The sequence below is a fragment of the Festucalex cinctus genome, chromosome 6 (genome assembly GCF_051991245.1).
Source record: "Festucalex cinctus isolate MCC-2025b chromosome 6, RoL_Fcin_1.0, whole genome shotgun sequence".
Taxonomy (NCBI): domain Eukaryota; kingdom Metazoa; phylum Chordata; class Actinopteri; order Syngnathiformes; family Syngnathidae; genus Festucalex; species Festucalex cinctus.
In genome coordinates this window covers 4,797,312-4,919,207 of record NC_135416.1, presented here as the reverse complement: position 1 = coordinate 4,919,207, position 121,896 = coordinate 4,797,312, and the positions used below count along the sequence as shown (strand labels likewise).

Below are 121,896 nucleotides of genomic sequence, written 5' to 3'. Positions count from 1 at the left end.
CCTATGTCCCAGTACAATTTTTTTTCCTACGGTTGTTAAGATCACGAAAATAAGACTAAGTACACCTCATATATATTTTAAGCTATCTGGGATGCTTTTTGCATTGTTTTATTCCCATGAGAGCTGCAAAAATGAGAGAAAGCAAGAAGACAAACACACCACGCAGTAGAAGGCGCATCCCACATTGAAATTTATGTTTTTAAAACGGTGACAAACCACGAAACAGGGAGGGGTAAAAAAAAAAAAAAAAAAAAAAAAAAAAGACTCCAAAACAGGGCCAACCACTTAAAACTTGGCCAGGAGAGCGAGCCACAGTTGCATAACGTTCACGATGTGAAAGAGACGAAGAAGAACCTTTCGGGGATGCGGATGGAAAAAAAGTAGGTCTTGTTATTGTCGAAGGCGGCCCGGCGGCGTGATACTGGCGCCGGGGCGGAGGGTGATGAGGCTCCGCGACTCGCTGACGCCAGGCCGCATCACGCCGCCGCGAGGAGCTCCAGAGTGGAGGGGAGAACAAGCCCGCCGCTTCCACACTGGCACAAGGTAACGTCAACTTTCTTGAAAATTATAATGATGTTAACTTAAAACGCTCGAAAGACAATTTGTATCCTTATATTTTCTCTCTTCCTCGTCGTTTGTGCTGCGTTTGTAACCGAGTTGAGCGTATATGATTCCCAGCGGCGGCGGCACCACTTGAAACTTTTCCCTCTTTTCCTCCCTCCCAAAGTTCCACATTTATCCCCGTTTAAAATGGAATTAAAGTGACATCTTGATGCAATAACATCAATAACTGGGACTTACTCGTGTGTTCTTACCGTGTCTGTAAAGTCACTTGAATACCTGCCAGGTACACTTCAAAACACCTTAACGACACATAAGTATCCCACACTGCATTTACCTTTAGTTTTAAACTGAGAATCTTGACACATTGATTTATTTATTTCATTATAACGTACGTGGCTTGTTTATTGTGCCACATGGTTGGAAGATCCATATTTATAGAATAGGAGCAAACCCTTTTAGCAGAGACAAAATGGATGCTCACGTGAGGCAAAAGTAATCAATCATTATTATTCATATACAAAATGGATGCCAACATGGAAAGTTGTCAAAATTTATATTTTACCAGTTCTATCTATCTATCTATCTATCTATCTATCTATCTATCTATCTATCTATCTGCATATGTGAGTGTGTGTCAGTGAATTGATGTGTAGAGCGCTGACATCATTGAAGGTGACATATCAGATTACCCAAAGGACCTGCATTTTGACCTTCGTTTACAGAATTATCCATCCTTTGTGGTCGAAATCCCGTTCAGTTGTCTTGGAATAACTCAAATAAACCATTTAAAAATGCATTCCAGTGCAAATATAGGTTAATGGCATTCCAGCATGAAACGAGGCAGTCACATCATTTGCCAGACGACAGCATGCGCCGCCATGTGTTGCATTGAGGACGCTGACTCTCATGTTGCGTGCCAAGTGTGGTTGGGATAGCTTTCTTGATACCGTTGTAGTGTTTTGTGGGTTTACCCAAATCAAAGTCAATGCAAATACTGTAATCTTTTGGTTATCCTTTACACAGATGAAGCAAAATGGAAGGATGAGAGCTGTAAAACAAAATGCAGCATTTGATTTTTGATTTTTTTTCCCCTGATACCGAAACGGTTGTCTTCAACAGAAATAATAGAAATGCAGAAAAATCTTTCCAAGATATACAGTCCTCTTGTTTTAAAACCATCGGCAGTTCTGATGCTAGAAGTCAATGAGAAATTATTGAATGGATAATAGAAAATTAGCATTGAGTTTTGGGAGGGATACTCTTATCAAATAAAGAATATAGGAAGCTATAGGAATACTTACAGACAGCAAGTATAAAAGTATTAAAATATTTCTAATTTGTGAAAAATTAGTTGTATTAATGAAGTTCAATTGTGACATGCATCTTTGACTCTTTTAGTTAATGTGCACTGCATGACACTGATCCTAAGAAACCAAAGGGCATCAGGAACAGCAGGTATTTATTTTTATTTATTGTTCTTTATTGATGTTATTTTACGTGTTACTAATTTATTTTCTGGTTCTTCTTTTAAGTTATATTTAAAGTTGAGTTAAATCATTGAGTATACGCGTTGATTAATTGGGATTTTAATATCAATCAAATAATTGTGATTAGGGTGGCACGGTGGTTGACTGGTTAGCACGTGCGCCTCCCAGTACTGAGGACTCGGGTTCGAGTCCAGGCTTCGGCCTTCCTGGGTGGAGTTTGCATGTTCTCCCCATTCCTGTGTGGGTCTTCTCTGGGTACTCCGGTCTCTTCCCACATTCCAAAGACATGCATGGCAGGTTAATTAGGCGCTCCAAATTGTCCCTTGGTGTGCTTGTGAGTGTGGATGGTTGTTCGTCTCTGTGTGCCCTGCGATTGGCTGGCAACCAGTTCAGGGTGTACCCCCGCCTACTGCCCAAAGCCAGCTGAGATAGGCTCCAGCACTCCCCACGACCCTTGTGAGGAATAAGCGGTCAAGAAAATGGATGGATGGATAATTGTGATTATTATAATTTCCATAATCGCCCTAGCTTGAAGAATCTTTATTGTTAAGACCAGATTGTGTAGTGGTCCAGCTGAGTGTCTAAGATGTGTGTCATTACTGTCACTTTCACTTCACTCCCCTTTCCCTTCGCATTAAAGCCTTGCTGCCGCTATCACTCTCTCTTCCTGCACTCCTCTCTTTATAACCAGTGACCCCATTGAGCGGGGGGCTAATGGATGCCCAGTACAAGACCCTGCTGATAAATAATGTAGCTTCTTTATAATGTGCCGTCCCCTCCGATCCCTTCCCGAGGGGGGGGCGGGGGCTGGCTGCAGAGCATCATTAGTGCCTCGTCGTCCTGCGCAGGGCTGGGCCTAAATTGATTAGGCAGACACCGGAGCGGCGCAAAAGCGATCCACGGGGCTCGCTCGGCGCTCGAAACATGCCGCCTGGCCGTGTTGCTCTGCGCGCCCATTAGCCCCAGTCGCTGACCATTAGGCCATAAGGACGCTACCGCCAAAGAAATGTAGTCAGAGAGAGGGAAAGAGCTGTAGCAAATGTCAAGTGTTTTTTATGAGGCTTTTGAGTAAATGCGGCGGTGTGTTTCCTGCTTTTATAAGGAAGGCCGCAGCCGCCGTCCGCATCTGTGTAACATTTACTCACTTGCGGCAAGCAGGCAAACCTGAGTTATTTAATTGACAATATGCTAATTGTTGTGGTTGTGGTTTCAAGCGCACTGCACTGGTTCAGTTTGGGAACTGCTTTTTAGTCTTGACTACCTATATGCATTCAGCATAAGCTGCGTAAAACCTAAGCATTTGTGTTAAGCTAAATTAAAAAAATAATAATAATAATTAAAAAGCAAGTAAATAGATCCATAAAGATTTCTACTGTAAATAAAGTTTTTTAAAATTTCAACATAATTTCTTTATTTATTTTATTTTTATTTATTTTTTTTTATAAAAAGTGTAGGGAGTTCTTTGCAGTTAAAAATTGTGTGAATATGTTCCAAATGTGTTTACGACAAATAAAAACTGGCTGTGAACATCTTACAACTCCTGATGAAAACCCCAAATTCGCTACGTTCACAAGTATCCACTGCTCAGTGAGATACCAGTTTTATCGGCCTTAAAATAAAATGTAAAAAAAATGGCCAATGCCGATATTTGTCAAAATGCCAAATGTCGGCATCGATAATCAGCCCGGCCGATAATCGGTCTATCCCTACTAGATGCTGTACATAATAGTAATGTCAGGGCTACAGCATTTGCGTGTATATCAACATGCCACACAAAAACACGTATTGATACTCCCGACGATGGCCGATACCAGTATCAACCGCCTTCTTGTTGCCGCTTTACGATCAGGAACTAGAAATTAGAATAGAAAATGCCCTTAATTTTATGCAATTTTAAGGACAAATGCAATTTTGGGTCTTTTGTTTGTAAAAAATGTATCAAAAGTACTAGCACTATCAGTACTTGATATCTGTATCGGTGACGACTCAGTGAATACTCGTAGAGGTATCGGTATGAAAAAAAAAAAGTGGTATCGAATGTCAGTCATTAAATCAAGAAATTCTTCCATGATTCCATCTCTCTTTAGATTGTGCAGGTGTACGCAACTGTGCGAAACAAACGCTCTGCACCAAACTACCAAACCCACTTGTCTAAATATAGAACAGGAGGAAAATGCCGTATTTACATTTTCAATGCCTCTCAGATATCATAACACCCGTGAAGTCATATCACGGCCTTCAAGTCAGCCTGCTGTTACATGTTATGAAGTGCCTGAGGGCGGGTGGAGATGTCCCTGGAGTATGGCTACCAGCTGCAGCTGCAAGACAATAGAGGACACGGAAGTGTGATCCAGATGTTACAGTACAGCCCTTTGTTGGAACCTCCCATCTGAAATGCATCAAATGTTTTCATGAAGTGCTCAAAACTAACTACACTTTTGTACACACCATGGGTTTAAAAGTCAGTTAACGTCGGCAGTCCGGCACTATAGTCCACATTGTTTTTACGATTTGACAGTGTTGAACTTTTGCTGTAGTTTTGATTTAACACAGGTGTTTAATATGCTATCCTTTGGTACATTTCTGACTTGCAACGTCTGATCTGTTCTGTCTACTTATGAATCATATCTTGTTTTTAACGTGATCAAGAACTGTTTCGGATCTGACTCAGTGTGGCCTTTCCGACTTGAGTTGTCGTGACGCATGTCCGAAATGCATCACATGGGAGAAAAAAAAATGTAACTCGAATCATTGAAACATTACACATGTGGCATTTAAATTATTATTTAGAAGTATGCTGAGAATTAAACGCTGGTAATTAGAGCATAGTCCAGTTAATTGGGAATGATGCACACATTTTCGTTGTCAAACAGAATAATCATAACCCCTAAAATTTTGAATTATTATATTGTTAAATTTGGTATTATTCTTCATATTGCTTTTACTGTACTGTTTAGTAAGAAGATGAACATTTGGACAAAAATAATGTTTCATCAATAATTTCATTAGCAAAATGCTGATTTAATGACACTGTTTTGATGAGAGCAGAAAAGTACGGGCACGGACGTCGTTGCTCTCAGCAGTGTTCATCAAAGTCTGAACCTTTTGACAGGAGAAAATAGGCTAAAACTATAACAACAGTGGTTACATACAGATATTTTCAACACTTTTGATTGGTTACTAATTTGTACAAATAACAGACCCACTTGTGGACTAATCGGTAATATCAGCTTCTGCGAAAACATAAATGGGTTTGGACATGGCTTTCCGGCCGACAGCGCTAAAATATGCAGAAAGAGAAGCTTTGAGAAGTATTTTATGAATAAAAACTGCATATGGTACGTTTGCTGTTGCTGGTGTAGGGAGACAATGGTCCCTTTTTTTTTTTCTTTTCTTTTTTTGTTCCCCCTCCCACACGTCATCCTGCACCTGCGGAAAAACCTGCACCGTTCAGCAGAAGGAAACGATGCTGCTGTTGTTGTGATGGTGATGACAGACGCCAAGACACAACCACACCGTCTGTTTCCTGTTGCTCCGCCGCGGCAGATTAGAACACGTCAGATATTCGCAGTGGAGGTTATGCTGTAGTCACACACAACCTGTAAGCATTTTTTCACCTTTTTTTTCCCCCAACATGTTCAGCATCTCTTCAGAATGGGGTCAGGGGACAAAAACAACCCAACCAAGGCTACTGACACACATCCTCCTTACGAGTTTGTACAGCGCTCATCATTCCGATAGATAAGACACTGTACAGTAATATTGGAGGCCGGGCTAAGTATAGCGCTAATGTTCCTGTCAGGATGGTTGTTTTTTAAGCAAGTGACCGACCAACACACCCCGTAAAAAGCACCTGCTCCCACCATATTTAACCCCCTGTTTGTCATTACCATGTTGTCTACACGTGTGCTGTCCGACAAAGATAGCAATTGTAATTTAATCCCATAATCTGACGGGACCAAGAATAACTAACGGGCATTCTTAATGATCTATTTGTTCCTGCCGGTGGGAAATACAATATACTGCAGGCTTTACTGTCAGTGATGCACTTTGAGTCGTGAGTCACTGCGCATTTATCAACACGGTTGCAGTCGCAGAAAACGTAAAAAGATGATGAAGAGCTTCACTCCATCTTCGCTTTTAAAAGCTTTGCTTTGGCCACCCCCACGCTGGCGAATGGCTCCCCCGGGAACCAAACGAATGGATAGATTTAACCGTGCACTTCCTTCTTATTGTCCTACTCGGGCTGAGTGTTTGCTGGTCGGCTGGACATCAACTTCCTCTGATAACTCAAAGACATTCTTTTGAACTCTCAATGAGATGCAGTAGAAGAGCTTCAGTAAAAAGTACATACAATTTTAAAAATGGTCTTCACAAGAATAAGTAGAGTGGCTCTAGTTCAGACAATGTAGCGTATTTGCAGCTACTGCTCACATTTCTATGTCGTATCATCATCCATCCATTTTCTAGACTTTGTTACTTTGGGTGAGAGGAGGGGTGCATCCGCCAGCCTCACACTCACATTGACCGTTGGGATGCAGGAGAAAACAAATGCAAGCATGAATATCACATGCAAATACCACAAAGGCAGTGGTGTCACACCCATGGGTAATTTGAATTTTTCAGCACGTACAATTTTCCCCAAGGTTTTCAGGCGTATGAAGAAAGTAAATTAACAAATACAGTTAAACTCAACTCAACTTTATTTATAAAGTGCTTTAAGAACAGGCATTGCTGTATACAAAGTGCTGTACATGAAACATAAATCGGTTATGCAGTAAAGAATAAAGTAACAGAACAAGAACAAAGCAAACATGTTGAAGTGCGTACATTTTACATCAGTAATTTAATAATAAGTAGGCGAGTGAATAAATAAATAAATAAATGCATAGATAAATAAGTAGAACAAACATCAAGCATCAAATTCATACACACCACAAAACACCCAAAAAAAAGTCTCATGGTGCACCAAAAGCCAAAGAATACAGATGTTTTAAAAGACGTGTTTTTAAAAGAGGATAAAGAGGGGGATTGCCTAATATTTAGTGGAAGGTCGTTCCAAAGGGAGGGACCGGCAACAGCAAAGGCTCGATCTCCTCTAAGCCTCCGCTTTGCCCTCGGTACCTCCAATTGAGTCTGGTCTGCTGACCTGAGGCACCGGGCAGGTGCGTAGGGGTGCAAGATCTCAGCGAGATAAGGTGGGGCAAGACCATTTAGAGATTTGAAAACAAATAGAAGAATCTTAAGTGGACTCTAAATTTCACGGGCAGCCAATGAAGAGAGGCCAGGATAGGGGTTATGTGTTCCCTCTTACGGGCACCAGTAAGGAGACGAGCAGTAGCATTTTGGACAAGCTGGAGACGTTTGAGGGAGGACTGGCTGATTCCAATGTAAAGTGCATTACAGTAATCCAAGCACACACTTTAACTGCTGTTTATTAATTAGCTGATTAATTGGTTATCTGAATTTTACCCGGCCAAATATCAGAATTGGCATCGGCCAATTGTTGGTTTTCCCTTTTACAGTGATCTCACTATTGCCAAAAAGATGTTGCTAATCAATCTCCCCATTATTTTTTTCTTTCAGGAAATCAGAGATCCATCCCTCAAAACCCAGCAGTGACTCTCTCCTGAAGCTGGACCTCCCCCTGCCACCCCAACCTTCTTTCAGCCCAGCGGAGAAGGCGTGCGTGAGGGCCGCCCCGTCCATCATGAACGTCACTTCGCTCTTCTCCTTCACCAGCCCGGCCGTCAAGCGCCTGCTGGGCTGGAAGCAGGGGGACGAGGAGGAGAAGTGGGCCGAGAAGGCGGTGGACGCCCTGGTGAAGAAGCTGAAGAAGAAGAAGGGCGCCATGGAGGAGCTGGAGCGAGCACTCAGCTGCCCCGGCCAGCCCAGCAGCTGCGTCACCATCCCCCGCTCCCTGGACGGTCGGCTGCAGGTGTCCCACAGGAAAGGGCTGCCACACGTCATCTATTGTCGCGTGTGGCGCTGGCCCGACCTGCAGTCCCACCACGAGCTCAAAGCGCTGGAGTGCTGCGAGTATCCCTTCGGCTCCAAGCAGAAGGATGTGTGCATCAACCCTTACCACTACAAACGCGTGGACAGCCCAGGTCAGTATGCTCTTTACTGGGTTTCTAAAATAGACGCCACACTTTGGCAATAAAACGACAGTACAGTACAAGTACGGCGGTACTTCAAAAGTGGACCACAGTCCATCCCAGGATGCTGATTAACCTCTGATTTGATCAACAGTCAAAACAAAATTTCCCATTGAAAAGCTAGTGCTAGCGGCTAACAGCCGTCTAAATTTTCACTCATGGTTCTTTCTTGGTCATCCTTCAAAAGCAAAAGTTCCCAATACATACGTAAAACTACCAGGCTCGCTGGTGGCTAGCATGAGATAGATATAGTTGCAGTCTACATCTTGTGCGCCCACTCAGCATATGGCAAAACAGATAGACTGAAATGAATCAAACATGTCACAGAAGATCTAAATGAGGGATGCACCAGTACAATTTTTAGGTACTTATTTTTGAGTACTGATAATATTATGTTTTGCCATTACAGTATAATGATCATTTTCGTCACTGACATTTTTACGTTCAGCATTGTTTTTCCAAGCAGCCTTGTTACACTGGTATATGTAGACTCCTGTAAAACAAGGTATTTCAGTTATGTGGCGTCGGAGTCTGAACACTAGGGGGCATTATGTAGAAGGCCTACATACAGTAGATAAGAAACAAAGAAGAAATACGAAAAGAAGAGGAACATTGCGTTTGATGGAACTTTAACAAAATGGATAGTCCTCGTAATATTCTACCAGTAAATCCACCATTTCATTCACTGTAATAGCTGTTTTTATTACTTTGGTGAGTAAAACCACACATTACTAACACAAACATTTTTTGTTTGGATATTTGACCTTATCTGCGCGACAAATCAAAACCTGTTTGATCCTTAAACACAAACATAAGGGTGCGTACTTTTTTTTTCTTCTTCTTTTGGTGTTTGCCTGGAACAGGAAGTCCGCCACCATCCCCATACAATAGGAGGAAAGAGTTGCTGCCCGCCTTGCACACTTTTTGTTTTAGCAGCAAAGGGTTGGACGCGCTTCAACCCCAGAGCACCTGTCTGTCCACGCTGACACCCCCTTACACCCCAACACACGTACATGCGCGCATAGCATGCCTACACACACACTTCCAGTCAATCAACTTGTAATATTCTGTCTCAGCTGTCATTCTGCCTTGTCTGAAGCCTTTGACTAAAATGTACACTCTGCAGAATCAACAGGGTTTTTGTTCAGCTATCCACAATCTGAATGAACAAGCAAGGCGGTTGGGTTGGGGGGGGGGGGGGTCTGTTGCCATGGTTTGTGTGTATGGCATTTGAATTGGTCGCACGGTTGGGATATTTCACCTCTATGGTGATGAATTCCTCAGGAATGGCTTGCCTCAGTATGTCCTCTCTCTAGTCCAAATAAAGTTAGAGGCTGACTCTTCATAAATTGGATTGATTCTTACTATGCAGATTAGATTTTACACTGCATTGCACATTTTTTTTCCCACAGTCTTGAGGTTTGAATCTCTGTTCCAGCCTTCCTTTGTGGGGTCTTGTTTTTCCCCACATTTAATAATAACTTTATATTAATTGAAAACTCTAAATTGTACATAAATGTCAGTGCTTAAAACATTCAAGTACTCTGCGATCGACTGGCAACCAAGTTTGGGTGTACACAACTCTTGCCCAAAGTCACTTGGGTTAGACTTCAGCTCACATATTGCTCTATTTAGCTATATTGCTTCAATGATGGACAAAATGCTCCCCGATCTATCAAGATGGGGTTTTTTTGTTTTTGTTTTTTAAAGACTAAAAAAACTAAATATATGACCTTGGCCTTTTTACAAATGGCTCGTGGTTTGATAGGTCAGCAGCATTGGAAAAAAAAAAAAAAAAAAAAAAAAAAAAGATGTACTGTATTGTAAAATCTAAATCTCAAAACAATAAAAGAGAAAAAATAGAAATAAACTGGCTTCAAGAAGTGTAATTAACACAAGAGTTACGACACACGCACACAAACATTATCGTACAATTGTGTGTTGCTCCTTTAAATATGAGTGAGTTGAAATATAAATTGTTGGACTTGTAAGTTGAGGCACCACTGTATAATTTTTTGTTAGCCACTTCCTGTTTCAACCGTTGACTCCTTTGTCTGCAGTGCTGCCCCCGGTGTTGGTACCGCGCAACAGCGAGTTTAACGCCAAGCACACTATGCTGCCTCGCTTCCGCAACCCGCTGCAGCAGAACGAGCCGCACATGCCCCAGAACGCCACCTTCCCCGAGTCCTTCGCTCAGGCCAACTCGGTGCCCTTCCCCCATTCGCCTGGAAACAGCTTCCCGAGCTCGCCGGGGGGCGGCAGCAACGCCACCTTCCCACATTCGCCATCCAGCTCCGACCCTGGCAGCCCTTTCCAGATGCCGGGTGAGTCCTTTGCGGTTGCTTCCCTTTCTCTTTCTCCACTTGACAGCTAACTGTTTTGCTTTTTTTTGTTGTTTTGTAACGCAGAGACGCCCCCTCCTGCCTACATGCCCCCGGAGGAGCAGATGACTCAAGACTGCCCCCTGCCGATGGACACCAACATAATGGCTCCACCTTTGCCTATTGAGAGTAATAACAGGGCAGGTGAGTGCAGCCACAACTAGGAGTGTGACGATATATCGATATCCTGATAAATTGTGATACTTTGTCTCTCGATAGGTTATCGATACGTCTAGGCAAGTATCGCGATATTTGTAGTTAATATTCAGCCACTATAACGGCTCAATTGTTCATTACTTATTGAGCAATTACTTGGCGGGCCACTAGGGGGAGCCCCTCTTAAGTGTGGCGGGAAATGTACGGAAGTCTTCAGGCAAAGAAGCCTCATGAACTTACTTTTACTTGCGTAAGACATTTACTGTATCTGTCCAGCATCTGACTCAGTTTTGCATACGTTTCTATGAAAAATGTGTATTATATCTTCAATTTTAACGTTTTAAAACACATTTTATGTTTTGACTTTTTGAAGCACACAATTTATGAGGAATATTAATAGTGATTTAATTGTCTTTAATATTTAAGTAATTTTATTTATTTACTTTTGTAATGTTACACAAAAAAATGGTCACAGTTTATAAAATGAAACAATATGTAACTGACTGACATGTTGCATGACAATAGTGTTTAAGAAAGACACAAATTTGTTCACAGGAAGTTTTCTCTGTGAAGAAGACATTTGTATTTGTTAAAAAAAAATACACTAAAGTACTCACTGTGAAGAAGACACCAGTTTTTATATTGTGTTTCAGTGATTGTACAAAAAGAAACAAATTTATCATTGACAAACATCAGTTTATGTCTTGAGTAGTTTTATCGTAGATTATCATTGATTTATTACCCGGCCAATATATCGATGATCACGGTATCGTCATATCGTGAGATGATCGTTATCGTGGGCCTTGTATCGCATATCCTATCGTGTCGTGCGGTACCCAAAGGTTCCCACCCCGAGCCACAAAACTCTTGAGGACAAAAACAATACTAACTGGACCCTTAGCTTTTCTCAAAGCGTGCTTAAAAGCTCCTCAAGTCAAGTGTCAAGCAATATCCTTCAGATAAACCCTCCAAAGATAGAATCATATCTTTTTTTTTTTTTGTGGCGAGAGCTCACGACCTCCGAATGTGTCCCCCACAGCGGATGTGCAGCCCGTGGCCTACGAGGAGCCCAAGCACTGGTGCTCCATTGTTTACTACGAGCTCAACAACCGCGTCGGCGAGGCCTTCCAGGCCTCGTCCACCAGCGTGCTCGTTGACGGCTTCACGGATCCCTCCAACAACCGCAACCGCTTTTGCCTGGGCCTGCTGTCCAACGTCAACCGCAACTCCACCATCGAGAACACACGGCGGCACATCGGCAAAGGTGCGAGTCAAAATCAATTCTCGATAGCTTAAGCGCGGCGATATGAACAAATACGTTCCCGCGCACCACCCCTCAGGCGTCCACTTGTATTACGTGGGCGGCGAGGTGTACGCCGAGTGCCTGAGCGACAGCAGCATCTTCGTCCAGAGTCGCAACTGCAACTACCACCACGGCTTCCATCCCACCACCGTGTGCAAGATCCCCAGCGGCTGCAGCCTGAAGATCTTCAACAACCAGGAGTTTGCCGAGCTGCTCGCCCAGTCCGTCAACCACGGCTTCGAGGCCGTCTACGAGCTCACCAAGATGTGCACCATCCGCATGAGCTTTGTCAAGGTCGGTACAATACAAGAGCTGAAGAATGTTGAAATATTATATTAATGGAACATTAAGCCTGAACTATTAACTATTTTATTTTAATTTTGTTTAAACATGAAACAGATTTCAACCTGTTTGTTAAATACAGTGTTGAAGTTTAAGTTAAATACATTATCTTACAAATCTTACAGTGTACATGTACAAGTTTACTGATGAGTGTTTTCTAAATTTGAGTTTAAAAAAATCGCAATAATTATCACGATGAGTGGCACAGAAAAGTGTTTTGAACAAGTCTTACCTTTAAAAAAAAAAAAAAGAAGTCATGAATCTTGTCATTGAAGTAAGTCAATAAAAAGGATTCAATATGTTTCAGGGCTGGGGAGCCGAGTACCACCGCCAGGATGTGACCAGCACCCCCTGCTGGATCGAGATCCACCTCCATGGCCCCCTTCAGTGGTTGGACAAGGTTCTAACGCAGATGGGATCCCCCCACAACCCCATATCGTCCGTGTCCTAGACCTTCCTTGCCGTCAGCCCAGCGTTTTTTTGCCCAAGTAGCAAGACGGAGCAGATCCCAGACCAGTCAGTTAGATAAAACTGTCTGATTGAAACACAGGCGGCTGATCTGAGATCTGGGTTTTCTACTTGTAGGACTCGTAAGCGGGCACATACACAGACTGGTTTGAAAGGCGAGCAAAGAGATCATGATGCAACTGGAAAAAACTTGATCTTTGTGACCAACACTAATAATCCATCCGTCACTGTCTTGGTGAGCGCAGGCGTCCTCCACACACTCGTCTCCTTTTTTCCACCCCGTCGTCGTCATTGCTTGCATGCCTGCGTCCTCGTATTCCCTGACACATCAACATTTTAAAACTGGTTACCACCAAGCGGCCGTGTTCAGCTTGGTATTAGCGACTATATAGCAAAACACCTTAGACTTCTTGCCATGAGGACGAAATGCTGGATTCCCTCCGCAGCTGTCATTTGTTTGGCGAGGCTGATGACGTATAGTACTATATCATTTGTTGTATTCAACTATAAGATAGCTACGGTCAAGGACAAAGTGGGTTGCAATATAGAAAGGATGTCAGGCGAGAATTACGTTGAGTGGATGTTTTGAAAGGCTGCCATTCATTGTCTGTAGCAGCCGCGCTACTTGTGTCACTCGCATGCGTTTTGGCAGAGTCTGCAAGCTTCGCCGTTTTATGCACAGGTACATATGAAATGATAAATATAGTTAAAAATTGTTGTAAAACACTATATATGTATAGAATTGTCAGTAGTGTGCATTTCAAAGCTGTGGGCGACTTTCAAAATGTTAAGATGTTTGCTCAGAATTCTGACGCTTAACGCTAAATACAAAGCAGCATGCTTTTCCTTATCGTTGCATTACACCAAGTTTGTGTGCAAACCCGGCATTCACCCTCCTTTGCCTTTCACACAGAACCCAGCCAAGCAGGATATGGCTGCCACGCACCAATTGGACAATGACAACAGTCTTAATGTGATGTACACAATATGAACAGCGACAATTGCTTTCGACAAAAAAAAAAAATGCCGACTCAGGGTTTACCGTTCCAAACCGTCTGAACTGAACCGTCCCGCTTGGTGGAACTGTGTTTCCATACACGCATTGTTTTACCATACTACTTTTTCTTTTTTTTTTTTTTGCAACATTCCAGGTCCCTGGAATTGCAGTCGGACGTTACACTGCAAAGACAATGGCATAGAATTTACTCCTGGCATGTGAGAAAGACTTCAAGGATGACCAGTGTGAAATTTCAATCATCTCCTTAAACTCATTCACTGCCTTTGACAAGTATACTTGTCAATTGTATTTTTTAGAGCGGTGCTAAATGGGGGCGAATCTGAGCATGCTCCACTGTAAATATCAAACTTGGAAACAACTTTACTGATGCCCAACCACCGGTAGATGACATCATTGCCCCATTTTATAGGAAATAAACACAGTTTCAGAGTCCATGGGAGAAATGGCTGTATTTTGGCAAACCTACATTTTTCTGCTGTCAATTATAAAAGAACGGGACGGGACAAAAAGTAGGGAGTCTATTCTGTTATTTGGTAGATTCGGTTTATATATAATTATTGAATGTAATATCACGTGAGTATTGGAAATGTAAAAATTTTCTATAATGACTGGCAGTGAATGAGTTAAGAGGATATTAGGGAAATTAAGGGGCGGGTTGCGCGTTAAGGGGGTGGGGTGGTTAATGCACGAAAAAGGCATTTCCGATAATAAATAAGTGTTGCTCATCATGTTTTATTCTCGTGTTTTCCCCGTGAACTTAGGTTCAACTAGTGTTTTTATATATATTCACCTTTAGACTACGGTGCTGTGTTGTCTGGTTTGGCCATGCGTAGTTTGGTTAGTTTAGTGCTCGACGTCGCATTGACATGGCCCAGCATGTATTCAGCAAACATAAAGACGCATCATGGACTGATGTTTGAAATGACTGTTACATAAAAATATTCAATATTAATTCATTTCACAAAAATGCCCAGCCATATCATTTTTTTTTAAATAAATAAAATACTCTGTTCTTACTTTTTTTTTATAGTGTTCTACTCCTTACATTCTTTTTGTATTTTTGTCCGCACTTTCACACGTCGCCTCTTCTTTTCTTTTATGTTTTGTTTTTCCTCGTTATTTTTTGGCTCGGTCAGACTCCCAGAAAAGCAGTTTTATTCCATGAATATCAAGACTCTACTGGAGAATTAAAAATAAATTTGTTTCAGTAGTTTGTATTGTCTTTATATGTGTATGTATACATGTGTTACAGTTTCCCTTACCATGATACACCACTAATGACATACAACTCGTGCCCTAGTTTCAATCACAACCTAGAACCCACATTATAAATGCTTGAGACAACATTTTCTGAATGTATAGTTGACGACAACTCACAAAAACTTTTAGGGTGATAAGGACATTTACAAATAAATAATTTTCACTGGTTTTTAAAGAGCCCCACCTTAATACAGTATGTGTCTCAAGAAAATTATCCTTAATATTATTGAAATTGCCTTTAAATGATCTGTCTGATAATGCTGGACTCGTGTAAATCAAATAATCTTAGAAATTTGACACGCCTACAGTAGGCTACATTAAATTTTCAATGGACTACTATACAGTAGTGCATTCAAATCGAAAGGTGGGCCTCTGCTGCCATCTGTTGGTGCTTAACGACATAAATTCCCTTGAGGCTGCGTGCCTATGGCGACACAAAAATAGAAAATAGATCTATCCGCGCGGCGGGCTCCGGCACGACGCAGCTGAGACGCAGTCGACACACAACGCACACGCCTACGGTGTAATTTGAACAATCTGAATGAATGGATGGGACATTTTGGCTTTGAGTTGAGCGTTGCCCCTATTAATGTGGCCCCTAGTGGGCACGTTACTTAGCAGTGCTGCTACAGCGCGCGTGCGCATTGGCTTTCCATGCTCGCGTTAAAGTCAGCCTTACATTTGATCTTCAATAGAATGTATGTAGTTATGAAATGTGTAATCCGTATCACGTTTATTTTAATATAAATTAATTTTATTCTGAAAGCTGTCAAATGAACCAAAAAATTATGTCGAAGGAGGTACGATACGTCACCGGAAATAGAAGGCGTCACCGCCGGAATCAGGAAGTACACGAGCCCAACGCTTCCATGGACTCGTCTTGAGGTCAGCGTTAAATTTAGTTTTACACTTACTTTACATGCTCATTTTAGCTGTTTATCAATTTTACATCTTACTGTTTAATAAACTAACCGGTACGAGCTCAAGTTGTAGTGTTTTTACCTTACGTGCGTCGTTTTTAAAGCCGAAAACATGCCACAGTTTGTCACCGTTTTCTCCAATTAATATGGTGACGCCATAAAGTGCATTAAATGGCTGTATGTTGCGTTATATGGTATGTTTCATGTTCTTAAATGTACTCACTTTCCTCTCCTAGATAAAATGAGACGTATGCACTCTCTGCTTCTTCGCCACATCACTGCCACAAATTCGCTCCATCACATGCCGTTCAGTGGCTGCAGTCTCCAGCACCCCAAGACTCTGCCCCACCTCATATGTAAACAATGGCGCGCTGTGAACACAGCCTTGAACCAGAACATGCAAGACCTGAGCGGACCCGAGCAGAGGCTGTTGAGTAAACTCTATACGGGCTTAATCGGAGGTCAACGGGCTTCTTTGGCCGAGTCCATCACACTGGTGGAGACGCAGCATCTGCGGAAGAAGGAGCTGGCCCAGGTGCTGCTACAGAGGGTGCTGGCCTACAGGAGGGAGCAGGAGAAGTGCAATGGTGGGAAGCCCGTGGCCTTCAGAGTTGGTGTGTGGCTGGTTCTACTTTTGACTGAATTAGCTACATCATGAGAGATATAGTGGAACATTAAAGCGACATTTTTATTCCCCCCCCCCCCCCCCCACAAATTCTCAAAGGTCTCTCGGGTCCTCCTGGAGCCGGGAAGTCGTCATTCATCGAAGTGGTGGGCAAGATGCTGACGGGACGTGGACATAAAGTATCAGTGTTGGCAGTCGACCCTTCCTCCTGCACAACAGGAGGTAACGTCTGTACACTAGTGCTTTTGAAACATGAATATTTTTTTCAAGGTTGTTTTTCTCTGTTTTTTTTAAACACAAGCAATAAATTAATTGGTACAACAATTTTTTAAATGGCTAAATAAGTAAAGTGTCTCTTTATGTTTTTTTGTAACTCTAATCAAAACAAAATATACGATTAATGGTCGGTCAAGGACATTATTATGGGACACCCTGTTTACTGTCTGTTCACTTGCTGCTTGCAGGTTCCCTGATGGGCGACAAGACCCGCATGACAGAGCTCTCCCGGGACATGAACGCCTTCATCCGGCCGTCGCCCACGTCGGGGACGCTCGGCGGCGTCACCAGGACGACCAACGAAGCCATTGTCCTGTGCGAGGGGGCCGGTTACGACGTCGTCCTCGTGGAGACTGTGGGTACGTACGACATGCGGTGTGCAACTGTGTGTGTGCAACCGGTCGCTTTCTCTATTTGGCAACAGTGCCACCTTCAGGTGGCTTTCAAGTGTTCCAATCGAACCTTTGCTGATTTTGATTAGATTAGGCCTGCCAATCTGCATATTTGCACCTAGCTGTACATTTACACTCCAAATGTACATCACGAAATGTGCTTTTGTTGTCGTCAGGTGTCGGCCAGTCAGAGTTTGCAGTGGCGGACATGGTTGACATGTTTGTGTTGCTGATTCCGCCAGCAGGGGGTGACGAACTGCAGGTATTATCCGAATGTTGCCTCCAGCTTACTTATTACCTGATAGCTTTTAACGACTAAATGACATTCCAATATGAAGGGCATCAAGAGGGGCATCATCGAGAGGGCCGACCTGGTGGTGGTGACCAAGTCGGACGGAGACCTGGTGGTGCCAGCCAGGAGGATCCAGGCCGAGTACACCAGCGCTATGAAGCTGCTCCGGAGGCAGTCCAAGTCCTGGAACCCCAAGGTGAGTCAGACAAATATTTTTTGGGGATTTGGAGTTCCCACCCCAAACATATTAGGAAAGATGCAGGATGTGTAAGTGGCTTGCACCCGTCTACTCTGTCAAGAAATATGAAATGAAATATGAAATACAAAATAAACACCAATCACTGGTTAATAAACAGAGAAATCAGGGGGGAAATGCTTTTGTAATACACTTTAATGCAAACTTAAAACGAGTCCGATTAGTCGAATAATCAGATTCTAAAAATATTCAATAGTGAACAAGAATATTTTGTTCCCTTTGTACCGAAGTGAACTGTAACGTGACCTTAAAACCAAGGTATACTGTAATTTCTTTTTTTGATATTAAAACAAAAACAAAACAAACAAAAAAACAGACCTAATTGCTACCAAGTGAAAAGATTTAGTAACAAAGTAGAATTAAAACGAATGTGGTGACAGGGCTAAAAATTGGACTCCAAGGTACGTGTTTTTTAGTTCGCCAGGACCCAAAAAGTGAGTTCAGTATGTTTGAAAAGTAAAGCGGAAGCTCTCGTCTTTGGAAGGAACGGAAGCAGGCGGAACACTCCAAACATCTGCCATGATTTTGGAATCTGCTTTGGTTTCACGCGGGCACCCCCGTACGCCGACCCCTCTTATCTTCAGGTGGTCCGCGCGTCCTCGCACAGCGCCGAGGGCATCTCGGAGGTCTGGGCCGAGATGCAGTCGTACCGGCAGGCCATGTTGGCCAGCGGCGAGCTGCAGGGCCGCCGCCGGGCCCAGCAGAAGGTGTGGATGTGGACCTTGATCCAAGAGAACGTCCTCGCCCACTTCCGCCACCACCCGGCCGTCCGAGAGGCCCTTCCCCGCCTGGAGGAGAGGGTCAGCCGGGTGGACATCTCCCCCGGCCTGGCATCCGACCTGCTCCTCAAAGCCTTTCTGTCGTAGTAGTCAGTGGTGTGATGGCGGGCTTCGTCCAGCAGGGGGAGCTTGTCCAATGGAACATTTCAATACTGTACTTGACAGCCAATCCAAATGGAAGATTTTCAGATTTGGAGACTGAAACTGGGACAGTCATCAACAATTTCATCTCAGTGATACTTCAAAAACACTACTCGCAGAAAATATTGTGGACTTTTGGTGAAATTTCAGGATCGTCTAGGCCAGGGCTTACCTGAAAGTTGACCTTCTGTAACCTTGGAATGCACATCTACAACAGTTGAGTACAAAAAAGGAGCTGAATGGCAAAATTCACAACAGTGAATCATGAGAAAACTAAAAATAATTAAAGTTGTGGTTTCAGTGGGACATTTTACCACATAAGATATCTGAGTTAATGATTCAGTGCAATATTTCTAATCACCTTTAAATGGGAGTGTGTTTTGTTTTGACCAAATCTTGGTCTCTTAGCCGATCAAATGAATCAAAGTATGCACGAGAGGGTGACTTGGGCTAGCATGTCCTGCAATTTTATTCGAGAGTTTATGGTTGATGATTTGATTCGCAGGAGTTATGAAATAAATGATGCGATTGACGACGGCGTGGGAGCAATTCGAAATCAGTGAATCCAGTAGACAGTGGCGGCATATTGTTAAGAAATATTCTTGTAGACGAGGATGTTGATCATTTTGACGACTTTGTAACCGAATGGATGATGAATGATTACCACTCAATCCCCTGAGCTTATTGCAAAACTGCGCTCCAGTGTTGAAGGTAAATATATCCGCAGAAACGACAATTTTTTATTTTTATTTTTGAATTGAAGTTTTATAATAATAAACTTAGGTTTGTGCCACAGGGGTAAGCGCTAAAATGTTTTTGGAATTATGTTTCTGTCTGTTTCAGGAGCTGAGCTATTTTTAATATTGTTGAATTTCCAGGAAAATTTGAAGTCTTCGGGCCATGTTTTGCCAGGCGCTTTAGACCTTCACGTGTTAAACAAAAGTGCCTCAGATGAAGGTTACTTTCACACCCACACGCATGACTCAAGTGGATTATTGTCCACAGAAACCTGCAAAAAAAAAACAAAAAACGCTGTAACGATCTCTTAATGGCCAAATATCCATCCAAACATATCTTCTTGCCACTAGAGGTCACCCTAGTTCCACTCTTGCCTATATCTAGCTGCCCCAATGTCCCAAATAGAGCCTCCATGACGCCCCGCTTCCATCAAATCCCATTTGGCTCAATCAGAGGTGAAAAGATGGAATCAATCACTTCGTTCCTTTTTTACAAGCGCAAACCTCGTATGGAAATTCACCACCGTCCTTCCCAACGTCTTGATGGGACTCCCGTGTGGGTGGGTGGACGACGTAGTGCGTGTTGACCAAGCTGCCCGGTGAATGCGGATGGATTCATTAGATCTGGCAACCCGTCTCTCACATTGCCGTGGCACAAAGGCACACGTTTGCCACTGCTGCAGCTGTGGACTCGCACGTATGCATGCACTCAGTGGAAATGGGCACTCCATGTCGATTTGGAAAGGATCATCTCAGGACGCCAGGGGTGTCACTAGGTTGTTGTTGTTGTTGTTGTTTTTTATTCAAGTTGTTGTTGTTGTTTATTGGTGGCGCAATTTGATGACGCCGCCAGCCTATAGCTGCTTGTGAAATGCGAAGGTTGTCGACCATGTTGGTTTGAAGGTGACATTTTTCTGGGATTTGGGCACATTTCAAGGGTTCAGGTGGAATGCACCCAATTTTGTGTGGGTGTTGTAGGCCAGGCAAGACGGCAGTATTTACTTGATGTAGTGATTTTCATACTTAAAAACATTTTAAAACCTTTTAAAAACAAAGTACAGAAATACAATTTATTTGACTAAAATTGGTAAAAATGCGTGTAGTGCAAGAAAAAGGATTCCAAAAAATAGATTTTGAGGGGGGCGAAAAGCATCATTTTTAATCTATACTTGGAAAAAACAATCCTGTTTATTACTGACTTGACTTCTGTATGTAGAATAACAGCTAAATGCTGCTTCACCATGTTTGCTTTGAACTCTGCAAATCCACTAAGTGATGTGAGTCTGCAGACTTCAGAACCCTACTGGGTTAATAATATATATTCAGGATCTAATGCAGTTTAATGATTTTCAGACCAGCCGCAGAACTTTAAAGTCTATTCTATAGCTAACTGGGAGCAATTGTAAAGTCCTTTACAATGGAAATATTTATGTTTTGATGTCTTCGTCCTGGCAATAACTAAATAGAAAAACAAAAACCTCATAAAAAAAAACCCCTAAAATTTGTGTTATTATAAGGTGGCAAATTTGCAAGAAAAAAAACTCAGAAACTTGCGAGAAGTTTTTTTTCTTGCAAATCTTCATTTATAAGAAATAAACTTGCAAATTTTTGACATTTTAAAGTGGCAAATTTGTGAGGAAAAAAAAAAATAAATTTCAAAGAAATAAATGTAGATTTGTGACATAAAGTGGCAAATTTGCAAGAAAAAAAACTCAAAAATGTACAAGAAAAGCTTGCAGTTTTGTGAGAAAAAAAACTAAAAAACTTGCAAATAAACTTGCAAATCTGACATTACGTGGCAAAAATATACAAATTTGTGAGAAAAGAAAAACTCACAAAATTGCAATAAATAAACTCACATTTTGTGACATAAAGTGGCAAATTTGCAAGGAAAAAAAAACAAATTTACAAGAAATAAACTTGCAGATTTGCTAGAAAAAAAACTCAGAAACTTGTGAGAAATGCAAGTTTTTTTCCTTTATTATTATTTCTTGTAAATTTGAGGGGTTTTTTTTCAGGCAAATTTGCCACTTTATAATGTCATAAATCTGCAAGTTTATTTCTCATAAAATTGAGGGGTTTTTTTCTCACAAATTTGCTAATTTGTTACAAACTTATGAACTTATTTCTCGTAAATTTGAGTTTTTCTGTGACTATTACACCCCCTCTATAAAAAAAAATATTGATACGTGGCCCTAATGTGCCGTCATAATCAAAGGATGTGGGTAAAGCGACACTTTTTTTTTTTTTTCCTGTTATTTGACATTCTGGCCATCAGTCATCCATGCATCTTTTGAAATTCACCGTCTGATGTCAATGTGGGGCCGCGTGCACTCATTTTGTTGAGATGATGACGCTGCAGGCAGGCAGGCGTGCAGGTAGGAAGCACGGCGCACCTCCGCTCTATTACCCGCGCCGTGCCACTGCTGTTTGCAGTGTGTAATTTAGCGAGGCTGGCCCTTGGGCAAGAAGGCACGTACCGAGCCTCGGTGCTGGTAATTGGACTGGAGAACTGATTGGGGAGCTTGATTGACCCCCGCTAATGGATTTGAGTGTATAATTATTTGTAGTTATGGTTACGAGATGATATCGAGGTGGATGGCGGTGACTCACCCCTGCCGCCGACGCTGCCAGCGCTCAATTAATGAAATCCAGCTGCTCGGGCACCACGCGGCATACAGAAGTCCGCTCGGGATGAGGGCTAAGGGTTATCGCCATCCCCTTTTTTTGCGCCACAGGCGGGCCACGCTCTGTCACAATAGTTATTATAACATCTTGCCGGTCCTGCTACAAGACGTTCCGGCTTGATGATGTTCCCATTACTTTGGAACACCCCGTGGCATCGCTTGTGGCATCCTGGCGGCAGTCATGTTAATGACAGAGCTCATCATGGGGAAGGCGTCGCCTCCTCAGGACACGAAAGGCAATCACGTCTTAATCCGCGTCTTTAATTGGCGGCCAAAACCCCCTCGTTCCTCCAATAACCCGTCCGGCAAAACAAACCGAGCCGGTTGGTGAACCTTTAATCTACCGATTTTGTCAGCATTGTGAAAATTGGTAACATGTTTATCGTGACTGCAATGTTGGTTTGAAGTAGAGAATAGACAGATGTTTTTTGTTTTTGTTTTTTAGAGCCAATGATGATTATTAGTGTAGTCAGTCATGGAGGCCAACGACCGATATTTGGAGCCGATATTCATTTTTATTAAAAAAAATAAACAAAATAAATTAATAAATTAAAAAAATGATTTTTTTTAAAAACAAACATTTTTTAAAAACACAAATGTCAATATTGACTTTGTTTTTCTGTCAAAATCTACACGTTTTTGTTATTTATCTTAGACAATAGACATCCTTTTAAATTTCTAACAAAATGTTCAGAGCTCCCAAGGTTATCAGTACGTCTTAAAAAGTTAAATAAAAACTTAACCAAGTAAATACCATCGCTCTCTATATTTTTCTACCGTAAATATTTTTTCCCCAAATTTAAGAATATTTGAAATCTTAAATTTTCACGTTTCTTTGTTTTAATGTCTAACAAAAACATTTTTTTCAGAATGATCCCAAGGTCCACAGCATCTTGTATAAAGTTAATTGAACGTAAAATGGTTTTAGATTTACTTTTTATCGGCCATTAGATTAAAAAAAAAAAAAGGCAGATACCGATATTTGTCAAAATGCCCAATATCGGCGCCGATTATCGGTCTATCCCTAGTTTGAAGCAAGCATTTTGAAGTGAAAGATTTTCATCTGATACCATGTATCCTGGACAAATTTAAAAGATGTCATTGCAAAATGATGACTGGCCATAAAAGGCGAAATTGTAATAAGTCAGCTCCACAAGGTCAGTTTGACCAAACGTCTGGCAGCTTTGATTTTGCTGTTCTGTTGCTAACCTTCCTGCACGCACATCTTTATCCTCCTGTCATGTGTCCCTTGGACACCCCCCCCCCCCCCCTTTCCTCCTCCGCCACCCCCCAACTCCTCCGCCGCTGTGCGTGACCTCTCGTTGCCCTCTTGCCAGTCTCCATTATTTCTGGCTGCCCAGTGGCCCGGTCGCGCTGGTGCCTGTTATGACAGGTAACACTGGGCCATACACTCTCCGGCTAATGTGTGGGTCTGCCTGTCACTCCCCCACCCCTATCCTCCAACAACCTAAGATGGAGCCTGAAGCCATGTTTCAATCATGCATCATTGTTCATCACAGAAATTGTGCGACATCATAGCAAGGCGATACAGTTGGTGTTCCTGTGTTGATAAAGTATATAAATATTGATTGATTGATTGCTGCGATTGGCTGACAACCAGTCCAGCGTGTATCCCGCCTACTGCCCAAAGCCAGCTGAGATCGGCAGTTGTGTATTTTGTGTCCACACAACGGCATGCAGGAAAGGAAAGGGAGGTCCTGTTGGCACGGTGAAGGTGGTGGTGATCGATTCCCGGTCGACTTGTTAATAACCTTGCACAGCTTGCTGACACTGACAGCAAATATATCATGCAGGAAATATGTGTTTGTCCTACCAGTCAATTTGATGTGACCTTTTTTTAAACACGACGAGATGCAAAGTTGAATTGATTTCAATCATCACAACAACCTCCGCCGTAGTTGTAGAAACTGTTTAATGTTTTCCTTTGGTTAAATTGACCCACAATGTTAAGAGGAACTGTTGAGGTTGTAACATGAGTAAAATGTCCCAATGCGGTGGTTTGGTTTGGTTGGGTTTGGCCAACATCCGTTTTATTGCTGCATTCGAGGATGGTTGGAAGTCGGACTTTTTCCGAGTTCAAACTAGGAAGTGTATACGGGAACAGCGAATTCACCAACAGACTGCAAGTGACGTCACTCTACAATGGCGGAAGATACAAACAATAAATGAAGAAAATTACAGGAAGGTAAGTTTGCTGGGGACAAAATGAGTTTTAAGAACCAAAATCAAAAACAATTTACCACTAGCCATCATTTTGGTTGTTTACTTTCACCTCAAACGCTTTCAGGTTGGAATTGGGGAAAAACAACTGATATTGTAACAATCGCCAGTGTGGCACCGCACCACAAGGTGGCGCTTCTTTATGTGGACGTAGTTTCCTTTTTGACGATGAATGTTTTTTTTTTTTTTGTACTGCCCTGAACGGTCACGCTCTCTCTTTTTGTTGTTTGTTTAGAATAAATGTTGTGAACTTAAGTTGCTCCCTTTTTGTTTTGTTTTGCTGTCCCGCTGCGCAGTCCATCCTTGGTTAATCAGCCTCCACGCATGACAATATATCTGACTTCCGACCATCCTGGAATGCAGCAAAAAGTTCATATCTTACGGTCGGTGGGGACCGCTGAGCTATGGTATGGCAGCTGTCTAGTTAATTACCAGTTGTGTCATCCAGTCATCCTCTTAGCCCGGGACAAGGTGGCCGGCGTCACCTCGGCAGTCCATCACAGGTTGTTGCTAATCGTGGCATGTGCCCGGCTCTCCGTTTGATCCCGGGCAGCCGCCAGCAGCGCCGCGAGAAAAGGCGGTACATGGGGCCAGCGCGTTTTTTTTTTTTTTTGTCGTCACACCGCGTCGACATTTCGGAGGTGCTCTGCCAGGGCGGCGCGACACGTTTCTGTCCTCGCCGGACAAGCCGGGGCAGTGGCGAAACGCGCGGACGGACGTGTCGGGCAGATGGGCCGCTCGTGTGCGCCAGACGCTGCGGATGAAGCCAGGCGCACCGCTGGCCCCGCCAACTGTCGGCCAGACGTTGGCCTTCGCTGGCACGGCTGCGGGGAAGCGCAGGTGTCGCCTGCTGGCCGTATGAACTCCTCTCCGCGGGAGGCAGGATGATATCTTAACTATATGACGCTGTCATTTGGACGACGAGGGATGGGAATCGCTGAGGTACAATTTGTGATGAGTTCTTATTATATTAGAGCCATGACGTCATCGGTACAACTCTTGGAGAAGGGAGAATTGTCCAAAAAACAACAACTTTCAATACAATATCACAAGATCATAACTACAACAGTATCAATATAACTAGAGATGGTAATCGCAGAGTAGTAACTCAAAATATCATGCGGTTTCTTCATTTAAACCAAAAAATTGGATCAAATGAAAAACCCACAAAATAACCCATTTTTTAGGGACCGTAGGACCAACTCAGTTTTGGGTTATTTAAACCAAAAAGTTGGGTCAAATGAACGACCCACAAAAATAACCCATTTTTAGGGACCCACCCAATGTTTTGGGTTCTTTAAACCAAAAAGTTAGTTTAAATGAATAACCCACAAAACAACCCGTTTTTAGGGACGGACCCAATGTTTTGGGTTATTTTAACTAAAAAGTTGGGTCAAATGAAGAACCCACAAAACAACCCATTTTAATGGACCGTCTCACTGTTTTGGTTTCTTTAAACCACAAAGTTGGGTCAAATGAAGAACCCACAAAACCACCGTTTTTAGGGACAGACACAATGTTTTGGTTTACGTAAACCAAAAAGTTAGCTTATATGCCTAAGCCACAAAACAACCTGTTTTAGGGATGGACCAAATGTTTTGGGTTATTTAAACCAAAACGTTCTAAAATATAACCCACAAAACAACACAAATTTATTTATTTATTTTTTTGTTTCCTTATTTTTACAAAATACATTTTTGGGGTCCGACCCCCCCCCCCCCCCCCAAAAAAAAAAAAAAAAAAAAAAAACAACCAATTTTTGGGCTTCTTTTGTGTGTTACTGATTTCTCTAGACTTTTTAGTTGAGTAAATGATTTAGTAAATGATTAAACCAAGCAATTAGCCTCGTCCCCTTTTGGCCCAATTTGGGTTATTTTTGACTCAGTTGTTTTTAAAAGTGCATCGTCCCAATTGCAACTATTACGATATTGTATTCCCTCGCGGTGGTTATTTTGTACTAATTTTGCAACATAAGATTGCATTAAAACAAGCTTAAATATAACAACCACGCAAAAACAATATCACGATATTACAACTACGACTGTATCAGTATATGTTTCTCTTGCGTTCAAGCCTCAAACAAATGTGCATGTCTGTTGCCAATTTATTCGGCGCCCTAAGCTGAAATTAATTGAATGTGAACAGATCGTTTCTCCCCTTTCCCGAAGACTGTAACCGAAACGTGCGGGAACGTCACGGATGGATGGCGTTTGGTTTACGTGAGCGGGCCTCTTCTTCAAATGAGGACGGATGAAGGGATCCCTGATTGGAAGATGGACGAGCGTGCAGCTTTTTCCTTTAATTGATGGAAGACGGCTGATTCACTTAGCGTTAATGGAATCATTCGGAGGCTCGTCGGTCGCGCCGGCCGTTCGCTTGCCGTGTATCCGCCGTTGAAACCCGTCGATTTTGGGGGGGTTTCTTCAAAGATTTATGAAAAATTCTTTTTGCTTTGCGATCGGCTGCCGTTTTTTTTGGGGGGGTGTGGTGGTGGAAGTGCGCGCGGGCAGGTCAGCCGAGGGAGTCGGCATTCTACTTCATTAGTCAGCGCGGGAAAATGAGAAGCTTGATTAGTTTGGTCTTGACCTCGTAGTCTTCCGTTAATCTCTCTTGGAAGTTGCTCGGGTGGGCTGCAGAGCTCCCCGGGGGGGTCCGGGGGAATCTTCATGTGTGTCATCGACTTGAAGAAATGCAATCCTCCCTCAAATAGATGCATACGTGTTCCCATCAAGAAATAAATAGCATGCTTTAAGTACTAAGGTGGTATAGTAACAGTAGTTATTGTCTGTTATTATGTCCCACAGCTGTGCCGAGTGAAGTTTGATGGGGGGGATGGGGGAAAACCCCCTCCATATTATTAGAGTTCTACGGAGAGGATAACGTGTATATGATGAATACCGTTATATTTCTACATTTGAGATGCTAATTGTTGTTAGCATTAAGCTAGCTTTCTTGAGGTGGTTTGGCTGTTAAATACTCAAAGTGTATTTCTTTTGTTTTTAATGGTGACAGTAGACTTGAAGTGACTTGAAGCCTCTTTGTGTTGTTAAATTGAGTTCACACAGCACTCACAAAGCAAAAAAACAAACAAACAAATCGGTCAAATGATGGCTCAGGTTTTAAAAAATTCCTTACCTCTTTTCCACAAAAAACAAAAACAAAAAACAAAAAAACAGTATCTGTAAGTATGTCAGTTCAAACACGCCATGTCGGGAGGGGGGTAGTCAGGTCATCGCCATGGTAACAGCCATGTTGTCGGCTGACCCGGGTCGTCCTTCCCCCCACCCACATGCTTTGGACCCTTTTCCAGCGTCAGCCCCCTGCTGCCATTTGTGAATCAGATTGCTGCTGAGCCCCTGCTGAGCGCCGTGCACGTCCACCAGGCGGACGCAGCAGTGGCATGAGAACAGTGACGGAGGCGCCGTGGAAGGGAATTTGGTGACGCGGGGGAACCGGAGTGGGATGTTGACTCGCTTTTTCTGTTACGCTTTTGTAAGAACAGATGTGACCGAGCAGGAATTCTCAGTGTTGAAAGCAACGTGTATTTTATATGTCACACAAAATGCTGCCTGTAAAATGTTTACATGAGGTCGTTCTATATAAAGTAAACCGCTAACTGTCACAGGTTTTGGGTGTTATTCCATTGTTGACCACTAGATGGTGGCACACTATTTAGTTGGCAACTAAATTTGTCTGAAGAAGATTGAAAACAGGAAGTACCGTGTTTCAGGTCATTCACTACTAATTAATTCTTTTTTCAAGTTAATATCAATTCCCATTTTTTCAGTGCACGTCTTTGGGCATGATTATACTGTTGTCATGACTTGGGTCATGTAAGGGTTATGCTTACTGTCATGACTAGGGTCATGCAAGGGTTATGCTTGGGCAATGCAAGGGTTATGTTTTGGTCATGACTGTGTGGTCAAGTGTCTGTTTTGAACTGATGTAACCAGCATCTAGTTTCAAATCGTAAGATACTATGTGATGTCAGGAGCTATGTGATGTCATGAATCTTTAATCTCTTTTTCTGGTCAACAGCCAATTAGATAATTCCATGTCAGTCCTGTCCACATGTCTAGCCACAGCCAATCAGACAAATTCGCTGTCTATATAAGCCTGACTGAGAAGTGTGTGTTTTTGTCGGATTATAACCGCTGTTCCTCTGTGCAATTCCAAAGCCCAAGTTAGCTTAGCGCCTCGTGATTCTTGATACATTCTCGTTGGTCTGGTCTAGTCTAGTTAGTGCCACGCAAATAAAGTGTTAAAGTCTTTTTTTTTGTGTGCGTTTTTGGGATCCAACCCCAGAACATAACTGTAGATGTATAGTGTGAGATTTGGAAAAAAAAAAAAAAACTAGTGAAAAAAAGGAAGTTCTAAGTAAAATTTTACAAGGAGAGTTTTGAGTATATTTATATATATATAAAAAAAATAAAAAAAAGACAAAGTTACTCAAGTTTTGACCCTCAACTTGGGAGAACCACTCTATCACCTGAGCCATGCCCCTCTTGCTGTGTGTCACTACACTGCATTGCTGGTGTGTCCAAAACGAGACAAAAAAAAATTGGTCTCTTGGAGGTACAAGGATTCCCGCCTAACACCGTCAGTATACTAACACACAGCAGGAGCGGCATGGCTCAGGTGGTAGAGTGGCTGTCCCTCAACCTCAAGGTTGTGAGTTTGTTCCTCAACCTTTGAGTAGTTTTAAAAAAATTTTTTTTAATAAACTGGTAAAATGTACTTAGAATTCCTAAGGGAAACAATTTATTTTTTTTTTTTCAAGTAACATTTTTGTGTTCTCCATTCCATTCATCTCTCGATGTGTGTAACATTTTTTTTTAAGTGCCTGTAAATGATATAAAAACGGGACATAGTAGCCGAAGGTAGTAGAAGCAACGTAAGACCTGACACGTTCTGTTGAACACAATTGCCAAATTTTGGTTCGTTTTCTGCCAGATGCGGGCGATGACGTCCAATTATCTATCAGGTATCGTCATGTCGCACCCTTCACAGGCTCCACAAACTTGATCTGGATCTTCTGACGGGCCAATTTTTGCAGGATGTCTGCGTGAAAGCCGTGGGAAGGGGAGAAAAACAGTCGAGATAAAAGCAAGGAGGTGAGCACGCACGCAGCGAAAAAAAGAAGAAAAAAAAAAGAAAAAGGCAGGAGAGGGTTTGCCGGGAGCTCCCGCCGACGCGAACTCGTGTCTAAGCAGCTTTCCTCAGCGGTCCGGGTCACGACGGGTCACGGCAGGATTACACTTTTGGCAAACAAGCGGGAGCTCATCTCGCTCCCAACTCGACGCGCAACCGTAATAAAGCCGCCGACACGCAAACAAAAAAAAAGCTAACGCGCTATCGATCCCTGATGGTGCGGAAAGGGCTCCAACGTGCGGGAAAACGACGACCTGATCCTGGAAATTTCCACCTCTGGTGGACAGGATGCTGCAAAAGGTTATGACAGGTAAAGGGATACTTGACTCACTGAGCCATTTTCAGCAGTAAAAAGTTCACATTTTGTCGATAATTAATGTGGTAATTTTTCATGTACAATGAATACCTTTAAAAAGCAATTTTTCTACTTGCTGTCGACTGATAATGACATCACCTGTGCTGAGGAAGTAGGTAACGAGTCGACCAATCATGGCTCAGTTTACTGACCTGACCCAGAAAACAGGTGAGCCATGATTGGCCGTTACCTACTTCCTCAGCACAGGTGATGTCATCATCAGTCGACAGCAAGTAGAAAAATTACTTTTTAAAAGGTATTCATTGTACATGAAAAATATTCTGAAGTTACTAAATTCATTCTGGATAAAATATTACCTTTTCACTGCTGAAAATTGTTCAATGAGTCAAGTATCCCATTAACAAAATCTAATGAAATAAAAACAAAAAAATATATATATATGAAAATGAGTAGTTAAAAAAATACATTTTACATTCATAAAACTTACTATAAATCTAGCGAAAATGTCCTCCATTTTCATCTTTGTCTGTGAATTGTATTTAATGTCATTAATTGGATAAAGGCATACACACATTCAACATCACAAATACTACGGTTTAGAACTTGGACAGCCACAAATGGAAGACAGTATTAAGTGTATTAATGATACCTGTATCTCCCATGCATATATTGTGGTATTATATGCATAAAGCTTTAAAATTATATTAAAAAAAATTTGCTCACTTCTTTGTGGGGGGCATCTGGAACATAAATCTTACAATAAAAAAGGGACTTTTGTATACCAATATATATATATATATATATATATATATATATATATATATACATATATATATACAGTCAAAATTAAATAAAAAGGAAATATATTTAACAAAAAATATTACTTTATTACAGAATAAGTTGAGGCGATTTTAGATGAGTTTTCCAGTAAATAAAACAGGATAGCGACCGCAAAAATAATAAATAAATAAATCAGTGACTTGGTGAATTTCAGTGAATACGCGGGGGTTTACTTTACTTTGACAAAATCCTGCAATTGAACGCATATCTCACAACTCGACGTGCTGCCCCACCCAAAAAAAATCCAATCCAAATGAGTGTTTCTTTTCCGCCGCTGTTTGGTTGTCTAAACTGCGGGCGCCTTCATCAACACTCACTTTGGGGTGGAGGTCAGCAAGCGAGCCTTTCCGCGCCTGCTCTCAACTTCATGAAGCCGCTTTTCGCACGCGCTCCAGGAAGACTCGTTAACACGCCGGATGAGGAGATCGCACTTCCGATGGCGGCTGAACTTCGCCAGGCTTTGAGGTCACACCGGCGACAAAACCCCAAATCCCTTTGAAGGGAAATATTATGGAAACGAGACTTTTGTTGCGTCTCCGGAGGAGCGTAGTTGTCGATTATATATGGCGAAAATGGTATACAAAAAAACAAAGGCGAGTGCGTCGAGCCCAGAGGATGCGAACGTCAAAGAAGCCGCTGCAAAGGAAGCGCTCGCCTCGCGCCCATCCAAGGTGTTCCGTAGCCGCGGGTGCTAACGCTGATGAATGACTCCCTTAATGCCGCCAAACACTTTATCTCTGCTTCATCTGTTTTCATTAGGCGGCGGCGACCTTTGGCTGGCGGCGAACGTGCTGCAACTTTCGTTATTAGCGCAAACTCCTTCCCGTCGGCCTCATAAAAAACAAAACAAAACAGCATGGCCGATCGGATTCCTTCCGACAACGAGGATAAATTAGAAAAAATGACGTGAAAAAAATGAAGGTGAAGATGATCCTAACTCACATTTGTAAAGAGATACTTTAAAATATTATTTTGCCTATAATAAATTTTACATTTACATTATTTTTCATGTTCAATTAGTATCTTTTAAAAACACATTTTGCAACATGGTGTCGACTGAAAATGACAACACAAAGGCTCAGGTAACCAATCAGAGCTCAGCTTGTGAATGTCACATGACCAAACCTAGAAAACAGGTGAGCTGTGATTGGTTACCTCAGCCCTTGTGATGTCATTTTCAGTCAGTATAAAAAAAAAAAAAAGCCAATTAAAAAAAAGTCTATTTAGTACCTTGGAGCCCATTTAAAGTGTATCAACAATACTAAAAGTACTTGACTGTTGGAATGTGCGAGGAAACAAGACAAGACTTGCTAATATTTGATGTAAGCTTTACTTTCAAATCCTGTTACATTTAAATTCGGCATGTCGAACATGAAAAAGAATACCCAAAAAACAAAACAAAACAAAAAAAAAAAAAGTACAAATGATCTATTTACCAGTTATTGTCACAACCCTGTACAGCCTTAACCATGGAGTAATAATAATAATAATCATATAAAAAAAAGCTTTGTACAGCATATACCAATTGTTACCAGAGCAGATGCAGTGGGTTGAACCTTTTTTTTTCTTCTTCTTTTTCCTCTCCATCATAAAAACGGCGCTAACCAAGAAAAATAAGTGCTAAGATGCTAATTGAGGGACCAAAGTGTTGAGAAGTCATGCTAACAGCAGGGGGAGTGCAAAGTTTTCAGACCAAAATTGATGACAACATAGCAAGGCTCGAATAATTGCTTATTATTATGATGTGTGTGTTTTGGTGGGGCTTGATTGAATTGCAACAAGACACTGATATCAAGTTGGCAAAGAAGAGGGAGACAACAAAACAAAACGGGACGTGACGGATTGCATCCTAACATCACGTTCCCGCGACTACGTTCGCTTTGGTCGAAAACAATTCTCTCGTCCAATCTGGCATCATGTAACGTAGAAAAGAATACAAAACAATGATCGAAAAAAAAATGCATTTATGTCATGGACACCAACAACAAAAAAGGGTACAGACAGGGTCCCTTTACAAATAAGGGATTCAGGCTTTGAAGGCCACATGATGATTCTGTCCAGTAAAAAAAAAAAAAAAAAAAAAACCAAAAAAAACCATGTAGATCCACATTTCCACTTTTTTTTTTTTAAGAAAAAGCTTTTCTTTTGAAGTTAAAACGGTTTTCCTATTTTTACATGTATAAAAAAATCTGTTTTTGTTTTAAAAAATTAAAAAAATTTCAATTTTTGAAAAACAAAAAAACATTTGACCTATTTTTTTTATACCAATGATCAAATATTTGATGTTTACATAATTACAAAAAAAATAAAAAAATGTGGAGATACATGCTTTCACTCAACAAGCAACTTAATAACAAGTAAAGCTTTTGAAAAATCAAATTGAATTTGAACCAAAAAGCTGTGCTGCACTATTATTGTATTTCAAACACGTCCGTCGAGTCTCATCGTGGCATAAAAGTGCAGCACTGTGCAGAAAAACAAAAAACAAAACGCTGATCACAAATTTAGCCTGGGGGCCCTTTGAGCTCCCAGGATGAGCTTCACCTCCGACTCTGTAATTCACACAATTTGCCTCCATTTAACGATAGTGGGCGGAGCCTAATGGTGTCTTGATTGAGTTGTTTTCCCCAGCCAGCACTTTTTCAAAGTGTTTTAAGTGCTTTTGCCTCATGAAATTAAGTGCAAAGTTGATCTTTTGAGGGATGGGCACGATAGTTGATCACAGACACTGATGGTGTTCCACAGGGCTCTGTACTCAGTCCCCTTAAAAAAAAAAAAATCTCAAAAGTACTTGGTAGTAAGAAAACTATGTAATAGCAGATTTATGACTACTGATGTGCCTGAGAACACAAAATATGGTGCAGAAGGCTCAGAATCAATTGATTTTATTTAAATATTTACTGTGATTGTAATTGTGAGTTTACTCCCGGCGTAAGTTTCTGACTCGTGTACAAATTCGGGTTAAATGACAACTCGGTTGTAAAGCAAAGAGCTCCCGTACTTGATTGTTGTTAAGGCAAAAATACTTGACTGTGATATCAGCTCAGGCCTACATCCACGATTATTAATTTCTGCCATGGCAACAGCTGAGGAGCTTTTCATCGAATGCCCATCGTATGGTTAGTCTGCTGAAAGTTAAGGGATGTTCGATGTTAGTAAAAACATATTTCATGACAAAGGCTCAGTAAAAAGAAACAAAAACATAAAAAAAAGGCAATTTTCCGTCTTTTTTTCTTTTTTTTACCAGCACACAAGATGTCCCTGTTCACACTTTTTTTTTTTTCTTTACATCAACAAAAATACATTCATTCAAGTCATTTTGGAACAGTTTTTTTTTTCTAGTTATTTAGCTTCTTTTTTTTTGTACACAAAAATTACAAAAAGCTTCAAAAAGCACCATTTGAATCGGCTCTGCGGCGACCAACGAGTTCCAGCCGGCCGCCTCCGCTAACCCGTTAGCACGGCTTCGAATCGTTTTGTCGTCGGGGATCGGGCGAGTGCAAAAAATGATCTTCAATCGGGATGCTTGTCAAATTTTTTTAGGTTTGATTTTCATTGCTTAGCAGAAAAAAAGAAAAGAAGAGGTGACGTCAGGCAGCAGCTCAGCATAACATGGTTTGACCATCATAGCAAAATGAAAAGAAATGACCAAAATGAAAAACGCTGGGCAAAAAAGGGGCTACAAAACTATGTACAAGATTTGATAAATAAGTGCGTGATTTGAGGCGTCTGCTTTGGAAACGAGCCTTTGTCCGTTTTCATTGGTTCCGTCGTCTGCGTCGCGCCGCCGGCGGAAAAAAACCCGACCAAAAAAACTTAACGTTAGCTTCCTAAGCTAGCTTGAAACACAGAAAGAGGCATGCTATCTCGATGCAGCTAGAAATCGGTTAGCTTGAAAACGGTTAGCTTACTGTGGCTAAGCGCTCGTCCAACGTAGCCGTCGTCAAATTCAGTCAACTTAGGAGGGGGAAAAAAAAAAAAAAGCAGCTTTTGGATATAAATGTTTTTTTTTTTTTTTCTTGTTAGCATGTACAGCTCTTAGAAATGTTTCTGGTGGTCTGATTGCAAAAACGAGTCAAAGCGTCTCGGCCCTCTCGGCGAGTCCCAGGTAGGCCAGGAAGGAGTGTTTGTGTGAGGCGGGAGAGGGGGCGGCGGCAGGGAGGCGGGGCGAGGGCTGGAATGTGAAATTGTGGCTGAACAAGGTGGTGAGGGGGATCAGGCGCGCCCGCTGGCAGTTCCTGTACGGGTCCTCGTCGCCGCGGGGGCGGGCCAGACGGGGGCCGCCGCCCAGCGTGCGGGTCATGGCGACGGAGCGCAGCGCCCGGGACGCGGCCAGCCGGCCCGGCGTCTCCCGCCCCTCCCCGCCGCCGCCGCCCTCCTCCGCCGCCGCCGCCACCTGGGCCCGGGGCGCGGGCGCGTGTTTGAGCCTCTTGTGCAGGTTGAGGTTGTCCTTGCGCTTGCAGCGGTACGGGCAGCGGTCGCAGTGGAAGGGCCGCTCGCCCGTGTGCACGCGCACGTGCTCGATGAGCTTGTTGGCCGTCTTGGACAGGTAGCCGCAGCGCTCGCAGCGGTAGTGGTTGCCCAGGCGGTGGGCCCGCGCGTGGGCCTCCAGGGAGGGGCGGTCGGGCCACAGCCCCTGGCAGATGCGGCAGCGGTGCTCCGTCTGGAGGTGCGTCTTCAGGTGGCACTCCATGGCCGCCGGACGACTGCTGGAGTAGATGCAGAAGGGGCACCTGCAAAGGGGGGCGGGGTCAGAGGACAGGAGAAGGAGTTGAAGGCGGCGTGGGGCGGGGGCCGGCGTGGGCGGGGCCGGATGTTTATTGATCGTGATGGACGGGAGAGAGGGCGCGGGGTGAAGGAATGGAATGGCACTTACATTTTTAAATAGCACCTTTCATCTGCTCTGGGCCCCAAAGCGCCTCACAAACCCTGCAGAACAGAATCACAGGGTTTTTCCTGCATATCAAATTTGGAGGCGGCCGCCTGCGTCGAATTTCAGGCTCCAAAAACCTCTGACATCAAGACAACTGATATTTGGCCTGCCTCATGATAGATTGGCTGTCGTATTATTATTTTTTATTTTGGTGGTACGACACCACAGCGACGCTGGATCAGAAACAGGTGGGAGTTGCTCCTCAAACTAAAAACAATGAAGAGGAAGATGACAAGAAAATGATGGGATGGGTTGCGAATGACTTTTCTTTCTTTTCTTTTCTTTCCTAATGCAAATACGTCGGGCAATTTTCTCAAAATACATTTCAATAGCAAGATGATTAAGACATGTATTTTGAGTTGCGAGCATGGTCGCGTAACAAATTACTCATATCTCAAGGTGCCACTTCAATAATACACAGACAAATTTGGAATTGGAGTCACGAAAAGAAGGAAAGAAAGAAAATACTGTGATGAGTGTAATGATCTTGGTGTAAAGAATGATCACACCACTGTTAATAGCAATATTAGCATCAATGCTAACGTCTACGTGAGATGAAAGGGTTAATTTCAGATGACTCCCTTGTAAACAATCCCTCAATGACACTATGTTCAGTATGTGTGTGTGTGTGTGTGTGTGTGTGTGTGTGGTGGTGTGACAGGTGAAGGAGGGAGGGAGGGGGGAGGATGGGCGGAGTTTAGGAAAGGTGTGACTTGTACTTGCTTTCCTTACTTGAGTCCTCCGGTTGGGACGCTGTGACATTTCTTGTGCTCCAGCAGCTGCTCGGGCGTCTTGAGGAACTTGTGGCAGACGTCGCACTCGAACATGCGCGTGATCAGGTGGATCTGCAGGTGGCGCTCGTACATGCTGCGCGTCTTGCACACAAACGTGCAGAACACGCACTCGAAGCCTGGCCGGGGGGGAGGTAAAAGTTGGCGGTCGTTGGCGGACAATCAACAATAATTAAAAAATAAAATAAAATCATTAATTAAAAAAGCATTACATTAAAAAAAAATCTGTATATAAAATTGTTTTTAAAGTATAAAAATAAATTAAATTCAATTAAAAATCATTAATTAAAACTACATTACACTTAAAAAATAAATATAAAATTATTTATTTTTAAAATCATAAAAATAAATTAAAATCAATTTAAAAAATAAATTAAAATGGCATTACATGAACAAATACATAAAATTATTTGTTTTTAAATTCTAAAAAATAAATGAAAATAAATAAAAAAAAAACAATTAAAATGACTTTATATTAAAAAATAAATATAAAATAATTTGTTTTTAAATTCAATTAAAAAAAGTAATTAAATTAAATTTTAAAAAATCAATTAAAATTACATTACATTTAAAAAAAATAAATATAAAATGATTTGTTTTTAAAATATTAAATACATAAATAAAATTATAATACATTAAAAAAATCATTAAGTAAAATTACATTACATAAATATAAAATTATTTGTTTTTAAATTATAAAAAAAATTATTAAATTAAAATAAAATAATAATAAAAAAAATTAATCCGGTCCTTTTTTCGGGAAGAATTTGAAGCTGCTACGATTTGAAAATTACATTCTACAACATTGAGAAAGTACAAAAATGTTCCGCAATATTCCGAAGTAAGTCGCACGACTGTACTTCCATTTCAATCCTTTTTACCTTTATCGGATCTGTCCTCCGTTCCCGAGCCCGAGTGGCTCCCGGAGCTGGATTGGCTGCCGGCCGAGGAGGGCGGGGCCAGCAGGCTCTTGAGCTCTTCGCCGGCGCCGTGCGTGAAGTCGCCGCCTTCCGAGCTGTTGAGTGAGTCGCTGAGCGCCGAGAGGGACGACGACGTGCTCTTGGTCTCGCTCAGAGGACTCCTCGAGTTCACGCCTGGAATGTTACGAGATGAGAAGGGGGACGAAGAAGTCAGATAAAGGACAAAGGTCAACAGATATATGTAGATACAAGTTAGCAACAAAGCTATCAGTAGTCTCCTTCATGGTCAGTCAAAACTGGAATAAAACCAATTTCTCTTTTGCTTTAATAACCTACATTTGACGCATAACTTTGTTTTTAAAGGGATAATTTTCAGCAGTAAAAAGTTAATATTTTACTTCATTATTTTTCAGGTACAATCAATACCTCTAAAAAGTAATTTTTCTACTTGCTAACGATTGAAGATGACATCACCTGTGCCGATGAAGAACGGCCAATCATGGCTCACCTCTTTCTCTGGGTTTGGTCAGTAAAGTGAGCCACGATTGGTCATTACATACTTCCTCAGCACAGGTGATGTCATCATCAGTTGACAGCAAGTAGAAAATTTACTTTTTAAAAGGTATTAATTGTAAATATATTCTTAAAATCACATTTGAAATCAGAGTCAGTCTTTTTCAAGACGTCCCAGCTGCCACTTTTGTGACCCGCGTACGATTTGAAAAAGGTGCGTACCTGCGTGTCCGGCGCTTATGTGGCTCTTCATGTCGCCCTCCTCCATGCACACAAAGTCGCAGACGCTGCAGCAGAGCGAGAACATCCACTGCTCCTTGTCCACATGGAGCGACATGTGGCCCACGAACTGCGCGTTGAGCTCCGTCTGGAAGCCGCAAACGTGGCAGCTGCAAAAGCGAGCGCGCGACAGAGAGGAAGAAAAAAAAAAAAAAAAAAAAAAAAAGCGAGTGAGACGCGATGTGTCAAGCACCGCCAGCACGCATTTGCTAAGTGGCGCAGCTTGGCTTCCCTTTTGAGAGCTTTGATGCAGATTAGTCCAATGATGGATTCATTAGACCCACCAAAAGCAACAGGAAGTCGTTTCACTTGAAAAACAGGAAGTCACGACGACGCCCGTCTTTATATTAAGCTAAGCTAATAATGTCGCTTGGCCACGCAATACATGAGCATAATGTGTGCCGATGATTAAACTGCTTTCGTACTGACAAGTCAAAAACATTATTAATTGGTTTACAGCCAGAACACAAGGATCTCTTCTATTAATATTTTATTTTTAGGCCGAATCCTGCACATTGTCCCCAAAAGTTTAGAGGCGGGCAGCACTAAATGGAGGAATTTCATTAATATTGTATTTATTAATCATCCGTCCATCAATTTTCATCAATTAATTATTATGTATTCATTGTTTGAATTATGGGGAGGAACTTTTTTGTAAACATTTTTTTTATTTTTGCATTTTGCAAATGATGTCCTAAAATGTTTAATGTCAAAACAGATTTTTTTTTTTTATTAAAAAGCTTTAATATTGTATTTATTATCATTTACTTCTTATATATTCATTACCTGAATTATGGGGAAGAACTATTTTTTTTCTGCATCTTGCTAATGGTGTCCTCAAATGTTTAGTCTCAGAACTAGTTGTCAGACATGCAGCGGCCGTTGACGATCACCTGTAGTAGTAGGCGCAGTTCTTGCGCTCGGCGCCGTCTGCGGCGGCGGCGGCGACGATCTGCTCGGCGTCCGTGTTGACCAGCTTGACGGAGTGGATGGTCAGGTGCTGATTGAGGTTGGCCCTGCACTTGGCGGCGTACGGGCACAGGTGACACTTGTACTTCCTCTCTTCTGCCACAAAAAAAAACACACACACACGCAAACATCAACTCACATTAGGAGCCAGTTTATATGGAATTACTTCGCCCTGCCTCACCTTCACTAAACCTGCTGTGAATTTCATCCGACGAGGACGGGAAAAAAATGCTCATGAGACATAATCGAACCTTGTTTTGGCATAGACTGTATGCTCATGTCATTTCGTTGTCATATATCAACATAACAGCACGTTCATTGCTATGTTGAAACACGCGCACACTTCATTTGCCCAAAGGACACAAAGCCGGGCAACCTTTATGTCGCCGGGGAGACCAAAAAGGACCACCATGGTGACATATGCCCCAGCTTCTGCTCTCTGTGGCGTGGCCAAGCTGTTCGCAGCCAACGCGCTCAGATGGCATGTGTGTGTGTGCGTGTGCGCGAGCATGTCCAATTGTGCCGGGTTAGCTTCTTCTACACGAGTCTCAATTTGTGCGCTCTTCCATTAGGAGCGCTTTGCCATCCCCAGCACCGGCGGATGCGTTCGTTCAGGATCAGCTTTTTCAGCAAAGTCCCAAAAATGAGATGAGAGGATCGATGAAGGATGTGGGGGGGGCATCATTCAAATCAATCAATCAATCAACTTTATTTGTATAGCACATTTAAAAATCCACAATGGAACCAAAGTGCTGCACATAAAATAAGATAATAAAACCAGATAAAATATAAAAACATACTTAGAAATCACAAAACACATAAAATATTATAAACAAATTCATGCCAGTCTACTGCTTGTAAATATCAGTAATACTATGTGCTGAAGGCCAGGGAAAAATAATATGCTTTTAAACGTGATTTAAAAACCAGGAGTGAAGTGGCCGGTCTAACATACAGTGGTAATTGATTCCACAACCTGGGAGCAGCAGTCGCGAACGCTCTGTCACCACATAAGCTTCCGCCTTGTTTTCGGAACTACCAGAAGCAACTGGTCAGCTGATCTTAGTAATCGGGGTGGGCTACAAGGGTGAAGCAACTCAGATAAATAGGGAGGTGCAAGATTATTCAAACATTTAAAAACAAACAACAGAAGCTTAAAATTAATTCGATAGTGCACAGGGAGCCAATGCAGTGATGCTAAGATAGGAGTAATATGCTCACGTCTACGTGTCTGAGTAAGCAGACGAGCAGCAGAGTTTTGTATAAGTTGCAGACGGGCAAGAGCAGTCTTGCTAATGCCTACATACAAAGAATTACAATAATCAAGACGAGTTGTAACAAAAGCATGAATCAATCTTTCCAAGTCCAGTCTTGATAAAATTGGTTTCACCTTAGCTATCTGGCGAAGCTGATAAAAACTTTTCTGTACAACAGAACTAATCTGCTTCTCAAATTTAAAATCAGGGTCAAACTTAACACCCAAATTCATGACACAGTCCCTGAGATAAGGTGCTAGTGGACCAAGGTCCACACTAGCAGAGGAAATGGGGCACTTTTCCCGCTGAGACTAATCATGGTTGCAATCTCTTTAAAAGGAAGGTTAATCTAGTCTTGTCAACCTCATTTCACCAAAATTCACAACTCTGAAGTCACATCCTAAGTTAGCGCAACATTGGCAAAAGTGTTTTGGTTGCACATGATTTATGTGGTAAACAATTTCCCCATGTTTTCATCAAATGATATTTGTTCAACCCATTTTAATAATATACAACAAGCAATGCAATGCAAATCAAATGAAGTAAATGCAAATGAGTATTTTGTTTATTGTAAGAAATTCATCATTATCATTATGGCTTTTTGGATGGGGGGCATTGTAGGGTGACCATAAGCCATGGGCATATGGTGGTCTTGTCAAAACATGTACTGGCCTCGTATACTCGTGATATAATTCAAAATGTTTCAATAATTGTTTCATATTTAAGTCCTTATAACTATTAATTTATGACTCTCATACATATTAACTTTTCAAAAAGCCCCTCTCTGAATAGTTTCAAGAGACAATTAAAAAAAAAAAAAGTAATAAAATGTAATATAAAATAATATATAATAATAAAAAATAATTTAAAAAATATAAATGTAAAATAAACAAATAATGAAAATAAATTAATATTTGAATTAATTTAAAAACAATAATTTAATAAACATAATAAAATAAATACAAATATCTAAAAAAATAAATAAATAAAATGTGATAATATAATAACCGTGACTATTTTGGTCATGATTACGGCGAGGCGAAATTACCTGTGTGTAGGGCCAGGTGGCGCGATAGCGTCTGTTGCCGTCCAAACACTTTCCCACAGACGGGACACGGGTAGAGCTGCTCGTTGAGCCGCCACTGGGCGATGCCGTTGCCCGGTTCACCTTCTTCCTTTTCAGAGTCTACACAACACACACACAAAAAGCTCAGCCGTGTTGACCCGTGAACGTTTTTGGCGTAGCCTTGACGTTAGCAGGGTCTGGACAGGGATTCCCAAACTGCAGGGGGTAAAATGGCAGTCTGGTATTTATTTCCCAGACCTTCTAATGAGTCTAAGCCAATCAAGGCCTCACAGGTGAGAAGAGAGGCACGGTCCGGTCACGTCAGGCTTTAACAAGCTGGCCAAACTTGGGCGGCGGCCACCTGACAAACAGCAAGCCGATTAAGCCAATTAGGCGACTCTGCAGGGTCTCAGGCGGCTGATTGTCTAATTAGTTCCATTTAACAGAGATGGACACAGGCAAGAGATATCGGATTGTGGTTAACCACCCCCATGACTTAACGAGACAACATTAAAGCCACACGCAGGTTGGTCTGATTTGTGTTTCCATTGCAGAATGTGTCGATACATACTGTAAATAATAAATCAAATTGATGTAGCGCTTAGCATTGTCAGATAAAATGTTTCTATTCTTTTCCTAGTATTTGTGTATTTTTCATCTGCTATTCCTCTCATTTTTCCCGAAATATTTTCATGGAATATTTTTGTCCTAATGTGTGTTTTTATCTGATCTATTATTTTATAGTTATTTTTATTCTTTTGTTTAAGAATGTATTTTCATCTGCTTTTGTATTTTGATTTTTTTATTATGTTTTTAATTTTGTACTTTTCTAGTTTAATATTTTTGTATTTTTTTAATAATATTTTTTCTGATGTTTATTCATCTAACTTTTTGCCATGTTTGATAATATTTTGGCATTTTTTTTAATTTATATTTTTGTAATTTGCATCTAATAGTTTTGAATTCATCAGTACTGTTTCAACAGATATTTTTGCATTATATTTTGCACCATTTTAACAAGATTTTTATATTTTTGTATGTTTAATAATTTGTTTTTCTAATATTAAATGTATTTACCGGTATTTTCAAATTTTTCAGCATTTTTTTTTCAATTCTAACAATATCCATTTTGGTGTATTTTTCTATTTCTATCTAATATTTTATATTTTAGTGTTTTGTATTATTTTGAAATATTTTTAGTTTTCCTCACATTTTAAAATTTGTTAAAATATTTTGCACATTTTAATACCTTGGCATATTTCCCAATATCTATATACGTATATATTTTTACAAATATTTTCCCTCATATTTGTGCATTTTTCAGCAATTTTGTTTGCAACTTTTGTAAAATATTTGTGTTTTGTTTCTCCACTGATGCCAACTCTCCAGCTCCGTAGCAGCAGGAAAATATTCAGGATACAATGCAGCATTTACAATAAAAATTGTCTAAAAATTACGAGTCGAGACAAGTGAAACGAGGAAGCGCGGGTGCGGATGTGTTCACACGGAGAGCAGATAACGACTTAAAAGAGGAGTGGAGTTAAAGGGAGCAGCGGCGGTTCAAACGCACAGGGGAAAAAATGTGTGTGCGTGCGTGTGGCGGGGGTGCTGAATTAACTTTCAGGCCACTCTTTGACACCCAGGAGCCAATCAGATTTCCATTAACTGGCAGAGGGACAGGTAAAGCTGGCACAGGCTAATTAACCTCTGGACTGCCGGCTGCCACAGGAAAGGAGACTGGTGGGTGGGGGGGGGTCGCCCCAGGCAAGGGGGGCACGGAGCCCAAAGGCTCGTTTGAGATCTAAGCAGGGAGCTGGAGGTTGACACAATGTAGTTAATTGAGATGTGGGTGGAAATGCCTTTGTCTTTCCCTGTGTGTTTTCCACTACTAAAAAGAGCATGCGTGTGTGCGTGTTACCGTGGAAAGGCGGCCGGGTGGAGGAGCTGGCCTCTGCGGGGGAGGAGCTTTTGGAGCGCGAGTTGAAGGGTGATTGTCGAAAGCACTCGTCCAAGAACGGACTGGAAAAGACGTAGAGGAGACCGAAAAGCCACGTTTACAACAAGCACATTTTATTTATTTATTTATTTTTTGTTCTATGGTCTTTGTTGTCATCGACTCACCTGTTAATTCCCACCATGTTGCCATCCTTGTGGTTGTTGGCTTTGCTCACTTTTTCTGGAAAACAAAAACACAACATTTGTGGCCACCTCGGGGCAGTTTAAGACATACGTACGAATGTTGACCTCCCAGCTCCTCGCAGAGGATCAAGAATATATGCTTACTGTTGAAGACGTAAATACATTGCTTGGTGTTAGATGAGACTCCCTTATGTATTTATGCACCTATTAGGCATGTGTTCAAATCTACATTCATAAAATCATACATAAAATCACGTATTGATGCTAACTGTTAGCAGGTCAATGGTGTTTTCTATTGTTTGTTATATTTTCAACCTGTAAAGCACAACTCAAGGCCAAACTCTGATATGCAGACCAACCTCCAACTCGACTCCAGGTGCCTCTATTATAGGTCATGCCCCTTCAAGGCAATACATGAATACTACAGTATGTACAGAAATGACACTTCATAAAAACATTTTAATATTATTTTTTTAATTCTTTTCAACTTCTGCAAATACCTTGTTTACAACCCCGCTCTTTGTGCCACGATGCAATCAAACAACATCTGTGGCCTTACCTGATCATTAGATTCACCAGAGGTTCTGACATGCTAATTCAAACAGGACAGAAAACAAACTGGCGACAGGCAAGAACGAGAAGAAGGAGCCACGCGGGCGACTTTCAAGGAGACGAAGAGCATCTCCAAAGCGGCCGAGCGTCCCCGGCGACCTTGCCACCGACGCATCTCCGAGGTCTTACCGCTGGCGGGTAATTCATATTGATTGCTCATTGTGTGACAGCCTTGCGCCAAGACCCCCGCACCCACCCACCACCCACCCTGCGCCATTTCCCTTTGCATCCATCCCTTTGTGGCAGTTGTCGCAGTTTGCCAGGGCCCGGAGATGCCCCGGCCTCCCTAGGTGGCAATCTCCCCCCCCAACAAAAAACTCTCCTTACTACCAACCGCCCCCTCCCATTATGTGACACCACTCGCCAAGGACAGAGGTCTCTTTCTACGTTGCCATGGCGATGCGGCACGGGAGAAATGTAAAGGCGGTAAGGGGAGGGAGGGCGGTGGATGGGGAAGTGTGTTCAGCCAAGTGTGCTCGAGCCGGCATGTCTGAAAACGAGTGAAGGGAGACAGAACGAGAGAAAGAGAAGGAGGGGATTGGAGCGGACATTTGTACAGTCCCGGGGGCGGGGGCGTGAGTGTGTAAAGGTGGGAATGTGCGCAATGCTACGTGCGAAAGGCGGACCTAAGTGTGACTTGTGTGGAAGGGGGTCCACACTCATGAAGAAATACAAACAAGTGGCCCAACAGCCTCATGGCCACTTGTGATGTTTTGCAGTCGAAGGTGTGTTGACCACTTGAGGATGGAAATTGAAGCCACAGGGCGGCCATCTTACTCCTCCCATCTCGCGAGCAGACTGCTAAACTAAACATATACATACAGATGATACATATACAGCTCGTAGGCTCTTAGTAAGGGGCGGTCACTATTTTTCCATTAGTCCCCAATATTAGATTTGGCAGAGGCATCTTTTGTTGAATTACAGGTATAATTCTTTAATAAAAATACAGGTTTCCTCCTGGAAACATCATTTAACATTTAATATATGTACATGTATTTAAGGCAAGTTGTAAAATGTCTTAAGTCCCCTTAAATATAAAACATCATAAATCATGCTGTTTCTACTAAGTACTGTCTCAAAATGTTCTCCATTTTCGATACTGTAAATATATAGGATCGTATGCCGAGAAACGTTAGTAATATGGTAGTAATATGGCGGCCTCAGTGGTCGTCGTCGTTCAAGATTCACGCGTATTTAATCTTCAATGTCTGCCACGTGGTCACTCGTGATATGTCGCGTCCTTGACTTTACAACGGCGCCACCAGAGAACGGAAATGGAAGCTTTTACAGCCCGCACACACGTCTAACGTCCTTGCTCTTGCTTGAGGGGTCAGACAAACGCGTTGAAAACACACCTGACAATTTGAAGAGGAGCTCGGAGGCCATTTTGACCGAGATGTCCTGGGAGAAGAGGTCCTTCTGGGGGCGCGCCAGAGGCTCCGGGGCCGGCTCGGTCTTCTCGCGCGCCCCTAAAGTGGCGAACGCCAGCAGGTGAGGAGGAGGAGCGGGTGGAGGGACGGGTGGCGAGACTTGGGCGGGGGCCGGGTCCACCTCCATGGGCTCTGCTTTGACCTTCACCTTCTGGAAGTGGCCATCTTTGTTGTTCTCTGTGCGGGAAGGAGACATTTCTTAGTCAGGCTTTCAAAGAACACAAGACTTACGCACAGCGTCCGTTCCGCAGCCAGTGTGAATTGGGCTTGAGAGGAGTGCAAAAACTAGTGACCGATGCGCAAGGAAACATCTTCTGAATGGCTACTGTACTGCATTCAAATAATTTAAATATCAACCGTAGCAAATGATGCTCGGTTTCATCAAGACACAGAAGGAAATCGCTTTTCAGTAGATGTCTACTGCAGTGAATGATGTGTAGCGAAGAAAACGGCTTTTGAATAGCTGTCCACTGATTACATAGGACCTATAACATCTGCATGAAGAATAAAACACCACCTGCATGCCAGTTTGTCTTTAAATAGTCTCTACCGACTCGCCTATAACCTCGGCGAGCGAGGAGTCAGTCGGTGGGGACATTCCTAACAGATGCCACATCTCGCTTCACTATTTTTAGCGCGCCTGCTTCATGTCACCTTTTCAACCGGACTTGCCCAGTGAGTCAACAGCGTTTGTGCTCACTCAGTGGCTATCCTGAACATTTTTCCCGTCGAGTGTTTTGCTATCTTGCTTCGGTGGACCTCGGACCCCACCCCTTCAGTTGGGATCAGACGGCGGCATGACCTCGCGGTGCCCTCTTGCCCCGATAAACGCACAGCGCCACGCTAAACGGCTAAGCCCGGCTGTTTGGACTGCTCCTTGGATTTCCTTCTTTTTAAGCTCTAATTCTGCACATTCAAGCCTGTGGAGGTTTGATGCGTTTCCGTTGATATGATTGACAGAGAGAAAAGCTCAACGTACACGTATTTATTCAAAAGGAATATCTTAACGATGAATCACACTCCTGTTATGCAGGAGTAATAATGTGTGAATATGGCGATGATCGTTTGGTTCAAGGCCAAAAAAGCTTCTGCACATTTCACAGCAATTAATTTTGATGGGCTAAATTGGATTTGGTGGCAAACAGATTACAACAGTTAAAATTGTTAATGAATACATGCCGCGCTTTTTAATGACGTCCCCTTTTGCTGGTTTTGAGGTACTCATAGCAGGTCTTCACATTTTATTTTTTATTTTTTTACTTTTAGCAGGATTGCGTACAAAACTGTATGTCCTTGGTCAACAGATTTATAGTACTTTAAGTGGAATTTTGTACAAAAACAAGTGTCCTTTGTCAACAGATGTGCATTTTTTTGCAAAAGTGGAACCTAACCGTTAATGAGAGTTAACTACTTTTTGGACCAACTCCTACGAAAAGTGCAAAATGTCAATTGACTTGAAGACATTACTTTTTGTACTACTGAAAGTACAAAATATAAAGTTAATCAATCTGTCCTTAGGCCATAACAAAGCTATAAATCATCCACCTATTGTCTGAACTGCTTTTCCTCACGAGGGTCTCGGGCGTGCTGGAGCCTATTCCATCTGTCTTTGGACAGTAGGCAGGGTACACCCTGAACATCTTGCCAGCCAATCGCAAGGCAGCTATAAATCAAACCAGTAAAGAAAACTGCATTTTTATGCTGGTATCAGACAAACAAAGGCACAAATAACCCTCAGGAGAGTTAATAATAAAAGTCCAGGTGTCAGTTTGATTGGAGGGCAGGACAAAGCGAGGGGACACAGACAACCATCAAACCCCTTTAATCCCTTAATCAGTTGCTCGTGTTGGTCTAGGAGATGTAGTGCTTGTGGAGGGGGTGGGGGACGGTGCTTGTTTGGCAGGCTTTAAGAGGGTGTAAGGGGGTCAACCAGGGGACATCATCCGTCACTGGATCGCCACCCTTCTCCACAACTAGGGGGAAAAAAAACACGCGCTAAATGTCACGGCTGTGAACTTGAACTCCCACGCCTCGCCGACACAAACTGTTTACCGGCGTTACCCGGAGATGGCACGGCGCGGGTGGGAGGTATCTGATGGAGAACACCCGTATCCCCGATCCAAAGTCCACTTGTCACCACATAAAACGGGAAAATATGGCCTCACTCCCACGCCGATGATACTTTTTCTTGACCTAATGTTCCGTTGCCATAAAAAGAAGTCCACTTACGCCTTCACGCTGCTTCAGTATACAGCGGAAAACCCCCCCCCCCCCCCAACCCCAAACGTGACAACATTTGGAAAGATATTCCTCAAAAGTCAAATAAAGCGTCAACTCAGTAAGAACCAAAAAGGATTGACTGAGCTTTTACATGTTGTTGTTTTTTTTTGTTTTTGTTTTTTTTTAAACTGAGGACTGTGGGAACTATTCACGGGGTAATGTTTCAGTTCAGGGCCAAAAGAAGACATTGCTGGAAGGCATGATACTTTTGAGAGGTCCGGGAACATTTGGGCAACATTTTTGTTGCATGAACTAGAATTATCAATTACAAAAACTAAAAGTTCCTGGAACTGTCCATCCAACCAGCCACTTTCTTGACCGCTTATTCCTCACAAGGATCGCGGGGGGTGCTGGAGCCTATCTCAGCTGGCTTTGGGCAGTAGGCGGGGTACACCCTGGACTGGTTGCCAGCCAATCGCAGTCCTGGAACTGTATGCATTAATTTTTTGGGGGGCCGTTTGTTTTGTTTTTGTGTGTTTTTTTCCCCCCCAGGTCCATGGAAACTAAAGTAAATTTAATGCCAAAAGAAGCACTTTTGTACAACGGTGTATTAGAGAAGTTTAGAAAGTGGCAAATGAAAAAAAAAGTGGCGAGAGAAAAAAAAAATTAATGTAAATTTGTGAGTTTTGAAATTGGGAAATTTGAGACTTTATAAAGTGGTAAATTTGAGAGAAAAAAAAAAAATTGTGGCCCTAATACAACGTCGTACTTTTGAGATATCCAGGAACATTTGGGGGAACATTTTAGCTCTGGACCTACAAGTATCAAGAATGAAAAGTTGCTGGATCTGCAAATGAAAGTGTTATTTATTTGTGTACTTTTTGCATGTTTTTTTCCCCAGATATACAGGAGCTGTTTACGTTCTGGGGCCCAAAAAAAAAAGAAAAAAAAAAGACAGTTTTATTACTTTTGGGAGGTCCACAACATTTTCATTGCAGGAAGTACACCTATGAAGTACTGTAAGTTCCTGGAACTGTTCATAAAAGTGTTTTTTTTTTTTTTTTGTTGCTTTGGTTAGTTAATTCAAGTGAGAGACTTGACGTTACTTTTATAACACGCACATAAAACATCACTTTTTCATCCCTTTTGTTCAAGTAAAATGTTTGAAAAATTTTTTTAGGGAGTGCGCTGTAAAATATTGCAGGTCTTCCGAGTATTTCGAAACCAACCGCAACTGCGCGTTATGAAAGCTTTTAAAAAGCAGGAAAAGTGCTCCCGTCGGGTCCCACTAAACATCCGCCGCATAAAAATGAGTTTAATTAATGCGACACAATTTGTGGCATTTGCGGCGTCCTTGATGTTGAAGCCACTTGATGCTTTTCTCAGTGCTTTAACCTGTAAATGAGTCAAAGCTTTTTCTAGTGTGATGGTGGCTTGCCGTTGATTAAATACTAAGAAAAAAAGACAAAATATAGTAATTCTGCCAGGGAACTGTTGAGTGGTGCTTGAGCTAGATACTGTAAATACAGTAGAGGTCCAATATGTGGGGAATGTTTGAATGTCATATTTGTTTTATGTTGTAATGTATTAATTGGGGGAAAAAAGTTTGAAATTGGCAAATAATAATAATAATAATAATGATAATCAACTGATTTTTGCTGATTTTAAAAGAGCGAACATCAGTTGGCCTTAATTTCCGCCCGTCGGTTTGGTTGAGGGCAGGATCTGCTGCGCTTTCAGGAAGTATCAACAACAAAAAGTTTGTGAAACTGTAGTAGGTGGCAACGCAACTTAAAAAGTGAGCCTGACTGGCTCCATGCAATATATTACACATATATTAGGAATAAATTACAACAAGCAACCATTATTTCCGGTAAAACTAAGTCAGAAAGCGCCCGAGGTTGTTGTGTTTTTAAGCGATAAACTCTTGACTTTGCATGTCAACAACAATTCAGTCAAGTGCAGCGGCACACGCACACTGACGGGTAAATAAAGTCACGGCATTAATAACCCAAAACACATTGCCCCCCCCCGCTTTTGACGCATCGGTATGAAAACCTGGCCGCGGCGTCGGCGTAGGAGTAGACGCGAGGCTAAAGAGAGGGGAAACATTGTCAAACGGTGCCAGAAAAAGAACACCTGGGGGTAGTGCAGGGGAGAGGGGAGACGGCTCGATTCAAAGTGACAACCCCCCCCCCCAGCCCCCCCCCCTCCCCTACTTGGTACATCCGAGTCTTCTGCCCCTGTCCTTGCTCTGTTATTCCGCATCCCTCCCTCACAAGCACATCTCCTTCCTCCACTCTCTCCAACCTGCTCCTCAGACAGGGGGGTGAAGAGTTCACGCTGCTTCAAAGGGCTGCAGTGTGGAGACGGCGTGTCATGTGGGAGCCTGCAGACTTCACACACATCTGCTGCAGCTACCATTGATCCCCAGCTAACTGGCTCGCTCCGGTGCCGACAAACGACCATAAACATAAGTCGCCAAATAAGGTCGAAGCAACAAAAAAAAATAAAAAAATAAAAAATAAAAAAAAATAAAAAAATAAAAAATAAATAAATATATATATATATATATATATATATATATATATATATATATATATATATATATATATATATATATATATATAAATATATATATATAAAAGGGAGACAGCAGCCATGATAAACAAGGAGGGAGAAAGTACACTAAGGTTGGGAAGCGGAGTGGTGGTGGTGGTGGTGGGGTGAGTAAGGCCACACACCGAAGAGGGCACGGTGAGGACAGCCGCCCAAAGCCAAGCATAGCTTTTACATGTCACCAGATTACGCCATTGTTGTCAATTGACATGGCCAGATGATTACATTGCGTTGCGTGGAGTGCGTGTGAGTGAGTGCGTGCGTGTGGTAGGTTTGTGCTAAGTGCGTGCGCTACTTGTTTGAATTGGAAAATTGGTTGTGAAAGAAAATAAAAAGATATGATTGCATTGAATTGAACTGTTCGAGATCTGGCCCCAATTTCCTTAATCATGGGAGATCAGCAATCGGCCGATCACTTTAAATCGATTTTTGGCAGAAAAAAAATACAGATTACCGATTAATATATATTTAATACAAAAGAATTATTATTATTATTATAAAAAAGGATTATTGTTGCAGTTTACTCCAAATTAGGTGTCATTAAACGGCTTAAAGGACGCTTAGCGACAACAGATTAACATACGCTCCACACTTGCTAGTTGCTAATGCTACGCTAGCAAAATGGTGCATTTAGGGTACTTTCGCAGCGTCGGAAACTTTGGTTTTCTTCGATGATAACGTTATAAGTCAAGTCAAGTCAAGTCATCTTTATTCATAACAGCTTTAGCTGTCACAAAGCGCTTGACACAAATACAACAAAAATCCAATAAATAGCCAATATTAGTTACTAAAACACCTTTTTTTTTCTCCTTACTTTTTATTTAAATGTGCCTGAATGTACTGGCAGGTCATTTGCACTCTAACTGCAAAACTCCCCAATGGTGGGGCTGTCTTTTAATTTGCCCACTAGCGAGCGCCAGTTGAAATCTCCTCAAAAGACGGCGTGGCCTGATCCTAAGCGGCAACGTGTGATTTCACACCTATGGCAGTGACAGCGAGCTGGCGTGTGGGCGTCACGGCTGTTGCCCGCATTGATGCCACTCCGCCGGGGCGCCCCCGTACATCGGTCCCCCGCCTCCCGTCTTGCCCCGCAAACATCGGCGCCCATCTGCTGGCATGCTTCTAGCCGCCGGCGCCGGGGACTATTTAGCCCGGCATAATTAGCCCCCAGACAACCGGCAGCCTGTTTTTTTTTTTTTTTTCTCCCTCAAACAGATGTGGGAGGTTGCATGACCATCCGATGTTTGATAAGAAAGCGAGGCACGATGGAGTGGAGTGGAGAGAGATGTGAGTGAGGGAGAAGTGACCCAGTTAAAAAGAAAAAAGAAAAAAAAACAGGATGATGCAATTCATGTTACTGCACAACGTGCAGCAATGATGACAACATGGGCTGCGTTAATTTACTGTCAAGTGAACCCCCGCCATATCACAATTCACCTTTTGTGCCAACAATTTTTTAAGCAATCGCCAGCACTGTACTTAAGAACAGGAAGAAGGAGCTGAGAAGGTCCCCTACTAAGCTGTAGTAATAGTCGCCGATGCAGAGGGAACGTATTGCTGTGAGTAATGCAGAATGCTTTGCTGTTTTGTGTGTTTACGTAGCAAATGGTAAAGCGATAATTAAAATAATGATTAATTTGATGAATGATTAGTTGTCGATTGTGGCACCTCTAGTTAGCATGAAGCTGGAAGACTTTTGTTACTTAATGGTTTGGTTGAACATGTTGGTGTTCAAATATACTTTACAACCAATTATTATTTTTTATTTCATGTGTCACTTTTACAGTAAATATAAAATGGGAGTAACAAAATAAAGGCAAGCATGCTACACCTTAGTATTGGAGAACTTCACGAGCAAGAGTCTTCTTCTTGGGATGTTATAGAGATAAGGGATACTCTTAAAAGTTTATTTGAGGAATAAATGTGTTAAAGTCTGTGGGAGGGGCAAAACTATCCCGGGTGAGTCCGGAACGTAACCCAGTAGGAAAGGGGGATTCACTGTAACGATGACACCATGGGATGAATAGATTTCCCGCATACAACTAAGACACATTGGGATGTTCTGGCTCAGGCTAACCCCGCTCTGACTCCCCTCCCCCTCCTTCAAAGTGATTTGCGTATTATGCATCCTTATTGCGTTATGGCTGCTCTGCCGCTGACCTTTCCGCAGTGGACATAGAGAGGAGGTGATTGTGCCGACGCCCTTGAACCTCATGACTGTAATCGCATGTGACTGTGAACGCGCTGACCTTTCCCTGCCCCCCCCCGTTCTCCTCATCCTCACCCCTCCCCGGGGTCACTCCGGGGTCCAGACTCTTGTCAAGGCTGTCACTCTCCACAATCCTCTCCATCTACCCTCCCGCAACCGCCCGTTGCCATGGCAACCGCAGGCACTGCGCTCTGAGGACAGAGAGCGAGCGAGCGTCGGATGAACGTTTCGCCATCTTTTGCTTCACCTGGGTCAACCGAGCAAGGGGCGCCGAAAAAAAACAGCGTGAAAAAGATAAAAATGACCAGAAAGATACATCTACACATACAATAGGTGGAAGGTGGACAACTTAGAGGGTAGGGTCGGTTACGCACAAAAAAATAAAATAAAAAAAATAAAAAATAGAGCCAAGATACTTGAACCGCAAAATTGCAATACTGCGGTATCGTGGCAGTCGTTCATTTGCTTCTTCTTGTTGGACGACTTCTTCTCCGGCTCGGCATTCAACCAGACTCTCAAGAACGCAAGAACGGTTCGTGCGCGCTCAAAACACGCTTTTGTGCTCAAAATGTCCTCTTTTGTACTTATAATTGTAAATGGAACGCTACACTTGCACCCTCTATAAAATCTGATTAATCAATAAACCATAATAAATAATTAACAGATTGATCGAGCAATCATTAGTGAGCAGCTCTAAAATGTAACAGCTCTTGTAGGTCTGGGTTTAAAAAAAATCAAAATAAAAAAAAAATTGAATATTGAGCGTGATATCCATTCATAAAAACATGAATCAATTATTTTAATATGCCTTTTTCCCTATAAATGAACAAAAAATAGAATTTTTAAAGGGCAATTTTTTTTTGCATCATACTGTTTTAAATTTAATGTTCACATAAATTTAAAAGTATTTTCTTATTTTTATGACAGAACTGGCTTATTGCACATTATGACAATTCAGAATCTTTTTCATTTATGTTTCCAATTATTGAATTAGAATCATGAAAACATTTTCATCTCACCCATGCTGATATCAATGTTTGTGGAACATTTTAAGTGATTAGAACACGTGTTATTTTCATTAATTAATAAATCATTTAATCAGTTACTGCCTCTGCAAAATTTAATTTGGAATTTAATGTTTGTGGATTTTTTTTTTTTAATCATGTCCTTGATATTTAAGAAGAATTGATGTTCCATAATTAATCAATATCGGTTTGAACTTTTGTGAATCGAATAAAAATTGAAATCGAATGGAACTGAACTCTTGTGAATCAAAATCAAATTGCTTGAGAAAATTTCAATTGACACCCAGCAGCATTTCAAGGGGGAAAAAAAGAAAACTTGTTAGATGTTTTGAATGGTATAAACTAGTTTTGTACCTGCAAAACTACCTGTGGCAAGCTACAATCATCCGTCAAAGGAAACACCAAATCCACAGCCATGGAATAGGAAGAAGATCGTCTGCTTGCAACAGCTTATTGCCGAGTTCATTATAAACACGCCACCCAGAACGTTTGTATTTTATTCCAACGTTTTCCGAATATCAACTCAACGCTGAACTTCGCCTCGTTGGCACGCAGTTGACATTTTTAAATTGCCTGAGAGTCACTCCGCAACAGTGGACAAACACACTCCAACTAACACCTGGCATTCACATCTTAGTTTGGACTAAAACAAAAAGCGGCGGAATGATTTAGCAATGACGCGCCAGTGTCCATAGGCGAAATGACTTTGCACCATTACCACATAACCCGGGGGTTGGGGGTAAGCCTTGGTTGCGTTAAGCGAGCGTCTCATTTTCTAATTGGTGGCAGCAAACAGCCTAATGAATGAAACACCACAGATCGGATATATCTCATTAATGTGAGCGTCACGTCATCAAAATACATTGATTAGTGATGTATGTACTCAACACACCCACACACTATAATCGTATTGTGTTGTTGGGTGCCTATAAGGGGCGTGGCCTAGCGAGTGACATCAGGATCTGGAGTCGGTCAGGTTGGCTGTTTATTTCAGTGTGAGCGTCTGCTCCTTGAGAGGGTTCTCATTTTTTTTGTCTCGTTCAATAAACGATGACTGTGACTTTCCTTGGCTATGTGCGAAGGCAATAAGGTACCTTTGTTGTTAGTTTTTCTAAAACTTGACTTTACTCGAGCAGCGGTGGACTTTAATAAATATAATAAGTGCATGTGTATGCGGGCTGCTTTCATGCAAAAAGTTAAACTAGGGCCCAACTGATTAATCGTCCAATAATAGCTCTCTTTAAGTGGATAATACAAAAAAAAAAAAGTCTTTAACTGCTCTTTTGGTGCTTAACATATGTACAAGAAGTATATTAGAAAGTTTAATGAGTTGAAGTTCACTTCAAAATAAATGTCTGAAATTTAAATCATTCTAAAGTTATTGTGTCAAATGGATACAGTGGCCATTAAAGGGTCAAAATTGGCAAAAAAAAATTGCCCTTTTTTAGATAATGACATTCATACCCTCTCTGTTGTAAAGTTAAACAATTAGTACGGACAAAATAGTGTATAACAGTCAAATGTTCTCCCTGTAATTCATATATGTATTGTTGTTAAGAGTTATGGGCCCAAAGAGGTTATTTTAGTCATTCTATACAATATTTTCTTCAATTAGGGAGGTGATTAATCTGGTGTCAGAATTTTATTTTACCAATTCTCGAAATCTGCACTGCCTCAAAAAAAAAAAAAAAAATCCATTGTCAATCGAGCCATAATAAAAACAGCCATCATAAAAGTATGTGTACATGAAATGGGATAAAGGCATGAAATCAGAATTGAGCACTTGGACCTGCAGCCAACATCCAGATAACTGATACGTTACGCAAACACACTACAAGCCGCCTTGGTGAAGTGTACCACAGAAGAAAAAAAAAAAAAAACACACACATCCTGTACGCCTTTCAAAGTGTTGCAGCCCGGCAGAATACAGCTAAAGAATTGAACTCGCTGTTTGGCCGAAACCGCAGAACACCACGGCAAAAAATATCAATAAGAGTGCGTGACCTGGAAGCGTCTCTAAGAATTCTCCCAGTAAATGCATGCAACCGTTTAAGATATACCTCCACCAGGGGGTCATGTTGTTGTTGTGAGCCGATTTACACAGAATATACTGGCTGTAGGTTGGCGTGTAGGTCAAGGAGGATTTTCATCGTTTAACATGGCTAAGCACAGGATTTTCTTTTTTTATTATTATGCTTGAAGGTATGTGAGCTACAGACTGCACGATGCTCGTCTGCAGTAATTACAAATAAAGGGTGTTCCTCGGTTTATGATGGAGTGGCATTCCTACGATGGCAAAGCAACCAGAATTTGTGTGCAAGTGGAACGTGCTTGTAGTTTATCACTAACTTTGACTGCAGCATTTCTAGGGGGAAAAAAAAACTTGTTAGATGTTTTGAATCGTATTGTAAAATATACATACAAAATTTAAAAGCATATAGATTGAGCCAGTCACGTTGGCTGTTTAACACATAGTCCAGTGTGAGCATCTGGTCCTTACTGCTTGTGAGAGTTTTCATTTTGTATTTGACTGGTTAACCCGTTCAATAAAGGTATGAAAAACATTTTTTCCTGCCTTGACTCGAGTGACAGCGCAGCTGAAGCTTGTTTGGAACTAAAATTTTGGCTCACGCTACGTGACAAGACTTCCCAACAAGAACGGTCCCAAAATGTTGAATCTGTTTGGAAGAGCCACTCCAACTTGAGTGCAACGCAGCAAGATATTAGAAAATCGGATGGGTGACAGGTCCAGAGAAATTGAGTTTTTGGGGTTTTTTTTGTATGTGTTTTGTTTTGTTTTGTTTTTCTAAGTGGGGAACTTTTTTATGTTACATCACCCATAGAAAATCTTGTCAAATATTGTGAGTAAAACAGTAACTTCATTATACTGCAACATATATTTTTCCCCCCTGAAATAATTGGTTATAGATGATTTTCAAGGGGTTTGAAGAGCTCATATTAAGTTCCACAAAGATGGCGGCCACTTGTCATATTGCTACTTCTTGTGCTGAGTGACTGCATATTCTTACGCCGTGAAGGAAACTAGTTCCTTACGTGTTCTGTAACATGGTAAACCAAGGACCCTCTAGTCTCGACTGTATTTTGTCTACTTCTTTGCGAGAGATAAACATAATTCTGCCCTAATTAGTTTGCTACCTAAATGCAGATTTCGCAAAAATTGGCTGGTGTAAAACGCTCTCTTTCTCTTCCGTTTGGATTTCCCCAATAGTCCATAGCAGTAACATTTACTATTCTGCTAATAATTTTAAGATGCCACAGCGGTACCCTGACCCGACATGTACAGATTCCTAAGTGTGTATTGATCCTACCTGAAAGTTTGATCAGCAACTCGGAGGCCACTTTCATGTTGATGTCTTGGCTCAGCAAACTGTTCCCAGCCGGAGGGCTCCCTTCCCTCGGTTTGAGGGACCCAGGGCGTTCGGAAGCTGCTGCCGCCGCAGACCCCGTTACGCCGTCCTGGCAGAATGCCCCGGGGAAGCTTGGTGGGATTTGACACTGGGAGGCCGGTCTAGGACTCGAGGCCTCCTCGGTTTTGGGTTCTTCCTTCACGTGGAAGGGCGACTTCAACGCCTCCCTCTGGTTGGCCGCTGTGGAGAGGAGCAAAAGTTGCCAACAAATGCCGTTTAAATATCTTGTCTGAAGTAAATTATAATCTAAAATCATAACATATCAGAAAATCCATGTTGTACAGCTACAAAATGAAGCTCTTAATTGGTCTATAAATTAATTTCACACAGAACGACATTGTTGAAGTAAAATAAGAGGAAATTTCACATTCAGGTACAAATAAAAACATAAGCCCCATTAGGTAGTGCAGAATACTTCTACTACTATAATTCCCGCTTTATATCATGGTGTCATGTGTATTTAGTGTATTATTTTTTTTTTGATCATGTGATCAAATTGGGACCAGTAGGAATACAATAGGAATTGCACTAAATGCAGGTAACCAAGTTGACACAACCATTTCTATCTTCAGACACAGACAGCGCCTTTGTGTAAGGAAATGCCGCAATGTTCTGTGGAAATGGCAAAGGTGGATCAATGACTTTGGTGCATTTTTTCCCCCCCAATCAGTTTTTTTTTTTTAAATTAATTTTCAAAAACAAAAGAAAACAACCGCAAATGCACATTTTTCTAAGAATATTCAACAGCCTGCAGTGACAAACAAAAACAACATCCAGTTTAAATTAAATGCACGCATCAATTATCATACATACAAGAGTATAAATAACTCACTGACGACCTGGGGTTTTCTTGGTGAAAACCAGCAGTTGGTGAACCACACTTTGAGAAACATCAACTAATCACCAACTCACATCATTTATTTCGCTGACTTTATTCTCAACTTCTGGCCCCCTGCAAGTCTGCGATCCCCCCCTCGATAGCGCGACCCAAAAGCAAGTTGCATACAGCGCGACATATAAAATCACGGCTTTGTCATCCTTATCTGGCAATCTCTGTAGGACGCAGCCTTCTGGTGCTTCTGGAGAGAGCTGTCACACCAACGCCGCCACCGCCGCCGCTTCACAAACGTCTTCAAGAGAAACTGGGCCACATCTAATCCGCCTTAGATGAATAATTAATAATTAGCCACGGCACAACCTCTAATAGAAGTCCTCTTTGTATCTCTTGTCGCATCTCATTACACAGTGCGCTAAAACACAAGATTCTGGAACGACAACTAGCTTGGAATACAAGTCAAAAGTACACCGAGTGATGTTTGACTGCTGCCAGATATGGCATCTCAGGCATTCTCACAGAAACGCTGCTCGAGGACCATCGCTCGTGATCAGACGCCTGTCCACTCGCCACTGGGGGTTCTGAGTACTTCACGATACGCGATACAAGGCTGGCGATAATTGTGTCACGATATGACGATACAATAAAGTAAATAAAATAAAATTCAACAAACAATTTCGTTAATGAAATAAAATAAAAACGAAAATGCTTTTTAAAAAAACGAAAACTAACTGAAACTACATGTTGTGTTTACAAAACTAACTAAAACTAACTATAATTATAGCAAAAATGTCCTTCATTTTCGGGTTTAGGACAAAATCACCACCAGAAATGAAGACAAGCCCTGATCTGTAAATTGAGAAGTAGTTTGTTTGTTTAAATCCTGTATTTAAAAAGTGCCTTTTCCAGAGTGAAACCGGCAGATTGGGCCTTTAAAATTGAAGATATCATACACATTTTTCATAGAAACGTATGCAAAACTGAGTCACTTGCTGGACAGATAAACGTCTTTGAGTAGTAAAAGGAAGCTCATGAGTCTTCTTCGCTTGAAAACTTCCGTACATTTTCCCACCACTCTTATGAGGCACTCCCCCTAGTGGCCCGCCAAGTAATTGCTCAATAAGTACTGAACAATGGAGCCGTTACAGCGGCTGTATATTAACTACAAATATCGATACTTGGCGTAGGCATAACGATACTCGATCAGGAAACAAAGTATCACGATTTATCTCAATAGAGATATCGTCACACTCCTACTCGCCACTGGCCAGAGAAGAAATCTACACCCCCCAGTCCCCACCCTCACACACACACTGGACCATCTCACCTAACATCTCTCCCAGCCAGAGGCCCGCCAACCCCATCATCCCGCCTCATCCATCTGTGCCGACTCGGGCCCCCTCTGATTAATGACCGTCATGCCATCGGGGGTCGAGAGGTCTCAGCAAAAAAGGGGGACAGGTGCCGGTGTTGCGGACCACCTGTGTGTTGAGCAATGCCACAGTGCCACACCATGGCACTGCGCATGTAATTCAAGAGGGAGAAAAGCAAGGTATGGGGGTGGAGGGCGGTTGGCGGCACGGCGACCTTCAAGTTCACGGGCAGTGGTGTTGGGGTCATAGCCTGTACCAGCTGGAAATGTCACGTCGTCGGATGTCGGCGGGCAGGCTAAGTATAACCTGGTCGGCACCTGGAAGGACGTCCTCTAATTAGAAGCGTGTCAGGGCATGTTGGATCAGACGGGGGGACAGAACATTTGCACCCCGCTTTACAAAACACACGTAAAAAAATTTACATGAGCAGATACACACACAGTGGGAAAAAAACTGAAGACACATTCAAGCTGTATGCAGAAACGAACGGGCCCATTTTTCATGGTATTGTACAGTATTAACAGTTCAGCTCTTCGCAGAGGATAAAGAATGCATGACTGTCAGTACTGGTTATATTTAATGTCTGAAAGTGTTGCTGTACTGTTTATGTTCAAATGTCTATTCTTTTACTGGTTTTATGGTGGCTCGCATTGTGGCTATTTTAGATTTGGGTCTCAAACTAACAGCAAACCCTTCCTCCTCCAGTTGTCATGGTAACGAGAGCCATTTTTTTTTACCCGAAAAAAGACAAAACAGATTTCAGAAAGGTGCTGCTTCCAGTAGTAGCCCATTGCCTCTTCGCAAACCCCCTTTAGACTCACCTCCAGTTGTCATAGTAACAAAAGCTGTACTCATTTCGCTCCGCAACGTAGGGGGCATGTAACAGGACCACCCCCTCAAAACAGACTGACTTCAACCAGCATGACAAGTAGACATGAACTGCGCTGTAATTATTTTTCTTTGTGTAATTTGATGAAAAAATTCTGCAGACATTTTAAGATACGTGGGAGCTGTTTAAAAGTTTGAAATGGAAAGATATGTCTCGAAGATACACAAGCACCCTAAGTGGAACAACTTTTGCTGACTCAGTAACTGACTTCAAATTTGCGTTATCGTCCATTTCTTTATAGCATACTAATGCTTCTTTCGAACTTTTAACACCCTCCTTAACAAAAAAACAAAAAAAAAAAGAACAAGGGCTCTCGCACAAGTCACAATTTGGTCCCGACAAAGCTGAGCTCACACTGCAGCCTTTTGTCTGTCAGAATCTCACAAACACAACACAAGAGACGAGTGTCCAGTTTTTCTCGCGTGTCATCTTGTGAAGTGAGCCGAGAAGCAGACGGAGGGCGTGTTTCTGGGTGACTGGCCATCTCAAGTACCCGGAGTAAGCTCCCTTTTATGCCACCACAACAACGCTATTAGTTTGTCATCATGCTATCATGCATCCTGACGGTGGCTCCTTGCCCGTCAATATAGTATCTTAATTGATCAATGTTTTGTAAGTCGGGCACTTGTAAGTAAAGGTACCACTGAGTCTAAACACAGATTTTCACCTGTCCTTATGTGTCCGCAACATAACTTGGGCAGTGAGTGGTCCGTGCTTTATGACTGTCCGGACGTGCGACGTTTCAAGGTTAGAAAGGGCGCACAACAAACTCAATAAGGCATACGCAACAGCATTTGGATCAAAACATCACATTTTATGGTAGTGCTCAAAAGCAGATAAGTGAAGTCAATCACGAGAATTAAACCCTTATAGAGACAATTCCGGTCCTCGAGGTCCGGAGTCCCGCAGGTTTTTGGTGTTTCCGCCCATTAGCACAGCTGATTTATATAATCAGCTCATCAGCATGCCTGATAACGATCCTGATCTTTAGTTTCAGGCGTGTTGGTAGGCGGGAAGACCTAAAACCTGCAGGACCCCGGACCTCGAGGACCGGAATTGGTGAACTCTGATTTAGAGCATGTTGTCAAGAGGAGACTAAAAGGAAGAACTAACCAAAACAAGTGATAAGCGGCTGCAGTGAAATCCTACAATAGTGTTGCAAAAAGCATGCAGAGAGGACTTGTAAAATGTATTTTATTTCAAAAATATATATCCATCCATCCATTTTCTTAAAACCGCTTACTCCTCACAAGGTTCGCGGGGGTGCTGGAGCCTATCCCAGCTGGCTTCGGGCAGTAAGCGGGGTACACCCTGAACTGGTTGCCAGCCAATTGCAGGGCACACAGAGACCAACAACCACTCACACTCACAAGCACACCTAGGGACAATTCGGAGCGCCCACTTAACCTGCCATGCATGTCTTTGGAATGTGGGAGGAGACCAGAGTACCCGGAGAAGACCCACAAAGGCACGGGGAGAACATGCAAACTCCACCCAGGAAGGCTGAAGCCTGGACACAATCTTGCGTCCTCAGTACTGGGAGGCGGACGTGCTAAACAGTAAGCCCCCAGATATATATGATTAAAATAAATATTACAGCATTGTTTGTCAAGTTATGTAAACTTCACAAGAAGCAGCAATTCCTCAAAAAAGGGGCAAATGTTTGCTTCAAGCTGACACACAATCACGATTCAATGCCGATTAATTGCCCAGCCGTATATTATACTGCCCCTGGTGGCCAAGGTGCACATATCAGAAGTAGCAACACAATGTTCATTGCTCATTGCTCAAAAACAGTTTCATTCTTTACATTCTATTCAATTATGGCACAATACTATAAAGCGCTCTTATGTCACGGCACCGCTGTTAACTGTATGATGAGTGAAAGTGAGAGTTTGCGCCAAAATAAAAGGACTCGGAATCACATAAACACATCATGGAGAAGAGCGTCCAGTTTTTCTGGCATGTCATCTTGTGAAGCGAGCCGAGAAGCAGACGGGGGGTGTCTTTCTGGGTGACTGGCCATCTCCAGCTCCAGCTCCCGAGTCAGCTCCCTTTCTGCCGCCGCGGCGACGCTATCAGTTTGTCTGCGTGTTATCACAGCCTTCTGACACCTGCCACCGACGCTACATACATTGGTGTTCTTTTTTGCCTGCGCCTCCGCCGCCTCCTGCTTTTCTCGCCTCGCGCCTCATCCGTCTGGCTGCCAGGCGCTTGTCCGCCGCGCCTCACCTCTCGCTCCGCGGCCAGGCCCGCCGTCAAATAACTTCATTAGCTTTCCACCTCTGTCACGCCGGCCTGCTCTCCCTCTGACAATTGGCTGCTGTTTTATACCAGAGGAAGAAAGAAGAAGGGGGGAAAAAAAGCGCAGGGCTGCGCCGGGCAGGTTTGAGAACCCAACAGGAGCTGACAGCGTGCGAGACGCCGGACAGCGATACTGATGGCTGCAGAGGAGATGTATGGACAAGAGAGGTCACGCTCAAAGGGGCCTTCCCGCGTGTGTGCTCTCATGCGGAGCAGGAAATGGGGAAGGCTATTCAGATCCACGACGTAGTATATAGACAGCGACAAAGGAGACAAGGACTCCAAATATATCAAGTACAATGTCACCAAGGACAGACTGTTTTCATTATATCAGTAGTACGCCCACTTCATCGCCACTCGCCCACTCTATTACGAATATTTGTCCATGCGTTTTGACCTTTTTGTCTACTCGCTTGCGACGCTTTTAGGTCACCAAACAGCAATCCACTGATAAATCGTGGTTCACGTATATTACCGATTAAACATACAGCGGCACTCAGGATGTAACGATATCCAAACATCATGATACAATATTACGAGATGAAGGTCACAATACGATAATTATCACGATATTGTGGGGAAGTTGGTGATGAAAGGTCACAATATTGTAAAATAATGAGCTCATACTAAAAACAACCCACAATACAGGTATTGTGCTTTTGTACAGCAATGCATATAAACAACCTACAATCTCTAATAACACTTATGCACGCGTACATTGAGTTCATCCACATATTGACTCGGTTCACAAGCATATTATGTTCTCCTTCATCTGACCATTAACGTGGATTTTAAACATAGAAGGGCCAAAACATGCCTTGTGAACATTAAAGTGCACTAAAAAAAAAACTAGTCACCAGAGGGTGCTAGAACGGCACAAATGGAAATCAACTTGACTTTTTTTTTTTTTTTTGAAAAGATGTTCTGCTTTTAATATTGTGACATGACGATGATATAATGGGGCAGAGTTTTAATATCGCAATATCACGATATTGCCGTCGTTACGTCCCTAAGTGGTACCTTGACTTACAAGTTTAAATTAATTTGTTATGAAGAAAATAGTACTGTATAGTAAAAGAGTGCCAAGAATAGTCTGCTTGCAGTTACTGTACGTACAATAGTATTAGTTTGTTAGATTTATGGGTTGTGGCCTAGTGAATGATGCCAGAAGTAAAATGGAATCATTTGTTCTCTTTTCATGTTTTGTGCTGTTTCACATATAACTAGCAAAGGTAGTTAATTATTTTTAGTGACTTTTTAGTAGAGCCCAGACTTGCACCCAAAAACCACATTTGCTATTTGTTTACTGTTTAAGCAGCAAATCCCAAATCAACTCAAATGGGTTACTAATAGTACGGTACTTTTCCTGAAAAATGAAAAATCCAATTTGATCATAACGGTAAATGGAGAGCATTTATGTAGATAAATGCTTTAAACTTTTGGCATTCATTTCAATTCACATCTCAATTCGAATCACCACCAACTCACTCTTAGTTAATAGCAATTAGGTCTTCTCAATTAATGACACTTAAATAAAAAGTAGAGATGCACACACTACTACTGTTCTAGGTGTTTACATGTACAGTACTGCACAGTTATATTTCTGCCTGTGGTGCTTGCTGCAGTGTAAGGAAAGCATTACATGCGCAGTATTCTCCTGGGGGGTAACAACAATCATAAGAGCTACAACACCTCCCACAATGCCCTGCATGCCAATTACTCACACCCAGCCAAGGTCGAGCTCGCTGTGCCTATGTCAGTGCGGGGTGGGGGGGGATGGGATGGGATGGGTGATGTCTGGAGGATGCCCACATGATTAACTCTGGTCCACTGGGCACTGGGAAGGGAGGGGGCGGCGTGGCTTTCATCTCAAAATCAAAATGTGGATCACGCTGGATGGCTGACGGCTGTGTCAGCATGCCATCGTGCAAAATCAAAGTCGATCGCTGAGATGCTCAATAGAAAGCCCCTCCACAAATATACAGTTTATATATATATATATATATATATATATATATATATATACACATATACATATATATATATATATATATATATATATATATATATATATATATATATATATATATATACATATATATATATATATATATACACACACACACCAAAATGATGTCAGAAGTGGGATCCATGGCCTGCCCATGTGGAACGACCCTTGAGGCAACTGACCCTATTTGATAAAATACAAGGATGTTTAGGATGAGTTCGTTTTCCATCCAAATCCAAGTGTCAGAAGCGGGATCCGAGGCCTGCTGCAGCTCAAAGGACCCTTAAGACATGTATGTTAGACCCGAGGGATGATTGGTCGTCCCCCCCCCCCCCCCCCCCATCCAAACATGGTGTCAGAAGTGGGATCCGCGGCCTGCCCAGTGCGAAGAAAAGCACCCCCCAAATGTTTTTATTTCGACACAGTTCAGGAGGAGTTCACTGGCTTGTTCATGTCTCGGGGAAGTGGACGCAACTCCCCGCTTTGCCTTCTCTCGCTTTGTGGCGTGCTCAGATGTCACTTCATCTGTCTGGTCTTTATATCTTTCACCCCCCGCCTCCCTTGCGTGGCCTTGGGGGACCGAGGCATGGAACCGGGGGTGTAAAAAAAAAGTAGAAGGAATGAGCTAGCCGCGAACACACTCAATCTGGCTTGGCAGGGAGAAATGGAGTTGCGGAGTCCCGGGAGGAACTCCCTCACCTTCCCTGGCCCTGTACTCGCGCCAATGTTTTAAAAAAGATCTGAGCCCCACTTCTTCTGAGTAAGCCCCCCCTCTTTTGACAAAAGGGATACTTTGTGATCAAAGGATGGGCATTCATTAAAGTCCATAATCATTCCATCTTTTTAATTTTTTATGCCCGCCTGCATTCACCTTGAATGACGGCCCTGACTTAAGATGTCCGCCGCTTGACACTGGACTGACATTGGAGGGAGTCACCGCTGGCTTGATTGTGCAGTCTGGTAGTGAAGTGCAACTGGCACCCGCGGTAGCCATTTGGAGTCGGGAGCACAAATGGGGGAGGGGTTTGTTGGGGGTGGGCGGTTAGTTAACCGAGTTGTCCTAGTCCCCCCGGCGCATCCTGGCTGGGTCACAGGATGGTGAGCCAAAGGCGCTAATCATTTCAAATTATAAATTCCTTTTTAATTATGAATTATGCATACATTTTTAATTAATCTAATGTTCCTGTTTTTTTTTTTCTTCCTCGGAAGATCTCAATCTAATTACGCAGCATTAAGCGCGAGATTGGCAGCCCGTAGCCTCGACCCCGCCGTCGAACCTCACCTAACCTTTTCCCATCAATCTTGCCGTCGTCTCCGAGTGCTTCGTTCCATATTCTGCATCACTACAAAACGCTTGTAAACAACATCACGACTTAACATTCTCAAGCGACTGAATGTTTGTCAAGTTTGCCCAAACAATCTTTCCTTCTTTCAAGTTCAATGGCAATAAAAATGGCAGCTCGACATTATCTAGCATGGAGTCCTAGATTAAAACAATCTTATTTTTCTCAGAAGTCAGCACAGAGCAGTTTAAATTTGTTTTTAATGCTCCGAGTGCATCTGCAACTGAGAATTCCCAGGTGGTCTAATAACCCCCGGATGGCAGGCTATGAATTTGTCTTCATGCAATGAGTGTTTCACAGTTCAGTGTGAAGGTCTTTGTAAAACAGTGTTATGTGAGTGGCATATCAACTATGTTGTAGATTTATACATTTTAAGATGGACTGGTGTGACATCATTGAGCGACATAGATTTTTCCACAACATGGTGACAGAAGTGGAACATTTTAGAGAATTAAAACGCATTTGCTGTCATGTTTTTCACAAGGGAACAAAGATTCAGATGCTTACTTTCGAGAACTATAATGAGATGATGTTTACAATGAATCTCAGTCATTTGTTTTCATGCTTTCAAGAACAAAACTAAGGCTAATTTGCAAAAATGTGCTGTGCAATTAATCGAAATTTAATTACAATTTTAATTATTACACTCCACAATTATAAAATTGACATAATTGGAAACAAAAATAAAAAATTATTAATACAAATTTTGCCTTGTTTAAATTCATATGTTTGCACCTATTTTGTTTTAATATGACTACTGGTAATTTTAATAAATCTTGTTTGATCCAAAAGGAACTTGCAAAATTATAGCGTTTCAGAGAAATGTATTTGTCTTAATAAGCGAAGTGCGCATCTTGAAATCAAGGTGCATTATGGGTAATTCGGTGCATTATGGGTAGTTTTTAGGTCGGCGAAACTACCAAACGGTCATTGAAAATGAATTGGATCCAATGGAATAAGCTCTGATAGAAGCGTTTAAGCTGCTGGAAAGTTGCCGTTTCTTATTAACATGCCCATGTGGTTTACTGACATCGGGTAAAGTTGACTTGCAAGCTTTATAGGGTACAGTTACCGCAAAGATTGTCACCACTCTAATCTCCGCCATTCGAATTGATAGGGTAGTTGGTAGCCTCGTTTTTTCCCTCGCGCATGCACAAACTTTGTGCGCACTTCGCTTATATTTTTTACGTTTAAACATTTCTATTGTACCAAAAAAAAACAAAAAAAAAACAAAAACAGCCCCTATTAGAGAACTGATACAATCAAATGCTAAATTGCTAAAGAGACCAAAACTAAGATTAATTTATGTATGAAAAGAGAACTAAGGTTCACTATGCTAACATGATTTAGAAAAGAGAACCAAAATTCATATGCCAACATGTTTTACAGAGCTAAAATCAATATGCTAATGTTGGACAGACAGTTGAGACATATGATCCACTATGCGATATCGCCACCAGAGTTCCGTGAAAACCGCTGGCAGAAATGGCAGCCCAGATGGAATTACCCAACTAGAATAAAGTCACTAAAAAATACTCGTAACACGTACTAACCTGATAGCTTCATAAGCAGGTCAGTGGCCGTCTTGGTCGTGATATCCGGGCTGAAGAGCGAGGCCGCGGTCGGACCGCTGGGGCTGGAGCGCACCCCGACGCCCGGCAGGTCCAAAGAGTTGGCGCTGCTCCTGGGTCGCTCCCTGCCGATGCTAAACGGCGACAGCACAGACAGGTCCCTCTCCAGCGGCTCCTCCTTGATGTGGACGTGATTGGAGGAAGCCTCGCCCGGCGGGGACGACTGCAGCCGGGCGTCCGGGTGCAGTGGGGACACCTGAGACCCCCTCGGGTCGGCGCCGCCGCCAGCGTCGCCCATCAGGGAGCCCTCGCCCTCGGTGTCAGTGGTGAGCTCCTCTTTCACCTTGATGTCGGTGCGGGGAAAGTGCTGGTGGCAGCGCATGTGAAGCTTCAGGCTGAAGTGACGGGAGGACGTGAACGGGCAGAGCTCGCACTGGAACGTCTCGCCCCGGTCTTGGTGCTGATGTACCTGGAAGAGCAAAGGGAAGTGTCGCATTTAGATATGTACTTTCAGCCATTTATTGGAGTGGTACCACTGTAGTTCTACAGGTAGCACCTAATATGGGGTATATGCCACGGAGGAGGCGGGACTTCCGTAAGTCACACACCTGCGCTGTTTCCGTTTACTGTTTGCGCACTCTGAAACTCAAAAAGAATTTGCTTTTCCCACCGGTCGCTCAATCAGTGGAGGTTGCAGTTTGTGGATCTCACTCTGCTTCATCTATCCTTCCTTCCTCTCTTTAGTCTTTCCTCTGGTCTCTTGATGTCTCCCTAATCCCGAATTCGGATATAGCTGGGGTTGGTGAAAGATTCTAGATTTGTAACTCTGTGGGTGGAGGGTGGTGCCTGGTTGGTGACGGATTTCATGTTGCTTCTTCTTTCCTTCCTTTAATCCTTCCTTCGGCCTCCTGACAACTTCCTAACACTGGCGGGACTCTGAAGTATCCGGTTAAGGTGAATGGTCTTTATAACAGGTTTCAGGTGAATTAAAGAGCTCAAACTCGCATGCATGCACGCGCACACGCACAAAAATAAGGGACGCTGCCTATATGTCACAATAGTAACAGGAAACAGCGTATGCGTGTGACCTACGAAGTCCGTGGCATCTACCCCATTGCCTGGTTTTTGACAATGGAAGAGTGTCAATAGCGTATTGGACTTTATATATAAAATCAAATTCTGAATTTTTCAGGATTAACTGAACATGATTACAGACAGGAGGTTACGTAGTGTTCGCATCAACCTCACCTTCATGTGGGACTTGAGATTGTCTTTGCGGGCACAACGGAAGGGACACAGCGGACACTGGTGGCTTTTCAAGCCCGTGTGGATGACCATGTGTCTCTTCCAGTAGCTCTTGCGCTTGATGACCAGGCCGCATACAGGACACTGGAACGGTTTGCCACCGTCCTCCGGTGAGCCTTGAGAGGGTGCGACACAACGGTTGTAAGTGACATTTACAAAAGCCCAATTAAAATCAGTCTTTTATGTACTGTGTGATAATGCTGCAGCTTTGTTCCTGTAAAGAAATAAAATCCAAAGCCTTTTTCAGCGTGCGCAGGTCCGCAATAAACCTTTATGAAGACCATCGCGAGAAATGCCAGCTGGAAACGCGAGCAAAAACTTAAGGTGTTTTTTTTTTTTTTTTAAACGCCTCGATTATTGTTGTTGGCTTTATATCCGGCATCCATTACCGCTTAATTGGTCTTATTAGAAAGAGACATGATGGCATTACAAATTCTACGCGGGCCTGTCAGGACGGTTTCATGAGTATTCCGGCCGTGTTCCTCAGGAAAAAACATCTGGTAATCAGTGTTTGGCGAAATGACTGCGCTCAGCCATTCATTGACCTGAGGTGTAAAAGCTCGAGACTGCCTATTTGCAACAATAAATGGCCATCTGCAGCCAGAGCGGCGGAGAGGCACGGTGCAAAAAAAAAAAAAAGAAAAAAAAGAAAGAAAAAAAAGCTTACTCCAAAAAGAATCAGAAGGGCAGAAACACAAAGAACCCTCGGTACCCCGAGACATGTTTTAGAGAATAGAACGAAAATTAATATACTAAAATATGTTAAAAGATTTATAGTTAATATTTTGACATGGTTGAGATTCATTTACTAAGTAGTTTCGGAGAAAAGAACAAACACGAGCTGACTGACATGGTCTCGAGAACTAAGATTCATTTGCATGTTTTAGTGAGGAGAACCAAGATTTATTTGCCATCAGCTTCAAGAGAGAAGCAAATTAAGCTTCTTTTTTTTTTTTTTTTTTTTTAAAGAGATCAATGATTCATATGTATGCTGGCATGTTTTAGAGAAATAGGATTCTTAGGATAACATGTTTTAAGAATAAAACTCAAATTCATATGCCAAAATCCTTTAGAGAAATAATTCTTTTTTTCATATGCAAGTGATGAGTTCTTAGAGTAATATGCTAACATGTTTAACAGAACTAAGACTCATTGACTAGCATGTTTTAGACAAGAGACCTAACAGGTTTTAGAGTACAAAGATTAATTCAATCACATTCTTAAGAAGAGAACTAAGATTCATTTAGTAACATGTTTTACAGAAGATAATCATTTCCTAATATGTATCAGAAGTAAATGACCTGCTAATGTTTTAGAGAAAAGAACCATCATTGGCTGACGTGTTTTACAGAACTAAGATTCATACAGTAAACATGCTTTAGGGAAGAGAACAAAGACTCACGTTAAAAGGCAGAGTGGAGAAAACAAAACCACTGTGACATCATTTCACAATAAGTGATTCAATCTGAAGCACATTGTTGATTAACAAAAGTGTCTTGAAGGGCTTTTGCCAGAAGACAGCAGGCCGAGAGTTTGCTGTCTACCGCCCCACTTAAATTGTGTCTTAATAGCTTCTTTTCAAAGGTGTACGGCTCTGTACAATATATCATGCCCTAGTGTACAACCTTTTAAAACATTGTTGTTGTGCAGTCTCTCACGCAGACTAACAGCACCGCCGAAGCCTTTGGAAAATGTACGGAATTAAATCAACAGCTCCGGGCCAGGGTGAAAATGAGTATTTATTGCACAGGGTCGTTTTTGATGGCGAAGGGCTTTCTGTTAGGCTCCGCTTAGCCCAGGCCATCACATTGAGTTGTGCTCTTATGAAAATGCATATGCAAATCACCGCACATTTGGATTGATGGCGTTAAATCAATGAACGACGGATGACACACGGGTGCGGCAACGCTATTTGGTGCAGCATAAAACCTGCAGGGCTTTTTTATTTTTTTATTTTATTTTTTTTACACTTAAAATGTCTAGTAAGGTAAAGCGACAGCAGACAACAAACTGGATTTTGATAAAAAAAAATATATATATATATATATTTTTTTCCCCCAGAAAAAAAAACAAAAAAACAAAAAAACAATTGACTTTGAGGTAAAAATTATTGTTCCTCATAAAAATGTGATTTTTCTCAAAACGATGACAATATAGAACAAACTGAAGGGAAAAAATAAACGTTCTTTCCGCATAATAACTATTCTTGTTAAACCATAGTCCTAAATTAAAACTCAATCAACAAGTTGAAGCAAGTATGGTTGGAGAAATGTGAGGCTTTTTATTTTTTTTTTCTGCAAATTTATATCTCCCATTTCTTGATAGTGCGAGTAAGAGACGCTAATACTTTAAAATGTGTATTTTTATACATTTTTAGTTTAAATCTGCTCACTTCAAAGTTTTCTTTATATGGTCCATCACAGATTTCCAAATTTAATTTCACATTTCTAACTTTATAACCAAGATTTTTTCTTTTGTTTTTCTTTGTTTTGTATTTTATGCTATCTTTATTCTCCTCATGTTATGACATCCCCTCACATTACAGCTTTATTCTTAAAAAATGTTTTCCAGCTTTTGCGTCCACTTTCTTGTAGTTACTACTCAATAATGATCCTTAAAAAGTCCAATTAATGATCCTAAAAGTCCTTCACTTTTGTGAAATCAATCTCAGGGTTAATTAATTTATCTTTGCACGAGTACGAGCTCAGGGTGCAAAACGCCACGAGGATTGACTGCGAGTAAAACGCCAGTGAAGAAAAAAACAAAATGGAGTTGGGAGTGCTAAATGAAAAAGGAGCAGACGAAATGAGCACTAAATGGGCTTTACGGTGGGAGTGGTGCGGGGACGCCAATAAAAAACAAGGCATGGCCGTCAATAATCAAGGTCACATTTTTCAGTCTGGCGACCAAACAACATACCTGCATTTTTACAGCAGCGCTCGACCTTGACGGCTCGCCGGGTTACAGCAACCCACCACCCCGCCTTACCCCCTCTTTCACCGCCACCTTTTTAACATGCAGATCACACAATATTACATCGGCCGCCTCATCCGTCTGAAGTCAATTTCATCCCGCCATTTTAGATTTGCTCGGGGTTGCGACACAATCCTTCAAAAGTGGCCATCCATCTCTTTGAAAACATTCTGTTCTCCCCTAAAGGCTACTTAGTCTCGCCGTCTCTCTCTTTCCCCCTGTTTGGCTTACATGTCCACGTCTTCCAGAATAAACGGCGCGCAGGCGGCGAATGTACACACATCTGTATCCAGTCAGTGGAAAGTATGACGTGTTTGGCCTTAAAGTCTGCCCTCCCGATCAATGCTCCGACGGCTCCGGTTAGCGGGGTTCCACGCTGCCCGGACCCGCGCGAGGGAGGTCTCCACCCGCTGCTTTTTTGGCAGCCCCCCCGAGCGCAAACGAGCCCGTCGAGGAAGGCGGCGAGGTCTCGGTCGGGAGCCCCCCGTGGAGCCCGCACTGCCCTTTCGTGAGGCTTGCTTGGTTGGCTGACGCTTCGGTGTCGTTCTATGAAGGTAATTAAGTGGCTGAAACAAGTGGAGTTTCAAGGAGTGTAAAAAAGGACATTTATGACACAAAAGTCTTTGAGAACAAAGTTCCAAAATATTATTTTTTTGGGTAATGTTTACTACTACTTATAAAATACTATTGTGACTTTTGTTTTTTTCTATTAAAATTGCATTTTCCCTCGCGATATACTGTGTTCCCTCGTTTTCCGCTGGGGTTAGGTTCCAAAAAGTACCCGCAATAAATGAAATCCGCTAAGTAGTTAGCTTTATGATTTACTACATCTATTCTAAATGTTTTAAGGCTATAAAACCCCTCACCGCACAGTTTTTACACTTTTCTCATCGAGGCATTTACATTTTCTCACATTTCTCTCGTTTAAACATTCTCAATGTTCAGACCTTTAGAAATTTTATAAAATAGGTACATTAATGTAAAAAAAAAAAAAAAAATGCATGCAAAATTGCACTAAATAAAATCCGCGATACAGCAATGCTGCGAAGAGTGAACCGCGTTATAGCGAGGGAACACTGTATTGCTTTTAATTCTCAAAATGTTGTGACTTTATTCTCATAAGCAATTGTGATTATTTTTCTTTCTGTAATATCACTTTTTCTGCTGTAAGATTATGACTGTTCTCATATTGAGTCTTGGCAGATGTCCATCTTTTAACCACTTGGCCACGGCTGCCTGACATATGCATATCCTGACCGGGAATCAAACCCAGACCGCCGCGGTGAGAGCGCCAATTCCTAGCCAACACACTATTAGGGTTATGCCAGAAGATGGCACCAAAGCACTATTATTCTATTAGACAGGGCTTTGCAATTTCGCAAATTACTCTCTTTTTTTTTTTTTTTTTTTTTTTTTTGTCTTTAATCTCATAATGTTAGGTGTGTTTCACTGATTTTTTTCTCCTTTTTTATTCACATTAAATGTTTTTTTTTACCTCATACTAAATGCTCTTCCATTAAATGGCAAAAAGTATAGTAAATCTGTGCATCCAATTGTTACCCATCATACAACGGAATAAATCATGGACTCCGTGAGTCAACTTGTGTTTAATTAATCAGACCAAAATTTTACACTGTGTAAATCAATTTGGGAGTAAGCTGAGAAGAGATTATTATATTTAAAAATAAATACGCACTTTTTGTGACATTTTTGTTTTGTGGTGTGCTGTGAGATTTTTCAAATGCAAAATGGCTCAACGGTTGGGAAACACTGCAGTAGATCATATCAATTACCTGCTTGACTGTTGGGTTTTCCTCTTCCTTTGGGTGTTGAGGGCAACAACAGGTCCAGGCCCTGGGTGGGTGTCGACGGTGTGGGAGTTTTGTGGTTCTTGTCCAGCAGGGGCTTGACATCCTCTTGGAGGATGCCGCCGCCGCCGCCGCCGCCGCCACCACCCGACATTGGGGACCCTTCCTTTTTCTCGGTGAGCAGGTTCCCTGCCGCCCTGGCCGCCACCTCTTTGAGCAAGGCGGCCGATGAGGTCATAGACACGAGTGACAGGAAGGACGTTGCCGAGTTCTGCTGGTCGGCGGGCATGCCGGGTGTCGACGAACCGTGGCTCCGCTCGCTGACTTTCTTGGAAAGTGCGGCCAAGGTGGAGCTCGCCGACTGCGGGCTGAAAGGAGAGTTAAAGGCATCGAAGCGTACCACGTCCTCGCCCCGGGCGCCGGCCCCTCCGAGGGGCGGCACGGCGGACGAAGTGGTGGTGGAGGAGGCGGTGGCGGCGGCGGATACGGAGTTCTTGTCTTGAAGCACCGCGTTGGCCGCCGCTTTTAACTTCTGGATGGCAGAGTCCGGGGAGAGGCTGGACCCGCTGGGCGTGGAGCGGCCGGTGGGCGGCCACTTGTCGGCGACGCCCGCCCATACAAAGCCGCCGCCGTTACTCTGCGAGTTGAAGTGGTCCAGCGGCTCTTGTTTCACGTTGGTGTGTGAGGGCGTCAGCGAGGCTGGCGATGCCGAGCCGCTGTTGTTGTTGGCCAGCTTGCGAGCGAGCGCACTTAGCTGTTGGGCGTGGTGCGAAGACGGGGAGAGGGTCAAGGGCGACGCCAGGCCGATCGGCGGGGACTCGCCTCCCCGGGACGCCCGCCCCAGGAGGTCCCCCGCATCTAGCTTCAGCGAGCCGGCCTCCAGGAGGCGGCGCAGGTTGCTGCTGAGGGGCTTCCCAAGGGCGCGGGACGCCGCCTCGCCGTACAGCGACGACACCACCGACGAGACGGTGTCCTGCGGAGAGAAGGCGCCGCCTCCCAGTCCCAGCAGTTCCAAGGAGGCGCGGTGGACCGGCGTGGGACAGCCCGTCGGGCTCTCGTTGTTGGCGTCCGGAGACGAGCCCCTCGGCGGGAAGAGCTCGTCCTGGGTGTCGCCGTAGGACGACGACTCCGAGCGAGTGTCGGACGCGTTCCCGAACCAGCCTTCCTCCTCCGCAGCGCCACCGTCAGGCCCTCCTTCGTCATTGCTGTCCACATCTACAGATGGAGACATGAAGATTAAAAACTATGCAACTGCTGATATCAGCTTTAACAAGTCAACCCTTCTCTAAAATTAAGGCCAACTCCTTTCTAGACTAAACCAACTGGTCCCCAACCACCAGTTTGTGTACAGGAAAAAAATAATAATAAATAAATAAAAATCAATGAAAAAACATGACATCACCAAAAGTTGATCATTAAACCCAATAGAGTATGCATTTTCGCATTAACAACTGAAACCACCTGGAAAAACATCACAAAAGAAAGATTGCAGTTATGACGCTTATTTCACAAATACAGATATGTTATCAGAAAAAGGTGAAAAAAAGTTGCCACCCCGACACCCACTTTTCTCACCCAGTTGCATTGAAATCAAATTTTATGCGCATAATCCGATATCTGATTGTGAGATGACATCGCTGTGAGAATGTGCACACGGTTACAACCGCCTAACACAGGCACATGCAAATTGATTATGTCTTTTGGTGCAAGTCTGATGTGGGAATTTCATGGGATCTCTGCACGAAAGATGTGTTAACTTCATAATTGCTATTAAGATGGGAATCATCATCCAAGTGGTAATTGCCCGTGGAGATTTAAAAAGGTTTTCTGAATCTAATAATGCACCACATGTAAATTGCATATCCGAGAGACTTCTTTTGTGGTTTGTTGGGTGCTACTGTTTTGGTTAGCAACAGAATTCGTTCCCATTTGTGCATCTGTGAACTGAGGTCATCACAGTAATGGGAAGAGGCGGTAAGAATGGTGGAAATGAGTCGGACTCTGAAAATGACCACCATTACCTTGCTTAAAATGAGCGACCATTTTGAACATTCACGACGCAATTACCACTTTTAAACCAAAATAAAATGGGTGTTTTTCAATTCACTACTTGAGAGTGCCCTAAAAACAATTTCTTTTCAGATAATCTGGGCTCTCTGCAAGACGCTTGCGAGATGTTTTAAGTAATTTTGATTTCCCTGACATTTTTTTTCTTCTCCAAACCGTATTCTTCCCACCCTTGGTCTCAAGGAGTAACAGCGTTACCATGACAACCCGATCCATCTGGGAGGCTAGACAGCAAAGATTAGGGTAATGGAGGTTATGGAACTCCATTAATATTCATGAGCCTGCAAGATACCAACGGGGAGCCAATAAGGATAGGGTTAAGGTCACCCAGGGTCATTAATATACACTTCATGTATCAATATTCATAAGCAAAATATTACAGCTTGCCAGACAAGGGCGAACAAAGAGGAGTGAGCATTCCTGATACATATTAACAAAACGGTCAAGGGACTCTTTCCTGGCTTTGCATGCTACTGGACAAAAAACAAAACAAAAAACATTCGATCAAATTGATTGAGAAAACACAATTCTTAAAACATGTCTTCACCTTTCACAGGCCCAGCGACCTGCTCTGTGTTTACAGGCAAAAGCAAAACAGTTGCCAGGAAACGGAGCCCCGGCAGCCGGTAGGGATCATTATAGTTGGCTCGCGATCGGGCCCGGAACGGTTCAACGTGGTCGTCAAAAGGTGAACGCAGTCACCAACCAGCCACAACTTCTCACTTCCCAGCCTGCAAGGGCCCTCTCGAACTGCGAATCGGTTTCGTGACACTTTGTTGAACTTCCACTTGGTGGCGGCCATTATGCCACTTGTTGTCGACTGAAAATGACATCACAGGTGCTCAGGTCCCAATGACTTGTAAATTAAGCCACTTTCCATAATGTCTAAAGACATTTATTTCAGGAAATGTATTTAACCTTTGAGGTACCAATACATTGACAGGTAACAATATTCAAAAATTGATGAATGCATGTCCAGTACTTTCAAACAACCAAATAATTAAACGTTGTTTTGTTTTACCTTTTCATCAGCATATCACTTTATTGTGATATGTGTGGCAAGGGTGAACAATTTAGCAATATTGTGGTATTTTAGGTTACTCTGCAATTCCCCACTCTGAGTAACCACTTGATGCGTCCACACTAAAGAATGTCAACAGAAGGATGCATCTAAAGGGTACTTTGCAACCTGAGTTGGGCTGACCAGTACCGGAAGAAAGCAGGAGAGAAAAGAGCCCGGGCGTGTGAGTCATGCAGGGCAGAGCTCGACCCATTTCCATGTGACATGCGGAAAAGCAGCGAGGGCCACTAATGGCTGTAATGTGGTTAGCGGCAAATCACTAGATTGCTGACCCGAGGTGTCTCAAGCTTTGAGGGGGAAGCTCACTCTTGAACCTCCAAGTGAGCTACGAGCCAAATATGCCGCCAATTCGGCTTTTTGCGACAACCCTTTGGGCCTTTAGCCTCGCGGTAGGCAATACACTGCAAAAAAGAACATCTGTAATACGTCACAATATCTGTACGAGCCCACAACACATAGAACATTATTTAGTAGATGTACTACGAGAAACTATTTAGGGCCTTCAAATGAACCCAACATACGAGTGTTGTACGTGACTATCTTCAGTTAACTGTTAACCTGACGTACAGAACAAATTTTTTTAACATGAAGTTAGTATACGTGTGCCTTTAATGTTTAACACGCCTTTTTTTGTACACGTGTACAATCATAGAACGACGAACCAACGGACCTAAAACATACATTTTCGTTAACGCAAGATATTTTTGAGTCTTCAATGAACTCGAGGCCCACCACATACCGAGCAACACGCCTGCATAGTTGTTGCGTGCGTAGTTGAGTAACACAGGCTGCCTCTTTGAAGTGAATTGGAGACTACATGCTTTTTTTTCCCATCACCTTTTCGGTGAGCAGAGGGGGCAGGGGTGAGCAGTTAATACACAGAGAAGGAGCAGGATGGGGGTGAGGTAAGTTAGACAAAAGAGATCAACTTAGTTACGTACAAATATGCCTTTTGATTAATGTCTGTTCTTTTAAAAATATCTATCTATGATGCCAACACGTACTAGTTAGCCCCAAGGACAACATGAACAGCCTACGGGTGTGTTCTATATATAGCTCACCTAATGGGACACTGTGAATTGCTAAGAAGAATGTTAACTTTTTTTTTTTAACTCAACATGGCGAATGCTTCGTTAATTAATGTAGAAAATACTTTGTATTTCTTCCATCCATCCATCCATCCATCCATCCATTTTCTTGAGCGCTTATTCCTCACAAGGGTGGCGGGGGTTGCTGGAGCCTATCATTTGTATTTCTTCAAAAATACAATGTTAGAGCTGTAATTTGAATAGCTTGAGATCACAATATTTTTGTTCACATTTACATACACAACATGCATGTTTTTAGAATGCAGGTGAAGGTCGGTCCTAGACAAAAACTTTCTGACTGTGAATGTGACTTGCTAGCCATTACTCTACCGTGTTACCCTACATGCATTAAAATCAAACTTGTGGCACGGACAAGGTTTTCAGTTGGCACAAGCTCATCCCTGAGAACACACTACACCGCCTCAGAGATGATTTAAAGCGGACGGCACATTTGCGACAGCTATAACTGCTTAGCCTGCGGTATGGCGACCGGTCCCTCCGCTGACAGAGTGGCGGCGACGCGGATCGCGGCAGCGAGCATCTGCTCCAGAAAAAGGGGAAGCGTTTAGCGTTTTGTCGAGGCAAACAGCCTGCGGGGTGCGCAGCGGTCTGGACGCGTTATCGCTCACACGCACACACACGCGGGTGATTCAGCAGTACGGTCGGCCAGGAATGTTCTCGCCGGGTCACACAGACGTTATAACTCTGGTGCATTGTAGACAAAGAGGGAGCCTTATCAAGTCAAAGTGCAAACGCCGGCTGCACAAATAGCGGGTCGGTAATATGGTAGACGTACTGCAAGCTGCAGAGTGCGGTGCCAGGGATGTGTTTGCTGTATTAACCTTTCACGAGACAAGCAACGGGGAGTCAAAGCCTGGAAATTCAGCTAAAACGGCCGGAGAGTGTATCAGAGACACTCTCTTTTTTTGTGGATTTGGCAGCACCATTTTGATTATTTGAGGTCAGGGGGAGTTATCAGTCAAGGCCATGTCCACAAAAATACGTGTAGCCTTTTTTCGTGTTGCTTTTCTGTATAAAACGGCATAACCTGGCATTTTTCTGCCTTTGCAGGTATTTAGAAACAAAAAAACTCAAATAATATGTATGCAAAGGGGAACTCCGTAATGCTGGGACAAGTGTGTGAGGTTGAGGTAAAGCCACCTGGCACAGAAATACGCAGGGAAGCACTGTAAAACCAGCCTTTTTCCTTGTCGCTGTTCGGTATAAATAGACAGCAATATAACAATAAGCCGTACAAGTTTCCACCATTAGTATAATATGTATTCTGGGACCCCAAAAAGGGAGTGTTTAAGGGGAATTCCGCAGGGGTGTGAAGTTTAATGGCTTTGTTGAAAGCAATTGTCCCACACAAATCTTATGTAGCGGTACTTCACAAAAGGACGCTATCACTGTACGTAGGATACCATACGCATATTCTTCATGGCCGAACTCGCCTCCTTTTCAGGTCGCTTTTCACGAGGAGAAACTCTAGATTTTATTATGTCATCCTACATAGACTGGTAGATAGCATTATAGCCTTTTGTATTGCAACATTATGTTAGGTCATAACAGCAGGGTCCATCTTGTGACCGTCATTACAGCTGTAAGGACAAGTTGAAGTTAGGGGAAGAGGAGGGAAAAGCAAGGACTGGACTAAAAGGTAGGTCCAGTTGGGAGGGAGGTCACCCACCACATGACTTGTGTTAGGCTGCAGTGCTCACACACGCAAACATGCACACATATACACACACACAAAGCCATTCTGTCACTTAGCCAGGCATGAAAATTGGCCTCACCGACCTCAGGCCCTGAAGAGTGGAGAGGGAGGAGACGGGAAGGCGAAAGGGACGGATGGAAGGATGAGAAAGGGGAGGGCAGGAAAGAAGAGGAGGCCATTAGCCGATTAAGGGTGGACGGGGGAGGGAGGGTGCATCAATACAACGGCTATGTCAAAGGGAGAGAGACGTCCGAGATTGAATACAGTACGGAGGAGTGCAGCAAATGCTGACATGAGAAGATAAGCTAGCATGTAGCAGGCTTTTTCCTATTTGCGGGCATTTCAAGAAATACAACGCAACATGCAACAAACAAACAACTGTTCATTTTTACTGTAAATCATCAAGTGGTGGCTTCTAACAAATCTGCTGAAAACAGAATGGAAAAACAGTATGTTCAATAACCACAGTTCACACCCTGTTGCTAACCAATTCAGCAGCATCGGCCAAAGCACATTAGCAATCTATTGAATAACTGATCAATAAATTATATTTACTATACAATAAATCAGCATGGGTTATTAATTTAAATTTTAAAAGTTTTTTCCTGCAATTGGTTAATCAAAATATATTTGTTAATGTTCTATTCATTTGTCACATTACATCAAAATGTATTACAGTAATTGATTTGCTGTAAATAAAATTTAACAAAAATAAAATGGCAGTAAAAAATGTTGCGTAAAATTACGTTGTTACAAAATTGTTTAAGTAATTACAGTATAATTACAATTATTACAAATCGTACAATTAAAAATAGCTTAAATTGTGATTATAATGATTAAAATAAAATATTTATTTTATCACTTGAGCACAAAAGTTTGCTTACCCTTAGTTTAGGCGCTTCAAATTTAATTTTACCAAGCAGATGTTAAGACTGCAAATTGTACCAAGCAAAACTCATAAAGAACCAAATGGCAAATACTTTCATACTATTTTGGGTGTGTCAGACGTCCACAAACAACTGTTATGCTTGTGAATAAAGCATTTTGGCTGCAGTAGCGAGAGAAGTTCACATGAAGAGAATAATGCCGACTTTTCCCAAGTGTTAGCATTTTGTCACACCAAAAACCGGCAAAATCGACAGCATGTTGTAATCTGTTTTCAGCCTCCGAGGAATCCACTCTCATAGAATATTTCATGCAGGTTAACACCGGTGGTGAGTCACGTTTACACCACTGTTGAATATGCCTCCCGTGTTGTTACTTAAATGCCTTTTCTTTTTTTCCCTTTTTTTTTTAGCCTGACACCATTACGGGAGCGCAAACGGTGACAATATAGTTAAAATGAATGGAGGTTTTGCATAAATAAGAGGATGAATTGCATCAGGGCAATGATGTAAATTAGTCTCCGACCCTCTTTAACAGCTATTTTTATTTAAATGTCTCGTCGGATGTACAAAATGGAGGCGTTGTGGAATTGTACTATTAGTGTTGGCGACGCATTGTGCATATAAACATCCTGGACTAATAACTAGCGCACCTTTTTTTTCTTTTTTTTTTTGCATGACTCACACTTCCTGAACTCAAAAAGCTGTGCTGTATAAAACCCATTTGATTGGCCCCTAAAACGATGCACAGGTTGAATTACTGTGAACTACATCCTAACACAGCAGCCTCTCCCTTTTGACACCATGCACACCTGTTGGTGCACAACCTATCCCCCACACTACCCTGGAGAAATAATGTGCGTGAATGTGTAATTATTACAACAGAGACCACCATTCCAATTTGGAAATCCTTGTTCGCATGCCGCATTTCAATGCCTCAATGAAGTTGGCGACCCCCTTATTCCGCGTACAAACTCTTGGGAATCGATGTGAGAGAATGTGTAATTATTAAACCAGCCCGACAATCCACTTCACACTGTCCAGTTGGTGCACCCCGTCCACTGCACTCACCCCAAGGAATAAATGAATGAGTAATTATTATATCAGCTCACCAATCCACTATGAATCTCAAGTTGCACCTCCCTGATGGACGCTTGTGCAACCCCAGTTCAGAATTTTTATTTTTATTTTTTAAAGCCCCTTCAATATCCTGAGTCATGACGGTTGATGCACTACCGATCCCACGCATGTACCTCCTTAAAGGACACTTTACAACCCCCATATTCAGAATCCCCGTTTTCAAGCCATGTGCACCCGTTGATACACTGGTGGTAAAGTTGCCGCACCCCTTTCGCCCTGGTCACACCCCGGGGAAATAATGTGTGTAAGTGGGTTGTTATTATTTTATCTAACCATCATTGAGTCTTGACGGGTGCTTGGACACCTCCAGTTTGTGAATCCAAACGTGATTACTTGATATATACGCAGTTAAACCACCTCCATCCTTTTAGGCCTGTTGACTCCATGACACATCTAAGGCTATATGAGTGAAAATGTGGTGTGTTTTTTTTTTCCCTCCCCATAGTGCGAGATGCCAAAAAATGGAGGAGAAAAATAAACGGGTGGGGGTAAAGTGCACTTCATCTGCAATGAGGAATTTCAGAGGTCTGGCTGGATGCGGGGGGGTCTCAGCCCTTTCATTCCCCTCCAAGAACACTTCTCCTTCCTGTTTCACCTCTGGCGCAACGCCCGACGTCGCCACAGACCGGTGAGGCCAAGGCCAAAAATACACAGATGGTAATTTGTGCTACATTTCAATACAAGTCAACAACCACTGTACTGAACTATATATACACACACTATACTGTATATCCTCAACGCTGTTCCTCCCCGAGAGTGTCCTCTTTCCTCACATTCTAAACTGAAAGATGCACTTTTTAGGTCGGCATAGTGGCTCAGGTCATCAGTGATTACAGTTAAGCGATGTATAAGAGCCAAGTTTAAAATGAGCTAAAAATCTTAACTGTGACATTTTGGGCAACTTAAGAGGCATATTTCTCCAGAAAATTGTGGTCCAATTCCAAAACAGTATGCCCTTCAAGGGACAAGTTAGAGGTTAGTTGTACAAAATATCAATGTTGGAAACAGTGTATATCATGCTATATTGTGATTTTAATGTGATTGAAGTTGACTAAATAAACATGCTAGTCATGTTTTTGTTAGATAAATAAGTAGTGGTTTCATACTCGTAGAGGCATATTTTGAATCAGATTCTGAATGGTAACCCTTACGGACATTACACGAGGCTGTACAGGATTTGGTGTGTAGATCACTTGACCATGCTATAATTTCAAAGGTAATTGTGGTTACCCTTAAAGCCATGTTTTTTGTGTCCATTTGGCTTGATCGTGTCGAGATGCTCCGCATGGGATATTTCAGACTTTCCCCTGCAGCCTCAAATACAGCACTGCCACGGGGAAATGGTGACATTAAAAAGTGCAAAAGAGCTAAAGTGAAGGATTCTCGACGAAGCCATCCTGATCCACCGTGTGCCAATTAATAGAATTACCTTCCTCCTCTGGAGGACCGTTAGTCATTTGCCGAGACTCGGTTGCCGCCAGTGGAGCGTCTCTCCCACCATATTGTCCAGCGAGCGCTAATAAGGCAGTCCTGACCGCCGGGCGCGCTCATTAGCATAGCCTGCAGCCGTGGCAACCCCTGCCAGGGCCCAGCCGGACACTTAATTACTGCCACAGCTCCTTCTTCACGACATCCATACTCGCTGCCTTCCTTCCTGCGATCTCACCCCCTTGCCCTAACCTTCTTAACCCACCCGTAAGAAAGACACAGCTACGGGGAAGATGTGTGGCGATGCATTTTTCCGATGTGAATCCTTTAGTTAAGTATCTGCTCGTGGTCAAGGGTGAGGAACCTAGGGCTTGTGGGCCACATACGGCCCTGCAAGAGCATTTGATCAGGTCCACCTTGAACTCCTTAAAAAAAAATAAAAAATGAAGCACAGTACTTTGTTGCTAGCATCTCTTTTAGGGCATGTGACGCAGTTAGAAATGTCACTGTAGTTATCATGTAATGTTGGCTTGTCAAATGGGTTGTGAACCTAAAAAGGCCTTCGAAGGGCTGCTCGATAACCGGGTTTGTTCAGATTTAATTTGGGGAGGATTAGCAGAGTTGTGGCGCACCAGTCAGGCCGTAGGGTGTTAGCGCATCCCTCACTAGATTTTGACTTTCTGTCACCAGCGAATAGCTCGTCCAGCCCGGTTGGAATAGAAAAATCGCACAGCATATTTATGCCAGGTTTTACAATGGTTCAGTAAGTCAGCTGATTTTTCAAGATCTGTCTCTTGGTTTTTTTAGCGACCGAATTTAAAACATATTAAAATGCTAAACATCCATGCTGAGTTTCTTCATCCTCATTGGCTGCTGTGTTACTATGTCGTTACGCAGTACAAACGCATATCTGATCAGGATTAATCAATTACAACCAATCCTAAATAAACTGCAGCTTTTACGGTGTCTCCATCACTCCGACATCATGTCATATTTACATAAGAGAATACAAAAATAATGTAAAGTATTTCTGCATGCATCCATCTCCCACTGGAATATGCCTTGTATTCCCCTGGGTGGACCGGCAGCTAAAAACGCAGCATCAAAATGTCCCCGTTTTTTGCCAGTATGGCGGTTTACAAACAATACATGGACGCCTTACACACTCCCACCTTCCACCCTCCTACTCGCTCTCACTTCTCTTGCACAGACACACACATACAGACACAAAAACACAGATAAACACACACACACACACACCCCCACACACACACACACACACACACACACAATCACCTCTGTGAGCTGCTTCGGCATGCCAGAAAACTACACAGCAGGGTGATGGCCTGTTCTTTTCACACTTTTCTTGCCCAAAGAATTGCAGCCTGTCTTCTCGAGATTGCCACTTTGACACCCGTGTCTGCTGTGAATTAATTAAGATGCGTTTTCATCAGCAGCGGCGGCGGCGGCGGCCGAGTCCTGTAATTTTTCAGTCGTCACGAGATACAAAGTAGGGGTATGGTGCGCCAATTATGTTGGGGTGTAGAAGCGAGTGTGTTTGGGAAAGGCTGTTCTACGTAAACCACTCAACAGGGTTTGTTTGGATTTTTCTGGCAGTTGAGATGCGAATGACAGGGGTGGCTCAACTCTGTCGTGGTGCTAAGCGGCTGCATGGCTTCAAAAGCCTAAGAATGGCCATTCCACTATGTAAAATGAACAGAGCTGGTCGTAAACAGTTTGCTTGGAATTTTGGGTGTTCGATTGAGTTGGAAGGGTCTCCAATTTCTACTTTGTAAAATGAATATAGCTAGGGCGGTACAACTGTTGCTGCTTTTCCTGCTGGGTTGAGGGTGTTCCAGTGTTAGGAATGAAGGGTGTGCTAACTGTCAGGGTGTTGAACCCTGATTCTGGTTCTTAATTACTGATTGTGTTGACCAAACTAACTAACAAATTGTACTAGGCTTAAAAAAGTCTGTTCGACTGCATACAATTATTTTTGTTGGGTAGGGAGGGTTGAGGTGTCAGAGATTTATTTAAGGTTATTCAATGTGTTCAAAGGGGTGAACACGATTTGTTTTTGTGAGTTGGAGGGGGTGCACCAACTCACTCCAACTCAACTTCATGACGACCATCCTCTTTTTGAAAGAAAAATAATAATAAAAATCTCGTTTTTACTTGGCTGTCGCCGTGTAAACGCACCCCCAATGCTTGTCTCTCAGCATCCCCCGCAATGAGCAGAGGAGCCAAGAGGATGAGCGAAGGGGTGGGGGGGGACTGGGCACCTTTTGTTCAGCGGCCGCTATTGGTTTGACATCCGTTTGGCTGGGGCGCCACTAAAGGACGACGAGAACACTAATCAGGATTTGTCCTGGTCCCTACTCCTACTAGCACTCCTTTGCCGAAAAAGGCAAGCGGGAGAGAAAGAGAGAAACTAGCGAGAAATGCTAACCGCTAATTTACATGCAGGTCCAGGGAGGATGAGGGAAGTGGGTGGAGGTGTTATTCTGTTTCCAATCTCCATGTTAAACCAGGGCAGCGGATGGGAATGAGAGGCATTGTTGGCCACATGCTGTTACACCGATACCTGCCTCGCTTTTCCTATATAGAGACACATTGGCGACGATACGCTTGTTTACTCGCCGCAAGCGCGGCTCCCCATCGCTCGCCGTAACCAGGTTGCGACCCGAGGCTGCCGCATTCAAAGCCATCCTTCACTTACCCGAGTAGGCTCGGTGGCATAATGATCGCTATGACAACCGTCACTTAGAGCCGCCGGTAGGTGGAGGAGACGTGTCGGCTTCTCGTCTCCGCGCTGATGATCTCATTTCTGGCTGCCGGATACGACAAGGTCAAAGCGCTGAAAGTGCGGAGAGAGTGGACGCCCGCGAAATGCCCAGGACGCAACAGAGTTTTCAAACAATTACATGGTCCTGGTAATAAGGTGATGAGAACAGAATGCGCTACTGTCAACTTGATCAGTTTTAAAGAGGTTGCACTGCTTAAAAATGTTGGAAAAAGGGAATGTAAAAATTCATGTAGCTAGACAGTAAACGTGGTTTCTTTGGGGATAGACTTAGGGATTTTGGTGCGTTGTTGTGTGCCAACTCTGGTGGGATATCGTATGTGACATTCTCCATGATTTTAATCTATGTAGTAAAACCTGCTGGAGGAAACGCAAATAGGGTACATGTGCCTCAGAGCACTCCCCTGCTGAGTCTGGGGGATTAAAGGCATGACAGACAAGAAACCATGTGGGCTACGCCATCCATATCCATATGTATTCATTGCAACAAAATGGCGCTAATGCAGTAATGGGAATCACAAGCTCCTTTTACCACACTCCTGTGCATTTTTCCATCTTTCTTTAAATTCTTTAAACATTTCTGTTTAACATCACTGACGCGGTATGGAAGAATGTAGTCTACTCGGCAACTTGCTGCTCAGTGGATGTTGTATAGTTTTGCACCCGTTTTAACAATCTGCAACAGTTGTCACATGAAACATATTTTTAAACAACCCAACTAGCGATGTAGATTTTACAAAGTAGAACTTTCCCAAAGTTTAAGCCACAGACCCGCTTGCACACCTTGACAAATTGGCCCACCGCATCCTTGAGACAACAATCTTCCAAACCATGAAAAAAACGTCAGAACAAACCAAATTGAGTGCATTTTACATAGCAGAATTGCCTTTCCCTGATTTTCTTGAAACTATCTCGTACCCTCTTTAAGACACAGATAGTTGGCTCTAGTTTATGTTTTACCTAGTAGTGTAGTCTTTCAAAAACATTTTGAGCCAAGCCACATACACCCTTCAACACCTTGACTGAGTTCCTGCACCCAACTCACCAAAATATAAAACAACAATCCAGACAATTCCCGGTTTCACATGTACTGTAGCTACTGTATATTGCTTTTTACTGACTTTAGAAAACTTTTAAAGCCATGTTTTTTCTTTCACCACCCAAACAAAGTTGGTGCAATCTATTCAACCTACCAAAAAATTATTCAAATTGCACTTCCCGCCTTGTAATGAACCTTACGCCACGCCGACGGCGGCTTTCTGAGGTGATGCCACTTAAATGACCTCTCTGGAATTTTGTCCGCCGGCTAAACACAGTTTTTAGAGGTGATGTAGTGTTTTGTCAGCTAGCTACAAACGCATGTCGATTAAAAAGAAAAAAACCCAACTCCATTCCCGTTCTATTCACTGTCCCCGTTTAACTGCATCACACGGGCAGATGTTAGCAGGCCTGGTTAAAAGACATTAGCCCTATGGCTTCCTCTTGACTGCAATGTGAAAACACACTAAGAGGAAGGAGAGAGATGAGGGTGGTGGTGGTGGTGGTTTAGCCTGGCTAGTGCATTAAAGGCTAAATAGAGGCAGGCTGCGCATGAGATGCCTCCTGCACTCGTCTACCCACACAGGAAGTGAGGTCACAGCACAGTGCGGTGCCAAGCAGAATGCGTTCGTTTGGCAAGGAGGGGGGTCAAAGATCACCGTGTTGGCCGGCAGCCATTTTAAGAAGCCTGCAAATATATACATACGCTGATTAGCACAACTTGAGACTTATAGTTTCCCACTTTAGTAAATAGCTCGATTAACTGCACGGCCTTGATTTGCAGTCTGAATGCAACGTGTACTGCGGTTGGTAGCCTGTTGCTGTAGAATGACAAAAAAAAAAAAAGGTACCAAAAAAAGTAAAAAGTAAAGAAAAACCATTTACTTGTGGAGTCTGTCCTTGTTATGCTTAATGAGCTGAAGACTCCCCGATGGAGATAGAGGTCATTGGCCACGATGTTTACAGCCACATGCTAACTATGTTAGCATCTGATTGGTAACATTTAATTCAATGAAACTAATTTAATTGAATTCAATGCGGTTGTTGACATGAGAATATGCACGGCTAAACCTTTTCCAGTTTTGCCATTGGTTGTCGTCACACTTTTCCCCATTTGCTATCACTTCACTGGTAGCTGCAAAATAGCTTTCAAAGGGCCAACAAAAAAAGTTATCTGCGTGCAGTTAATCGACAATTTCTAATCTGAGGTCTCCTAAAATTTGTAGACATCATGCAAAGTTGTTGATGTCATTTGTCATGATCTCAGCTACATGCTAATTATGTTAGCACTGGCATGTTAAAATTCATTAGTGTATTTACATCAATTATTAGTAATACATAATGCATTGCTTATATGGTAATTTTCGAATGTCGCATACGCTCTTTTCAATCATTGGCACCCACAACAAAAAGGGCAAAACAGGCCTGGTGAAAGGTCGACCACAAAAACGGGTTGACACAAAAATTTCTGCCTCAAAACAATAATTTTCAATGTAATAATCGCAAGGATACTCAATTCTAAGATTTGTTAGTGACATCCAAGCAAAGATGCAAAGATGCTCTGTGAGCCAAAGTCTCGCAAGATTTGCTGATGCAACAATCCTTCCTAAATGATAGTTTGACTTTTGACGTTTGATTTCGCTCATGAAATGTCTTTTCAGCCCAAACTGTACCACTGTGGAGTTTTGACTGTGGCCTAAAGCGTGAGCGGCGTGGTGCCACGCTCCAAGTACAATGAATGAAAAACTTAATTAAAGTTGAATCAGGTGCAACAATTTGAGCCACAAACTTTCCAATTTCCACTCACCGGTTAGGCAACGCTGTGCATGTTCTGCATTGATCAAATGGTTACTCGCTACTCTCAGATGATTTAAGCAGCTTCCCCCCCCCCCCCCCCCCCTACAAAGTCATTTAGCGGCTTTCTAGGAGCGAAACGTGAGCGTCCAGCGATAAATCACCGCGCTGTTTAGAGCGGGCGTCTGGCACTGAACACCACCTCCTCCACTTCTTCCTCCTCCTCTCATGCTCTCCATCCCTCATGCCTGTTAAAGGCTTGTCCTGCAGGGCCTGGATGCACTTGTGTGGTACAACAACAACAGAGAAACCGCCCAGAGCTCTTAGCGGCTCTTCCTCTCCACTTCGTCCCTCCCTCCCTCCATCTATCGCGCATGCAGCCTCTCCGCCACCAGCAGCTTGCTCTATCGCTCTGTCTTTCCCAGCTGCACCGGCGAGCTGTTCCGTGTGAAACGCTGCCAGCTGAAAGCCTCGCTACTCCTGCGAGATTGCCACTACTCGCCAAAAAGGGCTGCTCTGCGAGCTGTAGATCTCCGTGTTGCGACTTGTCAACACAAAGGGGGGGGGGGATCGTTAGCGAGACTCAGGCACTTCCATTCCATGCAGGGAGGAAGGAGGGGGGGGAGAGGAGTGGGTGTTCTGATTGATACCAGATACGTAACAGGAGCCATTAGGAAAATGTTTATGTCACAATTTTAAAAAATCAAAAATCAAATCCATATCCAGGGTTTTTCCTCTGTACAAAATTCAGAGGCGGCCACCTCCACCTAATTTACTTGCCACCTCCAGCCTGAAACGGCTGGTATTGGTAGTCGCCACCTCTGCCTCAATTTGAGCCAGGAAAAACCCACACAACTAATATGTTGCATCTGTTCATGCACTTACTGGTAAATCAACGGCACAGGTGGCACAGACTACAAAAACACTAGAAGTGACACGGCCCTAATGCCTCAATTTTGCGGAACGAACATGCTTGAAAAATGCCGATTTCAAAGTAAAAGCTGTGTTATGGCATGTATGGTACTTGTACCTTCAGTAGGGCCCTACCTTCCCAACTTAATCTCACTCCTAATAAAAACACAATCACTTTGCAATTGTAGAAAACATCAATACTGTACAAAATCGCAATATAACAGCACATACATCTGGAGCAGTACAGAATCAATAACACGGCAAAAATAATGACATTTTTAATAAAATTTTTCATATAAGATACATGGATTATTAAATTTATGAATATGTATTAAATATGTATTAAATAATAATAATTAAAGTTGGCTGTAACAAGTTTTAACTAACCAATCAGAGCATAGAAAAATCCTGGCATTGTTGAGGGTCAGCGTACTGGCTTTGCGAGGATGAATCTTTAAACATGATTGGTGAATTAATCATTGCTTTAAAATGGCCCTTAGTGGTTCTTTGAAAAAAAAGATTGAAAAATTCAAACGAGTGAATACAAAGATACATTTCCCTGATCACAATCACTAGTCATTTGGTGCATTCGTCATAAAAATGTTTTTACAATTTACAAATTACGAAGGAGTTATGATTCTATGATGGTGACGTAACAACTGCAGTTTCTACACGTTAGAAAGTGCTGTATCCTATCACAAACCTACGTTATGACAGTAAAAAAAAGCTAACATAAAATAATAATATTAAGTATTGCAGTAACTGAGTGAGCCTTTTTGTAATGTGTGACCACTGACCACATACTCTTACGTCTTTATGCAAATTGCCTCAAAGGACGGCTCTGTATTGTGAGAGAGAGAGAGCAATGCGAAATATGATATTGAAATATATAAAACGAGTGCGTAAAGTGTTCTTTCAAGTTCCAGTACAAAAGCGACTGCCTTGCCTTCGTGCACTCTCATTTGTCTCGAGCAGCAAATAAGGTTAACATTTATGTGTCGCCATCGATCCAAGCATAGGGGCCTTGCTACTTTTGTGAAACTGGGCCCATTAAACCTTACCCCGCTAACTGTTAATCCTCATCAGCCTCAGTGATTTCAGGTACTATCAAGAACACGCGCACACACACACACACACACACACACACCGGTGCTGCAATAGCCGCCTGTGACAGCGCGTGGTGAATTCATTTCCCAGTTCAAGCTTGTGTATCATTATTCGCTTGAGCTCCGATCGACCGACATAGCCAGAGACCCCAATGAGCATCCATCTGAGGAAGAGGGGGTTGTGATAGTGAGAGAAGGGGGATTCTGGACAGAAATTTCCCCTTAAATTTTACGCCAAGGGCAAAATGGAAACCTCCTCTCATTTTCCTTTCCTCTTAATCCAACGTTTTCAACTCCAGGCCGCAGCAAGGTCATTATAATCATAGCGAGTGGAAGGCAGCCAGAGAGCCGCCCGCCATGTCACAAAGGTAGAAAACGAACAAGTCATTGGTGTTAGGGTGACAAAAGGAAGGCAGAATTGGTGAAAATGAATGGAAAATGTTGCCATTTCACACAGAGATGCTGTGTCTCTACCTACTGACTGATACAGTTAGAAATATTACTGTTGGTACGTACTACAAAACTATTACTTCTCTTTGATGGTGTCACTCAAAAAGCAGCATCGTTTCCATAAAAAACAAACACACACAATACAGTACAGCCTCTGGTTAGCAATATTGACATTACGTCCAACATTCATCATAACTTATTGATAGCTATTTTCAGTTTCTATGCTGCTCCAGCATTTTGTTCCCATATTGTACACAAAGTGAACTATAAACTCAAGATACGTGATTTTAGATGGACAGTTAAACAAGACTAAACAGATTTAATTATAATGCATGGACAATCATAGCAAAATGTTTCAGAATTTTGAAAAATAATTCTTATCAAATATGGGTATTTAAATTATTGATAAATTCTACCGAAAATGCATGTATCATTGATTGTAAATTTGTTCATATATAGTATTTCTCCAGAAAAAAACAAAATTCTTAGTGTTCTAAAGACCCTTTTCCATGCCAGTGGTGTAACTGGGAACAACGATGCTTACCAAAAAAAAGTTGGATCTCAAATGCTCATGGCTGTATAGCATAGTTGATTGACTCAACATTACAGTACACCTCTACTGGTTGCAGCAAAACAAAGCACTTCATGTTGCCTCAACTGCTTCAAATCAAGATTGATCCGAGAGCAGCAACGTTAGCAAAAACATCACCGCCAAAATGCTTGTTCGCAACTGTTTTATTTACACAAATTACCCGACATACAGAACAACCAATTAATGTTACTTTATGTACTCCCCCCCCACCCAGTCGACTACAACGGAATCAGGACAAATCCCATTAAGCAGGCACTCCATAAGTACAAATACCCTCTGCCTCCCTTTTAAGAAATGCAGGCCAAAGTCATAAAGCAAAAACAATAAGCTGTTTTTCAAGATGGGAAGTGCTTACCTCCTTGGCGAAACATGGCTGGTACAACCAACTGAAACACCAAGAGACCTTCTAAAAAGTCACCACAGCTCTACTTCCTGTCAACTGAGCAACATGCCTTCGCGCGGACTCAAGAATGGTCAACTTTCCGGGCCACGTTTCCGACCTCAACTACACTGTGAGTCACACACACACACACACACACACACACACACACACACGACACAGTCCCGGGAGATTCTTTGCTATGCCAATGAATGAAGTCAAGTTGCCGCCGCACAGGCGACAGAAAGCAAATGATGACACATGGAATGGGTGAAGCGCTGAAAAATATTTGGTAGGCATCAGACAAAATCTCTCTAGGACTAGTCGGTATTTGAAGGAACCCTGGAAATAGCCAAATTGAGTGGCTGGCTGCTTCAAACCAAAAATGACAGACTTTCCTGTGTCTTTGTCATGACAGACAAGTCTGCCAAATGTTATGATACTAAGTGAAAATGGCTTCGGGAAATTAATTTTCAAAAAATTCTGGACTCTCTGGAGGGTGCTATCAAGTAAAATGTGAGTGGCTCACGTCATCCCTACCCTTGCAAAAAGTTCAACGAGATTTTAATGTATATATTAAATGACAATCAATCTTCAAATAACAAATAAAATCAAGCTATAGCATAACAAATTTTAATTTAAGAAAAGAAAAAATCATATTGGCCACTACATATAATGGCAGACTTCCTGTGTCTTTTTGGGCATTGGGTTCTTGAGACATTTTCATGGGTCTCCTCATGACATGCCCAGTACAAAAAGTCATGTTGCCAAATAAAACTGGCTTCGGGGCTTTTCCCCACCAGTATTACCTACCAGTACAATTTTTTGTCACCAGGATAAACACACCTGCAAAAATAAGGGCCGGGAAAAAAAACCCAACACATTATTAGCGGGGTCGTACTTTTGAGAAGCCCAGGCACCTTTCTCGAAAAGGACTAACTGGAAACTTTTAGTTCCAGGAACACAACGAGTACCAAAAACTGCAGATGTGATGGTGTGAAACTATAGTTCATAATTGTCACAATGCCTTATAAGGCCACACTCCCTTACTGACACTACGATGCAGTGCCCTTTTCCGATTGTGTGGTCGGCACCCGACGCTGACAAACAATACGTGGCGGTGGCGTCCTTGTTGGATGTGTCCCTCGCGGAATTTACGGACGGGCGTGTAATAAGGAAGTTAAAAACGACACAAATAAAAAGAGTGCTGCAAGGTCACGGAGGAAGAAGAGTGGTTTTCACGGCGGCAAACAAAGGTCATGTTTACTTGTCAAGAGTGACGGCGCCATACTGTACCGTGACCTCCATACCGAGCTTACGACCCAGACAGAGACACACACACACACGTTTACATGCTCACTTTTCCATGCTGCACACAGATACGAGGATACAAGAGGTATATTCAGTAAGTACTCTAAACTGAAAACGTAATAAAAACATAAGTGCACAGTGATATTACAAACACCCTGTGTACTGTATAGAGTACACTACAGATTACCACATTGATAAAGAGCCATTCGTATATAAAGTAATCAAACCTAAAAGTAATGTAAAACTAATTGTGATTACAAGTGAAAAGAGAAGCTAACCATATGCTGGCTATCTGGCTAGTTAGCGCCAAAAATTAATGCAGCACTGCAGTCTACGCTTTCACTCACTGCCCAGACTGATGGCAAAATGTAGGAGTTGTGTGAATTTTGTTAGGGAGATAATAATGGGAACAAAAGAAGAACCTAATAAGTGAGTTGGCACTTTTGAGAGGTCCGGAAACCTTTGGGACAGGGTCTGGTCTTTTAGATCCAGAAACCAACATGAAACTAGTGCCAAGAACTGGAACTGTGTCTCTCTGTAGTCTATAAAGGCGGGATTTAAACGGGTGGCAAGCACACAAAGTTTGAAGTGATGGAATTATTAGGTTTAGTACACCACAAACAATCACATTACTGAGTTAGAGAAAGTAAATTGGTTGAGCCGCTAATTTGGGGGAAGCAAGCAAGTACATACAAACAATGATTTGATTGATTTAACTAGCCGTGGTGGCCAACCTGCATAAAATTGTGTTTAAAAACTATGGCCAGCACACGCAGAAATTCGCTCTAAAACAACCCAGACGCACAGAATTTGTCACAGGTAATAAAGCATGACTCCTTCTTGTGACTGGTTAAGAAATCAGGTCTCAGATCAGTCTGAAACCCCAAAATTACACTGCTGAACAGACAAATATGGCTCGCAATTTTTTTGTTGACATTTCAAAACTGTTTACGCGAGCAGAAAAATTCCCCTCGATGCTACTAAGTTAGGGTGTTCTACCGTGGCAACGTTTGCGTTGCAGATGAGACGCAAAGTATTTCTGCGCAATCATCTTAGGGTTGATCAACCAAACTGCACAAGCTAAGTAATCAATTCACATTCATTCCTCCCACAATGCGCAAAATTCCATATTCTGCAATATGGCAGAATGTTTGGCAGGCACAATCCTGGTTGCACCCAGTTAGCTGATCAGCTTCTACCTCTGTTTGCGTGTACAATCAGGTTTGCAGCTGTTTTTGCATACACAAACTTAACAAATCAGGCCCTAAGTGAACAAAAAAATGTAAAACTACATAGATATAGACATCAACATAGACATGACAGCCAACATCTGTATGACAGCAGTTTTGCACATACTACACAAGTCGCTCCTCACTTCGTACCCCCACCCTCAGAAGGTGACAACGAGTCAGACAAGGACAACCTCATGTCAGCTGCATATGTGAAATGACAACAATGCGGCTTCTTCCTCCCGCTTTGTCCGCCGTTCATGTGATTTCTTTCGCGCCACATGAGCTCACTGGTATCGCAAGTGACAAACATACAGCAGCTAGTTAGCACAAGAAGCTAGGGGTCATACTAGGGGTCATAATACATTTTGACTCAGTTCTCCTTCTTGTCAAACGGCAAAAAGATTTGTCTTTGGCTTTTATGCTGTGATGCCACCAGAGAAAGGTACCAGTGGTGCCTAATAGAAAAAAAAAGTGAAGAACTAGTGGTTTAGCAATGGAATTTGGTCCTGGCTGCTCAGTATAAAACATGGTGAACAATTTTGTTTTGATTGTAATTGGCTGCTCAGGACAATGTAGCAAAAAGTTGGCAATAATGTAATGAAATCCAGAAAATGAGCTGCATTGCGTTTTTAAGGTCACTTTTGACAAAACCAGACCCCAGAGAATGCAAGTTTCTGATGCAAATTAGCCACATGTTGGTTATCTTAGCTGCTCAGTACAATATTCCAGACTGATACTGTTCACACAAAACAACATAGAAATGCATAAATGGGACAAATAGGCTAACGGCAACGACTAATCCTAAAACCATTGGCTGTAAAGATAAATACCGGTTTATGGGCAATGTGTAGTGGTCAGCTGCCTGCCTCACAGTCACATGGTTCTGGGTTCGAATCTTGGATTGCATGTGTCCTCTGAGGGTTCTTCTTTCGCCCAAGAATCATCTTTATTCGTATCTTTTGAGGCTGGGGGTCAATTAGCGAGGAGGCCATTATTTAATTGACGTTAGCTTACCAGCATCCATCCATCCATTATCCATTATCCGTACCGCTTATCCTCACGAGGGGCTAGTACAAAATCCATGTAATGGAAGTTTTTGTCATGCAAAAACAGGTGGCAGCTTGTTTTAAAAAGTCATTTCAGGACAGGTTCCGACTCACCTGCCACCCTGTATGACAAGCACTGTTGGGATGGATAACGAAGACAGATTAATTCCATTATTTTTCACTTGAATCCTAGAATTGCGATATAAGGGCCATAAGTTAACATCCGCGGTGTGCATGATATAAATTGTATAAAGGCTGCTGGGGATCTATTGTGGGAATCCTTGCTTGTGCCGCACCAGCTAGCTACAAGCCGCTACAGACAGTAGCTAGTGGCTATACAATGCCCTTTCACATTGCAGTGTCACTCCACTGCCACGAGTGCGTGCACGTCGCAAAGGCACCGGCGAGAGTGAGGTTGTCAGTTGTGAAGTTGTGAGAAAATCAAAAATAATAGAAAAAAATAGACAATCGACGAAGGCGGGGAGGGAAGAAGAAGAAGGAGAAGGAGGAGGAGGAGGAGGAGAAGAAGAGTCGGCCGAGGGACCGCTACGCTCTCACAATGATGTGGTTAGATTGCACAGGACATTTTTGGCAGGACTGTGGCTGTAACCGTGTCACAATAATTCATAGGCAATGTAAAAAAAAAAAAAAAAAAAAAAAAAAAAGTGTCTAAAACAACATAGGAGAGTTGCTGAACGGGAATGTGACACAATTGTGCACATGCGCATGAAATTGATTCGTAAAACAATAGCCGAAAATGATGCATCATTGCCTAGTTTTCCTGGGGATTGATCACAGTATGCCAGCCAATTCCAAGCAAGGATGTGCAGCAAAGCTTCTGTCCAACAGTAGCATCCAGTATTGCTTGAGCGTTACACAATTATGGACAAAATGGGACCAAAATCCATGCACACGTGTATCTGCAACTCTTGCCCAGCCTGCATCATCCAGACTGTAAGGTTTTGCTGGAAAAGATTTGTGCATGATTCACAATGCATTCCTCATCAATTAAATTTAAATGCAACTTAAAAAGATTTGATCACAAAACCTCAGAAGTGTGAGGCAAGACATGAAAACCACTGGAGTACAAGCGCTCTCCAAAATGATTTCAAACTGGCTGGTACCATTACCTTTCAGGTTCTGGGTTCAAATCCGGGTGTCCTCCCACTTCCCTCACCCAAAAGTCAGCCAGCACCCAAAACAAACCAGCGAGTGATACGCCTCACAACGCTGACATTTGTTGACCCCTGATAGTGTCATAAAGTACATAATGGTGTCATCACAAAACACTGCGAGACAAGCAACCAAAAAAAACAACCTCTCCAGTCATTCCTCCACTATGAACCCATAGCGACCCTCGTGTGCAACTGCAGCCCCCCTCACCCCTCCACTAATTCCCTGCCTGTGCTGATAAAGGGATCCAAACATATGATGGCGGGTCAAATTTGAAGAGACAAAGTGGGAAGCTCGCAAAAGGAAGGAAAGGCTAGAGGGAGGGGGTTGGTGTTGTTATTATTAAAAAGAGGGCTACTGCGGCACGACATTGGCATTTGTGTCGCTTCCCCCACGTCTAACCGCGTTATTGATCCAAGTCTGTCTGCAATGAATGGCTGCAAAGGGGAAGAAGAAGAAGAGGAGGAGGAGGAGGAGGAGGAGGAGGAAGAAGAAGAGGAGGAGGAGGAGGAGGGAGGGGGACCATGAACTTCAGGTGACCGACCATGGCCACTCTTGACAAGCGGATAGCTAGAAAATGGTGGGGAAAACATCTTTCCATACTTTCTTTTGTATAAGCGAATGAAGTTGGGGTGCTAGCTAATGCTAACGGTGCGGGGAGCAAGCCAAGCCAGACTCCGGCTCGTCTGATCCGGCTGACCCTTCGTTTTATTGCGGCCACACTCCCTGGGTCCTCCCCCTCCGCCCCCGGAGAAGCCACCTAACCAGGCGGACATGTTAGCGAAAACACCGCGGCGGCGTTCTCTCTCTCTCCCCCCCAGCTAACCAACACCACCTTCTTCTTCTTCTTCCTCCTCTGCCCCCCACACACATACAACCCGCAACCTTTAGCGAGCTGCTTTTTTTTTTTTTTTTTTGTTTTTTTTGGAGGGGGAGAAAAATCGGTTATGAACGTCTAGCTCGCTTATGGTTCCTCCCGCTGCTCTGGGGGCTGGCGAAAGCGTCGCCAACAACATGGCTGCCTTGCTCGGACCCGCAAAAAAAAAAAAAAAAAAAAAAGAACCCGGGGAGGAATATAACCTAGCCTCTTTTGTCTCTTTCACCTCTTTAACCCCGCCGAGAATGGCGCACACAAGCCGCGAGACTTACGTGAAGGCAGGCGCTTGGGTTGCTCCTGCTTCCTCCTTGGCATTTTCCTCCCCAAAACGCTTGTTTTTTAAATCACATTCTCGTCCTGGCGCGGGGAGACGGAAGAAAAGAGGCTCGCTCCCATTTGAAGGAGACCGGAGGGGACGGACGGCAGGCGGGCAGGCAGGAAGGCGGGCGGGCGGGCAAGCCGCTACTCCTCGCTCGGTCTTGCACCTGGCTGGCTCGTTTGGTTGGTTGGCTTCGCTCGGTTCAGAGTGGGACCGTCGGTCGACGGGGGGACGAGAGATAGCGAGAGGGGGGAAAAAATAGGGGAGCCCGGGCCGCGGAGGAGGGGGCGCCGCCTGGGCCGCTTTGCCTGCTCGCTCGCTCGGCTGTCTTGACTGCTGTGCGCCTCGGAGCCCCCCTAACTAACACTAATGCGGGGGATCAAAGGGCAGCAACAGCAGAGCAGACGGGCGCGCGCGCGCACGCTCGCTCACGCGCGTGCGCACGCACGCACGCCATGCTCGCTTTTGCCCGCGCACACACACACACGCGGCGAGTGGTTTAGGTGCTCGCCCCCGCGACAGGCAAGGTGCCCCCCAAAAAGCTTTGCATTGGCAACAACAGCAGACGTGTTCACCATATTGTCATCTACATATTGGATGTATTTTCATTCATCACTGTATCATTATGTACTGTATTCCACACTGAATATTATACTTTGCACAAATTGTACGAATATTACAGAGGAATAGTTAGATTATTATTACATACGTCTTCGTTTTTTTTTAATGCTTGTTTGGCTTACTTTTTTTTCTATCTATCCATCCATCCATCCATCCATCCATAAAGGCTAGGGTTAGCTTTTAGCGCACCTCCTTCTCACGGGTACGTTCCATGAGCCCTGTTTTATTACTGCACTATTAAGCTCCACAGTCTCCACTTTGACGCATAGCTGCCCTTAGTCTTCTATGAAACACATGCAAACCTGTACTGTTGTTTGTACGTGCACCTAATTGCAACTGGTGCATTTTATGCGCCACAGTCTCCAATTTGCTACAGCTCTGCCCTCAGTCTCCTCTTGGATAATATTTGCCCCCTTTAAACTAAATATTAGACCCTCATCCTCTGATGTTTATTAGTATCTCCTTTTGACTGGTGCATTCAGTGAGCCACTTTTTCTTACTGCAATATCAGTCGCCACAATCTCTTTTTTGCTGCAGTGCTGCCCTCAGTCCCCTTTTGAATAAAATCTGCCCTTAGTCTCCTGATGAGCAAAATTAATCTACAGTAAACCCTCATCTGAGTGAAGAGTGATGTATTCAATAAGTTTGGTTCTGCATTATTATGTTCCTTAGTCTCTGCTGTAGTGATGCCCTCAGTCTCCATTTGAGTCAAATTTGAATACAGGAGATGCTCTTTATCGTCTGTTGTGTTGTTTCTCCTGACTGATACATTTAATTAGGTTGTATTGTGTTACTGGAATATTTTGTGCCACAGTGACCCGCAGTGTTGCCCTCAGTCTCCTCTTGAATAAAATTGACGTCTCTTGTTGTTCTAAGCTGTTGTATGTAGTCTCCTTTCGACTGGTGCGTTCAATGATGATTTTTTTGCAGTATTATGCTCCAGAGTCTTGCCGCAGCACTGCCCTAAGTCTCCACTAGGATAAAATGTGTCCCCTTTAAAGTAAATACAGGAAACGCTTGTTATAGTCATCCTTCTGGCTGATGCATTGAGTAAATAAGGCACTCTTGTTATTGCACTATTATTACCTGCTACAGTCTCCACTTTGCTGTGGCGATGCCCTCAGTCTCTTTTTGACTCAAATTTGAATACAAGAGACGTTAATTGTCCACTACTGTTTCTGTTCATTTCTCTTGTTTGTTGTGTGTTCAATGACACACTTTTTGCAGTATTATGCTCCACAGTCTCCACATTGCGTTTTCTTTTTTCTGGCTGCCCTTAGTCTCCTCTTGAACAAAACAAAGTAAATACAGCATACCTTTTCTTGATCTTCATTGCTGTTATTACGTCTCCTTTCAACTTGTGCCTTCAACCAGGTACGTTTTTTTTCCCCACACAGTTTCCCTTCCGACTTCTGAACCTTCCTTCTTTCGACCGACCTTGCGTCTACGTGAAATGGAGGCTGGCGTTGGCCGCGTCTTATTCATTTCATACACGCCGTACCTACCCTGCCATCTTTTCCTCATTAGCCCGTGTTTGTCTTCCAGCTGAGAAATCTGAGAGCTGTCAGTGGTTACATATCCCTGGAGTCGTGATTAATGACCTTTAGGTGTGCACCCCGAGCAAGGTCGTGTCAGCGTTGCCATGGCGACTATCAGTGCACCCGCAAACTGCTGACACGGCTGCGACCGACACGTGGGAGACGACTTAAGTGGATGAAAATGAAAAGTGGTGATAAACACCACACTTTTTGTGTCAACTAATTGATGATCATAGCAATGTTTGGAAGAGATTGATGAAAAATATGAACATTTGTTTTGGTTCGATTCCATGCACTCAGATCTTTTAAATCAAAACCGATTTTCAGATTCAAATCAGTGTTTGTTACACCCCTAGCATATGCTGTGAAACACTACTGTGGTTAACTTATTTTTACTCTTGAATTCCATGCCAATACATAACGCGAAATAACCTGTCCCATCGCATCCTGCTCAGCCCCCGTTTAATCATGTTGTTCTGTTTCCCAATTAGCAGAAAACGCAACGTGTCTTTGTCACCTACAGCCGGCCAAGAGGGTTAATTTGAGTTTTTCCCACTAATTGCCACGGTAACGAGCCTCCCGCGCCGGGGCGGGGGAGGCAGGGTGTGAGGCTGAGGCATGGCGGGACGCAAGGAAGCAGGGAAAGATGGATGGAGGGATGCAGAAGAAGGCCGAGGTGTGAACGAACGCCACAGGCCGACGAGGAGGCGGCCCGGAGGAGTCCAACGGCGACCAGCCTTGTCGGGGGGGTTACAACCTGAGCTGTGAAAAAAAAATAAAAAAATACCAAAAAAAAAAAACCCTCAGACCACTCAGATGAGAAAATGAGATGGGATAATTGCTGCCCATCTTTGTGACACCTCTTATTGTAGCCGTGTGATTTACGTCTGCCTCCCGCGCTCACTTTACCTTGTTACTTACTTGCTCTTTAAAAATACACTTTTTAGGGAGAGCTCAGCAAGCCTGGTGTATAATATAATGGAGCATATGTGCTGATATTCACAATGGCGTCACAGTAATAACGACTCGTACTGTACTGTATATGTATTTGGGGTACAGTGAACCCCCATTTGCAGTGAGGAATAATTTTCAGATCCACCTAGGAGGTGAAAATCTGTGACAGACTTTTACTTTCTATAGTTTTAGCATCCCAAACACTTAAAAAACATGCAAACTTAAAACTCACTTTCTAAAGTATCCCCTTGCAATAGCATTGGACCGTTCTTGTGACTTCAAAAAAACATCATCTTGTAACTGATTTATCCGCACACTTCTCAGGGCATGCAAGGACACCATACAAACCGTAAATAACAGCAGAAACAAAAATAAATTGCTAAATAAATAAATAAATCCTATGGGGGTAAAAATACATTTTTAATTAATTATTTTTCATAAAATTTAATTTTAAAATTAATTTTAATCGTACATTAATTTCATGTAAAATATACATTCAATTTAATCTCCTTATAAAATTAAATAACATTCAAAAAGTAATAATATTTCTTATTGTATTTTCAAAATTCAATTAAATAACATTTGAAACTAAAATACAATTTACAATTAATAATTTTAAAATGAAATCATATTAATTTAAAAATCAAATGTATTTAAATTCAAAACTTTGATTTATTTGCATTGCAAAAATATTAAATTTTTCAGAAAAATTAAGTTTATAATTGCATGAATTAATAATAATTTTCTTATATTTTGTAGATTGAATTAAATATACTGTATTTTTTGGACTATAAATCGTTACACAAGCCAAAAAAAAAAAAAAAAAGCATCATGAAGAAGAAAAAAAAATGATATACTGTAAGTGGCAAATATTATTGGTGCATTAACTGCACTTTATTTCCATTGGCGGTAATACAAGAAAAGTATTTGCCAACTGCCAGAAAAAATTCAACACGATTAAGGAACGTGGATTTTGGGTGCCAGTCTGAACTCTTATTTTTGCAGGACCAAACTATATACATAAAAAAGTGTGACTTATAGTCCCAAAAATTTGAATAATCTAATGCAATTACATTTTAATTACAAAATTATTTCTATTTTTATTGTACAATTAAATGTATTTTTTTTAAGTACTTCAATTTATTTATTTAGAAGTATATTCTTTATCTTATTTTATTATTATTATTTTTTTAATGTATATTTTCCATTTGGAGATGCATGCTTCCGATTGGACAGCAAGGCCTTCAAAGCACTTCTGCTGACCCTGCCGTTCAAGTCTCAATGGAAAGAACCTCGCTCACTCCCACGGACAAGTCTGTGCAAGCCACTTCCTCCCTCCTCCTCGCCGACAAGTGTGACAGAGGCAGGTGGCCAACTTTCTGCCCTTTGACCTTCAACTGCTTCTCTCCTCAACGCACACACAGAGGAGGAGCCTAGGTTGCCCCGGGTGAACTAGGCCAGAGGTCTTGTGAAAGGCCCTGGAGGGAAGTGAAGGTCCTGTGACACGAGGATAAGAGTTATTTTCAAGCTTGTAAACAAGGACATATATCATACATACAGTAATGTAATGTTGCGCACTCAGTCATTTATTTAAAAGCCAAGGCTGAACTGTATTTGTTTGTTTGCCTTTCTGTTTGTTGCTAAGCAGACTACTTCCTGGTTGATAGTGGATGACAAACAAATAGTTTGCACCATCGTGAATGTTTCCAGTGGTGTGATAGAGGACCAATTGCATTGACCAAAATGTCATCCGTTATCTCTTCAATATGGGTAGGGAAAAAAACATAACAAACTAAAACTCCCTCAACTAATTTAGCCCCTTCAAACCCGTAGATGGCTGCAGTGGACATGAAACCAATAAAATACATAATTTGGATGATGTCAACACTTCTGGTTCATGATTGGATCTTAACTAACCAATCACAGTCGCAAGTTGATTTGCGTGATGTTCATATTAAAAAATGTTAGCATGGTAAGTTTACAACACATTACAGCCATATTATCCTGGCGTCCACGATAACGACTAAAAACATGAGATAACCTCAAAAAACATTTACATGCTGTTCTTAAATGGGAAAAGAGTTAAAAACCGAGAAAAAAATAAAGACATTTTGCCCAACAGAAAAAAATGCGTGTCTGAGGGGGCTACAGAAAAGACATGGGGGAAGGGGAAACTGAGAAATACTGTCACCTAGTGGCCTTTTATTGACATTGATGAAATGATACGTTTCGCTTTACCCTGGCATATAGTTGCTTCTGTCCAATTTGAATGTTTTCGGGAAACAAGAAGTGAGTTAAAAATGACTTTGGGCACTTATGCTGTAAGGCGAACAACAAAAAAAGACTACGGTCTCGCTCGCGCAGCGAGACAAATACTACAAGCTAATTGTTTGTCGCTCTCAGTTGAAATCTACGGTAAAACTGACAGATAAAACACAAGAAAATTCAACATTTTCCATTTAAACAGAGAAATATTGACTGAAAGCATCTAACTTGGTCTATCGAAAGTCTGCTAGCTTTATGCTAACATGTCATGAAAAAAGTTAAGAGGCTTCACAGCAAGAAATTAAGTGTTAAAATTTGGCATTTTCAAGGGTTGACCGTGTTGATTTAACACATTCATTGGTTAATATGAACATTTCTAGTGTTAGTCTCTATTTGGTCTGAGTGTTAAAAATACAACACCAGATGCTGTAACATTTTTAACACTACACATCAGTGTAGTGTAGAATCAACACGAACCAGCGTTGACAATTGTTAAATTTCAACTATCATCAGAGTGGTTTTAACTCGATGTCAGTGTAAAAATGATGATTTTGCTGTATATGAAGAATGCTTTTATTAAAATTTTTATTTTTGTATTCTCATTATTATCAGCAAGCTGCAGGAGAGAGTATGCAGAAGTGAGCCACCGCGCCTCCCCATTGCTCCCCCCCCCCCTAAGCCCCACCCCCTCCCAGGCAACCCTCCAATGGGAGCGCCTTCAGGTGCTGACCTTATCCGGCGGAGGTCAAAGCCAGGTCAGGGATCTGTCGCTAGGCGACCGTCAGATAAGCGGCGAGGCGGGCCGGTTGTCATAATCTGGTTGGTTTGCGTATCGGCGGGGGCGGCGGCGGGACGAGAAGAGGCAATTGAAATATTAAAAGCGGCCACGCTGAGCTCCTGGCAGCGCGACTTGGCAAAGGCGTTGGTTTGACACCCGTGCCAACTGTCACGCAGTAACATGAACCCCTTCGGCGCTTTTGCGTGGCCGCCTCTCTGTTTGTTGTCGGGTCGCTGCGGGACAAAGGACTGCCCGCAGCATTGGATAGTTTCAAAAACGTAATTACACAGGAGGGTTTTATTATGATCAAGCGACACTGACGTTAGCTCCAAAGTAGGCCACACTGAAAGGAATGATTATACTACAAGAGAAAATGATTTTTTTATTTATTAATTTTTTTTAAGGGAAAATTGTGATCTTGTTTTTTTTCTTAGTGTCAGTGGGTTGGTGTTGAGTTATGGTTAGTACAAAGTACATTAGGGTTAGTAGGTTAGGGGTAGCATCCTAGTGATAGTAATTTTTTTAGATTGATACCAATCTGATATTTGTCAGAATAAAATTCAGATTGTCATTAATTAGCCGATTAAATTGAAAAATAAATAGTGAATAAAATAATGGTTAAGTCTCCCTTAACGCTTACAACGATACAATTATGAATCACAGGCAGAACATAAGACATTTTTACGATACTTTGTCCAGTATTTGGGAAACTTTACAACAGAAAAATTGGCAAAAATTGCCTGATTTTTGGGGGCGAGGGGAAATTTCTTAATTTGTAATAAATAAATAAACAAATAAATAAATAAAATTGGGCAAAAATAGGCATTTTTTGGGGCCAATTTAGATTTTTTGGGGGGGAGGGGAATTTCGAATGTCATCTCTGTCTTATGGTGTATCGTGTTATTAATTTGTAATAAATAAATAAATAAATAAAATTGGGCAAAAATAGGCATTTATTGGGGCCAATTTTGATTTTTTGGGGGGAGGGGAATTTTCGAATGTCATCTGTTTTATGGTGTAACGTGTTATTAATTTGTAATAAATAAAAAAATAAATAAAATTGGGCAAAAATAGGCATTTTTTGGGGCCAATTTAGATTTTTTTGGGGGGAGGGGAATTTTCAATGTCATCTCTGTCTTATGGTGTAACGTGTTATTAATTTGTAATAAATAAATAAATAAATAAAATTGGGCAAAAATAGGCATTTTTGGGGGGGGGGGCAATTTTGATTTTTTTTTTTGGGGGGGGGGGATTTCGAATGTCATCTCTGTCTTATGGTGTATCGTGTTATTAATTTGTAATAAATAAATAAATAAATAAAATTGGGCAAAAATAGGCATTTTTGGGGGGGGCAATTTTGATTTTTTTTTTTTTTGGGGGGGGGGGGATTTCGAATGTCATCTCTGTCTTATGGTGTATCGTGTTATTAATTTGTAATAAATAAATAAATAAATAAAATTGGGCAAAAATAGGCATTTTTTGGGGCCAATTTTGATTTTTTTGGGGGGAGGGGAATTTTCGAATGTCATCTGTTTTATGGTGTAACGTGTTATTAATTTGTAATAAATAAAAAAATAAATAAAATTGGGCAAAAATAGGCATTTTTTGGGGCCAATTTAGATTTTTTGGGGGGGAGGGGAATTTTCAATGTCATCTCTGTCTTATGGTGTAACGTGTTATTAATTTGTAATAAATAAATAAATAAATAAAATTGGGCAAAAATAGACAGTTTTTTGGGGGGCCAATTTTAAAAGAGCTAATATTAGCCAATTAATTGGACGGGCCCTAGTTAAGGATTAGTGATGTCCAACCAACGATATCATAACGGGTGATGCAGTCAATTGTCCAAATTTTGTAATTTCTTGAAAAGAAAATGTATCAATTACAAATACAGTATATCTATGTCACTTTTAGTGCCAGACAAAACAATGAACACAACAAAAAAAGTTTGGCATTGACATCAGGAGTACATATACTGCATATTGTATGCGTAGTTATGATATACAAACGTGAGTTGCTCTACTTGGCACTTTAGCCAAATTTGTTCATGAATTATTGACTATAAAGTACATTTTCCTCATATTGACATGATGAAAATTAGGAATACAAATCGTAGCTATGAGGGATGTAAACGACAAACAATTGAATCGGATCATCGGTTTTGATTTAAAAGACGTGAGTGCATTGAATCAAATCAAATAGTTCCACTTTGAAATGTAGCGTCCTTGAATCGTATCACACCCCTTTGTTTCGGGATATGTATCGAATCGTATTTAACTAGACTGACGCACACCACTAATATATTTACAGTTCTGACAAGTTCATTCATATAGTAAAATGACAAAAAAAAATCATTGCAACATACCCTTTGAACTGAGCTGTACCATATAGAATTGAATCGAAGCGAATCATAATACCACCAGTAGTACTCTATACAAACATGTGAGGAGTTCGATTCGGCACTTGAGCCACATTTTGTCACTAGAAAATAGAATGTTCCTGGCATTTACATGATGTAGATTCGGAATGTTGCCATTCTATCAGCAGCGTTTGGTGTAGGAAGGCAACTAGTTGTCTGCTAGCCTCCAACCTTTAAATACAGAACAAAGATTGTTTGACCAGAGATCGGAAGAAGAAGAAGGAGGAGGAGGAGGAGGAGGAGGAGGGAGGGGGCTGCGAGAGGCAGAGAGCTAGAGAGAGAGCGAGTTGTTGCATCTTCACACAAACATGGTCTGTTCTCCCACTCTGCCATTCCGCCACCTGGACCGAGCTATGTGGGAGCGACACCAAACACGACCATTTTGTGTTTCACGCCGCGCTCCAAGACGATTCTGGCATGGCATCTGTGCGTCGCATCGTGGCTTCCTCATATTATTATTATTTTTTTTTGGGTACATTCTGTCAGCATGGACCCGCTCGGGAACTGGACGCGGGCCTTCCGGGGCCGTGTAGGGACACCCGGATGACGGGGCTTTACTTTATATAGGCCTACAGTTTATAACAGAAGTGGGAGTAAGTCACATATGAGCAAGTGAGTAAATAAGTAAATATATATCAGGTCTTAAGATTTAAAGCAAGCCCCAAGTTACTGAGGCAAAATACAACTCTAGTCGAGACAATATAAAGTTGTTTATAAAGCCACTTACAGTAGTTGTGAAACTCTTCTTTGTTTGTCTTCATGACTCTACTACCTTGTCCATTGGTGACCAAATCAAATTGTAATTCTTTACATTCTCTTTAATTACGTTATGTAGCACTATTTTGCTTATTGAAAAACATTTTTAAAAAAAATTCTGGCGGGAGGGTTATCTAGCACCATGTATATTGTATAAAACTAGAAAAAGTTCCCCAGAAATTTTGGATGTGACTGCTGACTCTTGCAAGGTGGAAAGCCGCATGCACTGAACAGTTTTGCCAAATCCTGTTGAAATCAAGTCACTTCCTGTTGAAATCAGGTCAGTTTTGGGTGACTTCCTGTTGAAATTAGGTCACTTCCTGGACATTCTAAGCCACTTCCGGGTCACGTCCTGTTGAAATCAAGTCACTTCCTGTTGAAATCAGGTCAGTTTTGGGTGACTTCCTGTTGAAATTAGGTCACTTCCTGGACATTCTAAGCCACTTCCGGGTCACGTCCTGTTGAAATCAAGTCACTTCCTGTTGAAATCAGGTCAGTTTTGGGTGACTTCCTGTTGAAATTAGGTCACTTCCTGGACATTCTAAGCCACTTCCGGGTCACGTCCTGTTGAAATCAGGTCACTTCTGGGTCACTTCCTGTTGAAATCAAGTCACTTCCTGTTGAAATCAGGTCAGTTCCGGGTCACTTCCTGTTGAAATCAGGTCACTTCCGGGTCACTTCCTACTGAAATCAAGTCACTTCCTGTTGAAATCAGGTCAGTTCTAGGTCACTTCCTGTTGAAATCAGGTTACTTTCGGGTTACTTCCAATTGAAATCAAGTCACTTCCTGTTGAAATCAGGTCAGTTCTAGGTCACTTCCTGTTGAAATCAGGTCACTTTCGGGTTACTTCCAATTGAAATCAAGTCACTTCCTGTTGAAATCAGGTCAATCCCTAGGTGCTTGATTTGTGGACCTTCCTCCCTTCTCTTTTCATTTCTATGGGACCTTTAGGCGATTTTTTGGGGGGGAATTTTGTCGCCATGGTAACTCGGAATTCCGAAAAAAATAATTCCCCGCCGAATCAGATTGAGCCGCATCTTTTGATACCTCATTTGTGCTGGTACGTTCAACGGTTCGGGCCGCATTTTATCTGAAAGATTCCGGCAAATAAAGAAAAAATAATAAACACAGTTTTCTAGGATAGTAAAATGTGCTTGCTTTGCTTTGCGAGCGGTAGCTCCGCTCCTGCTTTGCTCCGCAGCAATCACATAACTAACTCCCACACACAGTATAAACAATATAAACTGTATGGGTCGAGTGTACGGCGTAAACTGGCGAATCCTCATTTTTGTGCTAGTCTAGTTTACCATGTTTGGGAATTTGGCAGACAACTCCGCGCCATGCTGGGCATTCCGGCAGATCGAGGGTGTTTTCTAATTAGCGGTCAACCTGACAATGAGCAGCTAAAAGCAGGTCTAAGTTGTGGCGCAGGTGGTTTAATGTGATTTTGATGAATTTGATCATTTTTTTTTTTTTTTAATTTGTAGTGAATTAAATCTCTCTCCCTCTCTCTCTCTCTCTCTCTCTATATATATATATATATATATATATATATATATATATATTTACTAGATTGGCGCATTGTAAAAAAAGAGCTTCTCCGCCATCTGGATGCTGGCCAGCTGACATTCCGCAGAGACAAATTGAGAGCGAGCGGCGCTCGGGCAGATTTATCGGGCCGTTGGCTCGCCTTAGGAATTCTCTTGTAACATGGCACTCCTGCGAAAAGGGATGAGGGAATTAGCGTAAAACATACCCCCCACCCACCAGTGTGCCCACCATTTTAAGATGTTGTATTACTTCCATATATCCCCCCCCCCCCACTTCCTGAGCGCACTTGATTTTATACCAGCGTGGACGGATGGAAGACGGATGGGTCTTGCGACAGCAATGAATATTCAAGAGGGGCGAGCGAGGCAAGATTGCTGCTCACTGTATTCCAGCTAACGTGTTGCGGCGGAGTTCTATTCGCCACTCGAGTCAAATCTGGTCATGAAATCTGGACTCACGTCCTGATTTGGTGTGACACGAGAATCAAATTCATCGTTCCACTTTAAAACGTAATCATATTGCAAACCATGTATCAACATACTCCTCATACATACGTAGTATATGTATATACACACACATGTGGCGGGTTCTAATCAGCGCTTAGTCCAATTTTTGCCGCTTCTTGTTGGTTACAGACCCCTTTTCTTCCCCACATGCACTCGTTTTTACAGTTTTTCAACGTGCAAGGATGTGAGACGGATGTGTCCAGGCTTCTTTTGATATCCATGAATATTCAAGAGGGTCTGTCGAAGGAAGATTTGCTGTACTGTATCCCGGCTGTTGAGTCACAGTTCTAACTTGTGGTCAAAAAAGATGGAGGAGAGATACGCATGTGTGTGGGATTTGAAAAGAGATGCTCCCGACCGACCGACTGTCTCTCGGCTAGTTATTGCTTTCGAGTGCGATGTTTGGACACAAAGAAAAAAAAAAAAAAAAAAAAAAAAGCAGGAGAGAGAATTTCAATTTCTGGAGTGTCGATGATGAAAAAATAAATCAAAAATACGATGGAGTCTGATGACTTGGTGGAAGAGTGACAAAGGATGAAAACTGGTTGGGTTCGATTTATTTACATGATGTTGCCGACAGTACGATGAAATATTGCAGCTATGCAAATGTGTGTCGGGGGTTCTATTCGACGCTTTGTCGCAAAAGCTCAATTTGGTGTGGCTCAAGTTGTGAAATTCTGATTTCATTTTCATTTTATTTTCCTATTGTCAAAAAAGAAAAAAAAACTAGGGCTGGAAACAAACAATTGTTTTTATAATAGAATAACCTGTCAATCATCCTGTCAATCAATGAATCAGATAAAAAAAAGAATCATGTTTAAATGTCCATCTTTTTATAAAAAAAACAAAAAAACAAAAACAAAAAAAAGGACATGGTTTCATTTTGCTAGTGGGTCAAGTCAAGTCAAGTCAAGTCAAGTCTGAAAGCTGAAATTCCGAGCATTTGGACAATTGAAAAAGGTATATAACTGATTCATCGATCGTCAAAAATAATTTTTGATTAATTATTTGATGATTGATTACTTGTCGATTAATTGATTGAAACTACCAAGTATGTCATGAAAACAGTACGGGGAAAAAAAAATATTTTCATGTCAATTATATGCTGTCCAGGAGGAATACTTATGTAGATATTCAATTAAAAAATAAATAAATAAATAAATAATAATAATAATAATAATAATAATAATAATAATATCCATCCATATTCTTGACCGCTTATTCCTCACAAGGGTCGCGGGGGTGCTGGAGCCTATCCCAGCCGGCTTCGGGCAGTAGGTGCCGGGTACACCCTGAACTGGTTGCCAGCCAATCACAGATAATAATAATAATAATAATAATAATAATAATAATAATAATAATAATAATAATAATAATAATAATGATAACGTACCCCGCCTACTGCCCATAGCCAGCTGAGATAGGCTCCAGCACCCCCCGCGACCCTTGTGAGGAATAACCGGTCAAGAAAATGGATGGATGGATGGATAATAATAATAATGCTAATAATAATAATAATAATAATAATAGTAATAATTAATTTTATTTACAATGTCCTTTACATCACAAGCTCTTAAAGGCCTCCAAGTCGAAAAGAAAACAGTGTGCATTTTTATTTATACATATATATAAAAAAATGCTACATAAATGTGTGGCCAGGTTCTATTCGGAGCTTTAGCCAAAAGTTGCCAGGACTGGAATCCTGGGATTTTTGCTGACATTTATGTAAAGTATATTAATACATGTTTACATGCCATACAAATCTATGATCTATTCGGCGCCTTAGCCAAAATCCATCATAAAATTGACATGATATCCGATATATCGTAGCTCTGATATACAAATCTGTGACGAACTTCTAGTCGGCACTTTAGCCAACTTTTGTCACGAAATCAAGACTATATTGCACTCCTGCCGTTATGCTGATGATGTATGATAATAGCTTTGCGCACCGTCTGCTAAACACACTCGCGATTTAATGAGATCCACAAGAGCCGTATTAAAAATTCACCTTTAACGCAATGTTGGGACAAAGAAAAGCGCTCGAGATCTTCTCCGTCGTAAACGAGAGCACGGACGGGTGGGCAGTCATCGCCACGCGGCCGGTCTTACGACTGTGAGAACATGTTCCCACCTCCGACCGGCCGGTGATCAATAGAGAAACGTGAACGGCCTTCACCTCCAAAACTGTCTGGAGAGCGCCGTCGTCTTCTTCCTCGCAGACGCCGCACGGCCCATTAATTGACTTGTATTAGCATCCATTTTGGGAAATAAGGTTCGGCCGGGGCTTTGCATGCGCGTCATCTGTCAGCGTCTAGAGGTTATCTGCCAACTTGATGAACAGAGAGATTGGCTATGAAACACAAGGTGGGGACAGTATGGCAATATGTTGTGGTACGGCCGGCGCAGCTCATCAGGAAAGAGAGGACGAGTGGCTTTGTTCCAAATGTCAGCATGCATATTTATGGGCGCGCTGGAGTGCCTTCTTGTATAAGCACCATTCACCATCTATCAAGTAAAAGGGGGGGGACAAAAAAAATCACGACAGCGTCATTCTGACAACTTGCTCGCAGAGTGACAAAGTGGGCAAACCTGTGGGGGTGGGACGGTTCCACTTGTGTTGATACTGGACAAATTTAGGTGTGAAGGGCATTTTTTCTGGCGACCCACGAGAAAATGGTAAAATCCCCAAATTCTCTGCCCCTGCTATCGGGTTTAAAACATTGAATAATCGATATCGAATTGATTTTTCCTTTTCAAGCCCGTTATCAATTCATAAAACCATGAATCGATTATTTTAATATCTCTTTTTCCCATAAATTCTTAAGAAAATAGAATTTTATAAGGCCCAATTTTTGTTTGATTGTTTACGGAACATAAAAACATATAAACAAGTAGCAGATAAAAGTAATAATAAAATAACAAAAGAAGAAAATTTATGCAATCATTAGTGATAGTTTACATGTTCAAAGGGAGTAGGAATTGAAAAGCATTGAAAAGCAGACCTGATTTACTGCACTTTTAGACCATTTAGAATCTTTTTGGTTGGCAATATTTAAAAAAAGACAGAATATTGTAAAAAAAAAAAGACAATATATAATAATAATAATAATAATAATAATAATAATAATAATAATAATAATAATAATTATTATTATTATTAATTAGTGTCGATTTTAAACACCGAAGGGCCAAAACATGCCTAATTAAAATTAAATTTCACTAAAAAACTAACCACCAGAGGGTGCTAGAACTGCACAAATGGAAATCAACCTGACTTTTTGAACAGATGTGTTCCTTTTGAATATCGTGAACATGACAATGCTGTGGCAGTTTTGATATCACAATATCACGATATTGTCCTTATTGTTACATCCCTATTTATTATTTTGCAAATGCCTAGAAAATCCTGCATTCCAGTCCCAACGTCGTGAAAATTTTCGCTCAAATATTGAATAAGGGATCGCCCATGTTTTGCAACAAAATACAGAATGGACCTTTCCTCTCCTCTGCCCCCATTGAGACGTTACTACTGCCGAGTACAAGATGAGATGACGCAAGGGAAGGTTGGCGGGGGGGGGGGGTTTAAGCTCCACTGAGCGCAAAAACCTCAAGAGGCTTGCGTCCGAGCCGTGTAAAGCAGGCCGGACAGTCTGACTGTCTGCCGGCGACGATCCTCGGGGAGGGAACTCGGCAGCAGAGCGGAGATGCCGGGACCCCCGGGGGAACGCGCAATACAGACGGAATTGTCTCTGACACCTTAGCCAGGTGGATTTCTGCTGTATTTGCTGTCAAGTTTATGACAGCAATAAAAACAAATCTGATGATGTTTCCTAAAGTGGGCTAAAATACACACAAAAAAAATTATATTTTAAAATTCAGTTGTACATATGTTACAAAGCATTCAAAAGTGAGCTTGAAACACTTCCTGGAACTGTCTATGGTACCACCACATTTCCACAGCATAACATTGATCATACACAATAAACATAAGAAAATGAAATCATAAATAAAAGGGCATATAATGTAAGCGTTATGGTCCCTTAAGGCCTGTCAACAGCCTGTTGTCAGAAGCCAATCATGAAAGGGAAGAGGTGCCATGCGTCATTGGCATGCCTATAATCGGGAGCAAAGCCCAAGGGGGGAGGGTAGCATGTGGCGCTGCCGTTTGGACCCAGGCGGACTACAAAACATTACATAACCCAAAGACATCCTGTCGGTAAAAATTGACATTGTTCTCCTTTTTTTTTTTTTTTTGATTCGATATAAACAGTACAGACAAAGAACGGTCAATATGACAATTCCATCTTTTCAAGTACTGTATTATTAAATTAGGCTAAAGGGTAAAAAATAAATAAATAAATAAATAAAATAAACCGCCCAAAGCAGATTAGGATAACGTGTACGATCATGAAATTACCTTAATTTGACGCCAAAACTTGCAACTCTCGTTGTTTCTCGTCTAGTCAGGTTTGTTCCACGCCTCTCAATGTGAATAGTTAAAATCTTATTTGTGTCTGTGTTTTTGGGATCCAGCCCCAGAACATAAAATCTTTAAAGTTCAGTCATGATCTGTGTTTTGTCTTTATGTGCCCCCCTAGTCTTGTCAAGCCTTGTCTTGTCCACCTGTGTTTGCCTGCCCTTCCTCATGTGTCAACCAATCAGCATCCTCTCCCTCTTGTGTCTCGCCCAGCTGTGTCTAATTGTGTCAATTTGTGTGTGTATTTAGTTTCTTGTCTCCCCGCTGTCCGTTGTCGATTCATTGTGTTTTCCTCTTGTCATGCTGCCCGTTTTTGCCTCGGAATACCCCATGTTTCGCATCGGTGTTTTTGTTGGATATATTCGTTGTAATCCAGATACTTGTTTTGTTTAATTAAATCTTCTTTTTTTTTTTTTAGTGCACCTCTGCCTCCACGCCCTGTTTTCCCTGTTTCCTGGGTCCTCAAGCCACACCCACACCGTAACAGTAATGAGGAGTTCCCAAGTGGTAAGGTCCATTTTTCCCATAGCACCTGAAGGCTACGTCACATTATTACTCCTGTGAAGTATCGGACTTCTCCTGGTATCTCTTGCATGCTCTTTACATTGTTTTGGGAGACGCAGCAAAACTTAAAGTTGCAAATGTCCTATCTTTGGCTGTTTCCAAGCTATTAGTACACTAGTTAAGAGATTCTATAGAAGCGAGCGCCGGGTCTCTCTCAATCCACACATATGTTTTCATATGAAAAGACCCCCCAAGCTTTTCCATTATCCTCTCCATATCAAAGTTGACCTCCAAAGAAAACTTGGCCTCGGCGGGGTCACCGCCGTCCAGACGGTCGCCTCATCTTGCGCCGACGCCAACCCCCACCTGTGGCCTGCTTATTGCTTTAGGATACACGACCCCCCCCCTCCCGACCAGCCTCTCGTGCCTTGTCCCCCCCCCCCCCCTCACAACTACTCCTATTTCCCCATTTCCCACCTACAATAGCATCTCCGGTCGGCGTAATCTTTCTATTTCATGAGGCACTTTCTCTGGGTTAGGGGGCTTGGAGATGGAGCACGAATTTGTCTCACAATTGATAGCTGCTGTGGCGCTTTCTGGACAGCGATTCTTCACCGAGGTGGTGAGCGACAGTACACAATGTGAGTGTTTTTTTAATCATTATAAAGCCTGTACAATCATGTAAAACGCAAAAACACACAGGGTTGAAAGGACTATTTTGAAACCGAATTAAACACTTTTGGCCTTCTTTTTTTTTTTAAACGGACTATGATCAGTTCATTCAAGCCATTTTCAACACTTTTGATTGGACAATAATTCGTAAAAATTACACCCAAACGTGTGGACTGACCAGAAGTACGGATTTTTGAAAAAATATTATCCCTATAATGCCAAACGTATCATATTAAATACAAGATATTGTGAGCCCTCTATTTCATGAGTATATATTGTTTTTTAACCCATTAAAACCCTGACGTATAGGATCTGACATATGCATTGCACGGCTAATCCATTTGAGGGCAGAATCACCCAGTTGATGGCTTTTCCAGTGACCTTGAAATGAGAGACTATTGTGGGAAATGATCGTTCTGATTTTTGGAAATAGTAATATGTTTGATATGTCTGTTTCTTATTGTACTTTTGACAGTTATAAATGTATGAATTTAAAGCATTGTGACCGGATGTATCAAATATGACACAAATCAAAAGTCATATGTGGAAGTTGATTATTCAAAAAAAAAAAAAAAAAAAGTTTGTTCAAAAGGACCAATAAATACTCTATTTACAAAGAATCAGAATTTCCTCTCATATTTTATGATTCAGGTTTTACAGGGTTAAATTTGCCAAATTGTGACTTACGATGTTTCAGTCCAACGGCGGCGATATCAAGTTATGTTGTGTATGAAACATACTATAATTCTCTGTTTCCATTTAGGTACTGACTATTGTAATTGTAAATGTATAAAACAATGTGATTTTTTTTTTTTTATTATTACGCCATTTTCATATCGCAATGGCTGCGATTTGACTGGGAATTTTTTTTTATTTGTTATGATTTATACAGTATGTATATGTACAGGGTCAGGCAAAATGATGTGACACATTTGTAGGTTTAATAAAAGACAAAGTAAAGAAACAAATTGTTTTTTTTTTATTTTCGAAAAGTACGTATAATGACATTTTTTTCCCCTCATATAATGCCTTTTTTGTTTTGTTCCTGTATAGTGAGTGCCATTACTAACACGAATATCTTTAGAGGTCATTTTTGATGGATCTATTTGTTCTATTTCCAAAATATCAGGGAGAGCTGCAGTGAAGGGACCCATGAGAGGAATAAAAAAAACATAAAACATTGAATATTCATTAACCGGTACCAAGGTGTATACATGGCTCTCGACCACTGCTGTTTATGACTTAAGGACTTGTAGCGGTGACCCAAGATGAACGCAGCGGCAGATAACGAATTAACCTCTCGCCTCGGCGGCCTAACCATGCCCTGCTAACAAGCAACCTGTCTACGTACACACACCCTCTCTCACTGTGTTTTAACACATAGCGTACTCGCACGTCCGTCCTCCTGTATCTTTTCGCCCTATTTCCTTCCTGTGACATCGTTTTTCATGTAGCACCCAAGCTGTGCGCCATTTGGGTCACGCACCCTGGCCAACCACGGCGTTATCAGATGTGAAACCGTCTCTTAACCTTTGCCCGACAGCCTGGACGGTACAGCAATAACAATGACAGTTTAAAAAAATAAATAAATAAATAAACTAAAACGTCAAGGTGGTTAAAGGAGACATGTTATATTGTTTTCACAATTTAGGACAGTCTCCAGGCATCTTAACTTGCTGTTAACGGTTATTGTATTTTGTACCATAGTATGTTCAAGCCAAGGTCACTTTTATTTATGACTTATGTTCTTTATGTTTTGTATGTAAGATCATTCTTATGCTGTTTTACTTGTTCACTGTTTTGAGATTCCCTGATGATCCTTCATAGACCAACAGGGGCGTGTTTTTGCGGCAACCTGTTCAAATGTGATGGTAACAGAGACAGTTGTTGGGACTGGTTCAAAATCTACCATGGACACCGTCCCTACTGTCCAAAGAAAATGACAATTGTACTTTAGATAGATAGATAGATACAGATGGGTAAGGAGACTGTAATAAAAATAAGAAGAAAAACAGAAGATTAAGAGGTTCTACGGTGGCGTAATCTAAATGCATCAGCATTTTTACAGCTTATTCAGGGCAATTTTGATCTAAATTGAAAGTATGACCTCTAATAATCTACAATATACCCATATGTACATTGTAAATATGTGATATAGACTACAGTACATTGTATTTGCATAACTAAATACAATTTTGCACATTGAAAACCATAATTGAAAAATAATTACAAATTTAGAGCAATAATTGAACAAGTTTCTACTTAAATGTGATATAAAATGTATCAATACACGTCGTTTACATAATTATCTTATGTATACGAAAAAGAATTAGAAATAAGAGGAATACAATCTAAAGGAGTTACCATTTCTTTCTCACACGTTTGTGAATGCGTTTTCAGTCTTTTTGTCCCCCCTCGTACGCCGTACCATACTCATATCTGATTGGTCGAGCTGCCGCCGACACCGTTTTGTGCTATCTTTGCATCGTCTGGACAACGTTTGAAAGGTACTGGAGGACTTTTTCGCCAACTTGTACTCAGGGTACACTTAATAGAAACTGCCTTGTGTACAGTAGTTCATACGCGTTTCACGAATAAACCAATTAAACCAGCTTTAAGTCATCTAGTTGTACTCTACTCGTTTAGCTAGTTAGCCGCTAATTAGCAAGAAAGCACTGTTCACAGGCATTGAATCCTACCGATTATGCATAATTAGCACATACATGATATCGTGGTACGATGTACCATCGATTAAATGCATCATAACATGTTATGGCTAACACATTATAGCTTTCGAAGAAGCTGGCATTTGTGTCTGGCACGTGTAACAGCTTCTTTGGTTAGCCCAGTGGCGGCTAACGTGGCTAGCCGAGAAAAGACACCGAACCTTGGTTAGCCAAAGTACTGGAGAGTAAGGTAGTTTGTTTTAATAAAATGAAAAATCTTCACATTTTAAGTTTATTTTATTACCACTCTCGTACTACGCATGCCATGTTTGAGAATCACTGGATTAACTAACCAATTATTTAATCATTTAAATTTACATACAGAATATTGTATTTATGAAATAATTCTAATCTACGCATAATTTGATTGTCAGCCCCTCCTAACTTCCTAACGCTGAGCCAAGATGAGTCTCCGAAAGCAGACCCCCAGTGACTTCCTGAAGCAGATCATCGGCAGGCCGGTGGTGGTCAAGCTGAACTCGGGCGTCGACTACCGAGGTAACTTAGTAATTTGCGCCACTGTTTACTTTCGATAAGTCGATGAACTGAATGCATAATTAATAGTCATGCGTGTATACAGGTGTCCTGGCCTGCTTGGATGGTTACATGAACATCGCCATCGAGCAGACAGAGGAATATGTCAACGGGCAGCTCAAGAACAAATACGGCGATGCCTTTCTAAGAGGAAACAATGGTAAGAGACTCATTCTGTAACTTTTTTTTTTTTTTTCCTCTCTCTCCGAGGATCATACTTTTTTTTTTTTTTTTTTTCCCCCCCCCTCTCCGAGGATCATACTTTTTTTTTTTTTTTTTTTTAACACTAAAACATGACAGGAATATGATATGATTATGGACAATAACTTATGTAAATTGCATTTTGAATAAACTGTACATTTAAACGCACAATCTTTGAGCATCTTATAGCTTGTACTGGATCATTTCATGAAAATTAATGCACAAAAAAAGGAAGTGGTGTAGCCAAGACGTTGCACAATTAAACCGACAAACTCAAATGTATGTATGTTTGATTTCTCCGCAGTTCTTTACATCAGCACACAGAAGAGGAAAGTCTAGCGATGCTGTCTTTTTTTTTTTTTTTTTGGTATCATTTTGGTTTGTTTCTTGTGGATGTTATGTTTGTGTTTGACGGCAACCTGAGTTCTGAAGAATGTTTTGTAAATGTTGAGTTGTGAATAAATCCTGAGTTTTGAGATATTTTGAGTTTGAATCTTGTTTTTATTATTGTTGGCTTTAGGAATTAACTTTAACAGCACAGTCAATGTGTTAAGTAACATTTACACATTCTTGAAGGGAAACATTATGGAAAAGTGGCTTGTATTGCTTGGATACAAATAATCGGCCCGACTGATAGGTATTTTTATTTTTTTAAGGCCAATTCCGATATTTGGCAAAATAAAATTCCAATAACCAATTAATTCTGATTAATTTAATTTTAAAATAAATCTAATTTAGTTTTTTTTTTCTTAGGGGGAATGTTGGTACATAATTGTCTTTGTCTTACACTGCAAAAAAGGAAAAAAGCGGTTTTAATAATAAACTAGTATTGGATAATTAACTGTTAATGTAAATATGAATGATTCTCAAAGTGTGTATGGTACCATTCAAGCTTTAACATTTTGTTTTACAAGTTTTCCTTAGGTTCAATATATAACATGCTTTACTTATATTTCAACAAAACCTTTTAAGTATATATATCTATACCGGTATATATTTTTAATTTTCCTTTTAAAGTGGTGTTAATACTAACAGTTGAGTAGGTCACAATAATATTCTTTTTTTTTTTTTTTTAACAAAACCATCTAATTTTTAAATGAAAATGCGTGCCTACTATGTTGCTGTGTTAATGGTGGCTTTTAAGAGCTATAATATTTTAGTAGAAGTATTTTTTTGGGGGGGGGTGGCACTCCTTGTAAAAAGTTCAAGAACCACTTCCTTAGATGAAACGCCTTAATATCCCGTTGCCGGTGGCAACCTAATGAAGCAATCATTCAGTTTATCCCTGAAGCAAGCAATAAAAAGACTGACTACTGTTTTAACCACAAGGCTTTAGAGGAGGGATTAGAAGTTAATAATATTGTACTAATTACTCTCAATGGCAGAAACTCATTATGGGATGACCTTTTGTATGGATGGGGGTGGGGGTGGGGGTGGGGGGGACTGAAAATATATAACGAATAAGAACAAATAGGAGAGCTATGCTAGTAGTCGCGTAGTCCTGATGCCTGCTCTATAGTGCCACAAAGTGCGGCAGAAATCCGTCACTTAGACGGCCATTCAAAAATCCATTACTGCTTATAGTGCAATAGGAGCATGACTGCAGGACGCATATAACATGTCAACTTCCACAAGCACTCATGTAGTGGGCCAGGGTCAGTTGTTTACTCAACTGCAGAGAGGAGCGAGCGTCTGTTAAGCTGTACATCAGATGTTTGTATTTTTTTTTTTCTTCAAATCTATACTGTTTCCACATTGTCAAAAGAATCTACAACAATCTTAATAATTAATAAAAATCTGATCAAAGTCAAATAACTCAAATAAGTAAATAAGTCAAATAACTTCTTCAAAAATAGGGGCCATCCATCTCGCTAACTGCATCATCCACGGTGTCAAATTGTCCTCTTGCCGAAAGGGTATGGTTATTGGAGGGAGCTCTTTAATTTTATAACTACAATGCTAGAAACAAAAACATTTAACTGCACATTTGATATTATTCCACAAGTGTGTTTACCAAAAGAGTAAAAGGTACATATTGGGGGGTGAGGCCTTTAATTTTACATTGACCTCACTTCTAATCTCTAGAAACGCCATCAACCTTTACGATCAATGATAGATCAATTGATCCAACATTGTTAACAACGTGGACATGAAAGTTTTGACTGTTGAGTGTGTTTGGACTCTGTTGCTAACCAAAACAGCAGCACCCAGTGTCATCTCATGTTGTAAATGAGCTCAGTTTACTCAATCGGTGCTGCTGTTTTGGTTAGCAAATGAGCTCAGATGCATGTTACACATTTAATTCCTCTTTTATTTCTTAATGAAATGCCATATTTGGGGAGGTGCATAATTTCTGTGGACGACACTTTATTGAGGCAACAATATACTGTATATATGTGCGGTCATTTTGTAACTTAGTTGAATATCCGCATGGCCTAATTCAACTCAGACCTCTTTCATGTGATTCATTAGGTTGCATGTGTATAGAGGGAAACACATTTCCTCAAGAGGGAGGCGTTTTTGTTTTGTTTTGTTTTTTTCCCTTTATGCTTTTTTCCCCCTCCTGTTTTACAACCTGTACATGCGTACACTGGCCCCTTGGCAGGAGACAAAAGGCTGCCAAGGTCAGCAGGCCCAGCTTGACTATGAAGGACACATTATTGATCAAACCGAGCGGAGCTACAGCTGTAAAGAAAGAAAAAAAAAAAAAAACGAGTGCAGGGATGGAGGGAAGGGGGCTATACAGGAAGATGTAGGCATTGACTAATGTGTACACACACAGAAATGCATTGTGCAGTACACTGAGAGCCGTAATGGCGCCCGGTGATAGTGTGAGACAAATATTTACCCACTGGAGCTATAGCCGAGCGTGACCCCGCGGTGAACCCTTTTAATTAAAACATTGCAGACACGTGATATGACATCATGTGGCGAAAGAAGAAGAAGAAAAAAAAAAGACAAGCAAACATACTTTATCGCTCGTGTGCGTATATAGAAATTCATATGCAAATTTTTGTGTTTTATGTGTCTTTAGAAAAATGGATACATTAGTAGCAGTTGGGAAATCCTCATAAATCTGCCTCGGATCGACTAGACAGTTAATATGCGGGTTCTACTATCTATCTACTATCATTGTCTACCTACCGAGCGAACTATCGCCCTTTGACAGTACGTGTCAATCAAAAAGTGAGCATTATTATATTTGTACTGGACGTCATTGGATTGCGTCTCCAATGTTTTTGGCCAGGATGCAACAGTACAAAAGTGATCGATGGAGGCGAGAGGACAAAGGAGAATGGAGTTAAGGTGGCCACTTTTGAATTTTGTGAAGGAAACGCAATG

The 121,896-nt window shown here is 42.0% G+C and overlaps 4 protein-coding genes and 1 long non-coding RNA gene across 14 annotated transcripts; 4 read left to right on the top strand and 1 right to left on the bottom strand.

Annotated features, from left to right (window-relative positions):
• The first annotated feature begins 348 nt into the window (after positions 1-348).
• Positions 349-14,509, top strand: smad1 (SMAD family member 1). The gene is made up of 7 exons (XM_077524881.1): positions 349-543; positions 7,638-8,161; positions 10,270-10,533; positions 10,618-10,734; positions 11,786-12,010; positions 12,087-12,343; positions 12,699-14,509. The coding sequence occupies exons 1-7, from the start codon at positions 443-445 to the stop codon at positions 12,840-12,842; spliced, it is 1,632 nt and encodes a 543-aa protein (XP_077381007.1). The 5' UTR covers positions 349-442; the 3' UTR covers positions 12,843-14,509.
• A 1,095-nt stretch (positions 14,510-15,604) lies between these two features.
• Positions 15,605-49,014, top strand: mmaa (metabolism of cobalamin associated A). 4 transcript variants are annotated; one of them, XM_077523474.1, is made up of 7 exons: positions 15,605-16,022; positions 16,294-16,644; positions 16,782-16,904; positions 17,147-17,317; positions 17,527-17,612; positions 17,689-17,838; positions 18,483-19,613. In XM_077523474.1, the coding sequence occupies exons 2-7, from the start codon at positions 16,299-16,301 to the stop codon at positions 18,762-18,764; spliced, it is 1,158 nt and encodes a 385-aa protein (XP_077379600.1). In that variant the 5' UTR covers positions 15,605-16,022; positions 16,294-16,298; the 3' UTR covers positions 18,765-19,613. The 4 variants fall into 4 exon arrangements, with proteins under 4 accessions (XP_077379600.1, XP_077379601.1, XP_077379603.1 ...); XM_077523475.1 differs by lacking the exon at positions 18,483-19,613 and adding an exon at positions 48,823-49,014 and having other exon boundaries at positions 15,607-16,022; positions 16,294-16,671; XM_077523477.1 differs by lacking the exon at positions 18,483-19,613 and adding an exon at positions 44,262-44,797 and having other exon boundaries at positions 15,608-16,022; positions 16,294-16,671.
• On the top strand, positions 30,992-31,792 carry LOC144020218 (uncharacterized). The gene is made up of 2 exons (XR_013283829.1): positions 30,992-31,461; positions 31,550-31,792. It is a non-coding gene; the product is annotated as an uncharacterized LOC144020218 (long non-coding RNA).
• Positions 32,098-98,524, bottom strand: znf827 (zinc finger protein 827). 4 transcript variants are annotated; one of them, XM_077523472.1, is made up of 15 exons: positions 98,002-98,523; positions 73,597-74,826; positions 68,774-68,946; positions 67,508-67,994; positions 57,104-57,382; positions 45,627-45,878; positions 43,639-43,693; positions 43,436-43,536; positions 41,500-41,637; positions 39,120-39,291; positions 38,170-38,336; positions 37,396-37,608; positions 36,456-36,633; positions 35,667-35,719; positions 35,378-35,523 (listed from the first exon to the last, which is right to left on the bottom strand). In XM_077523472.1, exons 1-14 carry the CDS (start codon positions 98,042-98,044, stop codon positions 35,671-35,673), a joined length of 3,537 nt encoding a protein of 1,178 aa, XP_077379598.1. In that variant the 5' UTR covers positions 98,045-98,523; the 3' UTR covers positions 35,378-35,523; positions 35,667-35,670. The 4 variants fall into 4 exon arrangements, 3 of the variants coding, with proteins under 3 accessions (XP_077379597.1, XP_077379596.1, XP_077379598.1); XR_013283827.1 differs by having other exon boundaries at positions 35,428-35,523; positions 36,447-36,633; XM_077523471.1 differs by lacking the exon at positions 35,667-35,719 and having other exon boundaries at positions 32,098-35,523; positions 39,120-39,288; positions 98,002-98,524.
• Positions 98,525-114,215: 15,691 nt separating this feature from the next.
• Positions 114,216-119,034, top strand: lsm6 (LSM6 homolog, U6 small nuclear RNA and mRNA degradation associated). Of its 4 annotated transcripts, XM_077524669.1 has the most exons (5): positions 114,216-114,424; positions 114,961-115,062; positions 118,194-118,317; positions 118,400-118,513; positions 118,859-119,034. In XM_077524669.1, the coding sequence occupies exons 3-5, from the start codon at positions 118,224-118,226 to the stop codon at positions 118,891-118,893; spliced, it is 243 nt and encodes an 80-aa protein (XP_077380795.1). In that variant the 5' UTR covers positions 114,216-114,424; positions 114,961-115,062; positions 118,194-118,223; the 3' UTR covers positions 118,894-119,034. The 4 variants fall into 4 exon arrangements, with proteins under 4 accessions (XP_077380795.1, XP_077380794.1, XP_077380793.1 ...); XM_077524668.1 differs by lacking the exon at positions 114,961-115,062 and having other exon boundaries at positions 114,217-114,424; XM_077524667.1 differs by lacking the exons at positions 114,216-114,424; positions 114,961-115,062 and adding an exon at positions 117,484-117,600.
• The last annotated feature ends 2,862 nt before the right edge of the window (positions 119,035-121,896 follow it).

Excerpts from the sequence above, each read along its gene's own strand:
- smad1 (XM_077524881.1), top strand. The coding sequence starts at position 443 with ATGAGGCTCCGCGACTCGCTGACGCCAGGCCGCATCACGCCGCCGCGA. Across the intron at positions 544-7,637 it reads CGCTTCCACACTGGCACAAG|GAAATCAGAGATCCATCCCT; the intron begins GTAACGTCAACT and ends TTTTTCTTTCAG. Across the intron at positions 12,011-12,086 it reads ACGGCGGCACATCGGCAAAG|GCGTCCACTTGTATTACGTG; the intron begins GTGCGAGTCAAA and ends ACCACCCCTCAG.
- mmaa (XM_077523473.1), top strand. The coding sequence starts at position 16,299 with ATGAGACGTATGCACTCTCTGCTTCTTCGCCACATCACTGCCACAAAT. Across the intron at positions 16,672-16,781 it reads GCCCGTGGCCTTCAGAGTTG|GTCTCTCGGGTCCTCCTGGA; the intron begins GTGTGTGGCTGG and ends AAATTCTCAAAG. Across the intron at positions 17,613-17,688 it reads CAGGGGGTGACGAACTGCAG|GGCATCAAGAGGGGCATCAT; the intron begins GTATTATCCGAA and ends TCCAATATGAAG.
- znf827 (XM_077523470.1), bottom strand. The coding sequence starts at position 98,044 with ATGCCAAGGAGGAAGCAGGAGCAACCCAAGCGCCTGCCTTCAC. Across the intron at positions 41,638-43,435 it reads CACCCGGCCGCCTTTCCACG|ACTCTGAAAAGGAAGAAGGT; the intron begins GTAACACGCACA and ends TGTGTTGTGTAG. Across the intron at positions 38,337-39,119 it reads AACTGCGCCTACTACTACAG|CTGCCACGTTTGCGGCTTCC; the intron begins GTGATCGTCAAC and ends TCGCTTTTGCAG.
- lsm6 (XM_077524669.1), top strand. The coding sequence starts at position 118,224 with ATGAGTCTCCGAAAGCAGACCCCCAGTGACTTCCTGAAGCAGATCATC. Across the intron at positions 118,318-118,399 it reads CTCGGGCGTCGACTACCGAG|GTGTCCTGGCCTGCTTGGAT; the intron begins GTAACTTAGTAA and ends GCGTGTATACAG. Across the intron at positions 118,514-118,858 it reads CTTTCTAAGAGGAAACAATG|TTCTTTACATCAGCACACAG; the intron begins GTAAGAGACTCA and ends ATTTCTCCGCAG.